The following is a 121892-nucleotide window of genomic DNA, read 5'->3' as shown; positions in this document are numbered from 1 at the left end:
GCTGAGGAGCGGCCCCATGTCGTGATCCTCTTATTTCAGCCCGATTCTTGATACATAGACCTAAAATCTACACCAGGATTTGGGATTATCAATGCAAGGGATCCTTACAGACTGCTAAGAATACAAAAGGAAGCCACACCAGTTGTGACTAAGCTCCATTCAGCCTGGGATGGAGAGATTCCTTCTAACCAGATCAGTGAGTTTAGGCCCTGCTGAAACCGCTGCAGAGGTTGCTGAGATAGATCGGTCGGGTACTGGGGCTGCCTGAGGATTCTCTTGTTTGCTTGGACGATAACTGCTACATGTATCAAAGCTTGCTAAGATATAATTGGTAAGAGAAGTGCTGTATATGCTGCCTTATCTGACATTTCTAGATTTATGGTTGACTGCTGCTCACCCTGTGGACCAATTGCGGATCGCCTTGATAAATGGAAGTCAGAGCTCTAAGGTGATTTTGAAGTAATGCAGTTCCTGTGGGACTAGGAGAAGGAAGTAATTCATAAGAAATACTTGCACGCTTTCCCACCCACTGAACTTATCTTTGGATTCTATATGAATGCAGTTTCTGCTCGTGTTTCACAGCTCTGGTTCTCAGGAGCGCGAGTACTGATGGTTTTCATTTGAGCTGTTTAATGAGGACTGAACAGACATGAGGTACCAGGAGAATGCATTTAATCAACTCGTACAATAGAAAACAAGTGTCACTTTGGGTCCTGAAAATCTCCTTTGGAACCAGCCACTGCCAGTGTGTTTAAAGATGGCAAAAAGAATCTCAGCCCACTCTGCTGGGCCTGGAACCGGTCTCGTCCCCGCTCCCTGATTCAGGCACCGATGATCTTTACAATCACAGCAATCGCAATAAAAGTCAAGATTCACATCAGTTTGACCCAGCAGGAACAAGTATTCCTCCGTTTCAAGCGTTTGATACAAATACTCCAATGACAAGATTCATATCATTTTCATCTTCACGCTTTCAACAAAGAGATAGCTCGGTCGCATGCATTGCTTATAGCACAACCAGGAAAAGAAAAGACAGACACCACAAAAACTCCACAACTACAGTAGTCCCAGTCTGGGCCTCTCATGTAATACATTTACATTCGAGTCACAGAGATAAGCATCCTTTTATTCCGGAAAAAATAAATAATAAATAGCCTACCTGGTGATCTTTGAAAAAACAGAATCCTCAAATACCCTTCCCACCATCTGTATGAGAAAAATATTACACACCAGAAAGAAGACTTTTAACCTGAGAAACAGGCTGCTGCAACATTTCCCAATCCAAATACATCTGTTCATGCTCAATTTCTATGACATGTTATCAGTCATATTTGTCCATATTGTATTATTTGAACATACAGGATGCTTAGCGCTGTGACTCCAATGTAATGATATCCTCTGGTGCTACGGGGCGATGCATGTTTTGAAAAATGTTGCAGCTCATACCCCGTCATTCATGTCTTCATGATAGGACCTGTGTTACACCCTTTTCATGTTCCTGACTCCTGACTAAAACTAAAATGTTGAGATAATCAAGGCCCCTAGAATTGGTCCCAGCTAGGTGGTTTCTCAGCCTTTCTGAAGTTCTCCTGGCGTACATGCTGTTTAAACACGGTTTTCAGCGACTGGCTTTCTCTAATATCCCACTGAAACCAATGGAAGTCATCGGACACGGCACACAGTGCAGACCCTTTCTTATCAAGGCCTTTGCCATTCAAATCTTATTGCTTTATACTTAGTTCCGCATTGCCAGAGCCATCTCCACGGCGCTGTAGAGTCTGGCTACAGCACACACATTTATTCTAGGATAGGGTAAATAATCGCTCGGGGTTGTTTGCATTTCTTTAAGCCAATCACAGTCGTCTTGGGCGGCGCTGAGCTCCGGATGACTGACTCTTAGCCCAAAGTGTGTTGGTGTTTCTCCGCGCAAACAGACATGAAGAACGGCAGCACGCACCGAGCGGGAGGTGATGACACCGGAGACTACTTTATACTAGACGTAGGTAACGGTAAAGGTACTATATTGTCACATACAAAATTCATTCTCTGCATTTCACCCATCCCTCAAGGGAGCAGCAGGCAGCCATTTACAGCGCCCGGGGACCAACTCCAGCAATGAGCCGGTGCCTTGATCAAGTACCCTGGAAATCCAGAGTTCTCGCAAGAACACAACTGGACTTTTATGGGTGGGTGGGGAATTATTTATTTAAGGCATTTGCCTTCATAAGATACTAGACAGTGAAGAGACTGAAAAATGACACAAAACATGTCGTGCAGCTTCAAAACACTCACCGAAAACCCGAGCAAAGCCCAGGAACCAGTTACTGAAAATGCGCAGGTTCAAACTGTAACGGAAAAAACAGAGATACAAAAACATTTATCTGCAAACACCAAAAACAATGTGGACCATGACCACAGCGTTGAATCAGCCCCTTTGGACAAAAGCAACATTTGTAATCTTCCCAAACTGCTTTCCATGGGCCGCTTCGTGTTGATGCCAGTGCACAAAGACCCATAATTTAGTGTAAGATGCTCAAAGTGAGGATGCCTTGGAAATGGAAATGTAAGTATTATGGTCTGATGAGTTGTCTTTCATCCCCCTTACATCATATTGTGGGAACCACTGAGGCAGTTGCTTGGTAGCTCTGTCCCATAACAACATTTCACAGCTTCCCTGGTCACCAAATGGAAACGGAAACTTCATGTTCTGGAGTGTACAATACAAGGTAGATTCCTTCTTTATTGAAGTCTGGTCCAGCATTCTATACACACATGGACGGAATATGAGACAATGGTCCCCCTGGCACAGCAAAATGTCCCACCATCTTTTCTGTGTACTGCAGGAGCAAGAAAGACTCCAGTTCCAGAGTTTGCGTCTCTTTGTTGTTGTCATTATGCGTCTTTGTGGTTTTGTGTCTCTTTGTGGTCAATTTGCATACCTTTTGTGTTTTTTGTCCTTAAGTAGTTATTTTGTGCCTCCTTGTAGTGGTTTTATATTTCTTTAGGGTCATTTTGCATCTGTTCATGGCCAGTTTGTCTCTTTGGGCGACATTGAGACATAATTGTGTGAGTCGTAAAACAGTACAAACTAGGAAAACGTGTTTAAAGTTGAAAAACATCGGGGGGGGGGGGGGGGGGGGGCGCTTGCTGGGTACAGGCAGCCTCGTACATATGTGGGACCTCCAATGATTGAACTGACAGACAGGCGACAACTGAAAATAACATCCAAAGTTAGTAGGAGCTCTGAATATCAAGGCCATAAAGAAGAGTTTTTGAGGACAGAGCTGCATCAGGGTGTCCGGAGGACGCTGCGGCCCTACGTGTCCATAAGAGAGCGACGGGATGGAATCAGTAGTCAGAGTGCACGTCCAGTTTATCCGCAGTTTTCTCATGGCTCGACAGGCACTGATTTATTATCATTAGCAATAATGAAAGAAATATGCTGCAATAGTTACTGTGTATCAGACTTCAATTTTACTTTTGAGAACAAATGCAGACAATTCATTTTGGCAACGGTAAAACGACAATGACATTGGGTCAGATGAGGGATGATTAAACACTTCACTTCAGTCACACAAGCTCGTTGCTCGCAATTTATGCAAAGAGCTCCTCTCTGTGCTTTTTGAGAAGTAGAGAAAGGCATTTTTAAATGGTGTTACGCAAAAAGAAATGACATGTTCATGATACTTTTGGATAAACACAGAATGATGGTCCTGAATTTAAATTTGTTTTCTTCAGCTGCAGGGGGAGGCAGATCAAAACCTGCCACACGCCACAATCCGCCGCTTAAATGGCAGAGAATGTGTACTGATGCTGTAGGTGTGGATCACACAGTTACAGTATCCATGGCAGTAAATCAAGGCATTAGCTTTTATCTGGGAGGCCCAAAATCAGCCCTTCTTTCACTTGTAACAGTATCACTTTGATAGAAAACGTGCAGAGAAAGCTCAAAGTTTTCACCCATTCACATGGTAACGCGGCAGAACCGAGAGAACATAAATCCTGGAAACAGACCAATTATCACAGTCATTTGCTAAACATAACCTCAAAAGATAATACATCTTGTATGGAAGAGCATTCTAGAGACATGCTGCCTGAATGAGTGAGTTCAGAAGTCGCCCATCATCAGCGAAGTTCCTCGGTTCGTTCCCGTTTCGTTTCATTGATAACCTTTTCAGATAGCAGCTTTGGCAAACACAGGATGAGCGACGCAGCTGTTCTTTGAGATATTTAATCAGGAAATGTGTTGAAACAAAAGTCACAGCTAATTGTTTAGGGGCACATTGTACGAATTTAGACATTCTGTGTTCCTGGAACGTCTGCCATAAATCTCAGGGCAATGCTACAGTACCTAATGAAGATGGTGCACACAAATCATCTCAAAGTAGTCAGGCGTGTGAGTTATACCTGTACGACCCACACAAAAAGATGTGCTGATCATCAGTATCAAGCTATTTTAGTAGAATTCAGCAGAGTTCGGCAAAATACACAACATAAACTACTTCAATGGGATCTACTGTAGGAGAAAACCATGCATTGTGTTTTGTTAAGTGGAAAGAAAACATTCAGCAAGAAATGTTACTTGTGCATTATGCAACACGTTATGAACAATCCAAATTAGGTGATTTTATCACTTTGCTTTAGCTCCAAATTACTGGCTGCAAATAACAGGGCCATAAATAACCACAGAACTGCTCTCAGTAGCTGCATAAATTCAAACATTACGACACATCTGTTTTAGATACCCATTAACAGTATAATAATTCAAAGCAGCTTATTACTTTGTGCAAATTGCTTATTATTATTATCTTTATACGCACAATGTCCCAAAATGGAAATTAACAAAAAGAAAATGGATCAGCAGTGAATAAATACCTAGACGTTTTGATTTTCAAGTGCTGGTAATACGGTATATTACTTTGACACAATAATGTAATCTGTATTTAAATACAAAATAATTAAACCAAGTGCAATTATTTCAACATACATGTTCTTCAAAAGTATTCTTATTTTGTCTAACCCTTCTATCCAGTCTGAATGCTTGTTGTATTGCTTCCATCTGCCACAGGCGCCGGTCATGTGTTTCAGATGACACGCCAAATTCAACAGAGCCTATAAATGGCTGCTGGCTAGCGCTGGACGGACTCGGCAGGGCTTTAACTTTTAGCATCTAGCTGCTGGTTGGGTTGGACGCGTCCCAAATGGACCAATCCGTAGCAAATGGGGTTACACAGCATCTAAAGTTGCAGATGGTGTTTGAAAGCACACACAAGCTCACAACGGCTCTGTTTTAAATATATATTTTTACCCCCATTTAAAGAAAAAGACACCAAAAGTGGATCTGGGTGGTGTGCAAGGTTGAGACTTTAAGATGAAGGTGATTGTTAACACTCAGTTTGACGTTGGAATCCATTCTCGATCCTGGTCTCCGTGGAGACAATCATCCTCTAATAACAGTAATCTATCTCCTCGTTGGCCAGGACAATAGCTGTTCTGCAGGGGATGTAGACCTGAGAGAGAAACAGAGACAAAGGGAGGGAAGAAAAAAGGGAGAAAAGTGAGTTGACAATTGAAGATTAATGATGTTAACAGATCAGCCATTTTTGGAGATTATCGAATCTTCACGTCTATCCTTCTTCCCTTGCTGGGGCTTTGATGATCAGGCGCGATTGCTTCTCACGGTTGACAAAAGGTCGACATGACGCCTACATGAAGGGGAGGAGAAAAACACGGGGGGGGGGGGAGACAGCAGGGTGGAAGAAGTATTCCGAGTCTTTACTTGAGTAAAAGTACTAATGTACCATTGTTAACACGCTCTGTTCCAAGTAAAAGTCCAGCATTGAAAATGTTACCTAAGTATAATGTAAATATGATCAGGAAAATATATGTCAAATATAACAAGTAAAATTACTCAATACAGAAGAATCCCCCCATGTTAGAAAGAGTAAAGGATCCAAGCAGCTGTGTGTTTAATGGTCTCATCATCTCAGCTGGGCCGTTATATTGTTGCTAGGTTACTTTATAATAAAACATCAGATTATAAACTACATGTGTTCTGTGTGCAGAAATCTTAATGTGGAAAGTAACTAGGAACTAAAGTAACTAGGAGCTAAAGCTGTCAGATGAATTTAGTGGAGTTACTAAAATAACTAGTAACTAAAGTAACTAAAGCTGTCAGAAGAACGTAGTGGAGTAACTAGTAACTAAAGTAACTAGTAACTAAAGCTGTCAGATGAGTAAAAAGTAGAATATTTCTCTCTTAAATGTAGAGGAGTAGTAGTAGAAAGCGGCATGAAAAGAAAAGACTCAAGTAAAGTACAAATACCTAAAATTTGTACTTTAATACGGTACTTGAGTAAATATACTTTGTTACATACCAGCACTGCCCTCTGCGAGCTTTAAAAGTGTTAATGTACACATGGATCACGTCATTCCCATCACTCTATTTCTGTCTCTTTCTAACAGAATCTTACTGCCTCGGAAATATTACCAGTTAGTGATTGTGTCGCGCTGGAAAGATTAGTCACGTTGTCCTCTAAGTAGTGATTTTCAAATGTGTACTTAAGTACAGTACTTGACTAAATGGACTTGGTTACATTCCAGCAACATAACTCTTCAGAGGAGACAGGGGACAGCCACGCAGCCTTGATGGGAGCGGCCTGTCAAGGTTAGAGAGGTGTAATCAGAGAGGCAGAGGTGCAGCTCCAGGGAGACCTCTGGGTGGCACTGGATCTGCAGCTTCCAGTCCTGCTGGGAGCTGGTCTCAAGCATTTTCATTTCAACTTTGAGCTATGGAGAAAATGCATCATGGCGTAGCTGGTGCTGCAAATTTCTTGATCAGTGACTTAATCTGTCGCAGATTAATTAACATCCAATCACATTCAAAGCTTGTGCATTGAAGTGAACACTCTCCAAATGAGCAATCTTGCCTAAAGCAGGGTGCAAGATTATGATTAGATTTTAATCCTAATTTTCGATTCGGAACTCTCCAATCAATGCAATTACTGTGTTTTTCATCATCTCTATATATTGGCTGTGCATCAACTATAAACTTGAGATTCTGTGAAGATACAATCTGCCAGAGGGCATAAGCGGAGCTAAAAAAAATCTCCAGAGTTTTGGTGGACTGAAGAAAAAACATGTCAGCAAAAAAATAAGCATCGTGGAAAAAAAGAAGAAGCAGGGATCGAGCCTGGAAATGTCAGATTCCTTCTAAATATACAGTACAAAGAAATCTTAGTGAGGGCGTTGGTTTGGAGCGGTGTAGCTAATAAAGTCTTTGATCAATCCTTTTGATATTCACAGTGTCGTCTGGAGGCAAGGAGCCACTGTGTAACATTAGTCATTTTAGATTCATGCCAAAAGAAAAAGCCAAGCAGACATAAATGATGCTATATTTCCCAACAGAAAACTCAAAAAAAAAAAATAACTGCAGAACTGTAAACAATTCAATCACCCCCTGAACTCTTCAAGCCGCCCCTCGGCATCAGTGGAACTGAGCTCACTGTGGATCTGTTTCTTTGGCAACAGTTTGTCACCGAGGGAGTGGAGCCGCCCGGCGCTCAGCCACTGACACAGACATCGGCGACTAATTAAACAGTCGCAGTGGGAGCAACTCCATGCAGAGGCACGGCAGGGAGAAGGGACGGCACAATGAATCATTGCACCTGTTTAGACAAAAGCTGCCACTGCGCCTAACCTGGAGTATGTCAACAGCTTTTATTTCCGACAAATAGATAGATAGCAATAGTGACACATTCTAAATCCATGTGCGAACAAAGAGCAGCACACAGTCCCAAATGTTGGCAATGGAATTATTGGAAGACATTCCAATTTACACGTTATGTCTCACAGCATGAAGGTGTTATACATTAGATCCATCCATACTCTATGTACTGTAGATGAGCGGCTACCCACTCACACTTATAATTCACACTTGACACTTAAAAGAAATGGATCACATATTCCCATTATGCTACATTTTAGTCAGAAACATTCTCAGTGATTTAGAGTTGGTGTCATTACGTAGTCTGGCCAGCAGAGCGGGGTCAGAGAGTTACTGCAAATCAGTGACTGATACTGAACATACTATTCTATTTATGCTATTTATTAAGTTCTTTTATTTATTTTTTATATAAATAGTTTGCAATTGACTAATACTACATACAGTACTGGTGTTTATTTAGCTATTTCCTTTTTTTAATCCATCGCCGTGGATAACAACTTTGCAACATTTGAAGTCGATGCCACATCATTGTTTTGTTAAAGCAGTTTAAAGAAAGCCTGTGTCCCTCTGTGGACAGGCGGTGCCAGATAACGGTACATGCTCAAAAAAAATGGTGTTACAGTACCACGCATTCTTTTGAAAGGGTTCGTATGATCTTACACAATGACAGCAACCATGACCTATGAAATGACAGCGACCTGTCACATGACAGTTATGTTTAGGCGACTGGTCATGTGAGCCAGGTACCGCTCCCTGTGAGATTACAGTCGTGACAGTTAAGTTTAGCCTCAAAAAGAAGAGTGGAAATGCATTAGAAAAAAGACTGGTTTGTCTCTTTAAGTAGTACTTCTGGGAAACGATCATCTGTTTCCTGGATGAAAGTCTTTTCCCCCTTTTTCTGAACTTCAATAAAAATCTCAGTTTGCCAAACGTGATGTTAACACATGAAACACAACAGCCCTTTCAGGCCTGAGAGAGGAGTGAAACCCAAACAGGGTACTTTCACCCAGGGAACGCTTGTTTGTTCCTCGGCAGGGTTTTAACCACAGTCTTTTTCCTTACCGCTCATCGCTGCACAACACTCACTTTTTCTGGCTAAACTCCACAACCACTGCTCCTGAAAGGAGCTTCATCTGGCCTGTAGCCGGCTCAGAGTCACCTATTGACAGCTAATCAACTGGCCCCGCCTATATCAGATACACCGATGTGATTGGTGCAGCTCGGCTACAAGAACATAGTTAATGAGCAGCATTACTCGATGCCAGAGGAACTCGCTGAGCAAATTGAAATGGTGCTCTTGCGAGAGCTCTGGATCTCCGGGGTAGCTCCCAGTGTATATGGTTCACATTCCTAGTTAGCCTACAGAATGTTATGATCTAATTTAAATCACACATCCAGTCACCCAATATTAATCCAAATGTTGCAGGCATAATGTCACACAAGCCTCATCAGTGTAGCACTCGTTCTGCTGCCAATGTTTTTGCGAAGGCGATGGTCTGTCCATAAAGCCTCTGCTGCTTCCTGATGAGTCATTGGGAGTAGGTGTTGGTTTATCACTTCACCGGCAGACACTCATAAACCACATTTCTGATCTTAGCAACAGCAGTCAGATCCAACAGCAGTTACTGTACAACAGAAACCGATGTGAAGCTTGCAATTTGTTCCATGTGTTATTAACAGAACTGCAAAAAACATGAGATGAAGAGAAGGCATAGCAGTTTGTTTTGAGGTACATGTTCCGCATTAGGAGAAAGATAGCCAAGGCTGTTTGTTAGCTTTTTTCACTTATTTTGTCTTCCGAAGGTTCATGTATCGCCTCGTATAACACCCGTGAGAATTTGTTTTTTTTACTCACTTCAAGAGCAGAGACCAGCCTTCGGGCTAATACTCAATATGATCTATGTTCAAACACATTGATAAAGGATTCATGAGGTGCTTCACAGGAATATATCATCCACTAGGTATCTGTATCCTGACCCGGGCTGCTGTGCACCGAAAGTCTCCAGACATGTCTCTGTTTGGATCCATTACTCACTTAACAAGGATCCACTCCCTGGAAGCATGCATGCACGTTGGCCGAGGATTTGACTGGGTAACAACACACACCTGACTTAGATGTTTATCTGACTCAAGACTCAATTAAAGGATCTTATCTGTTTCTGTTTGAAACCAGGGTCTCATTTTGTAGTTTTGTTTGCCTATTTGTCCCCGGTTATCACCATGTTCACAGATCAGCACCTAATTTATTGAATAATATGTTATCAAGACTAATAGGAATAAAAGCCCCACATTAGGAGAGTAATGTTTAAAATGGAAAAAATAACTTTGCAAAATAGAGAACACGATACACAATTATAACGGTGTGATAGTTGTTGGTTTAGATGAAGATTTACACTACAAAAATCTGAAAAGAGAACTTTCAAATTGTGTTTTTCTTGTCTGACACAAAATGGAAAAATATTTCAGAATATAAGTCATGTCAGGATGATGCAAGTTCCTACCTGTGCACAGGGCATGGTTCATACAGCATACACAGCATACACAGTATGTGTAAGAGGATTTATTGGTGTATATATGTCACACTATTACTCTTTAAGTTCACACTTCACCATCAGGCAGAAGAGGTTTCTGATGGAAATGTTCGCCGTTTGATCATTTGCTACAAGCCTGCTACACTCCCCTTCACATTTCCTTTTTCTTCCTCACTTCAGCTTTATTTCTTTTTGTGAAACTGTCAAAGGAGACAACCCCTTTGATGCATGCAAAGTTTATCAAAGGTTTTGAAGAGGCTAATTATTCATCAGTGTTTCTTAGCGTTACGCCTTTGACATTATAACACTCACAAGCTGCAAAATGTGACTAACAGCAAAAGAGTTAAACCTAAAAACCCATTTTCTCACTTGGGGAGTTGTACAGTAGTCTGACTCCACTACGTTTTTTCACGCGAAATGAATAAATTGTAATCGTTCAATAGCAGTAGTCCTAGTTCTTGATGTGCGAGATTCTCATGAAATGCCCTGCTGAGTGTTTCAAGCAGTCAGTTCACTCAGATGACGGCTTAGCTGCAACATTTCTTTATTTGCATAAAGAGAAGAGTGCATTTTTCATCTTTTTTTATTCTGCTTCATGGCAAGCTGTACAAACATCCAGGGCCCTGTGTTGAACCCGGCGCAGCGCAAAGCCCGACGCGAGTGGCTTCACTATTTTAAGACTTACTCCTAATTTCCACCGGTTGCAGAACGGCTGTGGATCGGCTACACTGTCAACACCCACCAGGTCCGGATTTGTTGCAGAACGGCTGCGGCCACGACAGACAGCTGAAGTCTCGAGGACCCATGAGATCTCGCGAGATCACGTAGAACAGAACCACAAAAACAACAGCAGTTTGTTTCCATCCAGAGGAGCAGAGAGGGAACAACTCTGTGCTGTTTCCAAGGTGGAGTGCAGGCAGATATGATCTGATATGATGATGAATTAACCGGATGTATTTTTTGTTTTTGTGCTCGACAGGAAGTTGAGGTACACGGATCCTTTTTTCAGCCGTCAAACTAGCAGAAGTCCATTTGGACGAACTTGGCCATGCGCTTTACGCCGTGCGCTAAGATTGTTAAAATAAGGCCCTCACTCTCTTCATGTGACTCTGTTATTACTAAAAAAAAACATACCAATGCCATGAAAGAGCAGTGAGAGAGTAAAAACTGAGAATGTACTAACACAGACCTAGTCTGGGTCATCGCCAACAGTGACCACTTAACTTTAACAGATGCAGCATTTATGCTATGCTACATATATCGGTACTTTACTTGACAGTATCAACATAATCGTGACATGACACTGTCATTATGACATTAATCAAAGTGACATTACCAGAAGTTATCTTAGTAATGACAAGTTGACATTAAATTTGTTTGGGATATCTTTGTAATGACAACTTGACATTTACTATGATGACATTACCAGAGGATGTCAAGGTTAGAGACCGATTCTAGCATATGGCTGTCATGACACTATAATGACAGTGTCATACATGTACACACATCTTCTGGTAATGTCAAGTGGTCATTACAAAGACATCCCAAACTACTTTTATGTCAACTTGTCATGACAAGACAACTTCTGGTAATGTCACTTTGATTAATGATAATAGTTATGACAGTGTCATGTAAGTGTTACCGATACTTGTGTAATAAATCTGTATTACCATAGCCATAGTCATAGCCTGTACATACCTGTAGTAATAAACACTCATATAGACACATATCTATATATTTTTATATCATGTCATACCTTGCACTCTTTATATACTGTAGAATATGTTTTTTAATCACTATGACTATAAAACCTTTAATTTACACAAATAGGCAGAACACAGCAGGCAACTTCGGCGTCCTTTTTAAAATCCTTGCTCCATATGAGCTATTTCTATCTTTGAAAAGCCACTCCAATATTATACTTTGGTCTTGATGCTTGTCGTGTTGTTGTTTTTATTCTCTTTTTAACTCAGTTACATGCCCTCGAGAAATAGGCGCAACAGGCTTACAAATCTGTCGGCAGTAAACTAATCTCCCTCCCTCCCTGAGTGAGAAGCACAGGCGGAGCAGTATAGCCTGCTTACCGTCAAACGTATTTCAAGATGGTTCATGATTCTGGAGCATCTACCCCAGTTCATGCAAGGGTAAATGTCAAATTCCAAGCCAAAAGGAACACATGAAATTGATGGTGGTGGTCAATATTCATAAAAAAACAAGATTGTGAAGAGCAATACAGATTTTGATGATGCACAATTACAAACTTTACACAATGTAGCTTTAAAGCACTCCTGGTTAGACCCTAACCCACTCCTACCCCAATACGCAGCACTGCTCTGTGTGCACTGTAGAACTCGTTTACCATCCGTGTCATGTCCAACAGGTTCCATTTTGTTACGTTTTTGTTGTTTTGAGGAGGTGAGGAGGAGCCGTATTGATATTTTTATATCTATATTTTATTTTTATGACTGAAAGTTTTAAAGTGATGTCACATACATTAACAACATTCCAGGAACACATTTACAAAAAACACAGAGCATTGCCGTTACATGTTCGCCAAACTCGGCTTCATCCAGTTCTGTGCATTCTTTCTCAGTCTGAGGAGCGATGCATTCTTGGAGGATATGAGAGTGTATTATCGCTCGGTAACGAGGAAACTGGAGAACTGGCGAAGCCATTAAAAAGACAGGCGAGGAGAAGTTTGTGCAACCTTTGAAAGCAACAGTTGTTAAATAAAACATGGATGATGTGGGCAACCTTTTTCACAGCCCCCGCAAAGGCTCTTGTCTGATTATTCTTATCATTACCAGGTAGGTGTGAGGAGGAAGAGGAGGAGAAGAAGCATCTTTATGCAAGACTACAGTCTCCCTGTGCAATCTCTACGAGGATGCCTATGAAAGAAGCTACAGTATGTGCAGAAGCCCCCCCCCCCCATGCTGCCCTCTCCCTCCCTCCCTGTCAGCCCCACTCTCTCACTCCCTTTCATTCCCCATTAATCCATGATGGGGCCAACATTAGCAGATGACTTGTTAACTAAACTTCACATTTTGGCCGCGAGGGACATGGGTGAAGCAGCGGTGTTTGAATTAATACGAGATTTAAGAGAATGTGGAATTTGAGTCCTTATCTGATGAAACCTCAGCTAATAAGATGGAGGATCGCTGTCCGCGAGAAAGAGGATGACACTTTTTTTTAAGGTTAAATAATGCTGAAGTGATGCTCTAAATAGCAGTATGAATTTTCCTCAAACACTTTTGATGCATTAAAGTGCTCCATCCAATGCTTAATATACATGTAGAGTAATATCCTGTATCCATTAACTGCAACACTTTCGGGTATTGATCAAAGCGAGGTTCAAGTTGAGTTCAGATGAACAAACGTTCCCGGTGCTATGTCAACTCCAGGTCCTAACTCAAACCGCTTAAGTATACTGCCTCCAGCTATTTCTTATTTGACTAAACAAACTGAAAAAAGCACAGAGGAAGATGAGGACTGTGCAGACCACTTCACAGACATCACTGTCCTCTCGCTTTAATTGGATTCATTACCATAAGATCGAACACACACCATCAGCCGAGTTACACTTGGAGTGTTTGCGTATCGATGCAAATCTTCATCCCTGAGCTTTTTCATAAACTTCACTTGCCTTTTTAGCTTTTTAATCAGGAAAGATGACACCAGCAAAAAAAAGGAGGCAAACTTGAGGAAGATCCCTGAACACTGCTTAAAATACAGTGTTTCTTTCCATATTTCAAGGAGTGACCTGTTTCATGCCATTAGCCTAAAGCAGTCTCCATGATGGAAGCCTACTGGTTCCTTCTCCCAGATATTTTTCTCCCCTCCATGACGCCCTGTGAGTTTAAGAGGCATGCACATGAAAACGGTTACGTTCTAACACCATAAATAATGCACATTGTTTGCCAGAGAATTGACGCAAGCTGTAGATATCAGATTCATGCAATGCTCAATGACTCCAGGATAGTATGAGCAAAATGCACAGAAGCCGACTATTATATGCACAAACAATGGATACCTAACGCTGACATATCTAGCTTTTTTCTTAATTTTTCATGCAGCCATATTTGATCATTTTCTGGATTCTGCATTAAAGGCTAATCATATTAATGAGGAAGATACTAAATTATAGAGCAGCCGTTAAGCTGAGAGGCCCAGACCAGGGAGATGGTGGCGCTTTGCCAGAACAGCCAGCCCTCTTTCAACACACTTAAAGCTCATTAGAATGGCTCGAAAGGATCCTCTCACTACAAACTTCATTTCAAGCTAATTTAATTGATTTGTGAAATCAAACAGCAAACATAAAAGGACAAAACATTAATACACTGAGCTATTTCATCAAATTTTGTAATTTCTACAAGCGGGTTGAGTGTACACCTCTTTCCCTGCACAAAGAAAACACAAAACCACCGCAAAACCATCACTGACCACCTGATGTGTGGTGTACTCGAGACCTGGGGCCACATGTATCAATGTTGCATTTTCACAAAAATGAACTTGATGTGAGAATGCTTCAGCAGCCATATTTGATCATTTTGGATTCTGCATTAAAGGCTAATCATATTAATGCGGAAGATACTAAATTATAGAGCAGCCGTTAAGATGAGAGGCCCAGACTCCTGAGCAGACGTGAGAACGTGCGGACCGTTCACAAAGTCTTGTCTGGTTCTGAGAAGTGCCAAAACTCACCAAACAATACAAAATTAAGTTTCCTTTCAGTTACTGTCATATGTCTATGATGGTGACTATGAACAAACATACAGTGCATTCAGAAAGTATTCACAGCACTTTTTCCACATTTTGTTATGTTACAGCCTTATTCCAAAATGGATTCATTCAATTCATTTTTTTTCTCAAAATTCTAATCACAAGACCCCATGTCAATATAAAAAAAGTTTTTACTAAATGTTTGCAAATTTATTAAAAGTAAAGAAACGAAAATATAATATGTACATAACTATTCACAGCCTTTGCCAGCCTCAAGTCTTTTGGAACATGAAGCCACAAGCCTGGCCCCTCTATCTTTGGCCAGTTTGGCCCATTCCTCTTTAGAGAAGCTCTCCAGCTCCATCAGGTTGGAGGGGGGGTGTCGGTGCACGGCCACTTTCAGATCCCCCCAGAGATGGTCAATGGGATTCAGGTCTGGGCTCTGGCTGGACCGCTCTAGGACGCTCACAGAGTTGTCCTGAAGCCACTGCTTCGATATCTTGGCTGTGTGCTGTCCAGTTGAAAGATTAATTGTCGACCCTGAGGTCTGAGGTCAAGAGCGCTCTGGAGCAGGTTTTCTTTTGGGATGTCTCTGTACATTGCTACATTCATGTATCATGTGACTTTTTACCAGCCATTTTGTTTGCCTCATAAAGGTGAAAAACAGGAATTGCTGTTTCTCTATGAGAACTACCGTATATCCTGTCCTATTCATGGTAGCCTACTCGTGGACATTGGGCCGTCATCACGTGCTCTAGCAGGGGGGGCCCGCCAATTGCAAAATTCACTCGAATTTGGCAGGTGGTCGGTTGTTAATTTCAGGCCCTGCTGACTAGTCTCCCAGGTCCTGCGGCTGAAAAACACCCCCACAGCACGATGCTGTATCGTCCAGGTGGTGAGCGGTGCCTGGTGTCCTCCAGACGTAACGCTTGGCATTCACACCAAAGAGTCCAATCTTTGTCTCATCAGACCAGAGAATTTAGTTTCTCATGGTCTGAGAGTCTTTCAGGTGCCCCCTGGCAGACTCCAGGCGGGCTGCCGTGTGCCTGTTACTAAGGAGTGGCTTCCATCTGGACACTCTACCATACAGGCCTAATTGGTGGAGTGCTGCAGCCATGGGCGTCCTTCTGGAGGGTTCTCCTCTCTTCACAGAGGAACCCTGGAGCTCAGTCAGAGTGACCATTGAGTTATTGGTGACCTCCCCCCCCGATCAATCAGTTTAGAGGGAGGGCCAGCTGTAGGAAGAGTCCTGGCTCCATCTTCTTCCATTTAGGGATGATGGAGGCCACTGTGCTCACTGGGACCTTTAAAGCAGCAGACATGTTTCTGGACCCTTCCCCAGATCTGTGACTCGAGACCATCCTGTCTCGGAGGTCTACAGACCATTCCTTCGACCTTATGCTTGTCTGTGGTCTGACGTGCACTGTTAACTGTGGGACCTTATATAGACTGGTGGTTGTCCAACCAACTGAATTTACCACAGCTGGACTCCAATTAAGCTGTAGAAACATCTCAAGGATGATCAGTGGAAACCGAACGCACCTGAGCTCAATTATGAGCTTGATCGCAAAGGGAATACTTATGTACAAGTGATTTCTTCGTTTTTTTATTTTTAATAAATTTGCAAAAATCTCCCAAAAACTTTTCAAAGTTTTCATTATGGGGTATGATTGTAGAATCTTGAGAAAAAATGATAAGGCTTTAACATAACTAAATGTGGAAAAAATGAAGCGCTGTGAATATTTCCCATTTGATCTGTAATTATGTTCACTGATACTTCATAAAATTGTGATCATTTATGAAGATAATGTTTCACATCTTTCACACTATTAACTGGCTACTTAACTTCTGTTAAAAAATGAGGGCCTGAAACGAATGAAATATCTACTTAAATACTTCCAGTCACCCTATAGCTACAGTATATTGCGTGAAACCGGCTTATTTGAGCAACTAAAATATCGGTACAGAAAACTGTGATTGTGTCTGTGAGTCTATATGCATCCACGGTGCACTACAGGCGAGACTCACAAGTCAATCTCACCAGGAAAAACTGTAACGTAATGGATCCAGTAGATGATGTGTAAGTAGGTAGAGTACAAGGTGTAGGAAAAGAACCCGAGTTCTTACACAACATCGTTTATTTGTCTTAATCCTGCACATATTTCTGTTACTGTATTCACAATTTCATTATTTCATCCATGCATGGCGCAGCGCATCCGTGCGTACTAAAACCTGCCGTGGACACACACTGGCCTCACTTCCCTCTCCTCCTCTTGAGTCGGGTCTCCCTCACACTGGAAACATTTTACCTACTTACACTTAGAAAATAAATGGCATTTCTTCAGTGGGTTCAAACTGCTTAATGTGTGTAAGTTGGACTGACACGCACATGCATGTTATTTGGTAACTGGTGTGGCGCCGTGACTCTTTCATTGATTTCCACTTTGCCATTTTCTTCTTTTTTGCGCCATGGTTCGGTGCATTCACCGCCCGGACACCATTAGCCACTCTGGGGATTTTCTTTTATTGCTTATCCAAGATGACAAACCTCCAAACCTCCATTTTTTCCTCGCCTCCACCTCTGCGATCAGCACCCTAACCTCACATTCAGTGAAGTTTTTTTTACCGTCGGCAGCAGGATTACCCTTTGAGATTGGACAAAGAATGACATCAGAGGAGCATTTATAGTCATATCCATTAATAAATGGAAGGAGGCAAGGCCGGGGTGGTGGCTTGTGACGTGCACTCAATTTCACCTTGATTGGGATGTATAAAGGACCTGGCGTATGCCCGGTTTTATACATGTGAATATTTCTGTGCGTAGGTACTTTTCATGTTCCGGGCGTACGCCATCTTCTGGTATAAAAGCTTGCGCAGTCTTTTATACATGAGGCCCCAGGTCTCGAGTCTGATTCAAGTAGCTATTCTCAGGACTTGTGACTCGACTTGGACTCTGACGCAGGTAGTGGTGACTCTCAGTTGGGGACTCGACTAAAACACTGGACTGATGCGCAGAAACTGGAATGTTTGAGGAACATTAACATCAATCATGTGACCTATTGAAGATTTCTTTGCTTATACTGTAGGTAGGAAACAGTCTAGTCTACGTCCACCAGTAGCCAACAGCTGAGCCTAGCATGAAAGGCCAAAACTCTGCATAGGGAGGTTGGTTGGGGTGGTGGACGGTTCAAACAACAAGACTTTCACCCAGGACACCGGGGATCATGTCCCGCGTGCCACCCAACCGTCCGTTCTTCTCTTCCTACACCCAACCGTCCCAATCTTCCCGTGTACGTAAGCCCACCCACAACCTTTTCCTTAACCTAGCTGCATCAAAAGTGACACCAATAGTCTTGACCAATCGCATTTAGATAAAGAATCTGTTAGGAAAACACACAGGTGGAACGGATAGCATTCACGATGGTTTGGTTCCATTTAAGCAGCTATTATACTTGCCTGTAACAGAGCCTTCACAATCTCATCATGGCTGCAATGTATATCCTGCGTTACTTCAGAGTGCTGTTTATGTGCAGAAATTAAAGCTATGTGTCCACAAGATACAATTAATCCCATGAATGGTGGAGGTAAGTTCAGCAGGTAGGAACCGTCTCAGGTTTATTATTGTTACATTGTGAAAGTCCTTCAAGGTATTCTTGGGCGAGTCAGCGCCACGCGCTGCAGTCCATGTGTGTGTGTGTCGGGCGTGCGAGTGAGAGAGCGCGAGAGAGAGAGAGATCGGCTGCACTCTCTAATGTTGGGTTTTACAGGCAGTTTTTAACAATTGCAACACCGCTATGCAAAAGGGAACTCATAGTCAACTTTGGCGAACAGCGGGGGGGATCTCCTATTAATTTAGAGGTCCAAGCCAGACTGCTGCTCTATACTTGTGACTGATTTTGCGAGACAACTTTGACCTCAAGTTAGTGGGCTGATGTTAGCAAGCTAATTAAGAAAATTGCTAACATAATACTGTCAAAATGCTTTAGTATCACTTACAGAAATATAGCTAGCCTAAAACTGACATATATTATATCAAAATGTCAGTGCTCACGTAGAGTTAGGCATACTGAGTATAAGGATCCCCCAGTTTCCCCAGTCTTCCTGCTGATGCCTGACGTCTCATTGCCTGTATCCACTTTTGTCTTCCTAAAAGCTTCGTTTTTGAGTTTGCCAACTAATACAAACTTAGTTATAGTTCTTTCGCCTGTTGTTAGTGCATCACACCACAAAGCAGATTTTAGGCTATTTTGGTGTCGTTTGCTAGCAGAGGGAACTGACAAGGAGGCACTTTTACACAAGACAAAGTCAATGGAGAGCGATGCATTTTCCCCTCCGCTGTGGATGGGACCTCAGTCTTGTGTAGTCTACGGGATATGCAGGTATACGCAGTACACTCACTAAGAAAAGCTCCAGGATTTCCATATACCCACTTAAAAATGCCCAATGACACGCAACAAAACACTTTCCATTGTATTGCTAATATATTTTGAATTATAATCTCTGTTTTTCTTCTTCACATAGGCTAAATAAAGGTATTTCCACTGTAAATTGGTGCATAAAAAGGAAACTAAGTCTTTGATGCTCAAATCCTCCCTGGGGAAGGACACCCAGACCCCTATTATGATAGGCCCCACCCCCCTTCCTCCAAAGGCAATATGTACAGTATACCCACTACAATGCATTAGACCAGACCGCTGTAGACAGATGCTTCAGCCAATCACCTGCCAAGAACACTTTAAAAGGGCTTTTCAGATGGCTCTATGTAGCAAGCCAGTGTGAGATCAAAGCTCTTAATCTAAACAGTATGCAAATACTATACATATTAAGGCCGTTAGTAGAGTACACAAGAAATGAATGCACATTTTGTACACTTGTAATAGGAAATTATGCTAGGCATGGAACTTGGTAACACTACAGGAAAAATACATTTAAACAAAACAAAGAAAAAGGAAATTATTGGTCCAAAGTTTAAATACTTCTTTTTTTATTTTCCAAGATACATTTGGAGCTGTCTCATCACCACCCAAAGCTGCTTTTGATATTTTTCAGCCCTAAGCAGCTCCCCCATTACATATGTCCACTGCATTTTGGGACAATTGTGTCCCTCAACAGCACACTCCAAAATCATTAAGCATGCATACTGACATGTTTGAGTGTGCTTAATTTTGTCACTTTTTTCAGTGTGAATGTTCAACATCCTCCAACCACGTGGAATCAGTATGCAGAGTGCGATGGTGATACAACATGGGTTATTAGGAAAGTGCTCTAGAGACTGGACTCAGGCACAACAATGGCCCAGGACTTATAATTGGAGTACACTCCATATTTAGGATTGCTGTCGTTCAACAAAAGATGACCTTTGATGAGTCAAAAAAAGAAGAAGAAATACCTTCATGGAGTTGGGGCGACCGTTGAAGGGCTGGGCCTCTGTGAAGAACTCTGTGTTGTGGTCCAGCCGTCCGTGACCTCCATACAGAGCCTCATCTGAATCCAGCTTGATTTTGTATCTGAAACAGATTGACGTTAAGGCGCAATAGCAGTGGGAAACTGGATTATAAGATCTAAGACGTAAGAAGCACGAGAGAAGGTTTTATCACCAGTGCTTTTGGTGTTCAGACTTGGTTTAGCAGTGTTCAGCTGGTTTATATTCATTGAAATCCTCACATCCATCAGCATTCATCTCCCCTTCGCAGCACTACAAAGTGACAGAGCGCAGCCCGAACAGACAGAGAGAGAGGACGCTGACTGAAATGAACATAAATACTAAAGTGATTCAGCCATGGCTCAGCCATCCTGCCTGCCTGTCTGTCTAATTTATCCAATTCACTGCATGAATATTAAATTTAATAAAAATAAAAACATAAATACACCATCATAAACTGTTGATAAAAAGTAACCAGTCCTCTAGGACTTTTTTTTTTATCGTAGTGGAATAATTAGATAAAAATGACTAATTAATTGTGCGAAAAGTGAGAGCAAATCCATACAATTTGACCTACATTAAATATGTATTAATTCCATACAGGTTAATATGTAGTCGAGGCACCAGAAGGCATCTCTGAATTAAGGTTTGATATTGACCAAACAAATACATTACACACTAAATCAGCTTCATACTTCTGCACACTGCAACCACTCTGCTTTTCCTAAAGAAACACTCGAGACTTTATGTGGAATATGCTGTATATTCTCACCACATGATCCTTTTTGATGAATCCATTGTGATTTAATGCTGGAAAACAATACATGTCAGGGATGGTGGTTTTTCACGAGACTGAGACTGTTAAATAATTTAAAAAAATGTAATTCCTTTTGATCATATAAGGTAAATGCGTGCGTGGCGAGGGGTTAAAGGGTGAGTGAATGCCCCTTGCCACCCGCCGTGCTTCCATAATAAGGTTTCCCCCGTTTCATATAATATGTGTGTTCTTTAGGAACCGAGATGCAAAGACATTGCATTAAATATATTAGCCTATGTAAATCATGCCATATGCTCCAGCGAGGGCATGTATTCACCTTCATAAGTGCAGGATCAAATCGATTACATGATGAAATATGCCCTTCAGTAGGGGCACATGGAGAATACTGACTAATGTGATATGTACATTGTTAGGAACGAATTCCCAAAGTCTGTCTGAAGAAATTATCCAGGGAGACTCTTAGGAAACCCCTCCTCCCTTTCTTAATATTAGCACGGTTCCCATCTTGCTGAATGGATGTCAGAATCAGTTAGAAGGCTGTTATTAATATCAGCGGAAATACTGAAGACATTTCAAAAGCCTGATTTGAGATGCAAGAAGAAAGGGCCCTTGGACAAGTATGTAGATTTTTTATCCGAACACTTCTCTCCAGGCAATCTTTTGCCTTGCTTATGCGAGTCAGAAATGCTTAGTAGCCTACATGTACATGCACCTTGATGTCCATGTATAATGTAAATACCCATGGACATCTGTGCAGTGCATTATTTACTCTGGTCTCTGAGGGACAGGAGCTGTAAGTAGAGCGACTGTAACAAACACCAGGAGAAAGGAGCAGCCACCTAAACAGCACCCTAATTGGCTGGCTGAATAATAAAAAAAATAAATAAATCTTATCTCCCTTAAGGCGATATTGTGGAGTTTGAGTGTGATCCTCAAACACTGCCTCAGTCTGCCCCAGAGCCGGGGAAATTCCGCTTTTGCTGCCTGCTTGTCTGCTTTGATAGAGATGATTAAAAAAGAAGTGCTGCTCTGTGCATTGTTTCTCCTGAGGAATAGGAAGATCCCCTCCTCCTCCACACCTCCGCTGCTCTACTCGCCGCTATGCTGTTTTATTGACAGAACAAACACATTTTTGCTGTGAAGGCTTTACAATAACCAACAGAGGAATATGGACATATTCTCTCAGTGGTTATCGCGCTTCTAGGAAACTGAGGATACATGAGATTTCAAAAGGTTAATCCTCGCCAAATACAAACCCTAAAACCCATGACATTAACTTATTCTGACGGTGCATGGAATACGTCTGTAAACTGTAAATATCTTTCCAATGACTTGTTTCAGAAGTGATTCGGAGTGCTGGTAACACCACAGGGCTCCTTCGCCCTGCTTGTTGTGCATTTCCACTCTGGTGGATTGCAAGAGTACTGTACGTGTGCACGTCTGTGGCACAGGGAGCTCTGGAAATGAAGCATAGTAACAGGGATTCAGAGATCCCTGGCAAACGTATCTGCAAGGAAGCGAGAACCTGCACAAATTGGTAGTTTAAAGCTTTTACGCCTTTGTTAGTGGTTACAGAAGGCTGCAACAACAGCTTGCAGTTTGGCTGTAAAGTTTTTAATCATTTCAGCCTTTGTGAATAAAACGGAATGATTTAAGAACACAATCAATTCGGCCCAATGAGCAGAAAGAAAAAAGCCAGTCCGAGGCTTGATGATTAGAGCTATTGATGACCTGAAAACAATCTGGCCATGACCATGATTGCAGACTGAGCCACCACTTAGTTTCTCCATCAACATTGTTTTTTTTGGGGCTTTATGGGAGTAATAGCACACCGGTGTGGGGGGGAACAAGTGCTGAGTGAGTATGCATGTCTGAAGACTGTGGCGGGGCTTTGTAAGCACTCTAAACACCGTATCTTGTGGGGGGGGGGAATCACCAGATGCGATATCATCACCATATTTATGTCACCATGCAATATTATTGCGATTTTAAATATATTGCAATATTCTGCGATATACTCCAATTCATAACCTTTTTTCCAACTTCTAATTTTTGCCCAATTTCAAATGACGACCCCAAAAAGAAACTTTAACATCTGTTTCATCTAAAAAGAAACATTTCTCTGTTTGTTCATATCACTTCAGTGTTATTGGTGCAGAACTGGACAAACTGACCAACACATATATAATATATAATAACAGATCCATTCTTGAATTACTACAGTATTGCCACTGAAAATATTGTGATACTATGCTGTATCGATTCCCCCCCCACCCCTAGTATCTTGCCTTTCCCTGCCTTCTGCATAACAAGTTACATCTGAGTTGAAAACACTTTCAGTTACAGAGGAAGGAGAGCCCGGTCTAGCAAAACCAGCAGCTGGAAATCTGATGTAAAGGGTGACCCCTAAAGCCTCTGAACACCCCCACAGGTGTTTTCAGATATCCCGGCTGATTATGCTCTGCTCAGGTTGAAGGTGGGCCTGTGCTTTGATAAGAACTTATTACGTCACAACTTCTTTCTACCAATAAGAATCATAAAGCATTGTCTCGCTCTAACAGGGGCAGCTAACAGGACACTCATGAAGATGTCACTCAATTAGTCCAACCACATCCACAGTCCTGGGAGGAGGTCCACTAGGCCACATGAACTGAAAACCCTGTATGGGTGTTCAGGGCCCATACAGACATACTGTATATACAAAGACTTTTTATTTAAAAATAAAGAGATGTCCATCACTTTTCACAAAGAGCATGAGACCTAAAAATACGGTTTACCAGCCTTCCAGATAACTTTGTTATATTAGTTTGAACCATGAGCAATTCAAAATAAAGACAACAACACTGTCGCCGCGTCCACACAACACAAGCCTTCCGCAACCGCACCCCCCGCCCACACTCCTCTACACAGTTGCTCGTAGCCAAGGTGGACACGGAGGTTAAAAACCCATGATGGACTCTTCAGAAAACAGACGCCACACAGTCATACTGAGACGTCCAGGGAGTTTTTATCTTGATATTTTTTTTTGGGGGGGGGGGGATTTTTTCCCTTTATTGTAGTGGATAGACATGAAAGGAAGAAAGAGACGGGGGGACAACATGCAGCAAAGGGCTGCAGGCCAGACCTGAACCGGGCCCCTGCAGGACCCAGCCAACATGGGGCCAACGCTCTTACTGGGTGAGCTAGAGGCCGCTCCTGTGTAATTAGTTTTGTAGCAGCTCATTTGGCTTAAATGTAACGGCCGTTTATTAATATCAAAAGGTTATGCACTAAAGCTTTGAATAAAGCCGTTTACAACCCTTCTTATTACCTGCCTTCTCGTGTTTTTTGCTCCATCTGAGCTAATGTCACCATGTTCCCAAATGAATTAATTACTTTCTTAAGAACAATTTTATCATAATTGAGAAAAATGTCGGCCAAAACCCAAAACATTAAGACCCAAGTTATAATAAACTGGAATTTCCCGTTAATGCCTGGGCTGAACGCAGCTCCTCTCTTTGTCTACAGCATTTGAACACGACACAACTCTGATTTGCGATGAAGCCTCTGGATTGATGAGAATGTTTGTGGATGATATCTGGTAGAGTTACAAGCCGGGGAGAAAAGCAGGGGAACTTTGTCTATACAATCCATCTTGATGCATCTTAAAACACGCTGTAGTGGGGGGAAAAAATGAGATTCATATTTTCCATTTTCAGAAACCTTATCTGGTGCATTCCATATAATATCAGAGTAGAGTACTGTCACCTATGCACATCTGTGTATTTTTTTCTAGTTAGTTAGTGTCACTGCACCTGTAGTTGAATTATTCCAAACATTCAGGGATCGGCTCAGACAGGGAAGGAGAATGATGACCTGACACTATCTCGACTGCCGATCGGCACAGTGTAAATCAAAGACCAATCTACGCTGACAGGTATAGCTTTCATGACGGGATCCAACTGGGATTTCAAATACTCTTAACCAGCCAGATAAAGCCCAGTGCCTGAACAATGTGTCCACCACGAGTCAGAGAGAAATAAATTTATAAAATAAAAACCACTGATGGTTTGAGTGCCTGTCGAAGAGCTGATGTTGACTGCATTTTAATGGCCACTGTTTTCGGTGCGGTGCTTCGCTTCACTTTCTCTCCTGTTCCTCGTGGCGAGGGAGAAAAAAACAAAAACAAATTGAGGAGAGGACAATGAGAAGCAAAAAGAGGAGCTTGTCCAAAAATATGAAGAGGCCAAAACAGTCACTGTGCATCCAGGCTGGCATTGAGGGAGGATAACTGTATTACAGTTATTAAAGTTCAGTTTTACATTATGCCCCAGACAGTAAAACCACAGCCATTGATCAGCTGGAACATATCTGAACCGCATCCACTTCTTTTCTTTGTGATATTGACAACTATTTTCCTTTGAGTTTCTATGTATAATTAACACTGGATGCATTTTAACTGCAACTGGACACATTGCTATTTTTTTTGGTTTCTTACAGGGCCCCGAGGTGACAGGGCTTTGACATGGAGGAAGAAAAATTAAAATAATACTGTTTGTTGGATTTGCAAGAACTTGCAAATAAAACTTGATATGTTGCAAATCAAAGTCAATATCTCACAAAAGTGTTTCTTTGTAATTTTGATTTTTTTATTGATTTTGCCCCCCTCCATGTTCGCTTTAGCTGCGCGGTTTGTAGATGTTGGGTAAATAGCACCAACATTTGGCCTAATAAGAACTGGCCTGGCAACCCAAAGGCCAAGGTTTTTCTTCCAGATTTGTGTGGTGACCTGTGATGTTGGAACTCTGCTTTCAACTATTTATTCTCCTTTGGATAGACTTTTATAATTATATCTGAGTCAGAATACATGTAGCCTAGGCATAATTTACTCTTCCCTCTATTGCATCTTTTGTTGGGGATATAAACTCCTTAAATGTGCATTTGACAATCACCTCAATGATAAATTAATTAATTTTGTGCGTCTTACATTCCATTCTCTGAAAACTCTGAACAAAGCCTCTCTCATCGGCTTTCATACATTTGAATCACAAATGTTTTTTCTGAAGATGAATCTTTGTTGACCTACCTTGAACCAATCCTCCTTTTCTATCCATCTACTCTGACATCATCCGAGTGAACGGAGCGATTCTTAGAAAACGCATATCTCCCTGTGTGTCTCTTTAAACTTTTAGAACATTGCAGAACTGAACTCTGCTTCGTGTCACTTTGTTCTCCCGAATCTTGTAACTGCTTTCAGAATCAACTCACAGAGGGCCCGCCGGTAGATGATAGGACACCACAAAGCAATCGGGATCCAACAACACATACTATAACAACTGTATATCAAGCAATCAGAGAAACATCCATCTCCACCAACCATGCAGTCATCCAGCATGTAGGCAGAATTGCCAGACCTATCTCCACAGAGCTGGCTACACCACAGATGCATTCTGGGATAGGAGGAAAAAACAGACGCAGCGACGGTGGCTCTGCATCCAATATTAAATTAAGTTAACTGTTGACTTGATAGAGTAATGTGAGCTATTGAAACTAGCTGATACATGGTTACACCTCATTATCTCTCACCTGTGTATCACTGTTTGGACTTCGTCCACACCAAACCAGTCCCAAAACGTCCCATCTAGATAACTATTCCTTGTAAATCTTTACAATCATTCCCCAAAAAAAACAAGTGGCCTCCCTGGTTGTACCATCCAAATGCTCAGCATGTAGCTGGCTAGCTTTAACTTTGTTGTTGTTTCCCGTAGCAAATGGGAGTTTAAGAACGACAATAAGATCACATGGTGAGGGACGTCCAGCGGAACATCCAGCGCCAATTATCCTGGAAATGAAATGTTGTTGATCCAGACTATCCAGCACGTGACTGAGGGCAACAAAAGGTAAGGAACACACTCTCTAATATAATACCCAAGCTGCCATATTGCCAAAGGTAAAAGCACCCTGTACTGGATCCATTTTCCGTGGAGCACAGCGTGGCCAGCTTCATCCAGCTAGTATTTCCAGATACAGCAGTGGTGTGGGCTCCACTGTGACATCCCTGACCCTCACAGGTAGAAGAAAGTTTAAGTATATGACAGCTGAGTGTAATGAAAGAGCACTTTTGGACTCTTTGAGCTTGTCTTGTTTACCTCCTCTGCCTCTGAGTGGCACTTTCATCTGTCTTCTCCCCTAATTGGATCCTCTGCACACATTCCCATCGGAGGATCTGCATCTCCTCATGCACACGGTGCATTTACCTCACACACACTCTCTCACTCTCACACACACACACACACACACACACACACACACACACACACACACACACACACACACACACACACACACACACACACATTTGCCTTTATGCGTTTACTGCTCCTCTCTATAATGACAGCCAGAGCTTTGCCCTCACATTTATTTGCATTTCCTCTCAGCCCACCCAGTGTCTGAGGCTGCTCCTTAAACATCAAAAGAAGCACCAGGAGCAAAAAGATGTGGTTCCATCTAAATGAAAATAAACCCTCAAAAACGGTGCTACAGACACTGTGCAGGAAGGCTATTAGTGGTGTGCCCGAGATTCACCCCATCCAGGCAGAGCCAAAACACACAAGGCAGAAAGTACAATTACTGCACACCAAACCAGCTTACAATTAACACCGGCTGTTAAAGGTCCCATGGCATGACAATTTTACTTTTTGAGGTTTTTTAACATTAATATGTGTCCCCCCCAGCCTACCTATCGCCCCCCCAGTGACTAGAAATGGTGATCGGTGTAAACCGAGCCCTGGGTATCCTGCTCTGTCTTTGAGAAAATGAAAGCTCAGATGGGCCGATCTGGAATCTTGCTCCTTATGACGTCATAAGGGGCAATGTTACGTCCCCTTTCTCTGCTTTGCCCGCCCAGAGAATTTGGACCATGGAGAGAAACATCATTGCTTTCAAACGAGCAAAGTGGCAGTTGGTCAGGTACAGTATTAGGGGACCACTAAGGTCTATTTTAAAGAGTCGTCAGATCCAGTATCAGGGGACCACTAAGGTCTATATTAAAGAGTCGTCAGATCCAGTATCAGGGGACCACTAAGGTCTATATTAAAGAGTCGTCAGATCCAGTATTAGGGGACCACTAAGGTCTATATTAAAGAGACTTCAGATACAGTATTAGGGGACCACTAAGGTCTATATAAAAGAGACTTCAGATACAGTATTAGGGACCACTAAGGTCTATATGAAAGAGACTTCAGATACAGTATTAGGGACCACTAAGGTCTATATGAAAGAGACTTCAGATACAGTATTAGGGACCACTAAGGTCTATATAAAAGAGTCTTCAGATACAGTATTAGGGACCACTAAGGTCTATATGAAAGAGACTTCAGATACAGTATTAGGGACCAATAAGGTCTATATAAAAGAGACTTCAGATACAGTATTAGGGACCACTAAGGTCTATATAAAAAGCTAGCAAAATGCAATGAAAATCCCCTTGAAATCGGAGGCGTAATAAAACACACTGCCTGTTAAATATAATGACATCATCAGGCTGCTACTGTATTAAAAACTTTAATTTATGGTATTACATTACATTTTGTACGGTTCTATTATTTCATTATAATAACAAGACGCATCAATGTGTCCATCTAAATGAAGCAAAAACAAAATACCGTGGGAAGGAAAGTGCTGTTCAACAGCCTCATCGTCAGCCAATCCAATCATCATAATGTGAGACTTGAATTGCTCGTGTGTAGTGATTTGAACCGCTGGCATCCAGAGAAAACAAACAAGCTCCGTCTGCGTTTTGACTCACCGCCACATTATTTAAGTCATAGCTGAAAAAGCAACACAGCATTGCATCCATCCGGGGGAAACTGCTGCTGGAGGCTTCGGTGGGCCCCAGAAGAGAGTGATGTCCGTTATAATAAATACAAATCTGTCAGCTTGCTGTCCCCCTTCACATGCCTGATCATTAAGCCTGCTGTAATCACAACGGTGGGACTCATTAAATTCCTCTGCGCTGCTCGCTGGGAAGACAGACAGCCAATGTTGCTAAAGAGAGAGCTTTCTGAATCACTGGACTCTGCTATTATTTCTCTCTATTAGCATAACACCAGCATAAACATACTGACTCATATCCTTCTCAACAGTGACTGCTAAAATTATGTCACAAAAGTATTAGCCTTGGAGAAAATACTGCCATTACAATTGTGGTTGTCTTTCAAGTCGTATTTACTTTAAATAAGTCTGACATGGTGTTTAGATCCCTGATCCTCTTCTCAGCCCAGAGGAACGCATCGTCTCACACATGATTCTCAGCATCTTCAATGCCCTGATCAATTTATTAGTACATTCAAGTTTTTAACCACATCCAGCCGTCACGCTAATGTCAACAGTAAGTTGTGAAGATGACTGGCGAGACGCTGGGATTAATTAAGTAACTCTTGCACAGTATGTGCTGCTGTACAGAAGAGGATTTACAGTCAGAATTCTGAGGGAAAAAAGCCAGAATTCTGGCGTTTTTCTCAGAATAAAGGGCCGTCCATATCAGTAACGATAACTGTAACAACGTGAGCATCCACACGGCTGAATGATTCTGCAAAACAGTAATGTCAAGCACCCACCGCACTCCAGAAGATAATAATACACTGATACAGCAGACAGATACAGGAAAGTCTGTAGTAATATCCTACATATTCGTTAATTTGGGTGCATTTTATGAACCAAAAGACGTCTGACCGGCGGTCCCTGGGATCACCGCTGCCGTCTCCTGGGAACATCGGCCCACAGAGCTCTACAGAGCTGGGGATAGGAGGAGGGCGGCTGGGGTCAAGTCTGTGCAGAGCACCGGGACAAAAGCACTGACAGTATGATAATCACATCTAAAACACATGATTCAGGGGCGGCCTCTAGCCCCCCCAGTAGAGCGTGCGCCACATGTAGGCTGAGTCCTGCAGTGGCCCGGGTTCAAGTCCACCCTGCGGCCCTTTGCTGTGTAACTCCCCCATCGCTCTCCCCCTTTCATGTCTATCCAAAAATAGTAAATAATCTTAAAAAAAACCACATGACACAACCCTGCCTGTATTTCTTGCCTTGTATTTCTTGCCTTGTATTTCTTTCGTGCTTACTTGTTTGTGTGTTATTGTTTTGTTTTTCTGTTTTTTGCTGTTGCTGCTATGCTGCTACTTGTAACGACAGAATTTCCCCGTCGTGGGATAAATAAAGTATAATCTAATCTAATCTAATCTAATGATTCACTCTTAGGGGTTTCTGTGACATGAGAAAGATTTTCAGAGTACTGTTTAAAATACACAGATCAGGGATTGTAGCCCCACTAAGGGGAAAGTCCCGTCACGCCACGGACCACCTGTGTGAAACAAATCTCTCCGCGGCGTCAGGTTGTAAACTCAGACGGATTTGATTGGCTGTTGGTGTTTCTATCAAAACGCTGAAAAGGATCCAACGATACTCTCCACTGGCGGCGTCGTTATAGTGGTGCTGTGGACTGCACCATCCACTAGAGTTGGAACGATATCTATAGATTTATAGTTATTGTTATAGTATTGTTCTTGGTGTGTGCGGCCCTTAAAGTCAGAATTCTGACTTTTTCTCAGAAATCTTCATTTATTCTCAGAATTCGGCCTTTAAACTCACAACTCAAGTACATTTTTTCTCAGGTGGCCCTAATCGTACTCCTGAGAGCCTCAGAGCCCATTTCAAATGGAGCTGATGCATCATCCCGTATTGGAGATCAGCTTCTCGCTCACCTTAATGGAATGCAGGTAAGATTATTTTAAAAATAATTTATCTTACTCTACCATTTAATACTATGACAGGAGTGCAGCAGCTGTGTTATGAAGTTGTTGCAGTCAAAGCCGGAAAGATCTTCTTCCTCTGGGCCATAGAGCTCCATTGGTAAAATCACATCAGTTAGGCCTTGCATCATGTTCCTTCATTACAATGCACTACAACAGGTTAGCACTCCAAATCCACAGTTTAAATAGTCCCCCCCGCCACCCCCCCCTCACACACACACACACACACACACACACACACACACACACACACACGCAACATTTGATAATCTTTCAAAATAAAATGCCACTAAATGAATTAGAAATACAAATTAAACTACATAGTCATGACCTGTTTTTTTTGTTCAAAGTACAAAGAATGTTTGGGTCCCCAGGCTAAGGGAAGTACAAATGCACTCTAATTCTGGTCTTTTCATGGGGTTTGTTGTCAACAAGAGAAATACAGAATATTGCTAGACTCCTCCTTTAAATGGCTATACAGCCACACTAGTGGCACCGTAATGTTAGTACAGCGTAGCTCTCTTCAGACAATCCTGTCATGGAGTGTCCAACAAGTGGAAATGTGTTGTAGTTGGGGGTGCTAGATGAGAAGTTGATAAGATGCATCCACTGGGAACCATTAATATCTGTACTGTACCAAAGAGTTGTAGGCCTACTTCATCTCACTCTGGCCCGAAGACTGCACAGACACATGCCTTCATAAAACAGTTCACATGCTCTCTGCAAGCTTTAAAAATGTTAAGGTGCACATGGCAGTAGTGGAAGAAGTATTCAGATCCTTTACTGAAGTGAAGGTACTAATGTAAGAATCATCAGGAAAATGTACTTCAAGCAGGGGTCTTCAACAGTTTTTAATCCAAGGACCCCTTAACTAAAAGAGAGATGGAGCAGGGACCCCCTACTACGTATATTATATAAAATGAAGTACCTGTAGGCCAGTGAGCCTATCATCAGTGGTCAGTTATATTTGCTAAGAATTTATAATTAGAATTAGAATTGTGTTAAGACATTTTAATCATGAAAAACCTTTTTGACAATAATTAGGAGGCCACCCTGCAGTGAGTCTGAAGACCCCCTAAGGGTCCCGGACCCCCTGTTGAAGATCTTTGACTTCTATGATCTATGAAGTATAAAAGGTAAAAGAAAAGAAAAGATCCTCACATTTTAAAAACTGGAAACGATCCAAACAGTTGCGTCAATCAACTAAGTTATTTAATCGGCTAATCCAGGGGTGTCAAACTCATTAAATTCATGGGCCACATTCCCCCTAATTTGATCTCAAGTAAGCCAGACCAGTAAACCCCTCCAGAAGGATCAGAAACTTTGACTGCTGCAGAGTTTTTTTGAAATGAAAATGCCATGAAATGCCTTTTACTAACCTAGTTCTGGGAGTTTACTCCCCGGAGTCCTTATGTTTTCTTTTCGCCTAGAATATTTTCTTGGATTAGGATGGCACCAAGATCTTGGTTGCAGCTGTTGCTGTGGTCCTGCTTCATCCAGCTATGCCCTGCTGTCTCCTGCTACGTCCAGCTATGCCCTGCTGTGTCCTGCTACGTCCAGCTATGCCCTGCTGTGTCCTGCTACGTCCAGCTATGCCCTGCTGTGTCCTGCTACGTCCAGCTATGCCCTGCTGTGTCCTGCTACGTCCAGCTATGCCGTGCTGTGCCACGCTACACCCTGTAATGCCCTGCAGTGCCCTGCTATGACATGAACTACAACTACTAACATCCTTTAGTCACTGTTCTATTATCTTTATTGTGATTGTTATTGCCACTGTTCATCACCCCCCCCAACCGGCCCCATCAGACCGCCTACCAAGAGCCTGGGTCTGTCCCAGGTTTCTTCCCAAAGGGAGTTTTTCCTCGCCACTGTTGCACTGTGCTTGCTCTTGGGAAATTCCAAGAATTGTCGAGACTTTATAAATTATAGAGTGGTCTAGACCTGCTCTTTCTGTAAATTATAGAGTGGTCTAGACCTGCTCTTTCTGTAAATTATAGAGTGGTCGGTTAAGTGTCTCAAGATAACTCTTGTTATGATTTGATACTATAAATAAAATTGAATTGAATTGTCAGCTTGATGTTGGCAAACGCAAGTTGCGTCTGCAACAACAGCGCTCAAAGTCTATCATAGGAGAAGAAAAAAAATCTAATTTTACTTGAATGTATCTACACAAGAGTGACATGACACTGTCATGAACCTGTCATAAAACATTATAAACAAGTCATAAACATAATGCATAAAGTGTCATTCGGTTTTATCAGGACAAGTTATGGCTAAGGTTAGGGTTCATGTGTCATGGTAAAGTCCAACTTTCCACTCTGTCTCCTTTCTGTCCCTTTCTAACAGACATTTACTGCCTCTGAAATATCAACAATTAGGGATTATGTTGCGCTGGAAAGATTATTCCCGTTGTCCTATATCAGAAGTAACTAACAGAGACATCATTACTCTAGGAGGCACTGCGAGTGTACAAGCCGTCGTCTGAAGGCTTAAAGGCATGGAGCAGCGAGGTGCCAGAGCAGAGCTGAAAGGATACTTCCCTGGGACGTCCACAGCCACCCTGTAGTCCTGGAAGCTCTTACTGGGGTGGAAGTTGAAGATAAAGAGCACGTTCCCCCTGTCAAACACGATCACCTTGTCCCCTTCATGCTTGGCGCTGACAAAGGCCTGGAGGAAGAAACAGAGAGAGAAAGGAAAAGCTAGTAATATTTCCTAATGACTAGTCACTACCAGTGGTGGAATGTAACTAAATACATTTACTGAATTACTGTGCTTAAGTACTAATTTGAGGTAATTGTGCCTTGAGTCTTTTCATGCCACTTTCTCCTTCTACTCTGCTACATTTCAGAGGGAAATATTGTCCTTTTTAGGCAAAGCAACTACTCCACAACATTCATCTGAGCTTCAGTTACTTTATAAATTAAGATTTTTGCACACAAAACACATAGTTTACAAAATGTGTTTTATTATATTTGAAACTACCTAACAACATAAGGGCCATGTGATATGATTAGACCCTTAAACACTTAGTTGATTGACTGAACTAACATGCGAGGATCTTTCTGCATTGAGTAGATCTACTTTTTATTCTTTAAGTACATTTTCCTGATGATACTTAAATACACTACTTAATGGTGGAGTAAGTGATTCTGCGCAAAAATTTTGATATTTCAACTAAACTGCCAAACAAATACACCCCCCCCCCTTCATAAGATCTGCCCCCCAGATTCAGGGACATATAACTACAGTAGACCGGGTAAGCCCCGCCCACTCTCCTGGCGATTCAATTTCTCCCACCCACTCGGTCTGGAAACCTGCACGTTTAATTCTCCTGCTTCAGTTCCCAATATTGTGGGAACCAATCACAAACTGGCTTATCTACCTGGCGCGCTATTGGTGGGTATAACACGATGACGATAGAGAAGCGACCAATCAGCTTCTTGTTTACATTCAACATAGCGGCCACCGAACGCCACTGAAGAGCACAGACAGTATAAGAAATATAGTTAGAGAAAAGCGCAGCAACCCCGTGATGCTGCTGTCACTTCTATGTCACCCAGGTAGTTGGTCTGATTGGTTGAAGGACTATCCAATTGCATCATTTGAACACTGCCTGTTGGTCCCGCCTCTTGTGCAGAGAGAATACAGAGCAGACCCCCCCACCAACTCTCAGTCTCACATCTACTGAGCTTGCCTCGGTCTGCTGATAGCCAGACTAACCGGCCGGCACTTTCAAATGTTTGGACTAACATCACTTACTATACCTTTGAGTAACATTTTCAATGCAGTACTTTTACTTGTAACAGAGTATTTTTACAGTGTGTTATCAGTACTTTGACTTAAGTAAAGGATCTAACTTCCACCGCTGGTCATTACCTTTCTCATCTTGGATTTAGAGAGTTATAATAGGGCACCTTATATCAGTGCACTACACATTTCCAAAAAAGCAGAGCAACACTCGCACATCAAATTTGAGGTGGCACTCATCAGCAGAAAGCAGCGGCTCAGGATGGTGCGAGGCACACACTGTCAGCTCTAGACAGCTGCACATGATGAAGCCATCACTTTCCTGCGGAGCGAGCTACTGTTAACGTGTCATTAGAAGAGATTATCAATGTCACCCGAGCCACCTATTTTTAGTGCCTTGTTCCCCGAGCCAATTTCAGGGCAGCGTATATTCACGGCTGAACGAGAAGATAAGCGCCCCTGCAACTGGACCGGCAGAGAGGAGGGAGGGTAAGGAAATGAGCTGACGGTCTGCAGGCTTTGACCAAGTTCTTTTTTACATGATAAGTCCACTGATTCAGAGTAATGCCGAGCTCCTCTGGCCGCCCGGAGCTGCTTTAGCCTTGGAAAACAAAAATATCCGGCATCCATCAAGTCATGACCCGATTAGCAAGTACAGTAACTGTGCCTTCTCACTTATGAATAAATAAATGTAAGTGCAATCAACAGACTTGGCGGTGATCATAAAATGACATATTCTGAATATGTTGATGTTTGTAGAGAAAATCAAAATTATCATCTAATACTTTTTAAGTGTGCACCAAGAGAAATATCTCCCTAAGACACAAACGTATGCATGCAACATCTTCTAGTTTGACATATGTTGCGGAGGTGTCTGTTTCTGTCTCTGCCTGCAGCCTCATTCCAACCTCTACCCTTCTGGGTGAAACGTGGAGCGGCAGACCAGGCCCTCCTCGCCGCTCCTTTTCTTCCCTGGAACGCAGGTTATGTCAGCTGCAGGTGTAACCGGCACAGTTTGAGGAAACGTTGGATTTAAATGTTGCTTTGGCCCCCGGCAAACACTGTATGTATCAGGGGAGTCAAGAGACATGAAGGAATACATCTGAAGATGTAACATGCTGCTGGATAAGAGGTGAAAAATAGTGTTTTGACTTTTCCCGTAGGCTTTGCTTTGGGAATGCTATGTGACAAAATCATAGAGTAACATTTGCCTTCAATTGTGCAAAATGCTTAACAAATAACCCCAGACGTGCACACATTCCCTCCCATTCTCTACACCAAGTGTGTCAAACTCAAGGCCCATGGGCCAAATCCGGCCCCTCGCAGATTATGATCCGGCCCGCATCAATTTAGGTTCACAATACATTTTGGCCTACCTAGTTATTGACGCTTTTTCTGACATTGTTGTTATATTTTTTGAAGATTTGTAATTTTTTCTGACGTTGTTGTCACTTTATCAAAGTTGTCGTCACATTTTCTGTTGTTTAGGAAGGAACTTTTTCCTGACTTCTTTGGGACTTTATGTCGTCTAAACTGTAAGTGAGAAGAAAATATGATATGCAATAATACAGTCAAAGATATTCGACTTTTTTGATTAAATAAAAGCATTTCAATAACCTAAAACATGTGTTAGGGCCCTTAGTGAAGTGAGTTTGACACCCCTGCTCTACACTCTCCATTGGCTCCCGGTGCATCTTAGAATTTGAATGATTTTAAAAGTTTGTTTTTAAGCCGTAAATGGCCTGGCCCTAGTGTATTTGTCTGAACTAATACGCCTAACATTTATTTTTACAGCCGTAGTTCTATTTAAATCTAAACTCAAAACTTATTTACAGAAAGGCTTATAATAGTAGTAGTAGAGACATTCTTCCTTTCTTTCTCCTGCTTGTATTCAACCTTTTCTCATGTCACTGTATTCCATGTTTTATTCTTTCATTATGTCACGTTAAATCCCTTCGGATACCTGCTGGTGGCTGTAAAGCTTTACATAAATGAATGTTGAATGATTGATTAAATTAGCTCAATATTAGAAAATAAGACCCTTGTCTTTCTAATGCAAACACAAATCTAAGTGTAGAAAGATGTTTTACGTGTAACACTTTATTTGAAGGGGTGTGCATAAGACTCATAACTAACAGGACACCTGGCGTGAACATGCAGGTGTTTTGAATGTTCATGACTGTCAGTATGACACTTTTAATGCAAAGTTAGCATTGTTCGAGATGTTTGTCATGACAACTTGACATTTTAAGCAAGACGATATAACCTGTCAATATCTTTGTTATGACAACTTGACATTAACCTAGACAACATAACCTGTCACAAATATGTCATGGCAGGCCTAATGATCAAACTTTAGGAAACTCTTTAGCTTTATGTGTTCAAATATCAGCAGTAAAGCATCGTATGGGTAACTGCAATAGGTTGCATCCCCGTTCAGTAATATAGGGAATAAGTAGAACAGAGACTTTTCCGCTTAGTTCACTTACACCTGGGACAACAGGGAGAGCTGCCCAGAGTTCATATTCTGCTTCTCATTTTAACTACAATACGCCCATGGATCCTCCCACAACAGTGAAATATTAAACTGAGCTAAAGAATAATTCCCACTAAGCACCATTACCTTGGCAATGTCATTGACAAGGTGCACAGAGCATTCAGACTCATCTGGTTAATACAGCAGAATCACAGAGTAGGTATTGGCGTTATCTGTGAGTGATGTTCTACAAAGTGTTTTTGAGATATTGTATCAAATCCCTGAATAAGCCATTATTGTCTCAGCTGCTTCCGAGCATGGTCTGAGACCAGAGTGCAGGGTCACCTCAAAAACAAATTCACTGTCTATTACTTGAGTCTGGTTAAGTTTTACATAACGCCTATTTTGATTCATGTGTCTTCTCTGACTCCTCATCTTCCCTCTTGTCACTTCTAATACAATAATTTCTAAAATATTTCTCTCCAGCTGGTCTTTTAAAACCAGTGACAAACCGTTTAAGGGATTGTGTCTTTGTGTATTGATTTAACAAAATCCTGTGCATTAGATATACTTGTCTCACTTTGCCAGACCTTCTTCCACAGCGCTGCAGAGGAAGGTCTGGCTAGTCTACAGAGTATTTATTTACACAGTAAAAACCTGCTTTGGTTTATTTGCATTTCTTTAATCCAATCACAATCATATACAAAGTAGGCTACAAAATAGTCTCAGGAAGGAACTTGTTGTGGTGGAACGTTCAGAAGTAGATTTAGTCGTCAACAGAAAACTCCAATTGGATAGGTAAGGTAGTCCTCAGATTGGACAGATAGTCTAGTTAGCTGTCTGGATTTACCCTGCAGAGACCTGAGGACCAGGTAACCATAGTCCTCAGATTGGACAGATAGTCTAGCTAGCTGTCTGGATTTACCCTGCAGAGACCTGAGGACCAGGTAACCATAGTCCTCAGATTGGACAGATAGTCTAGCTAGCTGTCTGGATTTACCCTGCAGAGATCTGAGGACCAGGTAACCATAGTCCTCAGATTGGACAGATAGTCTAGCTAGCTGTCTGGATTTACCCTGCAGAGATCTGAGGACCAGGTAACCATAGTCCTCAGATTGGACAGATAGTCTAGCTAGCTGTCTGGATTTACCCTGCAGAGACCTGAGGACCAGGTAACCATAGTCCTCAGATTGGACAGATAGTCTAGCTAGCTGTCTGGATTTACCCTGCAGAGATCTGAGGACCAGGTAACCATAGTCCTCAGATTGGACAGATAGTCTAGCTGGCTGTCTGGATTTACCCTGCAGAGATCTGAGGACCAGGTAACCATAGTCCTCAGAAACCAACCAGAGGTTAGAACGCCAACACAGAGACAGAGGAAGGGGACGGACTTCCGGCCAGAAAGAATAACATGAAATGATGGATGTACTGCAGACAAGATATTTACTGAACAAATTGATGTCTGTTCATCATTAAAAACACTTTGAAGACTGATAATGTATACTACTTCAAATGGTTTTGGAGTAGGTCTTCCTTAGCCTTGATTCAGACTGGACCATATTTCGACCTGGCCTTGGAACTCACTTGGACTGAACTAAAGGCCCCTAGACACTGTCCCATTGTAGACATACTTTGTAGCAGCAGTTACATTGTGAGAATTTTGGTCCTAAATTTCTACAACTGTTGGAATGTTGGTCATTGAATATGTAACTGTGCCATCAGTGTGTCACAGTGGGATCTCGGACCACTGATTCATAACCAGAGAGTTCACCTCGCTCCTCTCACAAATGTCAACTTTTGTCTCCGCCAGCCCTAATCTGTACAGCGCACCGGGGCTCCACAGTAATTGGCTCAACCTTTTGAACTTTGTTTTCTTGTGTTAATGACATTTTTTCTAAATGTAGAGACAACTACCATGTTACCTCATTATTACTATTATAATTTTGGTGGTCTCATGTCTAATATTTTAATATCCTGACAACAATCAGTCAAAATCTTTCTGGTGATCACAGAAGAATTATTCAGCAGCTTAATTTGGCAAAAGATCCCTGTCTCATCTATGATCAAGAACATTATGTCATAATAGTAGCAAAGATAATAGCATAATAAAGCATGCTTACTAATTATAAGCACATCCACTCTGGCCATTCATAAGATGTATTTACTGGCCTTATTTAGTGTTATGCTACAGGACACTTTAAAAGAGTAAACTCTTGCTATCGGAGGCATCGGTCAATAAAAAGGCCCAATATTCAGGAATGATCCTTGTGATCGATGGGCTTCCTGTTCCCAGCTGCCCAGAGCAATAAACATACCGACCACCTTCAGACTGCTGTTAAAGAATCTGAGAGAATCATTTTACAAATGATTTGAGGTACTAAATCAAAGAACGAACTAAATTAGACAACGTCCTTACGTATTCATTGTAGGGCTGTCTGCCAGGGAAAACAGCACCCAATGTGTAGCAGGTCAGTACTGCTGCCAAATGCATGCATCTTCCCTGCCAGTAACATCCTTGGGACCAGCATTCCCTCCCATTCCCCCAAAAGGGAGCTCAGAAACCAGGCCGGCTCTGCTTTCCTTTGCCCTACGTCGCCCTCACCAACGCCCTGTTACATCCAGATGTGAAGGGTGTAAGAGGTTCCAGTAAGGCGGAACACACTTCTGAGTGATGGGCCAATATGCAGAAGTTATACTTGTGAACCAGACACGTCTCTCTAATTCTGCTCTATGATACATTTCCTTCTGTGCTACATGTGTCTGTCTGTGGAGCAGAAACACGCAGGTCAGAGTGTAACGCAGCAAGGTGAAGAATCTGACAACATGTAAGGGAAGGGATATTTTTGAATCAATTACACAGACTCACTTCTAATCCCCGTCAATTTAGCCACACTCTCATTTGCATTATCCCACTACTATGCCCCTCAAGAGAAAAACATAATTTCTTTCCCATAGGCTTCGGACGTAGGCAAAGAGAGAGGCTTAAGGATAAGAGTGAAATCTATTACGGTTTACCTTGACCTCTCTTTATGGTGCATTTACCGCCACCTGCCTCACTGCTCCCCAGTGGAGAAACTGGGAAACTGGCAAGGTGTGTAAAGATGGTGGCATGGAAATAAATCAAATATGAACTAAATTGGGGCGCCTAGTTTGCTCACCTGGATGAGCGTGCGCCCCATGCATAGAGCCTCAGCAGCTGCTGGTTCAGGTCCCACCTGTGACCCTTTGCTACACGGGTAAGACTTTACTTCAGGTTTTCTACATAAGAATGACATGACCATGACACAGTCATGACACATGAGCCCTAACCATAACTGAATGACACTTAGTAAAAGAAGCGTTATGGCATAAACGTTTATGACTTGTTTATAAAGTTTTATGACACGTTCATGACAGTGTCATGTCACGTAGATCATGTAGGATGTAGGATCATGTAGATACCTTAGAGTAAAGTGTAACCGAAAATAATCTTTAAAAAACAATTTATATATATATATATATATATATATATATATATATATATATATATATATATATATATATATATATATATAATCATACATACATACATGTATGTGAGCTTAATCATTTAATACCACTTGTTTGGGACACTAGAGGTTATTACATATTTTGTATGTGACTAAAGATTGCTGTGACATTAGACTTTCACGTGGGTTGTAGTCATTGAGAGGGTGTGCACAAAGCCTACTGTACAGTGAGAGTATGATGCCCTTACAGGTGGGGCAGCCAGCCAGCCGTACTTGTCTTCGGTCCGGTTCATGTCCCGGTCAAAGGCGTAGAGCTGAGAGTAGCGGAGGTGATCCGTGTCCAGGAGGTTAAACTGCCGCCGGGCGTAGTGGTAACTCTGATTGTTCCCTTCTCTAGGGAAATCCAGCCACTCAGGGTGGCCAAACTCATTCCCTGCAACACAAAGAGTGTTATTAAAAAATGGACATAATAAAAGGGAAAGGCACACAGTCTCTGTTAATTAGCATACTCTATCGTGCCATGCTATATGAGGTTCTTTTCAGGTTTTGTGCAATTTTTAACAAGAGGAAGAAGAAAAAAAAGAGAGATCAAAGAGACCAGAGTCAGTGACTGTCTGCAACCTTCTTCTAACCCCAGCAGAGCTTTCCATATTAAAACAACAGAGCCACAACGCTCCTGCGACCTTTTTCAGCAGCTAGTGTGCCAACCTTCCCGTCACCCAGGACTCTGCCCTTTCATTAACAACACACTCAGGAAAAAAAATCCCAAAGCTTTCATTTGAGTCTCACTTTTTCAACAAATACATGCAAACATAATTCACCATGGTATATTTATATATTATTTCTCCACAATGGAGGGCAACGTTTATGCGAAATGAGGAGAAGCTGCAAATGACGAAGTCTGACACAAATAAGCACAAAAAGGGGAAAATTCTCCAGATCTCTCTTTATCGTGTTGTTTAATTCATAATTCTTTAAGCATTAACTACATTAGTGAATTATTCCCACAACCATCACTATTTTACTTTTAATGAAACTACTCCACAAGATTGTTAATTTTCCTTAACATCTTTTAATTGAGAGGGGAAGAAAACTCAGGCGAAGCAGCATGGATAGAGACAGTGTTATACAGTCCAGATGTAAAGCTGAACGCATACCGCTGAAGTCTGGGAAACAGCGGCGGCCCTGTTGCTACAAAGCTGTCATGCCAGGAGATGAGATAATGAATCCGTCATCGGTTGTCAACACAATATCATAAAGCAACAGCCAGGGTAATTGAATTCCCGGCAGAGGGAGAAACGCACAGAAAAGAGACAGAGGAGGATGCATGACAAGAAGAAGAAGAAGAAGAAGAAGACGACAGGCTAGTTGTTTATTTGGTGCTAAGAGCCCGCATCTCCTTTACAGGAAGAAAAAAAAAAAACAGAGTGATGGGATGAAGTGGAACAGACAGGGTCTGACAGCAGATTCTAATAAAATACATTATGTAGGTGTTAAAAAAAGTAGCAAACAATAAGGCATGGACTGCCAACAGAACAAGCCCACTGCAGCACTTGCCAAGAAATTAGGGCAGCAAAGACAAGCACAGCGAGAGATGAGAGGAGAGAGAGAGAGAGAGAGAGAGAGAGAGAGAGAGAGAGAGAGAGGAGAGAGAGAGAGAGCGCCTTTTCTTGTGGCATCCTCATGAATAACAAGCCTCCCACACAGCTGAACTTGAAATGTAAAGGAGAAAATTACACCTCAGACTTTCAGTCAAAGGCATACTTTCTTCCCTGCAATTCAACAAGAGGAATGTGCACACTACAAATTCATTTTGCACCTGAAAATTCCTGTATTGATATTTCACATGCAAATCATCTCGTGAAGCACAGCGCCTATACGTTGTTAGCTACCGATCTGCGTACATGGGGCTTTAATTACCGCACCGCAGAGAAGAAAAACTCCAGAGTGCCCAAATGACATAAAGCGGTATACTATTAAATACTATTATGACTACAGTTTTTCAACTGTTTCAAAATGTTTGAGCTAGTTAATCAAATTGCTATTGCTATTTAGCTATCCATGTATATCTGGATGACAATCTGTTCCATAGTCAACTGAAACGCCAACCGACATGTGATATTTGTTTAGTGTGCTTCTCTGAGACTATCATCACGCTGAGTTCATGGTCATCACAGTGGCCCTCTCCTACTTAATCAATAATATATCCAAGTGTGTCGAGATATGAGGTTTTAACTAATTACTTTGACTGTCTGAAGTCCGGAGACAATTATTAGGAACAGCAGATGTGGCTGTGTTGGTAACAGACCATGAGATGAGAAGTTTTCTGTAATTATGGTGTTTCATTATTGGTCAGAAGGTCAACAAAAATCAATAGGATTCTTTCTAAAAGTAAAATTGGATTTGTCTTTGAGATATGTTTAGCATGAAACGTTTGGCTTCACTGTAGCACAAGAGAGAAGGTCAAAGAGTGGGAGTGTTAATCAGCATTTGAATTTTACGCCAATGTGGCCTTTACTTTTCAAAAAATATGATGGTCACAAACAAGGAATAGAAGCTATGGCAACAATACTTTGAGGGAAGTGTACCACATTGGGAAAATAGCACACTGGTGTCTTAAAGTGAGAACAAACGTTCTGGAAATTACAGCACATCATACTGTGTATGTAAAGCTTTGGCTTGGCTTTGGATCCATTTGGTGCGATCGTCTCAGTTATTTTTTGTTGAATAAGACGAGCAGCTGATGAACTGTAGTTCTGTTTCAGACGGCCTTCCTTCCCCATTCCTGGAAAATAGCCACACCCTTTTACACACTGAAATTTCAGAATGAATCTCTCTGCTGCCCCTCATCTTCTTTTCTTCACTCCTGTCCAGGTTTGCTCACCAGTGTCACTTCAGAGTGTATGCTGCCACTGGGATCAACAAGCAGCCAGAATGTATCGACCACATGGTTTTAAAATCAGACAAGAACACAGCAGTGCAATAATTGCTTCCCACATTTACTATGGATGAAGCTCCAGTGTAATCCCAGTGAGGCATACTGTACTTTGGTGTGGCAGCTCCCCTCTGTCCCTTCTTGATCCCTGTTGCTGTGTCTTCCCTTAGCAGATGAAGACGCCTCCAAGCTTCTTGGCCGGACTGAAAACTTCTGGTCCTTCTCATTTTGGGATGTTGGTGAGTCAGGTGAGTAAGGTTGGTGAGACTTTCCCAGTGTTTTGAAGTCTGTGTCTAAGGCCAGCAGCAGTAAGCTTCCCCCTTGTGGCCCTAGAGGGCCCCTCCAAGCCATTTTACATCACCCCAGCACCTAAAAAAAACTGTGAAGGCATCATGGCAGGAGTCTCTTAACGGTTAGGGCTTCCAGTTTTGACTGACTTGTTTTTGTATCTGCCTCAGCAACACAAATGAGCAATTTCCCCGTGGATGTCACAGCCGCTGTGGGCTATGTCAAGGCCCTGGCCCCAAGTCGGCAGCGGATGTCTGGTAAGCATGACTGCCCTCAAGCGAAAAGACAAAGGATTTCTCCTGAGTATTCTGCTGCCACTAGAGGGACTGTGTGTCAATCTCGGGACCGCAGAGCCTCGAGGAGGAAACAGCCCTCCTCCACTGTCATCTTCTTTCCATGCTCAACAACACCACCACTGTCCCACTGTCGGCTTACAGTACAGTTGGAGTGGAGATGCGTGGTCCCACTTTATATACAGTCTATGGATTGGCCAAGCACATACTTCACAGCACAAAGAATGGCGGAATGAGTGGATAAGCCTACATGGCTTAACAATGGCTCCACGTGTTATTATAGACCTAGGGTAACAACAGAAAACAAGATACTGGGGCAACCTCTAGCTCATCCAGTAGAGTGTGCACCTCTTGTAGGCTATGTCCTTGGCAGTGGTTGTGGGTTCAAATCCAACTTTGCTGCACGTTCCCCCCCCCATCTCTCCCCTTTCCTGCCTTCAAGCTGTCCTGTCAATTAAAAGCCCAACAAATCATATTGAAAACTATATACTGTCTACATTCTCAGCCCACCTGAAAAAGCAAGTAGAAAACAGAGACGTGTAGCCAGGTTGGCTCAGTGGTAGAGCAGGCGCACATGTACTCAGAGGTTTATGCCTCGACGCAGAGGTCCACGGTTCAAATCCGACCTGTGACCATTTCCTGCATGTCTTCCCCCTTTCTCACCTAGCTGTCCTGTCAAAAATTAAAGTCGGAAAAGCCCCAAAAACATAAACTTAAAAATTAAAAACAGACCGTGTTAATGACAGATGCCAAGGACTTGCTACAATTTGCAAAATTCCTTCAACAAAATTGCTACAATTTAGCAACATTCATTCAAGAAAACAACATGATTTCTTTCTTATTATTTTACAGGGGCAGTCAGACTAAGCATGATTCAGGTAGCACTCACATAATATCAAGACCTGTGAAGATGGAGAAATGGCATAAAAGAATACTCTCAAACACTGTGCTAGAGGCGCCTCCCTTTAAGTGACACCTAAGGAATAAGCCCTGTGATTACCTCAGGGAACACATTTCTCAAGGAGGAAAAAAAAATTCACATTCATATACTCTTTCACTGTAGGCATCAATATGTGATGCATAATTTACGATTTTGGTGTATCCGCCCTCAGTCTGGCTCGACAACATCTACAGTTCTTTTGAGTTCCTTCATTTCCCAGAATGACTTTCGACATGCCCTGGAGAAATGGGCTCTCTGTGTTGCACTGTGTTGCATACAGTATGTGGAGAGCATGTGATTTGAATAAGAGCAACCACAGTGGTGTTAAACATTTCATGGCGAAGCAAAAGTCAGCGATGGATCAATGTGTGTGATGCACAGTTCAACCACCAAAGAGGTTGTTGTACTTCACATCCACGAAGAGGCAAGCTACAAATGCATTTCACAGGTATTCAGCTATGTGTCATGTGTATGAGGGCTGAGTCTACCCAGAGCTGTGTCCCAATTCCATGCAACATAATAATTCTAAGCAGGTTTTGAGACATCTGCTTGATTTGTGAGTGTGCTGTTTATGGACTGTGTTGTCCCAAAATGCAATGCACAAAGGGAAATGGTGCAGTTACTCACAGCTGCAAAATGTTTTAACACATTTTGGATGGAAAAGCTCAGTGCAAAGCTCACAAAACAAGCAAACAAAAAAACGTATAAGCCATTTGCATTCTCTTGAAGTTTAATCAGCAGACATTTTCTAAAGCTTACTGTAAGTTTGATTGACATCTCTCATGCCATGGTTGCCCGTCTGGTTCAATTAGGTCTTGTTCATTTAGGAAATAAACTGTATATAAAGATGGACGTAGTGTCTCCCCTTCCTCCCAACGTAGAAAAGTAAAGCTAAAAGAAATTCCCAGTTATGGGCGCTGCCAACCTGTAACTTTGGAGACAGACCGCCGTATCGAAGTCCCGCCCATACTCATGACCAATCCCAGCCAATCCCAGCTGTCAATCTTGACGTTTCACCCCGTTATCTTAGCATCAAATAACTAGTAAAACCAAACTTATCAGAAAAATGAACCCTTCAACTAACATTAGCATGATAAGAACTACCTACAAGAACACAAACCATCTTTGGGAAAAATGTATTTGACGTGTATTTGATTTTTTGGTTTGGCCCATGTCCCTTCCGCTTATCTATGTCCAGCATCAACTCCGGATTTAGGAAGGTGAGAAGATTGTCATTTGGTCAGATTGACAAAACCAATGCACTTAGACAAGGTGACAAAACAGGTCTGTTGCTCAGTGGTCACGGATATAAGACATTTACATGACATCAAAAGCTAAACTAAACCAATGTGTCAATGTCTGCTGATTATGACAAGAATCTCATTTCTGTTCCAGTCTGAACTCCTGCTCATGATCATCAGATTTTTCTTTGTGTGAACTTTGTATGACCACCGGGTAAAATACGTCCATGAGCGCAGTGTGTCGGTCACTGGAGTACATTTTGTTTTGATTATCCTCACAGGAGCCTGTAGCACTGAGGATGCAGAATAGATCACCGAAACCGTCCAATAAATGAGTTAACCTGTCAGTCCATGTGACTTTATGTTCACAACTCTTGGTTTGTTTGTAACAAGTCAGCGTGAACCCATAATGGACCAGAGCTAAAAAGGAAACAATGGATCTTTTTAGACTCAGTGAACTGAACAACAGGCAAAACGACACAGTCAGGGCAAAACTAATGAGCATATAAATGAACTGTTACTCCACACTGCATTTTCAAATATTTCAACGTGATGTGACTTCTTTTACTGGCCCACACTTGACCTGCACAAAATACGAAGACCACCACATAACAAACTGTACCCAGGAATGGAAAGTCTATGGCTAACTGTTACTGAACAGTGTGAAAATGTTTCAGAGTGGACTTTTCCATTAATGAGCTAATCCTTATCATTCACTTGCTCTGTGAGAGTGTGTGTTTGGCATATGGGGGCAGGGAGGGCATGTGCACACACCAACGTACACAAAAACACACACATACACAAAAACACACACATACACAAAAACACAGGGGTTAGAGGAGAAAAAACCTGATCTTCTAATCTGTGGAAGACAGCGCGCCCAGATACAGGCCGGGGCTTTGATACAAGCTCCCACCAGAGCTTCATTAACCGTGGAAGTGCACCAGCCTCTTTTGCCTGTATTTATTTTCACTTTCCTAATGTTATTATTTTATAAATCTAGTAGAGATGATTGATTTCCTGTACAGGTTGATTCAGTGCTCTGTGGAAGCCTTTGACTCTTCTTTTCATTTTAGCTTTAAAGAAACACATTGGACACACCTCCATTAGGTAATCATTTCCCTCTCCTCTACGATAACACGGCAACGTTCCTCCCATATGCCTGCATTAATCACCATGATAATAACCTTCCTCTGCCTCTTCGCAGCTGAAATAAACCAGATAGCACATTCGGTAACGAGAATGAAATATGATGGATTCTCACCACAATACACACATGAATAAAATCATCATTTGTCTCATAATATATCAGGCTTACTGTTATCTGAGATAAAATACTTCAGAGTTCTTGTTTAATAAATACAAGGGTTTTTAAAAAATCATTAAAGGATAATTGCAGTTTGCAGGTTTTTTTACTGTAATGAAGTCAGACGGGTAGGAAGATAAATATTAATTTTCAGGTAGATTTCACACACACAAGAACACCCACACCCACACCAAGCAAAATCTAGTAGGTCAGAGTTGACCCATGAAGTCAGTCTGTAAACTGGAATGCTTGTTTCCATAGAACTGTCTTTCCTTTGATCTCAGAAATTTACATGATGAGCGCAATGTTATTATTATTATATAAAGTAAAGACCCAAATTGTCCTTTAAGAGGAGTTTTTTGGCATGGCTCTGGGGATGGCAGTATGTCTTTTGTTCCAGACTAAATATCATATCTAAATAACTATTGGATGGACTGCCATTTCATTTGACATATAGACATGCATAGTCCCTAAAGGATGACTAACTGGTGATCCTCTGTTCCTCTGCTGCCTCCAGCATGTTGACATTTGTGGTTTTTAGTGAAATATCTATTATTCAACATCATCAACAACTATTAATTGGATTACCATACGATTTGCTACACATGTTCCTCAATCTCTTTCAAGGCTGGACTACTGAAATTCTTTACAATTAGGATGCTCAAATAAGTCCCTGAAGACTCTCCAGCTGATCCAGAATGCTGCAGCGCGTGTGCTGACAAGAAGAAAAGAGATCATATTTCTCCTGTATTAGCTTCTCCACATTGGCTTCCTGTAAAATCCAGGATTGAATTTAAAATCCTTCTCCTGGTCTACAAAGCAATCAATGATCAGGCACCATCATATCTTAAAGAGTTCATAGTAACTTCATGTCCCACTAGAGCACTACGCTCACAGAATGCAGAATTACTTGCAAAAAGTAGAATGGGAGCCAGAGCCTTCAGCTATCAGGCTCCTCTCCTGTGGAACCAGCTCCCGGTCTGGGACCGGGGACCAGAGCCTTCAGCTATCAGGCTCCCCTAGACCGGCGGGGGAGGTTGTATAGCTGCAGACATGGCACCCCTTTTTCTCTGCTTCTCTTCAGAATCGTCAGATTCATCTACCCACCTTTATAAAACTGCCTTGCACCAGCTCTTAGTTCTGCTGTACTGGTTTTAGACTGCCGGGGGACTTCCTTTGACACACTGAGCTCCTCTCTCCTTTATCTCTCCATCTGTGTGCCTCCATGTCCCAGAAATGCCTGTTACTAACTCAGCTCTGGAGAGCTTGTTCTCCTTATGTTTCTTTGGCCCGCAGTTTTCCTTGGATTAGGGTGGCATCTAAATCAGGGATACAGCCGTTGCTGTGGTCCTGCTCCGCACCCTGCTATGCCCTGCTACGCCCTGCTACATCCTGCTATGCCCTGCTACGCCCTGCTACATCCTGCTATGCCCTGCTACATCCTGCTATGTCCTGCTACACCCTGCTACGCCCTGCTATGACCTGCTACATCCTGCTACACCCTGCTATGCCCTGCTACATCCTGCTACGCCATGCTTCATCCTGCTACACCCTGCTATGCCCTGCTACGTCCTGCTATGCCCTGCTACACCCTGCTATGCCCTGATACATCCTGCTACGCCATGCTTCATCCTGCTACACCCTGCTATGCCCTGCTACGTCCTGCTATGCCCTGCTACACCCTGATACATCCTGCTACGCCATGGTACATCCTGCTACGCCCTGCTACATCCTGCTACATCCTGCTACGTCCTGCTACGTCCTGCTATGTCCTGCAGTGCGACACCATAAACTACTACATTTCTATTTAGTTTTCATTTCTATTTCTAGTCATAGTTCCATTATCTTTATTATAACTATAACTATTCATCACACCCCCAACCGGCACAGTCGGACACCAAGCGCCTGGATCTGTCAGAGGTTTCTCTCTAAAAGGAAGTTTCTCCTCGCCACTTGAGGTTTCTCCCTAAATGTCATGGTAAACGCTTGCTCTTGAGGGGAATTATAAGTGTGTTATAGTGTGGTCTAGAACTGTAAAGTGTCTTGAGATAACTCTTATGATTTTGCACTATGAAAAAATTGAATTTGTCACCATTTCCGTTGGAAGGTGCATGTTTTAAACCCAGAATACAAACTTCTGCCCTCCAATAGGTGATGTAGAGTCCCAAAAACCCAACAGGCTGAAGAGTTCTTTTCTACAGTACATCATTCTATCCTGTTGCTTAACCAAAGTCATTGTGCTGCTAACTTGGGGTTTCAGTGAATAGGCGACTATTTAAAGTCACAAAGAGACACTGCGCTAACAGCCACCAGACGCCTACGCTAACCAGGGGGGCATGAGGATAATAAATAGGGACCGTAGCGACAGCAAGTAACTTTCAGTTTATCAAAGACACATATTTTCTACTTTTGAACTTTCATTTTGGCGTTTTATCGTTGTGAATAGGCTAAGTTTTGAATTTCAATTTGCACTGTGTATGATCTATTTTTTGTTACACTTGCCATCTGAGGAAAATGTGATAATAATCTGTGTCCTTATGACAGCTTATTCTGCTGGGTGTCAGCCAATGCTGATGTTTTACAATTGTGGAGCAGTTGATGACTACTAAACTACACTAATAATTTCTTATGTATAATTGTCATGACAGTGATTTTTCTTTGTCTCTTTATTTCTCTTTATTACTTTTTAATTTATGAAACGTGTTTAGCATGTAACTGCATGTTCAACCTGTGTGCGCATTTCTTTTAATGGAACTGCCTAATGATGACATGAGTTTTAGTATAAACTGACAATTAAGTTATTCTTTACCTCATAGCTTGTATTGTGTCCAACACTTTGGTTTATAACCAAATATCTGCAAAACTAATTCCCTTCAGCCTCAGCTTAACTTCTGTGTTTAGTGCTAATTAGCAAAGTATGCATGCTAACACACTAAACTAAGATGAACATGGTACACATTACATCTGCTCAATATCAGCATTTTAGCATTGTCATTGTTAGCATTTAGCTCAAAGCACCACTGTCCATATACAGCCTAATAGAGGCACTAGTATGACTGTAGACTCAGTCTTTATTAAAATAAAAAAACTCATGAAAAAAGTTACAGTAGCCTACGGAAAAGTATCCACTTTTTTCAGGTAGTAGAGTTTAGGGATTTCTGAAAGCAATATTTAATAATACATATAAAAAAATGTCACCACAACTCCAGATAACAACTTAAGAAGTTAAATGTTCTATCATAACCAATGAATGATTGAAAGATGAAAAAAGAACAAAGGAAATTTTTTTTATTTAGTTTAGGGAGGGAGTGTTCGGTCATGTCTTTTAATTCTTTGTTGAGGGGAAGGTCATGTCTTATTTTTTATGTCTATGGACAGGGTCATCCAACGTTTGTATTCATGAAAACAGCAACATTTTAAAGTGGCTTGTTTGGTGCCTATTTTTCCCATGTAGCGCTCTCAGTCTCGCCCCCCCCCCCCCCCCATCACTAGCAGATGGGCCCCTCCCTGTTTAGTCAGCCAGAGACTGTGCGATTTCCCAAACTGATTAAATCTCGCCCGCACATTTGAACAAAAAACTGCTTCGCTAGTTCCATCGTGTTGTAACTAAGACATCTGCTGAAAAAATAATTGTATTCATTAGCATGATTGCTCTACTGTTTAGTTCAAAAACATCAAAACACCAACGTACGAAAACATAGCGGACCAGACGCAAGCTTTTATTTTTAAAAGTCGAAGCTTGCAGACAGCACCAGCCGGGAGAGCATGAGACGGGAGGTCTCTTTAACTGCCCAAGTCTCCAGGTTGCAGCCGTACCCGACTCAAATATCCTTTTGGGACCTGCTGATTATTTGTGAAATTGTGCCAACGAAAGCCTTTTCAAGTCATGTGAGAGGAAGGAGTGGTCGCATGCACGCTCCCAAACCGACGCTCGTCTGAGAGATGGAGTCGTGGATAACGCTCAGCTTCGGCAGCTTTACCTATCCACTAAAGTATCCAATGACTGAGGAAGCCTAGTGACGAGTCCATAGCAACCAGTTCACATGTTGTGACATGTTGTTAGTTATTAACTAGTGTGCTTTGCTGAATGCGCTCAATGTTATATTGTTTTATTTTATGTGAATACTAGTATAGTAGAGGAGTAACTTAATATTTGAAGTAATGCAGGGAGTGTGCATTTAGTTTTCATACTTATTATGTTTAAATAACACTGTTAGTGAGTGGCTGTTAGGGGGCAGTCGCGGCTCAGTTTGAAGGTTAGTGGTTTGATTCCTGGCCCTGCAGTCCCATGTTGAAGTGTCTTTGGGCAAGACACTGAACCCTGAGTTGCCCCCAATGCTGCCCCATCGGGGTGTAAATGTGTGTGTGTGTCTGAAGAGCAGGTGGCACCTTGTACGGCAGCCTCGGCCACACTGTGTAAATGTGTGTGAATGTGTGTGAATGATGATTGGTTCCTGTACTATTTAGAAGCTTTGAGTAGTCGTTAAAACTAGAAAAGCGCTATGTAAGAACAGTTCATTTACATTTACATAAATCTAGTGAAATGGCCCCCATAACAGTGGAGTGTGATGTGGAAGATGAGAAAGCAGAGGTTAAGTCATGTATGTCATGGTTGTATAAAGCAATGGTTACCAAAGCACAAACCGGAACAGAAGGCATCAATACATTGTTGGGGAGGGTCACGCCTTGTTTCCCAATCATTTTGGAGACTCATAGAAAAATGTATTCCTGGTGAAGGGAGGGTCATGTCTATTTTGACTGAAAACCCCAAAATGAAATGAATGACGAACAGTCTGTTAAGAAGTTGCGCTAAGATTTTGCACGAATGCTAAAGGGTGACAAAAAAAACTTAGTTTGTTGGATAATGTTGGTGCTTAACTGTATGGTGGTTCCAATAATGATATGATTAATAGGGGGCAACCTTGTTTACACAAGGTTATGTCAGACAGCTTTTTAGCTGGCACATCCCATTACTCCTCTACACAGCCTTGCATCTGATAAGGGCCTGACAGTGACACAGTCCCCTCAGTAATTAGCAGCACAAGAAGGAGCCAAGGATCAATGAGCTTTCCATTGGAGGGATTCTGGCCAGGGAAGACCAATGAGGGAATCAGAGGAGACGGGAAGGCGACAGTCACAGGTTTCAGAGCAAATGCAAGAAAAAAACGAGAAAAAAAAACGCTGCAATGATTATTTGCACTTGCTAGATTGATTTCTCGTTACTGTGTTAATACACTCCCACTCCCGGTTTGCACATTAAATAGGCATTACTGGTCCAACAGCAGGGACGGGAATGACGTGTTCATCCAAAAGCACAAGTCTGAAAGCACAGTTAGCTGAGTTAGATCTCAGTGCAATTATCTATTTGAAATGTATGAGGAAGAAGCGCTGGTTATCAATTCACCGACTAAGGCCGCAGTATAATGGTTGCATTGTAGCACTCAATGAATACAAAGTGTGTGGAGAAGTTTTTAGCTCAACAATTTAGACTGTAAATCTGCAAGGTTATCTTAAGTCTCCGTGAGCCCTGAAAGTCAGAAGTGCAAGCGCTTCCATTCTGTCCCTGCTGATGTAATGATAAAACCAGTGAGGTGTTTCATTACTCCCACACCACTCGGCGCTTTAATGTCATCGACACTCCAACAGCCTTTACAGTATCCATCTCTCAGCATCCCAAATACGTGCACTCCCTTTGTCCCCTTTCTGTGTGCTGTTTGCTGTTGGTCATGGGTAAATACATGGGTTTTTTCTCTATGGTAGGCACATGAAAATTATTTGCTTACTCAAACGATTTGCTCTTGATCAGCGCTAACTAAAGGACTCTAAATGACTAAATGCCGTCATCTTAGATCTACTTGATCCCCCCCCCCATGATCACCCCATGGCCTGAACTTTGGAAAGTTTTCAGGGATGAACTTCAGAGTGTTGCAAAACTTTTTTATGTTCTGTTTCTGTATATCTGTCCTGATATTGTGTTCTTTGGAAAAGAGCATTTAATGTTCATCCATTTTTACCGTTATCAAAAGTTGATAGCACCATCCTTTAAGTCAGCCAGGCAGAGCTGTCAAAAGAGGACAATATTCCTTTTTCTGCCTTCTAATACTCCACACCATATCTCTGCTCTTCAAATCACTGAGCATTACTTTTAAATAAATTAAAGTTGGATTGTTAGCTTGCCTTTGTCTAAGTAATTGTGCCAACTTTGATTTAAGGGAATGGAGCCCAATTAGGCATAATTGTTAAGTAATCAATTTAATAAGGTGGAAATCATTTCACTTTATTTGGGTACTTTTCATGCTCTCTAAAACAGTTCTGTTAATCTTACAGAAGAGTTTGTCCTTCTATGATACACCTACAACAACACCTACAAACAAAAATGGACAAATTAACTGCATTAAAAAAACGTTTTTACAAAAATAGTAAAATGGAAATGTCATAACTGTCTCAATTATATAACTACTCACAATAGAGAGCCTTCAATAAAGAGAAAAAGCCTTCTGGGTTCAAATCTCAGTCTTTCATTTACTCTCCTGGATAATACTCAGAAAAGACTGAGACGGAATATGCAAACGAGGAAAATGGGAAGCGTGAACACACATGTATAGATAGTACATAGGTAAATATCATGCATATAGCACATATATTACTACTTAGACCAGTGGTTCCAAAACATTTTCATGTCTAGGATCCCTAAACCGACACAAATTAGACCACAGATGTTGTCCTAGGGACCCCCATCTGACAGGACTTTTGCTTTTAGATGTTTTATTACAGAAAATGTTTGAAACTCTCAACCAAAATAGTCATCCAATCTGTCATTGTGTCACTTAGGGATGGAATTATAGTGAAATAAATGATTCCTTTTTTGCTAGGGACCCACTGAAACTCCTTCAAGGACCCCGGGGGTTCCCGTACCCCACTTTGAGAACCAAAATTTACACAAGACCATCAACCACATTTTTACAAGTGGAAACTGTAGAGAATATAAACCCTCTGGTTCTGAATGAAACGCTCCTATACTCAACATAAAGTGACTAAACTGGACTTGGCTTTTAAATGGCTTTATAAATATAGTGTTAGTTCTTATATTGACTTGCATGTCCCTTTTCATGCTCTTTTATCATTGCCTTATTTAGCCAGTTTGAAGCATTTTGATCTGTAATGCATCGACTACCTAAGCCCCCTTTTTAATGGGGGGGGGGGGGGGCTAGCTTAATCAGCCATCAACCGAAACAAGAAGCTCCTAAAAATGGTTGTTATTGATTGAATTCATTGTCAAATTGACATTTTAAGTACTGTATTTTACTCACTATATAATCTCTTGATGATTCGGATGGAGCCCTGATTGGCTGAGAGTAAATGTGAAACCAAAAGTCCATGAGAGACAAAGCACCATAGAGTACAGCAGAGTGTGCCTTTAGCCAGAGAATCACATAGAAATTACTATTGACTGTGCTTTAGCTGACCGCATGGGGGTCAGTTCTGTGACATCCTTTTCATTATGAGCTGCTCTGTTATGGTTGTCCACCAGGAGCAGCTGCTTTGATTGTCCCACGCGGACAGACACGCACAGAGTTTATCATTCCTTTTATTGTGTAAGACTGGACATCGCATCGAATACCAGCATAGGAAGAAGTATTCAGATCCTTCACTTAAGAACACCAATACTACACTGTGAAAGAACTATGTTACAATTAAAAGTACTGCATTGAAAATGTTACTTAATTAAAGTATGTAAGTATCACCAGGAAAATGTACTTAACCCTAAGCCTAACCCTGATATAACCCTTAAAAGTTTCTTTTTAGAAACTGGAAACAATACAAACAGTTCTGTCAATGAACTTTGTTTAATTGGCTAACCAGCTGAGCTGCTCTGTACTAGTAGGCCTGTATACTATTGGGTGGTTTAATTTATAATAAAATGTATTTTGTGAGCAAAATGCTTAATTTGTAAAATAACTAGTAACTCAAGCTGTCAGATGAATGTAGTGGTGATTAATGTATGTATGTATGTATGTATGTATGTATGTATGTATGTATGTATGTATGTATGTATGTTTTATTTGTTTCTGTATTCTGTATATTGTATACACCATCAACTAAAGCAAAATCCTAGTAAGTGCTACCTACCTGGCAATACATTTTTTCCTGCTTCAGATTCTGATAGTTTGGACTCAGAGTTTGACTGGATCACCCAGTCACCAGGTGGAGCTAAAATGCTGCACATCACAAGTGGAAGCTGTATTTACATTAAACCAGAGAGTGGCTCATCCAAGTAAATACATTCCCTTCAACCAAGGTCATCTTCCGACAGCATTAATTATCACTTTATTATCTTTAGCAGCAGGCTTCCATAAAGCATGCCAGAGCTCAGATGATGTGTTGAAAATGAGAAGCGTCTCAACAGTGACTGCTGAGAATTGGAATCAATTTAAAAAATAAATAAAAAAATCAGGGAACCTATCTGATCGTAGAAAGCTTGTGTCCTGTTTTTCACCATCAGCTCTGGAAAGTGAGTATCAATGTCAACCCCACTTCAAAAGGTTCCTTTGATGCTTATCGCCAGCCTTGACTCGTTGGTCGCAAGCTACTTCAGAGATATATATCCATGAAAGAAATATAAAAAATCTAATAACTGAGCACTTCACCCCAAATGGAAAACAAATGACAAGGGCTACTTCAAGCTATTTTACAATGCCCATATATGGGGAAAAAAAAAAATTTGGGGATTTATTTTGTGTTTCTGGTGCTTCCACACACATACAAACTTGAAAAAAAAACATCCATGGTGTTCTGAGTGAGATCCGGTTTCTGAATGTCCTCTGTCTTCAGTCTCCAGGTGAGCTGTTCAACATCTCTACGGCTTTCTACGTCACTAGAGACGAGGTGGCTAACCGTAGCATGCTAGCTCGTTCTTAATGGAAAACACTGCTCCAACAGCCACTAGTGGACCAGAATCTCCAAAAGAACTACTTCCTGTCCCTGTTCTACTTCCTGTCCCTGTTGTGCAGGTATTCCACAAGTGGCCCTGGTCTAGAAGAAGTCTCCCAGCTGATCCTGCCTTGGACTGACCAAGCTGATGGGATCTTACCGAGCTACTGAGCATGTGCATCTCCCAACAAAGATAGGTTAGAAGGGAGATGTCTCACTCTGGAGCTACAACTAGAGAGATATCTCACTCTGGAGCTACAACTAGAGAGATATCTCACTCTGGAGCTACAACTAGAGAGATGTCTCACTCTGGAGCTTAAACAGAGACCTAAACACACAGGGTGAAAACAGGATCTGCAGCAATGTGCAGTACAACAACAATATGGTGTTTTTTGAAAATCAAACCATGTAAACCTATTCTGGTACAACCTCAAAATACAATTATGAACCTGAAAATGAGCAGAATATGGGTCATGTAAGACTTCATGAATATGCAAATCTTAATTATTGCAAAGGTAAACCTGATTAGTCTTCTAAAGCTTAAGCTTTTGTTGAACGTAGAGGACTTGAATCAACAGGAGAAAAGTTGTGCATTGCATGCAGGGTACAGTGTATATCTGTTCAGAGAACACCTAGAGTACATGCAGGGTACAGTGTATATCTGTTCAGAGAACACCTAGAGTACATGCAGGGTACAGTGTATATCTGTTCAGAGAACGCCTAGAGTACATGCAGGGTACAGTGTATATCTGTTCAGAGAACACCTAGAGTACATGCAGGGTACAGTGTATATCTGTTCAGAGAACGCCTAGAGTACATGCAGGGTACAGTGTATATCTGTTCAGAGAACACCTAGAGTACATGCAGGGTACAGTGTATATCTGTTCAGAGAACACCTAGAGTACATGCAGGGTACAGTGTATATCTGTTCAGAGAACACCTAGAGTACATGCAGGGTACAGTGTATATCTGTTCAGAGAACACCTAGAGTACATGCAGGGTACAGTGTATATCTGTTCAGAGAACACCTAGAGTACATGCAGGGTACAGTGTATATCTGTTCTGTTGACGTGACTTTAGCTACCTCACAATCTTGACCTTGATAGCACCTTACTTGTTCAATGTCACATGTATCGATGTATTACTATGACCTGATCATAGTCAGCACCATAGCTTCTTCAAAGCAGTTGTCTAGAAAACTGGAACTGAAAATAGTTGATGCTCACAAAGCAGGAGAAGGCTAGAAGAAGATAGCAAAGCATTTTCAGATGCCGATATCCTCTGTTGGGAATGGAATTAAGAAATGGCCGTCATCAGGAACAGTGGAAGTTAAAGATCTGGAAGACTAAGAACAATATCAGACCGAACAGCTCGCAGGATTGGGAGAAAAGCAAGTCCAGACCCCCGTTAGACTGACCGGTCCATCCAGAAAGACCTGGAGACCCTGGAGTTGGGCTACACCATTCCACTATAAAGAGATACTCGTACAAACATGGTCTTCATGGAAGAGTCATCAGAAGAAAACCTCTTTTCCGTCCTCACCACAAAAATCATGAACATATAGACAAGTCTGATGCAGGTGTAAACTGAAGGTTTTGCCATGGCCTTCACAATCTCCTGACCTCAACATAATGTAAAATCTATGGATAGACCTTAAAAGTGCAGTGTGTGACAGACAGCCCAGAAATCTCAACGAACTGGAAGACTTTTGGAAGAAGAATGGGCGAAGATACCTCCAACAAGAATTAAAGAGTCTTGGCTGGATACAAGAAGCGTTTCCAAGGTGGGGGGGGATCAAGGTTATTTTGAAAGTGTAAATGTTGGAAATAAAACTTTTTGTGACATATTATAAGAATGTCTAATCTGTCATTTGATGCCTTTTGGAGATTTTTTCATCCTTTCTTGGCTTCTTTATGCACATTAATATACACAAACCTCACTGTGTGGTGTGTGTGTGTGTGTGTGTGTGTGTGTGTGTGTGTGTGTGTGTATATATATATATATATATTTATATATATTCACACACAATTGCAGTATATTAGGACTAAGATTAAAAAAAAAATCGTAAAGCCAAATATGAAAACATATTCAATTTTAAATGTTATACAGAAGAGAAGGGAAGGCAAATCCTTACACTTAAGATGAACAAGGTAAGGTTTAGCATTTTTGCTTGCCAGGTGATTTAAATTAGTAATAGATTATGATAATGGTTATAGTTATTTAGCGCTATATAAATAAAATGGAATTTAATTATGATAATGCTGCCTTTAAAAAAATAAATTATTATTAATTTTTCTTACTGTGATTTTCGTTCTTGTATTTTCTACTTGTCATATTTTATTTCAGCTGTTTTTATATTCTTTAAATAGTTTTTAACTGCTCTTTAAGGTTTTATGTAAAGCATGTTGAATTGCCTTTGTTGCTGAAATATCCTATGCAAATAAAGATGGTTTCAATTGAAATATTCCAAAGGACGCCATTAAAAAACAGGATTGTATTGACATGCACATAACAAGGGGTAATACAATACTTTTTATGTCTACTCTAGTGTACAGTATCCTTTCTACGTACGTGCAGGGCTAGGTTCTCTGCGTGTTACCGGGACCACTCACCTATGAAGTTGAGGTAGCCTTCTCCACCCAGACCATGAGTGAGGAGGCGGATCATCTTATGCAGCTGTATGCCGCGGTCGATGACAGGTGTCATGGCAATCAGGGAGCTCATGTTGGTGTACATCTCCTTGTCCATCAACCAGAAGGCCAGAGTCTTATCCCCAACCAGAGCCTGAAGAGGTGGATTAGGTTTTATGACCCACCGCAAGATAATCCACACTTTATTGACACTATAAAGTGGGATCTGGGAGGAAAACCGCCTACCTGATCATGACTTTCTGCATAGGCTATGCATTTCTCTCCATAGCGCCTGTTGGTCAGTGTGTGGACGATATTGCCCATGTCCCAGTCCTCATCCTTTAACTCCTTCAGGATCTGCAGAGTGACAGAGTTGGGTTATTGAAAAAGGGTTTGATAGATGTGTAGCTGAGAGATCCATTCGGGCTCTGACTGATGTCTAAAGCTCAGTATTTCAGGTCTGGCACTCTTTCTTACCTAAGTCTTTCTTACCTCTTTCTTCTAAGTTTTTTTCTGGATTACACTTCTCTCTCAGATCAATCTCTGTTTTGACATCTCTATATCCCCACTGTGAGTTATGTCTACCTTTGAATGGCGGAAATGGAGTTTTTAATAACTTCACTACAGCCCATGGGTAGTAAGGCATCAGCTCTCCCTTTCTGAGACGGACAAGGTCAGAACCTCTCATCCAAACGGAGGGATTCGACAATAAATCCCACCGTGGAATCAATGCCCTGCCAATGGCCTGCCTACATGCACACTTCCTGCCGAAAGGAGTCATTTTCAGAGGTCAGAGGGAAACAGGGGGGCCACCAAAACATGCATCTTGAGCACATGTGCCCACACAGTGCTGCTATATAGTTCTGATAAAGAAAAAAAAAAGAACACAGGGCAGAGTAAAGATAACACCCTGACTGTAGGGTGCGGGGCAGGGAGATGATGAAATAAAAAAGAAAAATTTTTAAAACCCACAGTAAAATAATTTCAAAAAAAAAAAAAAAAATTTTTCCCCCTTAAAACCTTGGTGATAGATTTCAGCCGTTTTGGGGGGGGAGTTCGATCCATTCAGTGACAGCTGAAGTCTGCTGGTGATTTGCTGTACATGTTTGACATGTCGGGAAACCTTTATATTACTCTACGGGCCCAATCCTCCGGGAAAGACAAAAAATTTGTCGATAAAATTTTTAGAGAAGGTGGTCACCTAAATAGAGCCTCTGCCCTCTTATATCACCATCTGTTCAATTCACTCTTCTTCCCCCCCCCTTACCTTTTGTGTCCCATTTAGGCGTTCCCAAGCGCCAGAAAACCCGCCCCGGCTCCCTCACATGGTTTTAAGTTCTCAGCCTTTGACATCCTCTGGCCGGCACTGCCTCAGATCCTCGGCCCAGCCTTCCGGGTATTCTTTTGGGTTTTATTAAACACACAAACTGACAAGCCTGGTGTGAGGACCTTTTACCCTTGGGGGTAACCCCAAAAGTGCAAACGTCCCTGAGATACCCCAAAAAGGGGTTTGACAAGATGGGTTAACCCTCCCACCGGTTTTAATCTAATCTCTCCGTTTTTCTTCCTGACTGGGTGTTTATAGTAAAAATAATTTTTGGGTTTACCCTTTTCATGGGTTAAAAAAATGCCATTTGTTTATGAAGCTTTTGTTTCTGAGTGACAAATTTTTTAGAGTCAAACATTAAGTTTCAGAAAATGTGAGAGATTTAGCCAAATGTTCGGCCATTTTAACCCTAATAAACAAATGTATGTAAGGGGATGAAAAAGGAGCAAAGGGGGTATCCCAGTATTTCATTATCAAAAATAAAAAGCATATACAAAAAAAAGAATGAATAATATTTAAAAAAATTCAACATTTAATTTGGCGTTAAAAAAAAAAATCCTGAAGATGTGTAACAAAAGAGATGCTTTTACAGTTCAAGCTCTATATTTAATATTACTGTATATTGATAATGAGCAATACAGTAGAATATAAAGGACAATGAAAGTATGTGCATACTGTATCTAGTGGAATATGAGTGAAGATGGAAAAAGTTGATTGAGGAAAAAAAATAAATGAAAAAAAAAACAGGGAAATTATCAAGTACATACAGAAACATAACCAATAGAGTGAAAATTATCAACAATATAAATAGTTAGAGGTCTAACATGCACATTGTCAGGTTCATACTTGTATTTTGGGTTTCTCCTAGAACATGGTTACATGCTTTAAAGGTCCAATGTGTGGGAATTTCTCCCATCTAGCACTGAGATATATCGCGATCAACTCTCTCGCGGTAGGTATTACAGCAACTAAACACGTTACACACTGGACCTTTAATGTTCAAAAAACTATTTTTTTTTTCATACTGTTAGTCTAAGTATACCTGTAGCCCCCCTCTGTCTGAAACACTCGTTTTAGCACTTGTCACTTTAAGCCCCCATCCAGATAAGCCCAGTCTGCTGTGATTGGTCAGGGATTCAGTGTCTTCAGCATCTGCACCGCCAGCAGCCGGGGAATGACGGTACCGGCGCTGTAGCAGAACTTTCTATCTATATATAGGTTTTGGTTGGGTGGCCGTGGCTCAGGTGGTAGAGCGGTCGTCTACCCACCTGAAGACCAGTGATTAGATCCCTGGCCCCTGCAGTCCCATGTCAAAGTCTCCTTGGCCAAGACACCCCAATTTGCTCCCGATGTTGTGCCATTGCTGTGTGAATGTTAATTGAAACTAAGTCTAATGTGTGTAGTGTACTGTAGCTGTGACACCACAACGTAGGGAAGTCCTGGTGGCTCGTTTAAAGGCACAGTTTCTGATACTGTGTACATTTCTCTGTGATAAGTGAGAGCGTTGTGATACTTTACAGTATTTAAATGAATTTACAATAAAAAAATAATAAAAAAAGAGTCATGGAGATAACATTTCCAAATAACCACGGCAGATTGGTCATAATTACCAGGTGTCTACTCTCAAGACATTTTTTAAACGAAAGGTATCTTGTTAAAGCAGAATGGATAAGTAGCATCATGGAAAGATAATATATGGATAAATTCACTGGTGATAGAGTTTTAAAATGAATTCCCCCCCCCCCCCCCCCCCCCCCCCCCCCCCCCCCCCCCCCCCCCCAGTTCCAATATGAGGGCTAAACGACTGAATCTGCAGGATATACCCCGGGGATCATCCCCGGCCGCCTCCACATCCACGTACAATCAGACACTTTACACTTCCTTATGAATCATTACAATTCAATTTCACCGCAAAAAGTGGTCTGGGAGCAATTAATCTTGGAGTGGGACTGTCGGAGCGGAGAAAGGAGTGACTGGGTTGACGACTTCCCCACCACCAGCTCACCCACATCAGCCCCGACCAGCAGAGCTTCCTGGCACCACTGACACTCCACTTCATCAATGATAATGAGCAGCGCACAAATCTTACTTTACAAGCCTGCTGTCAGGAGCCAACCAGAGTGCCCAGATTAATTAGGCAGAGCCAGAAATAAAATGAAGGAAAGAAAAAACTAGCAGTGCAAGATGAGGTCATTGCCCTGCCACTGACATGCTGTGACTGATTCAAGAACCTCTCTACTACCATCATCTGGTGCTGGGAAGGACTTGGAGACTGGGGTTTGTTTAGTGGAAAGCTCTTGTTTTACATTTGGTGGCAGTCCAAGCATCCTGCTTCTCCTGTCTTTGAAAAACACTGTTACTGTTTGAGGTTGCGTTGCTATGGGGAACATCTTCTCTTTCCACGCACATTACCGCCCGAGATGAGCAGGCAATGAAGGTGTGCACCACTCAACCGCATGGATCGAGGTAATCCCTCCCTATCTATATATTTTCACCGTTTTTTTGGTGGAAATTAATGAACACTCTGCCCACGCAGACGTCTCCGCCGGAGGCTTGGCTGAATGGCACTGCTGAGCTCACCTTGCAGTTTGCGGGAGAAGGCAGTGTCTAAACCCTGCACCACCAGTTAACACCATACAAGGGAGGCATTATGAGTGAAATTATCTAATAAAATAAGCAGGATAAAGCTGAATTGCTGACGTTAAACGAGGCAAGCGGAGGGTGACGCCGGCTGAGGGGGTCAAAGAGAGTGGGCGCCCCTAAAAGGCTGACATGTTTCCATAAACAAGCTAACTCCATCAGTGCAGCCTGAATTGTATCAAGTCATATTAATTGAAAGTGATTCCACTATGATGGACAGAGCAAAGGATGTGCACTAGAAATGGATCACCCCCCCCCCCCCCAACAAATAAGAAGAGAGTTGTCCAGGCTGAGATTTTCATTCAATTAAAATAAATGGAGGAACAAAACACAAATCGGGACAATTGACTCAGAGGTCATGCAGTTGAAGAGCTGTGAGAAGCAGAGGGATGCTGGAGAATTCTCGGCCTCGCCTTCTCTTCTCCTAGCCGCGACTGGCGAGCCCTCCACCTCCTCCGTCTCTAATTGTTTCAATTACATCTCAATCTACTGGAGCTGGAGGGAAGGGTGCTTGTTAAATTAGAGGGCTTTTGTAACATTATCCATTAGGAGTGACAGCATTTTATGGTCATAATCAGATCGAATCATCCAAACTTGTGCTGTGCGCCTTATCTGCTCCTCATTAGGATATCTTAATTTTTCACAGCCTGTTGGTCCTAACAGGCTGCTGCAGCCAGTAAATGAGTCGTATCAATCAGTCATGCTGAGGACCAAACACAGCGTGAGGCGCCGCTCCAGGAACCGGGAGAGATTCATTGGTGCACACATGTGAATCTATAAATAAGCTCACAGCCGTGTTGAGCTGTCTCTTTGTCTGTCTCTCTTTCCTTCTGTCTGTCTGTCTCTATTTCAATCTCTATTTCTGTCTGTCCGTCTGTCTCTATTTCTTTCTGTCTGTCCATCTCTATTCCATCAGTCTGTCTGTCTGTCTGTCTGTCCATCTCTATTTCCATCAGTCTGTCTGTCTATCTCTATTTCCATCAGTCTGTCTGTCTGTCTGTCTGTCTGTCTGTCTGTATTTCCATCTCTATTTACGTCTGTCTGTCTCTCCATCCATCTATCTTTTCCTGTCTTTCTGTCCGTCTTTCTGTCTGTCTGTCCATCCAGTATCATGAATGCCTACCCTCCCCGCTCCATGTCTCTCCCCCCCCACTGGAGGCTCCACTTCAGTCCATTCAAATCCCTCCCTAATTGACTCTGTGTGAGAAAAGGCAAGGCTGGCCCTGAGTGCACTTCACTGACTATGCCGAGGCATGTTCATATCAATGCTCCCCTGAACAGAAACACATGCATTTGGCGGCTCGCTTGCTCTCCTTAAGCTTTACAATTCACATGATGTCAAGTCTCCTCAGGGAGGCAACAAATGGAATTGAAAAAAATGCAACCAGAAGAAGTTAAAGAAAGGTAAAAGCAGCGCCAACCTGTCCAGAGGCGACCCGAGGATAATCCTGTAAAACCTTTGGTAACTTTAGAGCAGTGGTTCTCAAACATCAAGGACCCTAAACTAACAGAAACTAGACCACGGTCTAAGGGTCCCCATATGATAGGACTTTTAATTTTAGATGTTTTGTTAAAGAAAATCTATGAATGAATCTATGAAACAATGTGTTAATTACAGATGTAATTATAGTAAAAATATGTTATTTCACTTATAGCTGGAGACCCCCTGTAACCCCCCTCAACCCCCACTTTTGAGAACCATCGCCTCAGTGGTGCAGCACTGCCTGACGCACAGCTATTGCAAGCACCGCCGAGGAAGGTCAAGACTAGGACTCTCTTTCTCCCCCTGCCTTCCTCTGCTACTCGTTTCTCCTCCCTCCATCCTCACTACTGAGTAAAGCCCACCGCTGTGAGCGACAGACTTGATTAACGATGCATAGACTTCCCCCATTGAGAAACACAAGAAACTGTAGTGCAAGAGGATGCACGCTGCGCTGAGGTCACACACTCCGCTTTGCTTTTTCACCAAAATATGAGTAAATATAACTTTCAGTGTGTAGAAGTTGATAACAAGGCACACTTAGATACATAACCTCTTCAGGCATTCTGCAAAATGCATTTTTCCTCAAATATCAAACAAAACGAACGATAAAGAAAAGTCCTCTTGCCCTAAACGCACGCACAAACGCACACGCACACACACACAACCTGTTGCTTGCCTGCATTCCTACAAATGTACTTTCTTAAAGCTCCATAGTGTAACTTTTTGAGTTGAGTCTTAGCAACAAAAAACCTGTTCTTTCACACATACGTATGTGCGCATTCATGTGTAATCAAGTAATCAAAGTATTCTTGTAAGCGTAGAATCTGCCATTTAGATTGACTCGGAAAACATACGAGTGACTCGCCGCCATGTTGCGCCTCCATCTTTAAAATACATTCACCAAACAGGGACATACAGTAATTCTGCCTTTCTCGCTTTTGACTTTTACACACTGGCAACGTGACGAATGCCAGGGAGGAGGAGAAGATTACTCACGAGTCCCAACTGCTGCCGGCAGATTTGAAAGCCTGTTGTCATGGAGGATAACGGCTATTCTCTAGGACATGTAACAGAGTCGCCAAGTTAAAAAAAAAGAATTAAAACAACAACGCGACAGGCAAAGCAACGAGACAAAAGTTAATGTTGGAGTGGCTTTTCCAAGATGGAAAGATCTCATAAGGAGCAAGGACTTTAAAAGGGACGCCGAAGTTCCCTGCTGTCTTCTCTAAAGGTCATTCTGCCTATTCGTGTAAATTCAAAGTTTTATAGTTGCTTGGCTAACTATAGCATGGTTGTGCACAACGCTAGAATGACGTCTAGGACACTTTTCCATATGTGTGGTGATTTCCCTGGCAGACCACTCACATCATGTAACACAGACCAGCTACAGCTGGAACAGCTGCGTGTAACCATGGAGATACTAAGAGATCATTTTGGATTCAATTACATTGTTCATACTGCTCAAAATTTTTTATTTAAACACACAAACCTTGCTTCTGCACTGATACGCCATATATTATATTAATAATATTAGCTTGCATATGTATGGGAACCTGATAGCTGATTGGAACGGGAGGGGCTAGAAAGTAATATGCAGTTGGTTGTCATATACAATGTCACCGCTAGATGGGACAAAATCTAACACATTGTAGCTTTAATAATAGTAATTTTTCCCTTTTTATAAAACACTGTGGCATACTGACGATGGGTGACATTTCTCACTAATACAGGCTTTGAGGAAACACCAGGGGAACATGTACTGATCCCAAGTACAGTAAATCTAGCCAAGTTCTCCAGAAGAAGCCAACAGTGCTCCAAAACAAGGTTGAAAAAAAGCTTTGGGAGAGCAAGTCTGCACGTGTGCAGCAGGGTGTTGGTGCCAGCAGAACAGACAGCTATAGAAACATTCAGATATAGAAATATATACTTTATAACTTTTCTGGCTGGGTAGGCATGCTCTTTCCATGTGCTAACCTGCGTCAGCATCATCCAGTTATGGTCTGTCATAGCTATAAACAATGTTTTCCCATTGTGGGCCATTAAGTACTGCCACAGTGGCAGTTTGGGCTCAAGTGGCGAGCTAAAGGGTGCTTCAACAGTTGTTGTGGAAGGACGGAGAATATTTGGCGCCCAGAATTGCCCATCCAGTCTGAAGCAGTGCTGGGTGGCAACACATCACTCAATGGCGTTATTACGTTTGCTGGTAACAATTGGACATGTACTCTTTCAGTTTTAGTATAAATAAATATTAAGTTGTCCGTGTTCTTGTGCTATTCGAGGTACTGTTTTTGAGATCATCTTACCTAAATATGTATCAGATTGTGGTTAAATGATCTAAAAATGATCTCCCATCACTGTCCCCCTGCTCATCTTGACACCATTTTTTGGCCCAGCTAATGACCTATTTTATACACTAAATCCGGTGTTAAAACTCTCCATAGACTTTTAAGGGGGGAGGATGATATCCTCCATAATAAAGAGTCCACCTCACACTCCTTTTAAGTCCACCACGTTTGCCCAAATAAAAAGTTTGTGTCAATTATGTATGGGATTTAAGAATCAAATCAGAAGCAGTGAGTTTTTTCCGTCAAACGTTGTACAGCATAATATAATATACATTATATTTCAATTTAAAGCTTTAGTGTGTAACATTTTGATATTATTGGACGTCTGTTACATTCAAGCCATTCCAAAATGGGTTCTCAGCTCCACACACCTCTCTCTGGACTTGTCAGTATGCGCGATTGCGGAAAGCTTGCGCCGTGTGGCCGCGCCAACACTGTTGTTGTCAATACTTAGAATTCCCCAAGGGGGAGACAGAAACCCCGCACTATAGCTTTAATGTTATCAACGCTGCCATTGTGAGCTTCCAGTTAATTTAAACACTGTTGTTAAAGAACATTTAATGATACTACTTTAGTAAAAGGTTTTTTAATGATACTTGAAGATAATTGTTATAAGCATATTTTAGTTAGCAATCATTGCTTCAAGTTGTACAAAGCATATTTCTTAAGCAACATTCTGATGTGACTTAACGTTATCAGCAAATGAATAATACTAAAGGTCCCATGACATGGTGCTCTTTGGATGGTTTTATATAGACCTTACTGGTCCCCTAATAGAGTGCGGATCGGGCCGGATTTTTCTGTCCGAGCCCGGCCCGCGTCCGACAGAGCAGTAACCGAACCCGACCCGAGCCCGACAGGCATTAAGATATTTATGTCCGAGCCCGACCCTAGCCCGACACAGTTGAAATCGCATTTGTTTCTCATACTAATGAGATTGAATGTTTGTGTGGAAAGCCCGCTTTTATTAAGCAAGTGTAGGAAGGCATTCGGAAATGTCAACAGATGAGGCATCAATGCACACGGGGCAACAAGCGCCATTACCTACATAATAAGCTGTTTTAAATTCAAAATGTTCAATGCCTTATCGCGCTGATGTGACCGAGCCCGACCCGAACCCCAGCATCCTTTCTAAAAATCTGTTCGAACCCGGCCCGGCCCGTCGGGTACCGTCGGGTCCCGTCGGGCTCGGGTCGGGTATCCATCCTCTATCCCCTAATACTGTATCTGAAGTCCCTTTATATAGACCTTACTGGTCCCCTAATACTGTATCTGAAGTCTCTTTATATAGACCTTAGTGGTCCCTAATACTGTATCTGAAGTCTTTTATATAGACCTTAGTGGTCCCTAATACTGTATCTGAAGTCTTTTATATAGACCTTAGTGGTCCCCTAGTACTGTATCTGAAGTCTCTTTCCCAAAATAAAGCCTTGGTCCAGAATTCCAGCCACTAGAGCCAGTCCCACAATGAGCTTTCCTTAGTATGTGCCATTTCTGAGTCTGTAGCTTTTGAGGAGGAGAGAGGGGGGGCAAGGTGGAGGCTGGGGGTGTGGCCTTGACCAACTGCCACTTTGCTCATTTGAAAGCCATGATGTTTCTCTCTCATGGGGGGCAAATTCTCTGGGCGGGCAAAGCAGAGAAAGGGGACGTAACATTGCCCCTTATGACGTCATAAGGAGCAAGATTCCAGATCAGCCCATCTGAGCTTTCATTTTCTCAAAGACAGAGCAGGATACCCAGGGCTCGGTTTACACCGATCACCATTTCTAGTCACTGGGGGGCCATAGGCAGGCTGGGGGACACACATATTAATATTAAAAAACTATGCTCATGAAGTGAATTTTTCATGCCCTGGAACCTTGAAATATATACGTTCTTACCGCTACACATGCCCAAACTATTATTTTTGTTTAGTCACCTGCTATCGCGGACACAATGTCTTTTACTTCAGTGGGCGTTTTTCGAGATGTTTTTGTGTTCGAGTGTGCACACATTAGCTCCATTTGGTCTGGAAGAGAGCAGAGCAAAGAGCTGCACATTATGTTGTATGGCATGACAGATGGTAACCGTACAGTCTGGGGAAGAAACATGGAGCAAGTGTAAACTCTGACAGGAGGCAAGAAAACTGGTCTGGAGACTTCATTATTCTAAAATAAGCTTTTCCTCAGTACAGTACAGCCAAAACTAAAATGAAAAGACAATGTGATTAATATATGAAATAATGTGCTACACAGTACTACTACTACAGTGGGACTAATGACACTAAAATTAAAAAAATAAACAGACATAATGAAAAAAACAAATTAAAGCAAGCTCAAGGCATCCTCCGTACGCCGTTTTAAACCCCTTCTTTTTCTTTTTCATCTTCCTATCTAATTTTAGTTTAAGTTCTTCCACTTGGTCTTCAGGGTTTTTGAAGTCACATTTCATCTGTAAGTAGAGCGATGCTGTCTCTTTGTGGACCAACGTGACAAAAGTCCATTCAGAGTTTCCAGGATTGAATCGATGAAGACAATAAGCACCGAGGTGAACAAAGACTGACGATACACGCGTGATTGTTTTCCAATTTGCTTTGCACAATCATCTCCACAAATGAACAAATATTTACCCTATTTTAACCCCATACACAAATTACACTGGAGCATTGTCACATTAAAAACAATTGAAGCTTAAAAAAAGAAGAAAAAAAGCCATTAGAGATCTGGTGAGGGAAGTCGCCGCTCAATGAAAGCCTGGATTCTAGGACTACAAACCGTCATGCTCTATTGCCATTACATCAAATTTATTCATGAAAATTCCAATAATTTCAATTTAAAATTATATATTTTTTTATATTTCTTCACAGCTTATTGTTCCTAGTGATAGAGGGAAAATAATTGACCCGCTTCTTCTTGAATTCATTACGGCTGAAATTATTCTCTGCACTGGCAAATGAGGGGAGGGTGATAAACCTGCTGGCTCAAGGGTTTGTTAGTTGATCTACGAAATGTTCATTATCAAACTGGTTGGGAAAAATGATCAGAGCATTGCTTTTCAACAGACAAATAACCTTTGCTTTGCCATGGTGTAAAGCTACCTACCCCAAGGACAGACATTTCAGACTGAACAATGAATCAAAGTGAAATGTAAAGCTGACTGCCAGCCCATTCAAATGCTCCACTTAAGAGAGAGAGAGAAAAACACTTTGGCTTGGATCGGTGACTAGATGACCTTTAAGTTATCATTATGAAAGCTTGGCTTTCTTTGACTTTTATTGCTTTTAATTTAAATAACAATGATGTCTCTGCCATCATTTATTCATAATGCTGTGTTTGAAGGGATAAATAATGACCTTCCCATTCACACAGCTGGTAGGATTAAGAAGGAGAAAAGGAAAAATAAATTAACACTGCTTTAGAAAAACCACAAAAACCTTCCTCAGTTGATGGGGGGGAGCAGAGAGAAACTTTAGACCACTTTCTCTACAGCAAGAGAGGTCAAAAAAATTCATGTGACCTGTTCACACCTGACGATTGTTATTTTCATGGAAACAGAAGTGTTACCATAAAAAACGTGAAAGAAGATATCCTCACTTTGATCCTTTAATCCTAGTTAGTAGTCTACCAGAGCCTTTCTTAATAAATGCATTTTTTATGTTATTCTACTATTATTTATATATATTTGAAGTTCATCTTTTAATATTATTTTATGCACAGCACTTTGAGCTGTTTTAAGTACAAAAGATGCAAGAAAATGAAGGTTTTCTATTATAGAACACCATCATAGGAGCAGGGTGCTAAAAACTCTATTGTATAGTACAGTATTGGAATTATTGAAACAATGAATGTAATTGAATAAAGCAAGTAATCAATATGTAAATTAATTAATAACTTGGTTCAGTTTGATGCCTATACACTAAGTGAGCATAAAGAAATATAATGAAGCCAAAACCCCTTTTAGTTTAATGCATGCTAATGCTAAAACGCAGCTAACTACAGCCCGTCCTGTACAGTTACAGTAAATCTATGACGGCAACATTGTAATTAGGGCTGCATGATATGAAGAAAAGATCTAATTGTGATTATTTTGATTGATAGTGCTATTCCCATATGATCCATTCTCATTTTCATTGCAAAATGTTAAAACAATTCTTTTGTAATATGTAATATATAATGTAATATATTGAGATTTGTGGCGAGGATCTGTACCAAACAATGTTTTCTTTAGCCTTCGTCTTCAGAATGGTCTGACACATATTTTGACTTTAACAAATATTGCAACCTCCTTGGAACTTGGAAGTAACTTGCCCAACACTGATTATAAGCTTCACCAAGGAATATTCTTTAGCAATATTGTCATGTCATTGAGTGTATTGTTTAAGTATAGACAGGAACTTTGCATGAGGATATAAGCATTCATAGAGTACTGCTACCTTTCAGGAGTCAGTCAGTGCATTTAGTTTTCACGTGTATTAAGCATCCTCGTCCATTCAGGTTACACTGGAGCACAACACCATGCAGGTTCCTCCAGGAAAATACCGTGCAGGTCTTTGTGACACTATGTTGCTAGACAGGTTTTACACTTGAAAGCTTCTTTAAGAAGGCTCAAACGCTTAGCAACAGGCTCAGCTGTAATACAGCACAAGAGTGTTTAATGCCTCCTAACATGCCCTGTCACTGCCATGGTCTGTCATCCCTGTTTTGAGCTGCATTCTGTTTTCCCTCCACTGTATTTGTGGCTTATAGAGAAGTTTCTTGGTGAGCAGAGACCTACAGTGTCTATAAAGCAACTAGGAAAGGGGCGGCCTCTAGCCCGGGTTCGAGTCCGACCTGCCTCCCTTTTCTGCGTGTCATACCCCATTTCTTTCCCACCTTTCCTGTCTTTCCACTGTCACAATCTAATAAATGGAATCATTTTCCAATTATGAAACAACAGAGGGCAAAAGTTAGATTAAATAGAGGTAAATCATCTTACCTGAATCCACTTATCAGGAATGGCCATAGCCAGTCGGTAATCAAAACCAATTCCTCCCTCTTCCACTCCTCTGCAGAGAGCAGGCATCCCCGACACATCCTGCAGAGAAATCACACCATTTCATATCACATTTTCCCTTTGTGTGCACACGTTTCTCTCCCAGTAGTCAGCCAGGATCACATCAATGCCACTCCACAGCTCGCATATTAAAAGGGATACAAATCCTATACCACAGGCCAAAATCAGAGTGACATCCCAATTTCCTTTTTGCATTACTTCTTAATTACACCAATGAATACTTAAGTGAGCTATGCCTCACTAATAAGTGCTTTTAAACAATAATAGCTGTGGGGAGTGTCATTGCAAAGGAAGAGAATGCTGCAGGTGGGTTGTGTTGTAGAGCGTGTTTTTACCTCTGCAACAGTGATGCAGTCAGGATAAAGGGTATGAAGAATGTGATTGGCAAGCATCAGGTAAACCAACGATTCTTCATCCACCTGTAGGCCAAAGTACTCACTGTAGTCCCCTGAGAAGCCCGAGCCTGAGGAGTAACACCCACACAGTCAACACTCATCATGTTTTCCACCCAGACTTCTAAAGACCTTTATTCCTCACTTTTTCTTTGTTAAATGCTGCTACTCTTTTACATCATATCTTTCTCTGTCTGAACAGTCCTTAAAGCGAAGACATACAGTGGTGCTCATAAGTTTATGAACCTGTGCTAAAGATTAGATTAGATTAGATTAGATTCAACTTTATTGTCATTACACATGTACAGGTACAAGGCAACGAAATGCAGTTTGGGTCTAACCAGAAGGTCAATAGCAGTAAGTGCAGGATATACAATGGTTCCGTAAGTGCAAGACATGGATATGTAATGAATAAATATAGAAAAGAATACTATTATAAACAGAGTTTTACAGATGGGTTTGTCCTATGAATACAAAATATAGATAACAGGTATTGTGAGCAAGATTTACAGCTAGGAATTTGGTGGATATTACTATAATTGCAAATTTTTTACAGATATGTGCAAACAGCATAATATACTAATGAAATAAGGTAAAGTTTGGGCAGAAACTATCCGAATTAAAGTGCGGTGGAAAGTAATTGCATATTACAGTTAAAGTACGGTAGTGCGGATGTAAATGTAAACAATTGGTACTGTATATAAATAAACAGTCAGCAGTGCAAATGAAATGTAGGTAGTGCAAAAGGTAAGTAGTGCAAAAGATGCAGATGTAACAGTCGTTACTATAGTAACAGTCAGCAGTGCAGATGAACATTATAATATTGCAGATAACAAAATGGAGGCAGGTGTGAGGAGGGAGAGGAGAGTCTGTCAGTATATGAGGGGAGTGGGATCAATGAGGATTAGAGTTCAATAAAGAGACAGCTCTGGGGAAAAAAACTGTTCTTTAGTCTGCTGGTCCTGGTCCGGAGGACCCTGAAACGCCTGCCGGAGGGCAGGAGAGAAAACAGTCTGTGGGCTGGGTGAGAGGAGTCCTTCAGGATGCTGCGAGCTCGATGCAGACAGCGTTTCCTCTGGATGTGCTCGATGGCGGGCAGTGGAGTCCCGGTGATGCGCTGGGCGGTTTTCACCACCCGCTGCAGTGCCTTGCGCTCTGCAACAGAACAGCTCCCATACCACACTGTTGCACAGTTTGTCAGGATGCTTTCTATTGCACAGCGATAGAAGTTCACCAGGATAGTTGAGGAAAGCTGATTCTTCCTCAGTGTCCTCAGGAAGAAGAGGCGTGGTGAGCCTTCTTGACCAGGCAGGAGGTGTTGGTTGACCAGGACATGTCCGCCGAGATGTGGATCCCCAGAAACTTGAAACTGAGACACGCTCAACAGCCATTCCATCGATGTGGATGGTGTCGTGCGTGCCTCTTGGCTCCTTTCTGAAGTCCACGATGAGCTCCTTGGTTTTGGTGGTGTTGAGGAGCTGGTTATTTTCAGTGCACCATGTGGCCAGGTGCTGGATCTCTTCCCTGTAGGCAGTCTCATCGTTGTTGCTGATGAGACCAATCACCGTAGTGTCGTCCGCAAACTTGATGATGGAATTAGATTCGTACACAGGCTTGCAGTCGGAGGTGAAGAGGGAGTAGAGAAACGGGCTCAGCACACAGCCCTGTGGTACACCAGTGTTGAGTGTGATGGACGTGGAGCAGTTGGAGCCTGATCGAACATTCTGGGGTCTGTTGGTAAGAAAGTCCAAAATCCAATTGCACGTGGAGGTGTTGATGCCCAGGTCTCCAAGTTTGGCTATTAACTTAGCCGGGATGACAGTGTTGAATGCTGAGCTGAAGTCAACAAACAGTATTCGTGCATAAGTGTTCTTATTGTCCAGATGTGTGAGCACAGAGTGCAGTGCCATGGAAACCGCATCCTCTGTGCTCCTATTGCTACGGTAGGCGAACTGGTGTGAGTCCAATGTTGATGTTAAAGTTGACTAAATAGAAGAATAAAAAAGCATCTTTTGGCAATTGATCTAAATGCCTTAATTAAAAATAAATAGCAAAGATCCAACCTTCAAGGACACCAATTTCCTGTGTGAATGACTAATGTTAAAATTCCCATAGAGGCAGGTAGGTGGTTATTATTAAAGGCCAGTTATTTCATGGAGCAGGATACTATAAATCCTGATAAAGTTAGGGTTAATTCATTAGGCAACAGTAACACTATAGTGTCCTTCTGTTTCTTAAATTGAAACAAGCTGTATAGATCAGACATGTCCCCACATGATGGCTGGGATCAGTCAGTCCTCTCAACACAAACGCCTGATGGCCTCATTCTTTAAGCTTCTGGAGTCTGTGGTTCGTACTGCACTGTGGGTTTCAAAAGAGAGGAGGATGACATGCTTCTCACACACACACACACGTCCTGAAATAAGAGATGCACAGAAACCAGCCTTACCGATGCCATGGTGATGGTACAGCATAGAGGTAACACCATCAAATCTGAAGCCGTCAAAGCAGTACTCCTCCATCCACCAGCGCAGGTTTGACAGTAGGAACCGCATCACTTCCCAGCTAACAACCACACACACACACACACACACACACCACACACACACACACACACACACACACACCACACACACACACACACACACACACACACACACACACACACACACACACACACACACACACACACACACACAGCTGTGAATAACTCACATCTTATCATGCATTTTAGGCACCAGAAATTAATTTTCACCGCTACAGGACATTCACTTATTGATAACCAAAGCTCCATTATGTTGGAGATGGAGTGTTGGTGACAGGAGATGGTGTTGATACTTTATTTATTCTAAAGGAAATTTTAGGCATGACCACTGGCAAAGGTTTAGTATAGCCAGGCCCATCACTTTGTATTTGAAGTGATAGGATTTAATGCTACACAGGGGTAAACAAACACCGTGCAGGGGAATTGAGTTATTTCTCCCGAGGAATGAAATAAATGCTTCTACTCGCTTTGGCTTCCATCTTCAACGTATGACGAGCTCCTCTGTCCTACAAGCAAGAGGGCGAATACTCCAGAAAGAAATGGGTGAAACCAACAACCTATCTGGATATGAAAGCAGCACCTGTGCCTGGGTTTCGGTGCCCATGGTGTACAAAGTACAAAGCATGCAAATGTTCCCTGTGCCTGCTGGCTGGACTGAGTTGGCGGAGGCTGTAGGAGGTGGATTCCATAAATGGCTCCAGCTCCCGTTCCTGACTGAGCCATGGGAGAGTGATCGGGATCTGAGCCGCCACTCAAGGCAAAGTACACTACGCATCTCACCTCTAGCCATTCAGTGGCGAGTTACCATGGAAATGTCAGTTAAAACTCAAGATTTGGTCGCTCTGTGTGGTGTACGTAATGAGTGCCAAATCAAAACGTGTACACACGCATGCCATCCTGGAAAGCAGCAGTGGATGGGAGGCGAATGACAAATTCATGACACTGATTAAATGTGAACTGCTGCCTCTGCTTAGGCTCCAACCCCCAACTGGGATTACGCAACTCGTACACTAAGCTCCAACAATGGCTGGAATGATACGTGTCTTGTGCACCTGGATGTAACTATACCTAGAAAGCTACATGTTTTTCAGTTTTTGTTAGAAGTTGGTATCTATGGTGCATGTATGTATGTCTATGTGGGAAGATAAAAAACAAAAAGACAAAAGACATAGTAGAGAGAAGACAAAATAAAAATCAATTAAAAAAACAAAAGAACAGAACAGAACACAACACAAAATGTCAAGTAAAGTCTTGCCTAAATAGTCTTGGGCTTGTGGGGAATTGTGTTCATGATGTTTTTCTATACTTCTGGAATTCTTACTCCCGTACCAGGAAGTTCTAATTTCCCTTCATCTCTCTACAGTCACAGTTTAGATAAATCAGACCCTGAATTAGAAAAGTTAGACACTGAGTTTCATTTGGGGGGTTTTCAGTTGTGACACCACACTGAGGGGCAGTTCAACATTTTGTGCTTCAATGATGCAATTTCATCATGTCAAAAAGTTGTCGAAGCAGTAAGGAGTCCCAGATTCATGCTTCAACCATGTTTCAAAAACATCTCAAACTACAGAAAATCCATTCAAACACCAGACCATTCTGGTTCTCTGTTATACCTCCTGTTTAAATCGTGTACTTGATTCATCAACACTAAATGCTAAGGATTACATTCCCTGTGGCAAAAGACAAAATCCCAGATATTTTTGACACAGAAACACATTTAAATGCGTTGCCTCCTGTGCTCCATTCCTCAGGGATGACCAACCTCAGCATTGTTTGACAGGTGTGAAGCTGCATGTTACATCGGCGCTTCCTCCTTCCCTTGAGGAGGAGCACAGGGGAGCCTGGTATGATCCGATATAGCAGCCTGGCTGGGTGGTCACGCAGACCCTGTGATAAATAGATTAGGTCCTCCACTCCACTGCGCAGAGCCAACAAAGGCTCAGACACAATGTATCCTCACGGGGTGGAGATAATAGCCAGTGAGAGGCAGTATGCCCAAGATGAAACCATGCTGCCACATTAGGGCCCACAATGCCATTCATCATCAAGTCCAATTACAGTGGGAAAGTTAGATCTCTATACCCAATGTTATACAACGCTTATTTATGCAGCTCAATGAAGTTATCACTTGGCATGTGGTGTTAATACCAAGGAAGCAAATTGCATATTACACTGTCCTCGTGCTAAAGCTCAGCAATGACAGTCAAACCTGGATAGGACGCACTGTTAGAATAAATATTGCTGCTTGTTGAGTACAATAAGGTAATCCATCAAGTGCGTTGTTGTTTTACCTGCAAATGCACAGCTATAACAGTCTACATTCAATTCAAGTAACGTTTTTTTCCCCATATTCATGCTTAGTTGCTACTTATCAGAGCTTATTTCCTCATCCAGCTGAACATGACTGTGACCCATATTATGGTATTTGTGTTCCGTTGCAAGCGGAGCTGTTTTTCTAGAAGTCAATTTTGCATAAGGGGTCAAGGCAACTTGTCATGATGGCAGAGAGAAAGATTTAAGTCCCTGTTTTCACAATCACAGGTAAGCTGCAGATAAGACCAAATAAATTTCAGAAGCTGACAGGTCATTCCACGAGAAGTGTGATGCTCAAACAACGATGCTTGACAGCCTGATGGATGGTGCACATTTGTTGGACCAAAAAGGACAAATAAGGTGCCTCGTTTAACGCATTTCAAAACTTTTCTCCAGTCCCTAACGCCATTAATGCAGCCAGGACAGAGAAATTGACAGCAGTGACACCTGTAATAAATTCACATTTCTTGGTTGAGGCTTGATTTATTTATTTATTCAATCATGGAATAATTCCTCCAGCTTGTGGGTACATTGAATACACATGTGCACCGCAGATTCTTGAGAGATATGACATGCTTATGTTGTGTAATGTATTTTCTAAGGCTGTCAAAACAACACACACACACACACTGAGCTGAATCGAGACAACTTGTGAATCGTACATCCCAGTTATTTACATGTACTGTCGACGTGAACTGAGTTTATGCGGGGGTACGTTGATTCTCAAACACCACTTGAGCTTAAAAACGTATTATTAATAATATCCCTGATAATGTACATTTAGAACTGATAAAAAAGTGTGGTTAATTTAGGATAAATCACGAGTTAACCCCCATGTTGTCTTTGAGGTCAAATGTGACCCGAATTCTATAAAACAAATGGGTTTTCCTTTCAACCAAATAGCCCAAAAATAACATGGATGCTTCCATCCACAAGCAGTCTGATTATCCATCAACAAACATTCCTCAAATATGAACCATTAGTCAGAATAATTCATAACTTTTTTTTTTTTTTTTTTTAATTAGGTAAAATTTTATTTAAATGAGGCTTATAGACCATGAATACCAAAAATAATACTATAGAGGTGATAAGTTGGACTGAAGTTGGCTAAGAAGATGTGAAACTGAATCGGGTGATAAAAACCCACCACAACTAGTGCAGGGTCGACGGGAAGACAACACAAGGGTTAACTATGTACCACAACGCAGTTATTCGCAATTAAATAGTTTAACTGATTGACAGCCCTAGTATTCTTCATTACTTTTGGGACTGAAGGTAGAAATTGTAATCATGTTAAGTTGTCATGTTCTTTTATTAAATAAGCCTCAGTCCAGTAAAGTTGAATTACCAGTTGGTAGAGCGGGCGCCCATATGTAGAGGTTTACTTCTCGACGCAGCGGGCCCGGGTTCGACTACGACCTGTAGCCCCTTGCTGTGTGTCGTTACCCCCCCCCCCCCCCTCCCCTTTCATGTACTCAGCTGTCCTGTCAATAAAGGCCTAAAAATGCCACCCCCCATAAGTGCTAAAAAACAAATAAGTGCTCTGTACTAGAAATGTGTAAGAAAGACATCTTCACACATGGTAGCACGCTGCAGCAGCAGCCCTCCAGGTAGCGTGGTGATGCAGGGTAAGCTCTCATCTCGCTGCCTGACAGACTGTCCCTGCACGGCTGGGCCTTGTGTCAGATCCTGGATCTGCCGTTTATCTGGCTTTCTTTAGGCTGCCTGGCAGCTAGCTGCTTTTGTTTGGCATCCTGGGAGGAATATTCTTCGTCTGTGAGACTGTATGTTTAGCAACCTGTAACGAGTATCACTTTGTACTTGTAGCCTTTCAGAATTCAGTTGCAGTGTGGAAGGCCAATTCTTCCCCATTGGAGTTTTCTCCAGTTGACCAAGAGGTGGCAAGAGGAAATCGCTGGAGGGCATTATATAAATCAGATGATTATTCTGACATATAAATCATGTTTATTGTATGGATGTTTGCAGAATTATAGCACAGTAAGATAGGTAGATGCGTTGCAATGTGCTACCCGCTTGGCATTGGTTAATTACAAAAAGAGGTGGGTCGGAACCTGGTAGCTACTGATGAGGGAGGGTGTATAACTTACAGGCTTGGTTGGGGGAATAACAGCCCCCGAGGTTGGGAAAGTAGAAGAGTGGGGACGAGCCATAGGGCGCCCTGTTACCTTAGTATGGTTAGTATGGAATTCCAGGCCAGTTACAAAGTGGTTTGCTTGCTCAGTTAATTAGTAAATCAAGCATTCACTCTGTAAATGTGGAAAGCTTAAAAGTCTTGTAATACAGAGTAAACAATCATGTCATGTGAACAGTGACTCTGAAAGGGTAAACCTAACTTTGGCTCTTAATAGACATCTCTTGCCACTGAAATACAACAAGTAGTTCTCTGCTGTCCACACTCTTTTCAGGTTCCTACTTGTATTTTGGGGTTCTACTAGAACATGGTTACATGCTGTTATGTGGTTTTCTCATACTGTCTGTCTGAATAAACCTGTATTCATCCTCTGAAACACTCTCCATTTTAACACGCCTGCCCCCCTCTAGAAAAAGCCTGTCTGCTCTGATTGGTCAGTTTTTCCAGTTCTTCCACATCTTCACTCTCAGCATCCCTGCACCATCGTTGCCACCGGGAAATGACTGTAACAAAGCTGTAGCTGCACGGTCTACGTACATATAGTTAAGATGTGACATTACAACCATACAGAAGTCCTGGCAGCACATTTGAAACATGAAAATCTCTATTTTTACAATATGGGACCTTTCATTTAATTTCCCATGAAAACTGCTGACTGCTTACAGAGAGCTCTGGAACCTTTTTTTTGCTATTTGTCAGATAGTTTTGACAAGCTGAGGGGCATGAAGGTTTGGAGCTGCTATGTTCCTAGCCACTGGCTCCATCCAGCACCTAGTAAGAGCACTACATGCAGCTCCAAGCAGCCCCCATGCACACCTAGAGCTAAGCTGAGCTCATTAGCTGGAGCTCACCAGAGGGGAAAACAGCTTTTCCCCTTGCTGTGTGACTCGATGGGGCAGGGGAAAAAACTCATGGGTACTAAATACTGAAATGAGTAAATATGGACTGAGCTGACATTGATCAGACAGTAGCCAGGCCCCAACTATGGTCCAAAGTTGGCCCAAGTACTGTATGTAAAACCATAATTGCTCCAAAAGGGAGGTCGAGATCAATTGTTTGGGTATCTTTTGTGATGGTTTCTGCTCTGATTCTTTAAAATAAAAACCTGTCATTTATCAGCAGGGTGATTCGTTTCTTCCCCCTGCATGGCTTTCCTGGTGTGCAGTCCTTTATTTTTAGAATTTCACAATTTAAAGGCTGTTCAGCTGGCACACTGTAGGTTCTGCAGTTGAAAATAAAGATAAAAACAGATCTCACACTGTCAAAAGTCATGCCGAGAAAAAAGTACATGTTTCATAATTTGTTCTCTTAAAAATGGCATGCGTAACTGTGAAACAAAGACTCAAATATAATACATGTGTAGCTTGAAGTAATGAAACCAATATGGTCTTTATGGGAGTGTCAGTATGTCACATGGATTAAAACTCATAACTTAATCAATGGATTTAGCACCATATAATACATCACATAACCTACATTATTTGATTCTGCCTTATTTGAGCCCTCTTACTGTAGAATACAATTACAATCCAAGCAGAGGGTAATCTCATTTAGTGAATGTCTATAAGCTATCTTTTGTCCTTATTCTTTTAGAATCAATGGCAGCACAGAGGCACAGAAACATTCACTATTTACATTTCCCATGCACACATCATTAACAAATATTTGAACCTAAAAGAAAATACACACATAGAATAATCTTGTCAGAAGGAGAATTATTGCTCCTTGGTCCTCAAACACAGGGCCAATCTCTGAGCATGAGAACACGGAGAAGAGTTAAAAAAACTGTTTTCAAAAGCCTGGCCCTGGGCCTATTTTTCATATCTTAAGAATTCACACAAAGATTGATGAAAAATGGATGCAAATGATCCTGGGAGAGGTGGGGGGATTACAGAACAAGCCCACATCAAGCTCCTTAGAACTCTCACATCTGAAGGCCCTGATCTGCAAAAAGGCTCAGCTTCTGTGGCTGCACGCCCTGCACGCCCTGCACGCCGGCCCAGCCACCGGCTCATTCCCTCGCTAACTGTCTCAGGGTGACTTTGACGTCTTTGAAAAAAGGGTTATGGAGGAAACAACCGCTAACAAATAATGCAGATATCCTTCTGTTCATTGCCGCTTATCATATCAAGAGCGGTCGGGTTACCGGTGCATTCCCACGTACATTCCAGGGTTGTTAGAGTACAGGAAAACAAAAATAAGCAGTGAAAAATATTTTTGGGAATCTGTAACTGAATAAAAACTAAAACCTTCAAGAAAAACTAACACTAAACTGAAACTACATTGCCTGCTTAAAAAACTAATACAAAATATGTAGTTTTTCTTAGCTTTAATATGTCACTACAGAAAAATAAGAGAGACTGCATGAATTTCCATCAACTCTCGTGACATTGAATCCCAGAAGTTGGACGGACTAGACATGACACTGTGCTGTGCAGTAACTGCTAAAGTAGCACAAATAAAAACTAAAACCTTCTGAAAAAACTGAAAAAGCAACTCCTACAACTAATTCAAACTAAACTAAAAGGAAATCCAAAAGTCAAAACTAAAAATAGAATAAAAACACATTCAAAATTCAAAACCATTATACCCTTGGTACATTCACAAAAATTGTCAAGTATAAGAGTTTTAGAAGAACAATTGACGTACAGTGGGGCTCAAAAGTTTGGGCACCCCACGTAAATTTTTTTTATTATTGTGCATAAAGAAGTCAAGAAAAGATGGAAAATCTCCAAAAGGCATCAAATGACAGATTAGACATTCGTATAATATGTCACAAAAAGTTTGATTTTATTTCATCATTTACAACAAAAAAAAAATGGCGTCTGAAAAAAGTTTGGGCCCCCTGCAGAGTTAATACCTTGTACTGCCCCCACCCCCCCTTGGAAACGATTAATTAACGCTTAATTCTTGTTGGAGGTATCTTCGCCCATTCTTCTTCCAAAAGTCTTCCAGTTCGTTGAGATTTCTGGGCTGTCTGTCACACACTGCTCTTTTAAGGTCTATCCATAGATTTTACATTATGTTGAGGTCAGGAGATTGTGAAGGCCATGGCAAAACCTTCAGTTTACGCCCCTTGATGTAATCCACCGTGGATTTTGAGGTGTGTTTAGGATCATTATCCATTTGTAGAAGCCATCCTCCCTTTAACTTCAGCTTTTTCACAGATGGCATCAAGTTAGCGTCCAAAATTTGCGGAAATTTTATTGAATCCATTTTTCCTTCTGCTCATGAAATGTTCCCTGTGCCACTGGCTGCAATACAACCCCAAAGCATGACCCCCCCACCCATGCTTAACAGCTGGACAGAGGTTATTTTCATTAAATTCTGGGCCCTTTCTTCTCCAAACATACCTTTGCTCATTCCGGCCAAAAGGTTCTACTTTAACCTCATCGGTCAACAGAACTTGTTCCCACAATGCATCAGGCTTGTCTATATGTTCATGATTTTTGTGGTGAGGACGTAGAAGAGGTTTTCTTCTGATGACTCTTCCATGAAGACCATGTTTGTACGAGTATCTCTTTATACAGGTCTTTACAGGTCTTTCTGGATGGATCGGGGGTCTAACGGGGGTCTGGACTTGCTTTTCTCCCAATCCTGCGAGCTGTTCTGTCTGATATTGTTCTTGGTCTTCCAGATCTTTAACTTCCACTGTTCCTGATGACGGCCATTTCTTAATTCCATTCCCAACAGAGGATATTGGCATCTGAAAACCCTTTGCTATCTTCTTCTAGCCTTCTCCTGCTTTGGGAGCATCTATTTTCAGTTCCAGTTTTCTAGACAACTGCTCAGAAGAAGCCATGGTGCTGATTGTTGGGGGGGTCAGATGAGTCTGGGCATTTAAAACATTAAGACTGACATCACCTGGTCGTTCCAGATGATGATTGAGAACAATCCATGACACTGTCTTTCCAAAGGGGGGGGGGGCCCAAACCTTTGCAGACGCAATTTTTTGTAATGTGAAAGTGTAAATGATGTAAATAAAATCTAACTCTTTGTGACATATTATACAAATGTCTACTCTGTCATTTGATGCCTTTTGGAGATTTTTTCATCTTTTCTTTTCTTTCCTTATGCACATTAATACAAATTTTTACCTGGGGTGCCCTAACTTTCGAACCCCACTGTACAGTCTCATTGATGTGGGCCTTTGTAACATTTCAACCCAAAAGGTTCAAGAAATATTGTATTCACTTTTCCTTCATTACACTCAAAATATTTATCTAATTCAAATATTCAGCATGGACAAGCTTCTTTCAATAAAGAGAGGCCCAGACCGTCCTGACACACAACTATTGTGTCTGCGAGGGCCTTCAATGCATGTTACCAATTGGATAGCAGGCATCGATCTAATCAGCGTTCTCTCCAGACTGAAGAAAAGTTGAAGAGAAACAAACCCCAACTAAACTCCTTGATAAAGATGCAGAAGTGGAAGCGGAGCAGAAGTGGCAGCAACAAGGAAAATGCATCTTTTGCTCTGATAGCCAGTATCAGTCAGCTTCTGTCAACCTAATAAGAACATCATGGTTGGACTGTGATGGCTGATAGCAGGGCTGCTGCTTGATTAAAAACAGCCTGTGTTTCACACTAGGATCACGGCTAGCCTCTGAGCTTCATTTCCTTCCCAAAGGGAGGAGCAGAAAAGCTTGACACAAACGACACGTCCAAACAACCTGTGAGAGGCGCGGAAGACAAATGAACTGGCTATGACATTGCCGAGCTCCTCTGGGATTTTACAAATGACTCCTCATATGCCTCCCAGTCGTGGCATATGTCTGCACCATGTCTAATGAGTAATTCGGATATGAGGAGAGTTCAATAAGTAATGAAAGAACACCCTTGTTCTCTTATTATAGCTCCTGTGCCTGACACTAAACATTGTATAATGTATCGGAAGCTGCTGCACACCGACACGCACACACTTATTAAAAGGGAGTTCAAAAAGGCATTTGATAGACTCAACAATGCCCGTTCCTCTTTAATGTGCGCTGGGATCATTTTGTGGGTACAGCGGCGAGAGGAGAGACACTTAATTAGCCACCCTACAACAACACCAATCAATAGTTTTGGTGCACACTAAGCACCAGAGGAGCCCGCCCGACTTAAAGCCTTTCATGTTTTTCCTCGCACTCCTGTAATTAGCTGAAAATATGAACATTGCCAAAGCCTGTCAACACTGTAACATCAAATCATTACTCATAACGCATTAAAATTCAACACCTGTCTTGCCAGATGTGAAAAGGTAAAATCAAGAGCATTGGAGGAAGCCTACATTCACCTTTATTAGCCAGTTCTACGCCTCTGGAATATCAGCCTAACAGTGGGCCTGACTGCACGGCCATTCAGGTGAGAGATGTCATCTGTCATTTTGAGATCATAGCTTGCTTTTGACCTTCAACACATCACGCTATATCACACGGTCTGAGAGAATATAAAGAGTGGTACGTCAGCTCCCATTTGGCCTCATTTATCAATCTTTTCATATGTTTCTTAAATACATTTTTCTTTTGAATTCAGAACCTCATAAACTGCGGTGCTCATTCATCAGCGCTGTAAACATTAATATATACAGTATGATGCAGCCGTGGTCGCTTGAATGACTTTAGTAGCATATGTTACATTCAAACGCAGCTTTTATTCTCCACAGCTAGAACATAATGTGGAGCTGAAATTGCAGTAATCAGTGAGCAGTTCCTTGCTTTTATATCATGGACGACGCTAAAAGGCTCAGAAAAAGGAATGTCGGATTTAATTACACTAAAATTATAGTTGCATTAAGTCAAAGACAAAGGTAAAGTAAGAGTCCCGCCGTGCTGGGTTAGGGCAGATCTTCTAATAAAAACACATAATAGAACAGGAAGTAATCAGTGCTGGGCAAGTTACTTCCAGAATGTAATCTATTATAGATTACTGTCATTTTTGAGTAATTCGTTATAATGCTATATTACTGTCTCTGAATTTGAATGCGTTCCACTACTGTGCATTACTTCACCAAACTAAGAGCAGAAGTTTGACTTGGCAGTTAGCGTATGAATTTCAATCCCGGATCAATAAAGTCTCCTTATTATCCACTTTAATACATCCTAGATTATTCGTAATATTTTGTAAAAATGTATATGAAAAGGCAAAGTAAAGCTATACAAATAGATAATTAAAACCTACAATAGGCGAGTAGGAGAAAATGAAAATGCTCAATTAAAAGTACCTTGCAGTTGTAAAAGTACGGCGGTCCAGACGTTGGGCTTAAACGTGGCTGGGGCATCTGTTCTTTTCCTCAAACTGAAACCTCTTCCTCATCGGCTAACTTGGGTTTCCTACATTCTTGTGTTGAGCGCCACCTCAAGGAGCCATGAAGAAGTGATACGGAAATCTATTTAGAGCGCCTTATCTATTTAATTAAAACATCCATATTTGCCGCCAGCGTATTGATTCTCGTATCGTTACGTTACGTTACGTTACATGTCATTTAGCTGGCGCTTTTATCCAATGTGACTTACAATTGCTATGTCAGCGGTCACAACAAGGGGGAAAGTGCCTTGCTCAGGGGCACATTGGCTGATGTATTGCAGAGGGAAGTGAACCCAGATCTTCCGCACCAAAGGCATGTGTCATATCCACTGCACCATCGCCACCCACCCATCGCCAGAAGAAGGACAAATTATATATATTGTTATATCCATATTTTGTCCCACCCCTGTTGTACATTGCACAACATATGCCAATAAACTTAAAGCTAAAACTTTACGTGTTGTTTGTAAGTCTTGATGTGAGGTATTGTAGCTGGTAGCGTGAAATTTCTCATTCAATCTTAATGTATCTTCTATTTTTGTAAATACGCCCTTTTAATGACATCCATACATCCAGTACCCTGCAGAGTGATGCATCTATACAAAGATGCAGAGGAGGTAGAGGGGTGTGGAAGTAGACAGTGAGTACCTGGAGTAGTTGAAGAGGCGGCTGTCCCACAGGCTGTGCTCCCCTCTGGGGGGGGAGTGGAAGAAACACGAGTCGGAGCCATCAAAGCAGTTCAGGCCGTCCTCGGTGTTCTTGGAGGCGTGGCTGTGGACGACGTCCAGCAGCACCACTATGCCCATCGAGTGGGCCACGTCTATCATGTGCTTCAGCTCCTCTGGGGTACCGTACCGACTAGAACACAAACACACACACAGACAGACACACACACAGACACAGACACACACACACACAGAATTGTACTAATCTGAAAACCTTTAACTCAATAACTAGAACTGCAAAGATTAAAAATAAATTGACCTTTTGTCAACTATTAAATTAATTGCCAGCTATTTTAATAATCAATTAATCATTTTGAATCTTTTTTTAATGAAAAAACAAGTAAACATTCTATGTTTGCAGCTTGTTAAACGGGTCCTAGTCCTCCTCTTTGAGTTGTGGCCAAAACAAGACATTTGAGGACGGCATCTTGGACTTTGGGAAACACTGATTGACATTTCCCCCATTTTCTGACATTTTATTGACAAAAAATACATTTTTTAAGAAACCTATTAATAGATTAATTGATAATGAAAAGGATATTTAGTTGCAGCTCCAAAAATAACTCTAAATCCAAATCTTTAAGTCAAAATTACCCTTTGAGGAGGAAAGGACCAACTGTCTTCACAACAATAAACCTATAAGTCTATTTCTAATGCCTGGCTCAACTAGCCCCCTCCCCTAAAAATAAACCTGGTCCATGACTTGTGCAAGGTGATGAGCAGCCAAAATGTCCTTGGCTTGAGTTTGCTTTTCCTTAAATTAGCATCACAGTGACAACAGGCCTGCAATTTAAGAGAAAGTTCAAGAGCACACGCTGGATTTATACTTTATTATCATTATTCATATTGCCCTTGAACGTGTTTGGGATTTAGAAGACTATTGAGCAGTATATTATTTCACAATCATAATCTCCTTCTCGGTCATTTGTTTCAAGATCATCTATTTTAACCACACCGATTCATACATTGTATTAATTTCCTATGATATTTTAACTCTTTTACAGTCCTTTAATGTTATTGAAAGTGTCATAAAGAAGACACAGAGTAATGCTACAGTATGTATGCATACACACTTCCATATACAAACACACATATCCTTGTGTACACTCCTCATATTGTCCAAAAGCGACCCATCTGTCCTTCCAGCTATCTTTCCATCAGCTTCCTTTCTAAACAGGACACATAGCGACAGTATTACTCCGCTTTCCGGTATTCGACCGCTCAGGTTTTAAGTGACACTGAGAGATCAATCATGGGTGAAATTACAATATACATTACACTTTGGGTTCAGCCTCTACTCTAAGCAAGGGAGGGATCTCTGAGAGGAGATAAATACTCTGACTAGTCCACCTTTATCTACCACTCCCTCCACTCCCTGGATTAACAGCCAATGTATTTACAGAGAGATTATTGCTGGTGTCAGACTTCCTAACCTTGATTTGACGTGACTATTTTTATGAATTGGGAAGTTGCTGGCTCAGTTTTGTCCTTTATGACGGGGTTATATTTATCCAACCCTTCCAAGAAACACCAATTTCTCTCAAACTATTTGAAGGGCAGAAATACTGTTCATGATATGTAAAACACTGCAAATAATAAGTACACCTCTAAGTAAAAACCTTAAGGATTTCAGTCCCGGCTGAGCTGAAAAGACTCGTCGCGTTGTTTCATTAAAGAAGACTAAAGTTGACTGGAAACAATGTCTTCTGGCATGCCAATACTGAATGTTGCCTTCTGGGCCCTGAGGCCCTCTGTTGCATGTCCTTCTCCCCTCTCTCTACCCTTTCACGTCTTAGCTGTCTTTAAGATATAAAGGCCTAAAATGCCCAAAAAATAATCTAAAAAATAACAAATCTTGCCTTCCATATAATGTGAAATGCACACTGTTTTTTGTCATTCACATCACTTTCAATATCTGCATGCGTCACTTGATTGTGGGGCAGGAAAACTAAACTACAAATACAGACACGTACTTACAGAATGCAAAATAAATGAATGACTAATGCTAAAAACAAAAAGTCAATTTTATGTGAAATCCAAAATGGATGTTTTTATAATGAAAACCATAGAGGTTATAACTTTAAATGTTGTACAGAGTTTTGGTAACATGACAGCTTTGCAATCAAAGCGTGTACAAAATACATATGTGGTTAACCTGGATGCCAGCCGGCCTTAGCCCCGCCCACAACCTTTGAGTTCAGGAAGTTTACATTCTGACTAGAATCTGAGTATGATGACGTCAGGCTAATATTCTGTATCATACTCTGAAAGTGAAAAGCATTTACCTGGAAGCAGCAAAGAAACTTGTAATCTGATATCCAAAGCTTGCATAGTAGGCATGCTCCATGATCGCCATCAGCTGAATACAGTTGTAACCTGTGCACAGAAAGAGAGAAAGAGAGCGATTTCAAAAACATTCTTTTACTTCCATGTGTTCCAGGCTTTCCTACCACATAATTGAACTAACTGTAATACTTTAGATGTGGGAGTTGAGAGTAAAACACTATGTTTAAAACGTATGGCAGGATGTTCCAAGATAGTTTGACATCCTGGTACTTCTTTGTTATTGAGAGCATTACATCCCATCTATTTGGAGAGCTTCATTTTCCTGCAATCACTGGAGGAAGTATTATTCTTGCTATCTTTTCTTTTCATCGGATTCCTCTTAAAATACCACCAGCTCCTTAGATCAGTGGTTCCCAACCTTTTTTGTCCAAGGTACCCCCTCAGCCCTGCCCCCATCCTCAGCTCCCAAAGTATCCTTGAAATGTGATGTATTTTATGATTGGTGAACTGTATTTAGGTTGGTTTAGTCATCAATCGTACTAGTGTCGTTTCATCTGTTTAATCGTTACTTTTAGCAAATTATTTCCACCGTTTAATCATTACTTTAAGTTAACTATTTCAGCAGTTTAGTCTTTTATTTAAGCTAAGAATTTCTACAATGTATTCATTACTTTTCAGCTAGACGTTTAAACTTGCTAACTAGTTTTCACACAACTTCAACATGTAGTGTTCAGGTGTTGCAGCTGATCTATTCTTTTAATCAAGTCATAATTTCTATTTATTTAAATTAGTTGAGCTTCAGCCCAATCTTTCCAAGTACCCCCAGGGGTACAAGTACACCTGGTTGGAAATCACTGCCCAAACATAAATTAAAAATGCATTTCATTATTATGATTAGCGGGGTTGATTGGACACAGAATGAAAAAAGAAGTCCAAGACATTTTGTGAAGATATCTCTGTCCACTGCTCTGATGTGTTTGGCCACGTTAACACGATACAGCCAGCATCCGAGAACATTAGGACTCAATCCTATTTGACCCGTGTCAGTCTCGCTGTAGGCCTATGTGTGAGCTCCAGGCATTTCCTTTTTGACACAAGCTCTACTATCCAAAAGACAAGCTGCGGCTACAGGGAAACACCAGCTATCAGAGTCATAAGGTCATGTACAACATTTCAAAACGGCCTGCAAAAACTGCTTCTATGAATAAGAGAACAACAGGCTTTTAAACTGCCGCTGAAGCACTCCAGAGGGAGGCTCTGCGCTTTTTCACTGTTGTGAGGAGCACATTTATATATTTATATCGCAGCTTCTTTTCAGGCTAGGAGAGAGAGGAAAAAAAAACAAAAAACGTTGGCTTCTGAAGGGGGGGTGACAAAGCACTGGGGTGAGAGAAACTTTCTCTTTTTTATATTTATATATACAATCTCTTCAGAGTGAAGAAAATGAAATGGCAGGCAAAGGCAGCCATCACTACAGACGGTGGAGTTTAGCCTCCTGGAGAATCCTATTGTGCAGATTCCCAGAGCTGCTCCAGGTAGATTCTTTGACAACATTTACTCTGACAGTTTCCTTTCCCACTACACAGGATGACACAACCAAGGAAACAGCCTTCATCACACTGCTCCTGGTTTGGAACAATGGCAGTGCAGCAGGGGGGATTAGACTGCAATATAATGCCCCTTCTTGTATGAGGAGAATTGCAAAACAAGACCGGGATCTTTTCCTTAAGATTAATTATTGTTTTATTTTATATTTATTAAGTAATTAGGAAAATCAATCACACGTCGCAGTTAATGAGTCACACTTGTAATTAGAAGAGGTGAGACGCTGATCATAAGTCAAAGCACATTTATTGATATTTCTTTTGAGTTTAACTAATCTAAATCTGCAGCTTTGTGGACACTATCCTCCAGTGCTGTGTAGCATTAATTTATTGAAGGCAAAAAGATATATGTTCAATCTTAAAAAATGTATCTTCAAAAATGAAAATTTGGTCAACAGCGAGAGATCACAAACATTTTTAAATCAAAAGCTATTTGTGTTGGGTCAACAGGCAGGCTGCCATTGCCATCCATAAAATTGACATTATAATTAATAATTAATGTTTGAAATATTGTCATTTGCCTCTTTGTTGTTTTTATAAAATAGGGGAGGACATTTAAATCCTGCCAAATTTCAATTAAACATAATTTCTTAAGATAAAGTATTTTACCACATGTCCTCTTTCTGCTTCACTTTCTCATAATTTCACAAAGCTAAGACCGTTTTTTGGATATTAAGGACGTTGTTTATAGTAACATTACTAGTCACATAATAAATTATCTGAATCCTATATAGTTAAACCATGTATAGATGTAACAGCCACTGACATTTGAACCAATCAAAAAGCCCGTATTCATATAATCCGAACAAATACATCAGAAATTAATCAGTAACACAATGCTGAATAAAAACTACTCACTTCCTAATTCATTGATATCAAACTAAGTGTGACAATTTATCATGAAATCAATATGAGATCACATCATCCAGCCCCAAGTACAAGTCTGTATGGTATTTGCAGGAAGATTGATTCTTTCTACTATTGACTGTCTGAGTCAGGATCACAGAAATGGAAAGCAGTTTTGTGCCATAACTGCTGTGTGGTATGTGACTCGTGCTGTGGAGCCCTCTTTACAAAACCCTGTCCAACAGTCAGTGATCCCATCAGGTCATGCCAGTCAACAGGATGTTGACTTGCTGATGTGGCTTTGTGCTGAGGGAGTGTGACAGGTCTGCTGCTGAAAACACTACTGGAGGAACAGTTAAGGACCAGCAGTTGACAGAGATGGCACAGGACACTGACAGTTATAAAAAAAAAAAAAAAAAAAATAGGCACTCGAACCCCTGGAGTAGTGTTTTTCTAAACACGTTGCTGGCTCCGATTTGATATGTCGGGAGGTATACACAAACGTAACCTTAACGCTTCACTTCCTCTCTGTTCTGGCTGGAGAAGATACAGATTGTTCTCAAGTTGAGTCCGCCAAAGCTCTTAGTCACACTAAGACGAAGAGGATCACAGCAGGATGATTGCCTTCTGCAGACTTCAGTTTCTAACAAAATAAGAGGGACGCCTAAGGGGAAGAGAAAAATCGTATGTATTGTCATTGTGTAGGGCGGGTTGGGTATCGTTTGGTTTTTTTCTATACCGAAAAACGTGCCTAAACCGATACTCAAAAAAAAAACCTAAAAAAGAGCAAAAAACGACAGTCATGACATTAAAGAACGACTTGCTTATTGCTCAGGTCATAGGTGCACATTTAAATGATTTATTTAAAATGTTTTAACAATAACTTATTTCACCGGTCAATTGTTGTTAAACGACAAAACAAAGAACCAGTAGATGGCCGAAGAGTCCTTTACCACAACACTGAATGCACCAAGAGCTTACAAGGTGCCAGTGAACGCTTCATTAGATCCCATCGGTGTTGTTTCTCCTTCAACTCCAGCAGTGGCCGTCTCAAAGGGCAGCTAGTGTTCTGTGTCTTCAGCTGCAGGCTGTTGCACGGCACTGTGTTGGAATCCTTCCCAGTGACACGTTTGGCTTTCAGCATTTCTAGCTTTTAAGGTCTCATGGCATGAAAATTTCACTTTATGAGGTTTTTTAAAAACATTGATATGAGTTCCCCCAGCCTGCCTATGGTCCCCCAGTGGCTAGAAATGGAGATGGGTGTGAACCAAGCCCTGGGTATTAAATTTGGCCCCCCCATGAGAGAGAGACATCATGGCTTTCAAACGAGCAAAGTGGCAGTTGGTCACACCCCCCTCATCAAAAGCTTCAGACTCAGATACAGTGTTAGGGGACCACTAAGGTCTATATAAAAGAGACTTCAGATACAGTATTAGGGCCCACTAAGGTTATATAAAAGAGACTTCAGATACAGTATGAGGGGACCACTAAGGTCTATATAAAAGAGACTTCAGATACAGTATTAGGGGACCACTAAGGTATATAAAAGAGACTTCAGATACAGTATTAGGGGACCACTAAGGTCTATATAAAAGAGACTTCAGATACAGTATTAGGGACCACTAAGGTCTATAAAAGAGACTTCAGATACAGTATTAGGGGACCACTAAGGTCTATATAAAAGAGACTTCAGTCCCAGTATTAGGGACCACTAAGGTCTGTATAAAAGAGACTTCAGATACAGTATTAGGGACCACTAGGGTTATATAAAAGAGACTTCAGATACAGTATTAGGGACCACTAAGGTCTATATAAAAGAGACTTCAGATACAGTATTAGGGACCACTAGGGTCGTATAAAAGAGACTTCAGATACAGTATTAGGGACACTAGGGTCTACACTCACCGGCCACTTTTTAGGTACCCCTGCTAGTAACGGGTTGGACCCCCTTTGCCTTCAGAACTGCCTCAATTCTTCGTGGCATAGATTCAACAAGGTGCTGGAAGCATTCCTCAGGGAGTTTGGTCCATATTGACATGATGGCATCACACAGTTGCCGCAGATTTGTCGGCTGCACATCCATGATGCGAATCTCCGTTCCACCACATCCCAAAGATGCTCTATTGGATTGAGATCTGGTGACTGTGGAGGCCATTTGAGTACAGCGAACTCATTGTCATGTTCAAGAAACCAGTCTGTGATGATTCCAGCTTTATGACATGGCGCTTATCCTGCTGAAAGTAGCCATCAGAAGTTGGGTACATTATGGTCATAAAGGGAGGACATGGTCAGCAACAATACTCAGTAGGCTGTTGCGTTGCAACGATGCTCAATTGGTACCAAGGGGCCCAAGAGTGCCAAGAAAATATTCCCCACACCATGACACACACCCACCAGCCTGAACCGTTGATACAAGGCAGGATGGATCCATGCTTTCATGTTGTAGACGCCAAATTCTGACCCTACCATCCGACTGTCGCGCAGAAATCGAGACTCATCAACCAGGCAACGTTTTTCCAATCTTCTATTGTCCAATTTCGATGAGCTTGTGCAAATTGTAGTTCTCAGTTTCCTGTTCTTAGCTGAAAGGAGTGGCACCCGATGTGGTCTTCTGCTGCTGTAGCCCATCTGCCTCAAAGTTGGACGTACTGTGCGTTCAGAGATGCTCTTCTGCCACCTTGGTTGTACGGGTGGTTATTGAGTCACTGTTGCCCTTCTATCAGCTCGAACCAGTCTGGCCATTCTCCTCTGACCTCTGGCATCAACAGGCATTTCCGCCCACAAATGCCGCTCACTGGATGTTTTTTCTTTTCGGACCATTCTCTGTAAACCCTAGAGATGGTTGTGCGTGAAAATCCCAGTAGATTAGCAGTTTCTGAAATACTCAGACCAGCCCTTCTGGCACCAACAATCATGCCACGTTCAAAGTCACTCAAATCCCTTTCTTCCCCATAATGATGCTCGGTTTGAACTGCAGGAGATTCTCTTGACCATGTACATGCCTAAATGCACTGAGTTGCCGCCATGTGATTGGCTGCTTAGAAATTAAGTGTTAACGAGCAGTTGGACAGGTGTACCTAATAAAGTGGCCGGTGAGTGTATATAAAGAGACTTCAGATACAGTATTAGGGCCACTAAGGTCATATAAAAGAGACTTCAGATACAGTATTAGGACCACTAAGGTCTATATAAAGAGTCTTCAGATACAGTATTAGGACCACTAGGGTCTATATAAAAGATACTTCAGATACAGTATTAGGGACCACTAAGGTCTATATAAAAGAGACTTCAGATACAGTATTAGGGACCACTAGGTCTATATAAAAGAGACTTCAGATACAGTATTAGGGGACCACTAAGGTCTATATAAAAGAGACTTCAGATACAGTATTAGGGACCACTAAGGTCTATATAAAGAGACTTCAGATCCAGTATTAGGGACCACTAAGGTCTATAAAAAGACTTCAGATACAGTATTAGGGACCACTAAGGTCTATATAAAGAGACTTCAGATCCAGTATTAGGGGACCACTAAGGTCTATATAAAAGAGACTTCAGATACAGCTAACGGTAGGCTAGCGTTACCTGCTGCCTGGTGTAGTGTTGACTAGCGTCACGTGCAGTGATGCTTCGGTTGTCTGTAACGTCAGTTGCTAAAGTTTGGGGGCGCAGCACAGGAATTTAAGTGGCACCAAAAATGTTGTCATTCGGCTCCGGTAGATACCGGTCGCGCCCAAGCCTAGTCTCATGTCTTACCCAGGTCTTTTATACGAGGCAACATATTGGTCGTGAAGTTGGTGTATGAGGCGACCTTTCCCTCAGATGAAGCGATGCCTACGTGGGCCTCGTATATTCTCAGGCTCGTGGGCTTCTTTGGCCGAGGGTGGATTGGCTGGAGAGGAACCAAAATTAGACAGAATATCATGACAGCACTTTTTCCTAAAAGACTTGCTAAAACATAGAAAAGCAATACAGTACATTTGGTGAGTAATTATGGGTCATAAGGTGAAAGACACAGTGTGGGTTTCCTGGATCTCTGCATCAATATCTTACCACAGAGGCTGATCTATGATTCACACTGTCTGTTACACAATGGGAAAGGGATTTGTTTCATACATAAAATACATTTCCTAATGGCTACCCACCAGGCCTTGTGAACCTACCATTTGAAGTACCGTACATGATTGAGCCACTTAAATAAAGCGAATATACTGCCAGTAAGAGGGGTCCTCTAATTAAAATGCTGCCTAATAACAACCGGCAAAGAAAGCAAGGTGGTCTTTAATAGCCTCTTATTGTTTTGCTTGTGCACACTTACGTTGAGGGCGTTGAGTAGCATTGAGGCACATTCAGACCCTTTCAGCATCAAGCACCCACATTAAGATTGGCCCAAACAGCTGTGGATATGAGATATACAGTGTAGGGCTGATTTCAAACAGAACTGTATGTTTCACCGCGAGAAATTAAAGCTGTGACGGAAGGACCAGAACACGGGAGGCTATTTTAAGAGCGAACACAGCAATCCCAACATACAGTCTTTTTTTTTTTTTTATATCAAACCATGGAAGTTGTGATGAGGTCTTTTAAGCCTCAATGTTTTTCTTTCATTTCAAAAGGATCTGATCAGTTTGAGTCATTTTAATCAATTAAAAATGAATTTTACACCTATTTTATCTACTCTGGTATCCAAAACTTAACCCAGCCATTTGCTGCATTTGTTGCCACTAAAAGAAAAGGATATTTGCGGTTAACGAGTGTTCTTGCAATGCTGGCAGCTTAGAAAAGGCCTCCACTAACAGAAAATGAAGAAATATAAAAAGTCTCTCTCTCTTCAACTACACTGGTGTTTTTTACATCAAACTTTCACCTATATTTTCATTTTATTAAACCAGATTTGTACCAGTTTTTAGATAAAAAATAAACAAATTAGTAATAATAACAATAAATGAAAGCACAAACTTTTTTAAATAAAACATTAAAATAGTAAGAACATACAGTGTAGGGCTGTGGGGGGTCCCAGTGAACCCAGTTGTAGATCACAGATCCCTCCTCCCTGTTGACATATTTGGCCCAGGGCGAGTTGCGGTACAGCCGGCTACCATCCTTGGTGTGAACTACCACCTGGGAAAAAAAGACAAATGAGTGCAATGTTAAAGCAAGGGCACTTAATTAATGACAGAGAGAGGGAATATTTGAAAGACAGGACAGGCAATTTACATGTGCTGAGAGGAAGGTGACACACAAACACGTTGTCCAATAAGCAGACAGGATCTGGACCACAGCATACACAATGAAGCATTGAAATCTCAATAGTATGCAAACTACAGTAAAGTGGAAAAAATTAAAAACATCACTGCAAAAAAAGGGAAAGACTTAGCCCGAACAATAACAGTCCAAAGAGTTTCAGAGGCCTGGCCACAAATCAACGAGGGCTTCAAGGTCTTCCATGACTCCTGCGTGTTTCTGTCCCTGGACATGTGCGATTATTTTAAAGTCAGCATTTATTTACATCTTCCAGCCATGAAATGCTTACATCATAAAACTGCGCTGTTACTCCCCATCTATTACACAGAAAAGATGGGGCAGATTGTTCAACCAATAAACCAAACATTTTTCAATGTGTCAACATGAAAACCACCAATCTTCCAGAAAGCAGCCTACTCTCCAGTGCAAAACCCACCCAGCTGTAAGCCTATTATACTGCTGGAGACATACAGTAGGGTGGTGTACTGTTGGAGCAGAGATTCCTAACCAGGGGACTTCTGTTGTTGCACTGGGCTGGGTGGAAAGACTGCAGAGCCACTCACCTAATTTGAAAATAGTAATTTAATAAATATAAATCTTAAAATATTAATTAAATGAATATATTAGCAGTAACATCTGAACACTACATGTTGCAGTTATGTAAGAGTATGTTCAAACTAGATAGCTAGTGAGAAGAGAAGTTTTAAACAGGTAGCTTAAAGTAATGAATAAATGGTAGAAATACAGTGTTTTCCCTCAAACACGTATTTGGTGGTGGTGGTGGTGGGGTTACGGGTACTTCCTAACTTTTTCATTAAATATATATATTCAATAATAACATCCATTTTACATAATCTTGGACCATTATTATATTACCATATCTGTGTCTGAAACGTTGGAAAAGCTCAAGCAGAAAATGAAAGACAAAGCCTGCTAAAGAAATCCATTGGAGACCTAATTATTAGATCTGACTCATATCATCAAATCCTTAAGTGAGTTATGATGCTCACATTGATTTGCCATTCATTTGGCTAAGGTGCTGCCCCAAACGACTTGGGTGCAGCACTTTATATTGGTAAGGAAGACTGAAATAAATTAATAAAAGGTAATAATTGAACAGTTCAAATGATTCTCTTAAAGTATTGGATAAACAGTCAGCTTCACTTCAAGTAGTAGCCTACTGGTCGGTAGTAGCCTACTGGTAGGTAGTAGCCTACTGGTAGTAGTAGCCTACTGGTCGGTAGTAGCCTACTGGTCGGTAGTAGCCTACTGGTCGGTAGTAGCCTACTGGTAGGTAGTAGCCTACTGGTCGGTAGTAGCCTACTAGTAATATGATTGCAGACAAAACCAAACCAGCCTAAATATTGACAGTATGACAAGTATGAAACCATTACCATTAGTATGAATAGTGTTATACATTTGAAACATCCATTGGGAGTTGGTGAAGGGGCAGAGGAGAAGGGAGTGTATCTGAGCCATTTGGGGACCTCAGACCAAAAAGGCTGGGAACCACTGTTGTAAAGGACAAAAAGCTACTGTATTCACCTGAATACTTGTTGTGGTGAATCTGAATTCAATGGTAATTATCCTGTTTTTTGTTTTTGTTTTTTTTTGGGGGGGGGGGGGGGGGGGTGCAACTCCTCTGTTGGTTTTAACACAGCCACTCCCTGGCTCCTCTTGAGAGGGGATTTGAGCCATGGAGCAATTTAGAAATATTGGAAATCATTATTATTATCCTTTGCCTCTCATCTATTGTCTGCAATTCAGGACTGGATGGGGGTCAAATAGGTATAATTTGGAAATCTAACTGAAAAGTAACTTTGCCTCCATCAGTCAAATAAGAAAGGAGAAAGTCAGCGTGAGAGTTGGAAAACCCTACCAAGAAATCGATCCTGTAGTGTTACCCACAGTGTGTGTTCACCCTGTTTTGTCCCCTGCAGAACCAGGCATTAGAACACGACTAATTCTGGCTGCTGTTGTAAAGTAATGACTGTTCCAATGCCACCTGCCTGCAAGCCGTTGGCCAGACCCCCCTCTGGGCTTTTTTCATTATGGCCAGGCCACCTGGGGGTTAGTTGCCTGGCTCCTCTTATGACATGCTTCACAGTTTATAGGATTAGGAAAAGATAGTTGGATAAATGGACTGGCATAAAGCCTGACAGAGCCATGGTCCTTTAGACAAATTGGCCAGCATTAGCAATATTAAAGAAAAATCTGACTGCTGGGAAGGCTGAGGGGGGTGCATGAACAGGAAAAACAACCAGGAGCCAGGCAATGTGAAAGAAGTTAAGTGTGGACTTAAAGCAATGTGGGCTTTTGATCACGTAGATAACACCTTGGTTCACTTCATTAAAGTCTTGCATACTACTACAACATTAAGTTGTAAATACCTGACAGCACCCACAGAAGGACACTTCTTGTTTATGGAGACAAATTGGGCCCTGAAAAAAGGGGGATAGAAGGGCAAGCTGCTCTACATGAGAGTGATTGGAGCTAGGCTTGTGCTTCCACGAGGGAGTGCTGTGGAACTAATTCTAAAGTGGAGCTCACAGCAAGACAGCCATTCATAGGCAGCAGGGGTGCACAAGGAAAGGCCAGGTGCCAGCTTTTCCATCTGCTTCTTATCGTCCTTAGACTGACCTCCGCTGACAATGGGAGCCGGGCAGTCTGTCCAGGGCACGGGAGTGTGCCAACGATGACCCGGTCCCAAGGAGAGTGGCGCCGCAATGCCATCCATTCCTCGCCTGGCATCTCATGTCACGATTATTTCTCTACCACACTGTTTGCTTGGAAGACCATGCATAATGGGGAGGTGCGTCTTTTTCATTTAACCCTGTTGAATTATTTACTAGAGCTAAAAAACAATCATGTATACCCAATGCAGGGGGGGTGATTTGCACAAACAAACACGGCACACTATCCTGAGGGATACCTTCCGCAGTCAGGAGCTGAAATAACCTGACTGTACATTCACCACACACACACACACACACACACACACACACACACACACACACACACACACACACACACACACACACACCACACACACACACACACACACACACACACACACACACACACACACACACACACACACACACACACACACACACACACACACACACACACACACACACACACACACACACCTTCTGTGCCGTGAGCATGACATGTTGTTGATGGCGACATGCCAGGTTTCCCTCAGTTCATAAGACACCACACATAGGGAATCTTCCTCGCACATTACAGTAACAAGTCCCCGTGCCAACGCGGCAAGATGACGCCTACCGAGGGCGTGAAAATAGGCATGAAGATGTTCTGTTCCCTACCTTGAGTTTGGTGTTGTGATCCACAGCTGGAGACTTGTCATGCTTGGGCGGCAGAATCAGTTCCCACTTGCCAAATGGTTTCTTGGTGTAGGGGTGCGAGAATTTCTCCCAGCCATCTATAGGGGAACAATCCCATCCAAATGAGTTGGGTTACAACACAGAGACAAGTTTCATACTGGTCCGCTGTTTCCTGATCAAGGAAAGCCATATGATCATAGACGTTAATGAAAGAGCAGCCCAAGTCAGAACATGAATCTCGCTCGTTTCTTTTGGTATGAAGGGACCACAGGCAAGAAGATTTGGGGAAAAGTCTGAAGAAACTCATATTTGGTGAAGCACATATGTTTTGTTTGTTTGTTTTCTTCATCTCTTTTATCAGCTTGGGCTCTACCTTGTGACCCACTGGGACGTCTTAACCCCCATATTGAAAAATACTACCTCATCCCTATTTTGTACTGTCCCGGTTCCTTGGGTTTGTTTGGGTTTATCCATACCCGAAGCGAGGGTCAAAAAGAAGAGGGTGTCACATGCTGTACAGGTTGTAAAGCCGCATGAGGAAAATTTGTGATATTGGGCTATAGCAATAAAATTGACATGACTTGACTGCTGCGAATATGAAAATTAGCTTGACATAGTTTTGATGTATTATGCTGACCAGAATAGGTAATATCACTCCTACAATTGTGTTGTACTGTTTGGTAGAAGACCAAGATTTACGTATTACCTTTATTTAAAGCCTGGGTATGTGCAATTTCTTCTAAATCCTTCTTATAAATTATTTTGATGACTTATAGAACACTTGATACACATGTGATGCGGTCTGTAGTGTCTTTTTTAATTCTACCACTAGGAGTCAATCAAAAAAATCAAACAATTGCCTCTTGCATTCTTCCTTATTACCAGAGTCACTCTCTCTCTTTGTATTTTTGCAACAGTGAGTAAAGCGGCGGGCTCAGTCATCTAAAAGAAAAACTGATAAAATACCACTTCGCTGCTCATTGAATTATCTCTCGGAGGGAACAACAGAGCCGAGTTACATTCATAGTCTGCTCATACCACATTACCAACTGTCATTGACTGACAGGAATATATCAGGACACAAAACATTTATCAAAAAGCAGCCACCTTGGCATGTCAATTTAGGATGCCGTTTTCATTCAGTAATCCAGATCTGTTTGCTATTCATGAGCAAAAACAACGGCAGGATAGAAAATGAATCACAGGAGATGCTCCAGAAGTGACCGGGCACAACACCAGCACTTTTCGGAGGCAGGCCAAGTCGTTTTTTTCCCCCTATTACAATTTATTTATCTCCCTTTGCTTAAACTCCTCTAAAAAAAAAAAAAGAAAAGAAAATAACTGTGCATTATACATCCAACCTGCACCATATTCATGACTAGGGCTGCCGGGCTGTCTCCACATTTACTATGAAAGTTGAAATGAAATAATATGACTGAGCCATGTCAAAATGTAATCTCTCACAGAATTGAATGTTGGAATTGAGCTGCTGCCCAAGGTCCTGGGAAGATGATTAAAAAAAAGGGAACAGAAGAAACATGGAAAGAGGGAATGGCAGCAACAGCAACTAACTGCCACAAAAAATGTGCAGGGACAATAAACAAATTGAGAAATCTCCCGTTTTTTTGCAAACAGTATCAATCTGAAGGTATTACTGTTCCTTTATCATGACCTGCAGGGTGTCGGATCCGAACGGCTGTGGCACAGAGCCAAGTGTTTGTGCCGTGGCATGGCAAATGGTATCCGGGTTATGTGCACGGGTCCAAATTGTTTCACCATCATTCTTGTTTTTGTCATTTTTTTTTCTATTATTACATTTTTTTGTTTGTCCATTGAGAGTAATAAATCACTACTGGCATGTGTTATAGATGCATTAATTTTTTTTGATAAAAGGAAAGAAAATGACAACACAAGCTTGATTTACCTTGTATATCTATTTGATAGATGAGAGCAAGTCTCATTTAATCTTGTTAATGGTGACAAAAATAAATAATCTTGCTGCATTTCCGCATGCTGCATTAACGGAAAATAACACTCAAAAGACTATTAACCTGAAATTACTTTCAAAGTTGGGACCGGAGGGGATAGAGATTTCAGCGCCAGTTGCACTCTCTCAACAACTTTGCAGGCGATGATGAAATAAGCAGCTACTGAAATATTAACAAACACTTCCACATTCAAAAGAACCCCCTTCAGTATGCAAGTTTATCCTGTGTAATCAATATTTTCACATTTCCTACTTTCCTATTCCCAGGGTGGTTGATCAAAAGGGATGACCACAGTTTTCTCTGCTTTTTCTTATACTTTTGGCCTCTTTGTGTTAACATGTCAAGTTACTTATTTAAAGAAGATATGCAACTTTCCTGTTAGCACTGAAATCGCTTTTTCCTTTTTTGGTCCCAACACTCTATGTAGCTCTATACTACAGTGGAATTTCCTTTTTAGTAATCCAATTCATTATTGCAAACTGATTGCTACGGAGCCCCCTGGGGTCAGCTGAGGAAAAAAAAACCTAAACTGTACGAACGGATTCCTAATCTGTTCCCTCAGTTTTATAAACTGTTTGCTGGATTCTATAATCCATGCCCTCTGTTTTATAAACGTGATGAAAGACATAAAGTAGGAAAGATATTCACTGATTCAAACCTCTGGGATCAATTACTCTTGCCGAAATGTTATTGAATCACAAATGATCATCTTTCCTAACGTAGCGAGGTTAACAACGCAACAACAACAATTTTCATCAAAACGAGCCGTCCTCCAGCCTGGAGAAATAAGATGGTCTCTAGTAGCAGCGGGCTACCGGGCTGTAGTCCAACTAGCAGCAGACTAAGTTCTAACTGAGGAAAGTTTGGAGACCCTACCTTATTTATTCATTAGATTATTAAATATGTTTGTGTTTATAGACTAAGCACCGCCGGCTGCTACTAGAGACCATCTTATTTCTCCAGGCTGGAGGACGGATCGTTTGATGAAAATGGGTTTGTAGCTCGTTGTTAACCTCCCTACGTTAGGAAAGATGATCATTTGTCATTCAATAACCTTTTGCTAATTGAAGTCTTCTTTTTTGGGGGGATTATTTTTTGGGCATTTTCTGCCTTTATTTTTGACAGGACAGAGAGAGAGAGGAGGAATGCCATGCAGCAAAGGGCTGCAGGTTGGAGCCGAGCAAAGCTCTACATATGGACCCCCGCTCCACCAACCGAGCCATCCGGGAGCCCTGAATATCTTTCTAACTTAGCTCACGTTTATAAAACGGAAGGCACAGATTTATGAATCCGTGTGAACAGTTTATAAAACCGAGGGAACAGATTTGTATTCTGTGTGCACGGTTCAGTTTTCCTTTCTCAGCTGACACCAGGGGGGCTCCGTGGATTGCTATTATACAACTGGGATAAAGCATACTTTCATACATCAGCTTGATGCATGCTTCTTTTAAACATTAGAAAAACAAATGAAGATTCCCTAACAGAAAAAGACTCATTATTTTGTGTAAATGAACTGATATATTCAAAAAGACACTAACGATGGAGGTTATAGCCTGAATTTGAGCTTTACTTCCAGTACTTCCACATTTTGTAGGAATGGTAACACCTTTACACACAGAACATGCATGTGTGGTAGGGACAGACTGATTATCAGGCCTTCTTTGTCAGTTGGCAGATTACTTGTTTTGGCGTTTTATTTGTCTGGTAACCAATGAAGTTAATTAATTCAAAAGCGTGCTACTCTGGCTCGGCTACAGCTCTGTCTGACCCTCTGCTTCCATTTCATCATCATCAGTTTGACTTATTGTCTGGGTATTATGTTGAAAATTTCTAATTTATTAAATAATTGCTTAAAGCATTTAAAGAAAGATTTGTGTAACATTCCAAAAATCTTAATTTTGACTGGAACATTTTCATTATTACTGTAAATGTTTATTGGTTCTAACCATGTCAGTTTTATTAACTTATAATAATCGGTGGCCGGGTTAGCTCAGTTGGTAGACACATATATAGAGGTTTACTCCTCCACGCAGCGCCCGTGGGTTCGACTCCAACCTGCGGCCCTTTGCTGCATGTCCTTCTCCTTCTCTCTTCCCTTTCATGTCTTCATCTGTCATGTGAAAATTAAGGCCTAAAAATACAAACAATCGTATCGGCCTTAAAATAAAATGTCAGTCAATCCCTAATGTGTGGATAATACAACTCAGTTAAAGCTTTCTAGAAAGCCAACCTGGGCATCACACAGCTGATGTTGTTCAGGAGCTGACAGTTTCTCCTCAGGCTACTTACTGAAGTCCCCGGTGAGGAAGAGGGCCTCTGCAGCTGGAGCCCACTCTTGGAAAAACAGGCTGTTGTCAGGCTGTCGCTGCACACCGAAGGTCTTGTAGCTGCACGTGAACCTCTCGAAGCCTCCCTCTGCCTCTTCCAGCCGCGAAAGCTGCTTCTGTAGCAGCTCATACCTTCATCAACACACACACACACACACACACACACACACACACACACACACACACACACACACACACACACACACAATACATACGTTATATATCAGTGATGTTGAATTCCCAAACTTGCGAATTACCGTTACTTGCTTTTTGACAACCTTTCAGGTCTGACAGTTACAGTACGTGCGGTGTGTGTGTGTGTGTGTGTGTGTGTGTGTGTGTGTGTGTGATGTAGAGAGCCAAAAAAAAGCACCTGTGTGCGGCTTTCTCTCTGTATGTTAGTGTAGTGTGACATGATGTTACCTGTTGATTTTTTTTGTCATCCAATTAAAATGACTGGGGAAGAAGATATTCATCAGCAATTAGCAGTAATGCTACCATTACTGGAAAGAGCAGCCCTTCTGTTGTACCCTGTCAGTGTTATCACTTATCAACCATTAATAACCATTCATAACAATGCAGTTGTGGTGAAAACATTTCCAAAAATCATTAGCAACATTCACAAAATCTATTTCACTGAGTAATACATTTTTCCACTCATTCCTCTCTTACATTTAACGGGTTGCCCAGCTATTGTTTTTATAAACAGTCTGGACACACACACACACACACACACACACACACACACACACACACACACACACACACACACACACACACACACACACACACACACACACACACACACACACACCACACCACACACACACACACACACACACACACACACACACACACACCACACACACGATTTTGAGGCCGATGATTTAAAAATCCGAAAATAAAATAAATAATAAGCCAGAGACGCATTACAAAACAAACAGATTTCCTTAACATTAGTATTGTACTTATTTATGAGTATCACTAAAAGAATATGATAATAATTTGTTTTATTGTCACAACAAAATAGAGGAACATCAAAATATATTAAAGTTCTGATAAATAAAATACAAAACTATTAAAAAATTAGGGGAAACTATTACTATACTATTATAACTAAAATATTTTCTTTCCTGGTTTGGTTGGAACACGCCCCATAAATAAGCACTTTAATGATCTTTTCATTAATTTATTATTTAACTATTTCACTTGCCATTCTCCAACAGTCAATGTAAAGTGACATTTTGTGTCTTAGATGAAATATGTGAACACCAACCAACAGAAAGAGGTTTGAGACGAACATAACCGTGTAAATAAGTGTGTTCTCCATGCAAAATGTTCCTTAGTTTGCACATATATACAACTTTGCTATAAGATTGCAGCACATGCAGTGTAGCAGTGTTGCATCTTAATGCTTCCCTACTAACATTATCTCTTTGAGGTCCTACCTCGGGATGCAAACCTGCCTCATTCCTTGAGGAATGTCTGACTACAGGCATATCCTGAGAGATAAACCTCTGTCTGTTACCTTCAACTGGGAAGGATAGACTTACTACTTTGCAATTTATCTCACTTAAGTTCCTGCAGCCAGCTGGTGTCCATATCAGATCCCCCCCGGTACAGAAAGCCTCTTTCAGCCAGCTGAGTTAAGTGCACTCTCTCCCCTATAGCCCTGAAGCCAAGCTCAGACTGGCCTGTGAATGCCCTGGGGCTAGTGATGATGGGCTGAAGTAACAGTGCGATTTCTCAGCAGCTGCTCCCTGTGTCGAGCACAGAGGATCCAGACAGTACTTGCCAAATGCAAACCTTTAAAGTCAAACCAATGATGCCACATGCCTCCTTTGCCACTTTGTCACCATTTCAAGAATATGCTGAAAAGAACGGCAAAGTGTGGATTCCCATAAGGGCAGAACTCCACAGCCACAATATTAATAGGCATTAGGGTTGGGTACCGAACTTACTACTTTTTTTTTTTTTGGGTACAGAGCAAATTACGTCAGTACTACCGAGGACCGATTCACTTGAAATCAGACGGTGCCAAATTTCAATACCCGAGAGCGCATTAGGTTAATGTAATGCTGCGTTCCACAACCTTCGACCTGTGAAGGTGCCCTGGAATCAAAGCCGTAACTACCCCTGAACTCGTACCAGATCGTTGTACTCCCAGTTACAGTTTCTGACGTCACACACACATAAACAACAAGGGCGACCTCGGCTGATGCTGTACACACACCGGTGAGACAGAAATAAGTAATTCCGTGCATTCTAATAAAAAAAATACACATACAATTGTGTACTACTACAGGTTATATTTATTAAATTAAGCCCAAAATATATCAGGGGGAAGGGAGGAAATTATAATTTGTGCGGCGTGTAAAATGTTCTAAATGAATAACAAAATGTTTCAACTAAATAGGATAGATAGGTTTGGAATTGAACTGAAATTACTTGTTTGTTATTAAAGAGGGAAAGTACCTGAAAAAGGAACCGTTGGGTACCGGAACTGAATCCCACGTAGAAAAAGACAACGGTACCCAAACCTAAAAGGCTTGGAAGTCCTGCCTATGATAATAACTGAGGAGTTGTGGCCGAATTAGCTCAGTTGGTAGAGCGGGCGCACATATATAGAGGTTTACTCTTTAACGCAGCGGCCCGGGTTCGGTTCCGTTAACCTTTAAAAAAAATATCTATTCATCGCAAGTAATGTCGTTATCGCGATATTCAACAAAGTAATCAGATATTTACATCATATTGTGCAGCCCTACAGACCCATTCCCCATGTTTGTTTTTAATTACTTCGGGGTAGAAAACTCCTGTTCATATACTTTATGAGGAACAACTGCATATACTCTCATCTCTTTCATTTCAAATGCACATTTGATGCTTTTATAAGTCATAACTTTGACTACCGGAGCGCTAACGTACCTGTTGGGCCACAGACTAAAGAAAATCTCCCCCCCCCCCAAGCTGTCCATCAGTCCGACTGGGGGTGACACGTTGCTGTTAGTAACAAGCAAAGCAACACAGGACAGAATAGAAGCACAGCAGAAACATGTTTAAATCTATATCTTTAAACATTACCGTTATGGCTTCAAATGACAACAGAAATAAACAAGTTTGCAAATTTTACATATCTCCGCGCTTCAATTCAACTTTCAGTTGTCTATGCGAAAGTGACTTTTGTCAATTCATTTCAGGAAGTCATTCACAAATCTGAAGCTATAGGCAAAATCACTATATAAATATTTTATATATATTATATATATATATATATATATATATATATATATATAAATTATAAATCACTTTGATTTACTTTACATTTTTCTTATTATTGACAATCAGAAACGGTCTGCGAGGATTGTCGCGGTCCTTTGTGCCTTTATATCTGCACATTTTATTTTGATGAAGTAGTCAGTACTCCTCCTCCTCCTCCTCCATGCTGGCACTGGTGCCACCTCTCTGTCCCTCGCCCTCTGTTTTCCACAGTGTACAACCACATCTAGCACGGGACTGCCCTTGGTATTCATAGGCAACATTTAGCCGTAAAACACTCTCCCATCAAGCTGCAGAGAGCAGAGTTTCACAGTGTGACCATTTCATTACATATGGCAAGCCGTTTTTCTCCAGCCCTGGCCCTGAATTCCTAATAAAGGCAATTCAAAGTTAGAATAGCAGAACTGGAGCTGAATTCATACCTGTCGTCTTCCTGTCTTCAGTTAAAGTCATCACATTTCTTAAGTTATGAGGTACTTCATAAAGCTACTGATGTGGCCCGGGTTGGGTCAGTGGTAGAGCAGGTGCACATATACGTAGAGGTTTAGGGCTCGATGCAGAGGTCCAGGGTTTCGAGTTGGACCTGTGACCATTTCCTGCACGTCTTCCCCCTCTCTCCCCCCTTTCTCACCTAGCTGTCCTGTCCGTTAAAGGTGGAAAAGCCCAAACTAATCATCTTAAAAATAAATAAACAATGGTCAATGTCGCCAACTCATTCAAAGTTATTAAAGCTAAAATTACAACTGATTACAACTATATATATAATATATATATATATATATATATATAGGTTTACAAACGAACAAACAAAAAGATTGAAATACAAGCATTAGACATTGTCAAACCCATCCTTTGTGTGGCCCAGTGTGATGCTACAGCAGGAAATCATTGATCTGTTTGATGGTAATCTCACGTTGAGGAGCATCTATTTTGGCTGACTTTATGGGATTATGTCATCTTTAAAATTATTCTGCTGGCAGAATTATTTGCTAAGTGTGCATTGCTGTCAGTCCCAGTGTCGTTATTGATAATACAACCAAATACATTATTATTAAAGTCAGAAATGTCATGTGTCAAATCTGACACATGAAGCTATTAGGGGTTGTTACAGATTGGTATAGCAATATTATCCATGGCAATACTGCATCGATACACAGACGCCAAGTATCAATCTATTATTGTATGTGTTGGTCAGTTTTTCTGCTTGACAATCCCATTTTGCAACAATAAAACTGAAGTCAGATGAACATACAGAAATGTTTGTCACACAATATTGCAACATGTTTAAAATCACAATAATATTGTATGGTAACATAATAATTGTGATGATATCGTATCGTGATGCTTCTGGTGATTCGCACCGCTAGAAGCTATAGCATAAGTTCAGTCAGGAAGACAAAACGGTTGCACGCTTAGGCCTGTAGTTTTATTTCTTGCACATCTGTATTCAATCCTCTCACACATGCTCACTCATTCTTCCTTGCTGTCCTGTCAGGGGCTGTCAATCATGTTCTCAGCTGTTCTCATCAGCTGATCTATCTTTCCAATAGCTCAGCGGTACACCTACAGCCTATCAACCTGCTCTGTCTCTGCCTTCAGTACATTCATGCTAAGCGTTGGGTATCAGTTGGGTTTTTGTGATACGGTGCTAAAGCGATCCTTTTAAAATGGTGCCGGTGCCTAAACGGTGCTAGAACCGAAAACAACAGTCAATTACATTAAAGAACATCATGTTTATTTCTTAGAATTATTAATGCATAAACAACTTATAACTTATTTTGTCAGTAAATTGCTGTTAAACATAAAAAACAACTAGATAGGAACTAACTTTGAATGCACCGCGAGGCCTACCAGTTTCAAGTAAACACACCGCCTGTGTTGTTTTGCGACCCAGCCCTATTCATGCTGCTGTTGTGCAAACTTTGCTTTAGCAAGTTCTCTTTTCTTCTGCTCTGCTTTTCTGCCGGACGGCACTCACAACAGAGAGCTACGTGCTGCATGCCACTGAGGACTGGCGGGTTAAATCGTCTGTCCTACACCCAGAGTACTGTATGCCAGGCAGACACACAGCTGACTGTGGACTTGTGTTGCAGGACAATGCACAGAACATCATGGCTGCACGACCGGTACAAGTCCAAGTTCTCTCTGTTGCTCACAGCGGCCATTTCAGTGCAAATCATCGCAAATAGCAAAACGCTCCTCCATCTCCGCATCACCACCAGTCTGCAGACTCTTCAGCTCCATCAGCCTCATCAGAACCATCAGACACCAGCACCAGTGTCTGGACCTAGTGGGGGGGGATTTTGATCATGCCCCTGATGACAAATCTCCCTGTAAGCACCAAAGACTTTATGCCAAGACAAATATCACATAACATCAGTTATATTAAACATTATACTTAACATTCATCTTAACATCATTTTTTTTGTCTGATGATTAAAATAGGGGCTTAAGATTTGAGAATATTCTTAAAGTGTTGAGTTATTAGGTATGAGAAGCTTGACTCTAAATGTTCCTTACATGATACTGCTCTTTAACTGCCCTTACAGACAGACTACGTTCAGAGGGAGAGCCTCCTTAATGAGCTGCTGTGTGTAGAGTGTCTGATGCATGTTGAATTTAACATTAATGAAAGAATAAATAGCAACGGACTTCTAATCAATTAGTGCTTGGCATTCTTTAATTAATAATGAATAGTTGCTACTTGTTTTTTTTGACCACTTGGGGGCAGTGAAGGATTTAGCAAACGTTTTAGCAAACTGCTTATTTCCACACCCAGCAGCCTTGGAGCAACACTAGCACTCATTTGGAGTTGTTGTGTCCATCCAACTGACTGACTAAGTCCAACATGCACTCCCCTTTTAGCTCCGTTTTGCTCTCCGCCAACTTCTGAAGAAAATATTTGGCTCTGTAGCTGCTAGATGCTCCGCTATTTTCCTCAGCTTGTTGCGAACTGTGTCTGCCTGCTGTTTGGAGCGGGGCAGGGAGCCTACGGTGGCTTTATCAGCGCTTTTTTGCTGAAAATAGCTGCGTGCTGTGGCTATGAACGACACTGAGGAAAGCAGCGGGAGTGAACCAGAACAGTAAGGTTGTAAAACCAAAACCTTGAGCTAAACATGCCAAAACACTCCTGAGATCACTATGAGCTACTCTCATTGCATAATCCATTGTTAATATAAAAAAATATTAAATTAAAGCAGATGTATGAAATTCACAACCTTTAAAGATCAATTATTATGCATGTCTGAGGGGAAGAAAGACTGACCATCCCTTTTCAACAACAAGCTGAAGATACATCGTCTGCACAGACAGGAGGAGAAGATCTCGCTCCACAGCACCACAGAGGAGGTTGAACTAACACAACTGGGCTGGGAAAAGGAGCCGAGCAGCATCAAGTCCAGGCTGGATGATCTGGGGACAAGTAGACCAGTGGTACTAGTTCCCCTCCAACATCCCGAATTGCCCTCCGGAGGCTTCATTTCATTAATATTATTTGTGTTGTTTGTTTATTACCTTAGGCAAGGACGTTATGTTTTTTGGCTCGGTTTGTCAGTTGTTTTGCCCAAATTTCATGAAACTTGCTGGAAGGGAGTAGTATGGGCCAAGGGAGAACCCACTACATTATGAAGTGGATCCGAATCACATGGCGGATAAACTCATTTTTCTTCAAGGGCATAACGAACCATTGGCGTGGCTTTTCCACTAGGTGGGGCTGCGGCTCTGTAGTTAGCTCGGTGTATGTCGGCCGTCTTTGTTATGTTTGCAGCTGCGACCCAGGACGCTAAACAGACACCCAGCAGCGACATTTAGACGGCAAGTTTCAGTTAGTGGACTTGATTAGAGATTCCACAGTTCATTAAATACATAATAATCACTGATTATTGCATTGTTTAACCGCTATAGGAACTGTGTGTTTCTCTCCAGTCTAACATTACCTGGCTGGATGGAGAGAAACTATAACATTTTGGACATTAGGTGCAAACAAAAAGTGGTGCAGCATTATATGTAGAATATTATATACAGTCGATCGTAATATATTTTTTCCTGTGTTATTACAATTTTTGGTCATTACATCTTGTGTAGGGATGCAACGTATGAAAAGGTAACCTCACGGTTATAGTGACCAAAATGATCACAGTTTTCGGTATTCGATATTCGATATTTTTAAAAGTGTGTTCAATATGTTGAGAAAGCACTGATAGGCCTATACAAGCTGAAATAGTTTCAAAAGTCTAAGGGTGTTTATTATATTACAAAATATAAGCAACAGGCTTGTAAAAACTATTAAAGTGGCTGCTGAACCACTGGCCGCTGTGGGGGGGGCGGGTCAGAACTAAACCGAGATTTCCCACTCTGAGATCAGAAAGATTTATTTAGACTCCAACATGAAGTTAACTATGATGTTGTATGGTTAATGTGAATTTGGATGGGGTTCGGAAATATAAGCAAATCATAATGCACAGAAAACCAAAAACCTCTCGATATCCAAGTCTTTGATGATGTTTAAAAGTTTCTCCTTATCGGGTCTGCAGCCAGTAGAAGTTTGGTACCATTCTGGGCATTATTAGTGGGGTAATTTACGAGATACACACTTGGTTCCATTAGCGCCTGCACTAAGCTAAAAGCGCTAACTTGCCCAATGTTTGACCAAGGAAAAAAAGCTTCTGGAGGGAGTGTTTGGCTCAGTGCCATGGTGCATAGGACCCTAGGGTGAAATTACTCTGAACCATCCCTTTAATATACAGCCACAGCCCACAAAAAAACTTTAAAAAACACCGGTATTAGATTAGTTCAGGCCTTATGAAGTGGTACCATGACATTAGGCCATGAATATCACCTACACCTGCAGCCGGTGAACTTTGTAACCTGTTGTTAGATAATGGGGCATCTAAATTTAGAGTGAGTGTTCAGGTCCAGTGCATTGTGTCTGACTGATGGTGACAGCTGAAACACAGAGGTGTCAGGACATTGGACAGCAGCGTGGAGAAACAGTACAACCTCAGCTCGCCTATAGGGCTTCCAAACAGCCCAGCAACAAGGGGACTGTCTAATGATGTCTTTCATGTCCTTCTTTGACTAAGTGCATTAATGAGGCTGAAGAGGGACTGAACATTGAGGGTGACTGATGGAATCTAAACTTCCCTGCTAACCTTGTACCTTTGCTGGCCTTCAAACAAGGTGACAGGAAAATAAATGCTGCCATGGCAACCTTTACAGAAGGTACTGTACATTAAACATTCACTTAATATATATATATATATATATATAATACAACTAGGGCTAAAAATGATTTACATGATTGAGATATATTATTCACTGCTTAGTTGTTTGGTCTATAAAAATGTCGGAAAATTGTGAAAGATGTGGATCAGTGTTTCCCGAAACCCAAGATGACGTCCTTAAATGTCTTGGGATATTCACAACTCAAAGATATTCAGTTTACAGAAGATTGTTTATAAACATTTTAAAATAATTAAAAAGTTGACAACTAATCAATTCATCTTTGCAGCTCTAAATACAATACACGTCATTTCAGAAAATGGGATCCAGTAATTCTAGTAACTCCACTTAACTACTAAGGAATGGTAAGTTGAGTTCATGTGTTTTCTCTTGTTGCTGTTCAGTCAGAGCACATGGATCGGTAGTCCTCACTTCAAAGCCAATGATCAGTTTTGCTATAAATATATTGCATCACCATCCAAAGAATAAGACTCAGACTTATTGCTCTATTTTCACTTTGAAATGAGTTGTGATGACAAAATCAGATTTTTCCAAATAAACAAACTTTTTGCCATAATAAGCAGCAGTCCCAATGCTCCCTTCTTTCATTTGGTCCAATTTAGGAGATACGTGGCGCCACAAGCCGCAAAATCCTAGCAGCACTTCCTGCAGACTTGCGCAACAGGAAGGGTAAATAATGAAGCGTGTCAACAGAGCACTGCTCACTGGGGCTGTAACCTGCAGCATTAACAGTTGTTTTCACATTCAATCTGAAACTAGCATCCTGAAGAAATAAAATAAGAGCTGCCTACAACCCCGGAATACCTCATTAGAATGGGGAGGCCTGCAAAATCTGCAGGAACATTGCACACCGCCTGTATCTGGTGTGAACCAAAGTTCAACAAGATTGTGGACAGCCTTGAGCCGTGACACGGTGAAATCTAAAGAATCACTTTGTGTGGTCATAGGCCTCTTTCTGATACGCCGGCTGCATTCTCAGCTCTGTGCAGCCCGGCGAGGGGGCTCAGCGGGACGCCGCAGCCTGAGAAAGCTCTTGATTTCTACGCCTGTGTTCACGGTGCAGTGTTTGGGCTCTGGGCTTTATGGACACCACAGGCTCATCAGGAATTAACCTTCACACAGCAGCACCCCTATATGTAAAACAATTTATGTGCAACTTTCCTCAGCTTGACAGGTGTTTGAGACACGTCTAGGGCTCTGTGAAGCCTTGCAATCCCAAGCTGTTTCTGGGATGGAACTGACACGCTCATCTCTCTGCAAGACTAGAGCCCTGCTCACATGCTCCAAATACAAAGCAGGTGGTCCCTCTTCTGACACGCTAATGAAAATAGAATAAACTATATGGCCTCTAAGCAGGGATAGTTTTGCAGACGACCCAACAATGATTACAGTTACACAAAGCACCAAGTATTCTGTTTTTTGCCCTTATTAAAAAAAAAAGACAATATTCTGACTGAGCTGTTTGCATAAAAATAAATACTCCACTAATGTTCCTGTTTACATGCAGCCTTGCAAACTAGGATTCTTTTAAAAACAGAGATGAGACAAACAGGCTGACCTAAATTGAGGACAGCTACATTAAAGCTAGCTATATTAAAGTTCTGATAAATAAAATGTATAAAAATACAAACTTCAGATATGAAACTTAAAGTCCTTTAAATAAAAACACTTTAACAAAAAAATAAACAGACTATGCAACGCCGTCACTAACAGGGACGTTGTAGAGCGTCCTCTGGTGGACAGACTATGCAACGCAGACACTAACAGGGACGTTGTAGAGCGTCCTCTGGTGGACAGACTATGCAACGCCGACACTAACAGGGACGTTGTAGAGCGTCCTCATAACATAGGCACATGCTAATTACTGCTAACTAACATGCTAGTTAACATTAGTAATTAAACCTAAACAGCTGATGTAAGTCCAAACTGTCAGCGACCTTACCCTGTACTATACGGTGATTCTTCTACTATGGGACAGTATGTTGTGTTGTTATGGCACAATCGTTAGCCTATTTTTATAAAAACATCTGCTATGCGGCCATAACGTGAGATACAAGTTAATGGAGCCTTTTGTACATTGTCGGACAAATAGAGTCTTTAAACGTTTCATATGTAAAGTTATTTGCTGTCAAAGTGGCGTAAAAATGAATGACTGGCGGTCAATGGAATGCTAATGGCGGATGATAGCTTATTAGCATCAAAATGGCGCCATAGGAGCTACGCTTAGAGAGGAGAGGCAGGGCATATTTAATAGTGCAGAATCAGGCACACAATGTTTTGGCCCAAAATGTGGCCTTTTTTTTTTTTCGTGGAGCGTTTAGCTGTAGTTCTTATTTGAGAAATATGGCCACCCATCCATGAGCCTGCACAATCCTCTCAAGGAAAAAGAAATGATTATGGAATCAACTTTGCGTCATTATGCAATTATATATATATATATATATATATATATATATATATATATATATATATATAAGCGCACCTTTGCTTCAATTTAGTTTAGTCTGTTTATCAGGTTAAAACCAGAACTCAAGCAGTTAAAAAGACACAAGGACCAAAACTACAAACATGGAATGAAGTCAAAACCCCGGGCCAGCCTGTTGACACAGAGTGGCTGTTTACTTAGAGAGATTATGTAGACACAAGGGCAATGCATTTACCACTGAAGGACACATGTCAGGTCTTTTCAGGTCTCTGTAAGTTGCTGCACTTATTTCTGTGTTTAAAATGTGTTTCAGTGTTCACAATAGGCAGATATTCAGTTTTCCAGTAAATAGTCACAGTATTATGTTGGTGATAAAAGGGACATGGAATAAACCGGCCTAAGGGTCGCTGAGTTGACTAATTAGCAAAACAGATGTTTATGAACTTCAAGTTCAGTTAATTAAACTTGATTCTAATGAAAGGTTGTGCCTGTTTTGTCTGCTATATTTAAAACATAATCAGAGCATGTGGCTATGTTCATCGGTGTACTGCTCTCAGAACCATGTTAGAAGGAGCTACAAATGTAAGTGACTCATTGGGCATAGTCTCGTCAGAACACTGCTAATGTGCACTGACCACTTTCAATGGTTAGTATTGTCCCAAAAGGAACACTTATGTTAAAACACTTACTGGAAATGACCAGCGGTCGGCTCGGCTCACCACCTCTCAAAAGCTGACGAAAATCTATTAAACTAACCTTTGTAGATAAAAAAGAGCCAGATTCAGCAGCTATACGGCCTGTTTCTCACTTTAAATGTTGTCAGACGCATGTTTCGGAGAACTATTTTCATAAAACTCAAGATTGTATTCTGAACGAGACGCCATCTGGCCGCAATTAAGCTTGGTTGTAAAATGCGGGAGAAGCCAGACCCACGTGACACGTTCATCCAATCAGCTGCAGGTCGTCGTCATTGGTCCCTCCCCTTTCCGCCTTGTAGTCAAGATGGCGCCCGTATAGCGCGCGTGGTGTCCATCGTTCCACATTGACCTTTTTGACCATTTTTTGGTGGGTTTTTGACGTTTTGACGTTTTGTGTTATCTACACTATATACTTAAAACTAAGTGTTTGAAGTGTGCAAGTAGGCGGTTTGAGACAGCCGAGCTGGGCGATATAGAGAAAATCAAATATCAGGATATTTTTGACAAAATACACTGATGTTACATTACAAGTCATTTTGCTGACGCTTTGCCGATCAAGTGCTCCGGACAGCAAGAAGAAAGTTCCGTGAACTTCTTCGGAGTCACCCCCACACAGGTGATTTCTGTTATTCTTCTGATTAGACTTCAGTCTGTCTGCGTGACAATCCCATTTTTCAGCAATAACATTGAAATGACATGAACAAAGAGAGAAATGTTTCTTTTTAGATGAAACAGATGTTGACAAAGTTTCCTTTTGGGAACGTCATTGGAAATTGGGAAAAATTTGAAGTTGGAAAAAAGGTTATAAATTGCAATATATTGCAGAAATTGTAATATGTTTAAAATCGCAATAAACTTGTATCGTGGCATAAGTATTGTGATGATATTGTATCGGAGGCGTCTGCTGATCTCTGGCCTCTAGTTAGTAGTTGTTTTTTATTGCAGTGATATTGTATGGCTGATTATAAGTGCTCACAAAATATTTACACAATGAGATTCAAGATAATCATCGGTAGAGCTGGGCAATATATCAATATTATATTGATCCCGTGATATGAAACTAGATATAGTCTTAGATTTTGGATGTTGTCTTTTCCTGGTTTTAAAGGCTGCATTACAGTAGAGTGATGTCATTTCCTGATCTTACCAGACTGTTCTAGTTCTTCTATTATTTACCTTTACCCACTTAGTCATTATATCCACATTACTGATGATTATTTATCAAAAATCTCAATATGTAAATATTTTGTGAAAGCACCAATAGTCAATACTACAATATTGTTGCGGTATCGATTCGCCCGGCCCTTATTATCGGTAATGTGAATAGAATGACTAGGTGGGTAAAAGCAAATGACCGATTTAGAAATTCCGAAAATGACATCACCTTTAAAACCAGGAAAAGACAACACTTATGTCACTTTGTCATATTGCGATTTTACAATATTCAAAATTTGAGACGATATCTAGCCTCATATTTCAATGTAATATCAATACATTGCCCAGCCCTAATCCGAATACAAAGTACATAAATCTATATGACATCAGGTACTCTACAGTTCAGGAAATGTTGTGATCTCAAAGGTTATTATCTGAAGTAGGACTCGGGTCCATTCAGACCCTGGCCGCCTCTCACTGACAAGAAAAACAGGGCTGTTATATTATTTATCAGAACTTTCCGCTTTGGTTTGTGCATTACTGGCATAAATATACGACTCAATTAGGAAGATGCATCATGGAAACATTTATAGTTTGCTCATAAAATCTTGGGAGTCTACTTCTACGTGTATACGCGTTTGATACCATCAACCGTCCTACTTTGGCAGCTGCACAAAAAATGTGATTAGAATTTGTGCTGGACATAATCCCACATTAATAAATGCACAAGGCCACAAACACCGCACAATCACTAGTAGCACACACATTCAGCTACTTAAGACTTCCACCCTAATAATTAATTTGTATGGGGGCCAAATCGAGGCTGAAGGGGAAAATCATGCAGCATATGAGTGCAGCATAAAGTAAATTAATGTCTGAGAGGTTATTTGTGTTGCAGAGCCTTTCCGCAAACACACACACACACACACACGCTACTGCAGCCTACGCTATGTGCTCCGAGTTGGAAGCGTCCAACTCTGGATTTCAATCTAATTTTAAGACACATTTTAGGATTACTGATTCCTCGATAACAACCAGACACAATGGGAGGGAAAACTCATTATTATGAGGACCAATGGGCCTGCTGAAAGGCTGTTGTGTTGCTGCTGGACCACAGCAATGCTTTAAAACAGAGATTGTCAGAGTTAGTGGAGGTGGTAGGGCACCAAATTTTTAGAATTTTTTTTTCAAAAATGAAAATGTCTTCACACGAATCAAACATATTATTAGAAAATATGAATCAGCCTATTGTGAAAATAATCCACTGATGACAGGGTTACTGGCTCATAGGTATGGTAGTCACTAAGAAAGCCATCCATGGGGCCCCGAAATAGCTCACCTGGTTGAGCGTGTGTCCCATGTACAAAGGCTAGTGTCACTACCCGATGTGAGTCAAGTGCAGATGTGAGTTTTGCACGCGTCACTTTGCGACAGGTAGTAGTACAAAGACTTCTGTAACGTCTGAAGTAGCCTCCGAGATGCTAATGAGAGACTTCTGTAATGTCTGAAGTAGCCTCCGAGATGCTAACCAGAGACTTCTGTAACGTCTGAAGTAGCCTCCGAGATGCTAATGAGAGACTTCTGTAACGTCTGAAGTAGCCTCCGAGATGCTAATGAGAGACTTCTGTAACGTCTGAAGTAGCCTCCGAGATGCTAACGAGAGACTTCTGTAACGTCTGAAGTAGCCTCCGAGATGCTAATGAGTGACTTCTGTAATATCTGAAGTAGCCTCCGAGATGCTAACCAGAGACTTCTGTAACGTCTGAAGTAGCCTCCGAGATGCTAATGAGAGACTTCTGTAACGTCTGAAGTAGCCTCCGAGATGCTAACGAGAGCTTCTGTAACGTCTGAAGTAGCCTCCGAGATGCTAATGAGTGACTTCTGTAATACTGAGTAGCCTCCGAGATGCTAACCAGAGACTTCTGTAACGTCTGAAGTAGCCTCCGAGATGCTAATGAGAGACTTCTGTAACGTCTGAAGTAGCCTCCGAGATGCTAACGAGAGACTTCTGTAACGTCTGAAGTAGCCTCCGAGATGCTAAAGAGAGACTTCTGTAACGTCTGAAGTAGCCTCCGAGATGCTAATGAGTGACTTCTGTAACGTCTGAAGTAGCCTCCGAGATGCTAAAGAGAGACTTCTGTAACGTCTGAAGTAGCCTCCGAGATGCTAACGAGAGACTTCTGTAACGTCTGAAGTAGCCTCCGAGATGCTAAAGAGAGACTTCTGTAACGTCTGAAGTAGCCTCCGAGATGCTAATGAGAGACTTCTGTAACGTCTGAAGTAGCCTCCGAGATGCTAACGAGAGACTTCTGTAACGTCTGAAGTAGACTCCGAGATGCTAATGAGTGACTTCTGTAACGTCTGAAGTAGCCTCCGAGATGCTAAAGAGAGACTTCTGTAACGTCTGAAGTAGCCTCCGAGATGCTAACGAGAGACTTCTGTAACGTCTGAAGTAGCCTCCGAGATGCTAACGAGAGACTTCTGTAATGTCTGGAAAAAAAAAATGGACCTACTTAACCGAAGTTGGTTCACTGCTAGCTTAGCTACAAGTTAGCATCAATCACAACAAAGGCTTTCACTTGAATGGTGATTTGAGCTAACGTTAGCAACCAAACAACCATAGATAGCTACAATGTTTTTGAAATAATTTCCAACTTTTGTTATTGTTGTATTGTATGGTAATGAGAAAAGTTTATTTCATGGATTTCACTAATTTCAGTATGACAGTTATGCCGTGAACCATTTAAATCTGAGCATGCGCAACTCACATCTGCACTTGACTCTCATCAGGTAGGCTAGTAACAGCTAGTATCCGCTAGAGCTAGCTAACATCAGCATTAGGTAGCTGCTAGCTGATGCTAGCTAACTCTAGCTAGAAGGGTGTCTGGAACTCTACCAAGTCGAGTTGTGACTTAGGGGCTAAAAACTGTCTGGAACGCAGCAGAATAAAGGTCTAAAATACAGTTCATCATAAGGATTCACTGTGCCACATGTATGTTTAACAATAAAACATTAATTATTAAATCATGCCAAAAATGTGTACTTTATTAGCTTAACATTGTGCAAAAAACCTTGTACAACGGCTTTAGGCTGCTTTATTGTAGGACGAGTTTAATATGCAATTTAACTGTATATGTAGTAGGGGGTCCCTGCTCCATCTCTCTTTCGGTTCAGGGGTACTTGGCTTAAAAACCGTTGGAGACCCCCGTCTTAAACCCCCCTCACCCCCTGACTGACGCCGGCCGGCTCTTCAAGTGTCAAACACAGAGCTGAGGAGAAACGCAGCTCTGTATGCGACCTGTGCTCTTCTCTAACTGTCTATGGCGCTCACACGTGCTGCCCCCATGTCAACCCTGGACACAGAGGGCAACGGGCTCATGGGTAGCAAACATCGCTTCTTAATCGGTTTTATCTGTTTTATTTCAAGACACGAACGCCAGCGGGAACGTGGCTTCCGCTCGTTTTATCGGGGACTCATTTTTGGCGACAAGCCGTGCACAAACGCGTCGTTTAAGCCTTGTTTTACCTCCTCTTGAAGTCCTTCTCGTAGCTTTTGAGGTTAGGGTCCATTTGGAGAAGGCATCTGAGCTCAGGAATTGCAACAGTATCCTCTCGGTCTGCCATGGTTTCTCCAGACGAAACCAATCGAGCACCGACTACTTCTGAGCGGACAGATGCACTGATGGGACGGGGAGAGGATGCAGGCTCATGTGTGCGAGAAGAAAACAGCGAATCAGACTGTTCTACCAAGCCCGGCCCATCCTAGCACGCTGGGTTTACCAGCGGGTCAAAGAAAAGAGAGCCAACCGGGCCGTGCTGGGCTATAGTGTGACACAGTGCAACTTTAAGATGACGGCATGAGGCGCGTCAGAGGACCAGGACCCGGGTTTGTGATGTAGATGTGAGCCGTGTAGGCTAACACACACACATGTCACAAATCCATGTCTCTGGTGCTCAATGTTGGCATTTGTCTGGATTTGTCTGTCACGCAAATGTCAACAAATACCGACCATATTATCAGTGCAGTCTCCCCCCCCCCCAAGACCTTTATTTTAACAATTAACAACACTGTCAGGTAAAACTTCCATGTGATCATAGACTGTAAAATTACAGTCAGAGTGAAGGATACATCAACAACAACCAGTCTAGATATGCATGTACAGTATTTAGTAGCCCGGTGTGGACCTAACGGCAGATCTAGCAGTAAAAGCCCAGCATTCAGATATTACCTAAAAGTAGCCCGCAAAAGTATCAGCATCAGAAGTGCAGTATAGCTTACTTGAAATACCAACAAAAGTTAGCTAATTGTTGTGTAGATTGGCCCATTTCAGTATAATGTCTATTATTGGGTTTAGATTATTGTTGCATTCATATGTAGGCTATGCTACCTTGATATAGGTAGGGTGAATATGAATTACTGTCTATACTGTTGGGTTGCTAGGAATTTACCCTGGGTGTCAATTAAGTCTGACCTTATCTTAACCTATAATTCTATGTGTAATAATGAATTTGTTGATTATACTTTGTATTATTAATCTGAATCTGCAAAGTAAATGATAACTAAAGTTGTCAAATAAATTGATAAATAAAGTGCAATATTTGCCTCTGAAATGTAGTGGAGTAGAAGTAGAAAGTAGCAGGAAATAGAAATACTCAAGTATTGTACAAGTACCTCAAACTTGTGTTTAAGTACAGTATTTGAGTATGTCGTCTTAAGTTACTTTCCAGCGCTGACAACAACTACTTTGGGATAAATTTAGGTGCAATCATTTCTGGTAAATGTTAAACGTTTGACGATTCCCCACTCCCTTTCCCAGTGCCACTGTCAGAGGAGAATTTCATTTAGAATAACTTAAATTATGTATTTGTTTATTGTGAATGTTGGCGGCCACATTTAGAGAGGACGGTCTCTTCTCGTTCCAGACTCTTTCCACCGTCCCCCACAGACTGGTCACTATGCACCCTTTGGATT

General features: G+C 41.5%; 1 protein-coding gene and 1 long non-coding RNA gene across 2 annotated transcripts; both read right to left on the bottom strand.

The window, feature by feature from the left end:
- Positions 1-3451: 3451 nt before the first annotated feature.
- On the bottom strand, positions 3452-120690 carry gbe1b (glucan (1,4-alpha-), branching enzyme 1b). The gene is made up of 16 exons (XM_032504108.1): positions 120447-120690; positions 104088-104257; positions 99793-99908; positions 96212-96337; positions 94973-95108; positions 88766-88856; positions 86404-86613; positions 74907-75022; positions 72401-72528; positions 71988-72086; positions 59486-59596; positions 59222-59393; positions 40924-41108; positions 33501-33631; positions 20366-20483; positions 3452-5510 (listed from the first exon to the last, which is right to left on the bottom strand). The coding sequence occupies exons 1-16, from the start codon at positions 120542-120544 to the stop codon at positions 5448-5450; spliced, it is 2070 nt and encodes a 689-aa protein (XP_032359999.1). The 5' UTR covers positions 120545-120690; the 3' UTR covers positions 3452-5447.
- LOC116672535 (uncharacterized) lies at positions 49154-54907 on the bottom strand. Its single transcript, XR_004327579.1, has 3 exons — positions 54411-54907; positions 49358-49360; positions 49154-49163 (listed from the first exon to the last, which is right to left on the bottom strand). It is a non-coding gene; the product is annotated as an uncharacterized LOC116672535 (long non-coding RNA).
- Positions 120691-121892: the final 1202 nt, after the last annotated feature.

Source organism: Etheostoma spectabile, chromosome 3 (assembly GCF_008692095.1).
Source record: "Etheostoma spectabile isolate EspeVRDwgs_2016 chromosome 3, UIUC_Espe_1.0, whole genome shotgun sequence".
NCBI lineage: Eukaryota > Metazoa > Chordata > Actinopteri > Perciformes > Percidae > Etheostoma > Etheostoma spectabile.
This window is presented reverse-complemented; position numbering and strand designations above follow the sequence as displayed.

What these genes read in the sequence shown, in the direction of transcription:
- gbe1b (XM_032504108.1), bottom strand. Translation starts at nt 120,544, where the DNA reads ATGGCAGACCGAGAGGATACTGTTGCAATTCCTGAGCTCAGATGCCTT. An exon ending in ATCACAACACCAAACTCAAG is followed by an intron (nt 96,338 to 99,792) that starts GTAGGGAACAGA and finishes TTTTTTTCCCAG; the next exon opens with GTGGTAGTTCACACCAAGGA. An exon ending in AGTTTCTTTGCTGCTTCCAG is followed by an intron (nt 86,614 to 88,765) that starts GTAAATGCTTTT and finishes TTTGTGTTCTAG; the next exon opens with TCGGTACGGTACCCCAGAGG.